The sequence below is a fragment of the Sander lucioperca genome, chromosome 11 (genome assembly GCF_008315115.2).
Source record: "Sander lucioperca isolate FBNREF2018 chromosome 11, SLUC_FBN_1.2, whole genome shotgun sequence".
Classification (NCBI taxonomy): Eukaryota; Metazoa; Chordata; class Actinopteri; order Perciformes; family Percidae; genus Sander; species Sander lucioperca.
In genome coordinates, this window is record NC_050183.1 from 2639252 (window position 1) to 2783430 (window position 144179).

General features: G+C 41.3%; 1 protein-coding gene and 1 non-coding gene across 14 annotated transcripts; one reads left to right on the top strand and one right to left on the bottom strand.

The window, feature by feature from the left end:
• The first annotated feature begins 20729 nt into the window (after positions 1-20729).
• On the top strand, positions 20730-20811 carry trnas-acu. The gene has a single exon. It is a non-coding gene; the product is annotated as a tRNA-Ser (tRNA).
• Positions 20812-32059: 11248 nt separating this feature from the next.
• LOC116055284 (ephrin type-B receptor 3) lies at positions 32060-93008 on the bottom strand. Of its 13 annotated transcripts, none has more exons than XM_036007186.1 (16): positions 92266-93007; positions 62976-63040; positions 57706-58378; positions 54142-54297; positions 52856-53191; positions 50391-50515; positions 49564-49726; positions 48901-49009; positions 47283-47335; positions 46858-46992; positions 44507-44754; positions 43717-43932; positions 42185-42370; positions 41585-41784; positions 37138-37293; positions 32060-35026 (listed from the first exon to the last, which is right to left on the bottom strand). In XM_036007186.1, the coding sequence occupies exons 1-16, from the start codon at positions 92327-92329 to the stop codon at positions 34918-34920; spliced, it is 2994 nt and encodes a 997-aa protein (XP_035863079.1). In that variant the 5' UTR covers positions 92330-93007; the 3' UTR covers positions 32060-34917. The 13 variants fall into 13 exon arrangements, with proteins under 13 accessions (XP_035863079.1, XP_035863074.1, XP_035863077.1 ...); XM_036007181.1 differs by having other exon boundaries at positions 46774-46992; XM_036007184.1 differs by having other exon boundaries at positions 46858-46980; positions 50379-50515.
• Positions 93009-144179: the final 51171 nt, after the last annotated feature.

Here is a 144179-nt window from a genome sequence, read left to right on the forward strand (position 1 = left end):
ATATTGCAATCTTAATCTTGTTGTACTTGTTATTGTATTATATTATATTCTATATCTTATTTTCAACTGCATTGGACTGCATTTTCATTTATTGTAGACTTGAGCAGTTTCCATTTCTCCCCCAAAGATCGAAACGACGTCCTTGACTCATATCCATGTATTTCAGTAAAGGTCTTGGTTGGAGAACGAGTAGGAGGTAATAAATTACTCTGAATCTGATCCTTGTACAGTCACACCTCCAACACTTAGAATCAGATATGGTCTGCAAGGACGGATGTTTAATAATTCAATTGGCTGCTCCTAAAGGACATTTAAACACATTCATCTAGTTTGAGCATTCTGTGGAAATGACGATGGCCAGAAACACGTAGTGGAGAGCTCTGGTTTTTACTGGAACAAGCACTTTCCTGTGGAAGTGGGTCTGAGCTGAACCTCCACCCTAATCCAGTCACTCACACCCAAATGTTACTAATAGTGCAGCTGCACTTCAAATATCACTTGAAAGGTGATTGGGAGAGGGGAGAAAAAACAACAACCAATTTGCATTTTTCAAGCACCGCTCTGGCAGGTGCAGTGCTAATGAACAATTCTATGATCCATTAATCGGGATCTCGTTTGTACATGGCCGTCATCACAAAGTGGCACTTGAGTTTGCGTGGCTCCATCAGAAGGGTTAATGGAGAATATGGTACTAATCAGTTCAAAGCAAACTGCTTTCCTCCAGCAGCCAATCAGGAAGGTAATGGCCTATTGAGTTGCCTAGTATCATTGTGCATCAATGTCATCAAAATAAGACAAAAGACAAAAGCTAATAACTTTTGAAAGATAGGGGATTAGTGTATTACTAGAGCAGGGACTTTAGGAAGTTTGATGAATCTATAACTCTAAAATGATTGAATAAAGTTGCAAAATGCTGCTGTGATTATAGGTGTGATCTTTCTCCGGCACAGAAGAAGAAGACATGTTATTAGTCATCACATACAATCGTACAGTACAATGTAGTGAAATTTAACCTTTGCATTTAACCCATCCTAAGCATTAGGAGCAGTGGCTAGCCACATACGGTGTCCGGCGAGCAACTTGGGGTTCAGTGTCTTGCTCAAGGACACGTTGACATGTGGCTGGAGGAGCCTGTCACCATCCATCATATGTAAACCAATGCAGCACATTACATTCCTCTTACCTTACATAACCTACCAGTTCCTCCCTCCAGTTAGTCCTCCTTTTCCTCTCCTCTTCTCCACATTGACAATTGACAATGTCTATTCTCTGCCTGCTATGTAGGCCACCTTTTAACCAGGATTGTGGATTGAGATGTCAGGGAGGATTACAAGGTGAGTTGACAATAGCACATACAAAGCAGGAGACACACACCTAGGTGTTTGTTGCTAAGCATAAAGGGAGAGTGCAGAGACATGCTGGTCCAGCCTTGACCTTATAAGTTAACCACTAATCGAGAGCCAGATGGCAAGAGGTGAAAATAAGGCAACTGCTGGAAAGAGGGTGACTAGTGATGTGTAACAAAAGAATGTGTTGGAAGCTCTTTGCTCTGTGGCAAATCAAATAGGTGGAAATTATATCTTGATCATAACAGTGACATCCTGCTGTATAGCTTTCATGTAATCTAAATAAATATGTCAAGAGAGGAAGTTATATCAATGCAGAATGTACATATACATGTGGGGGCTTTTTTCATTCATTTCAGAGTGAGAGACAGCAGAGATGTTCACAAGTCATTTTTTGGAAGTCCAAGTCGAGTCTCAAGTCTTTGAGCTTGAGTCCAAGTCAAGTCTCAAGTCTTTGAGGGGCAAGTTCAAGTCAAGTCTCAAGTCTTTTGCCACGAGTCCAAGTCAAGTCTCAAGTCTCTGGCCATCTGATCTGTCCCTAACACTGTACTGTTAAATCTTATGAATTCAAAGCATGTCCTGTAGCTACCATCCATACAGTACAGTATCAAAATCAGTTGTAGGATAACTTTATGGGGTCTACTTAACACATCCCTCTAACCCTCGGACCTGGTGAAATATTAACCTAAGTCTGTCACATCATATGGATACAACTATAAAGATACAATTTGCTTGTTCCCAGGCAATCCCAACATTAGCACAACACTTTGTGATGGTTAGCTTGTTACCTGTGACGATATATGCTAAATGTAACGTCTCTTTCACTCAAAAAAATGTCTAATGTCGAAGTGGAAATCAAGAGAATAGTGGCAGCGCCACACCAGTTACAGAACAACATGCATCTTAGTGTCAGTCCAAATTACGCACAATAAGCAGTTTGAACTCACTGATGTAATGCCATTTATTTTCTAAGTGTTAGACGCTCAGTGAAACTGAGTCCAGCGCAAAGGAGACCCGACTCAGAGGAGGAGAGGTTAGTGAGGCCAGCGTCTCCACGGCAGGTGACAGTGCGCACAGATCCGCTGCGCCATGCATGGATGAAATAATGAAATAGTAAATAGGACTACAGTAACAGAAATATGTTAAGAATTAAGACAGTCAAGACGGCCCAGTGTTTGGTGGACCGGATACACCTTGTTCACTTAATAGCATACAAATCATCCACGGGATCAATTACGCATCACATGAGTTTGCACACCCGACACAGCGTTTGTTCCTGGGGAGATGGATCTGTGCGTCCCACCTCCTGTGCGCCATGGATGTCTGAGCCTCAGCAACTACTAACTATAAAGATACAATTTGCCTGTTCCCAGCATTAGCACAACACTTTGCGATGGTTAGCTTGTTACCTGTGACAATATATGCTAAATGTAACGTCTCTTTCACATTAGCAAGTGACTGACCTCTCTGGGTGCGTTTTGAGATGCCTGATGAAGTTCGACGTTGTTGATCCGGCATCATTTATCTTGGTGCCACACACCTTGCATGTAGCTGTTCGCTTACTGCCTCTGTTTACCAAGTTATTGAAAGCAAAACTAATGACAAAAGACACAACTCCGTCAATGCATTTTTTTATATGTGAGTGTGCGCACATAAGGCATAACGCATGCGTTAGGTTGCACATTATGGCAAAGGGCAGGGGACATGCAGCTCGTCATACGTTTCCCCAACGTATATGCGCCAATAAAAGAAAATAGAAATACATGAATAAGTTTAGATTTAAAAAGCAATGATTGCATGAAAACAGGTTGTTGACAAGTCTCGAAGCTCGAGTCCGAGTTTTGGGTTGAGTCCGAGTCAAGTCTGAGGGGCCGCAGGTCGGACTCAAACCCGGGCTGCTGCAAAGGCCTCAGTCTACATGGGGCGCATGCTCTTACTGGGTGAGCTAGAGGTCGCCCCAATAAAATTAAATTAAATTATTAACCCATGGTTTTTAGGTACGGTAGGTTCACTGAAAGGATGCTTTTACAATGGTAACACATTCGTTGTCTCATGCCTCATTTTCATGACAACATTATCAACCATTCAAGTGAAGCCACTTACCATAATAACCATTGAAGACCTTTGCATTGTCATTAACTCCATTCAGGTTCATGTGTTAGTGGAATAAATAACAGTGTCAGTCAAAGGACAGTGAAGAAAACTGAGAGATGTTGATTATAACAGAATGACACAAACATCCATTAAGCTTTACAAATTAGGTTGACAATGCCAGGTTATTACTGTAATTGCACCACAGTCATTCTGCACCGCATGCATTTCCACCTCATACAGTGAACAATACATTTATGTCAGGGCCATAATATAAACACTTGACAGGAGGTAAGCCTTAATGAGTCAACATGGGGAGCTGTTAACTGTGCAGTCCTGAATGATTTATAGTCATGGTGAAGATGGTGGCCAGTTAAATTAAAATATTGCTCATATAACAGTTCATCTCAGTTTATCATTTTGTTGGTTTGTCCTATTATGTCTTTTTGTTTCATCCATTCAACCTTTATTTCTTCTCTGCATGTTCCAATTTTCATCACTTGTGTGTGCAATACTTCATTGCAGTACAGCTATACCGAGTAAACAAGTTATTATATTCAAAATGATAAGTAAGTAAGTAAAAGATCAGTGTGAACCAAGATAAAATGATCACGGCACTAAAGAGAAAATACACAGTATGGATAAAGGGGACATGGCAGGCAATGGGTACTCATCAAAAAGTTCCCCGTTTTGGAATTAAAACAGCATCAATACCCATTGTGATTGTGAACAGACTAGATTTCACGCTTGACTCTCCCTCCTCTCTGCTGTGTGGTAAATACTTGAAAGATGTCCCAGTGTCGGTCATGTGTCCCCCTCCAACCACTGCATAGTGATATGCAAAATGGCACTGATCTACTCAGGAGACAAAAAAGGAGACAAAGCAAATGTCAAACTGTGTTCCGCTGAGCTGGGACTGAAACTGGGGTGCAGGGGTGGGGGCATGTTGGTGTCATGTGGAGGTTATGCTAAATTTGATGTGTTGTTGTGCAAGCAGATGTGCGCAAACACACGTTAGTTACTTATGCATGTGCGTATGTGTGTTTGTATATGCAATTATCAGCTTTAACAGACATGACCTTGTCACAACTATCACCCGGCCATCCCAACAAACACATACACACACACACACACACACACACACACACACACACACACACACACACACACGTCTCACAGGGCTTGATACTTATTGCATGGGGGATGGAGGGTGTCTGGTGTTACAGTGGGGCCCTAAGCCGGTTAATGACGACGGGCACCAGAAGCCCCACAGATGGCTAATCTAGCCATTGTCTTCCCAACCCAGCCCCTTTGAGCAAACTCCCATACCACTGGCCCCCCATGCAGCATGCTACTGTTTACCCCTATTCTAACTAATTCTAATCCTTTTTAGCAACATTCTCAGAACTCTGAATGGCCTTTCCCCCCAACCCTCTCCCCTCTCCTTTCTCTCTACCCTCTTCTTTTGTTTTTTCAAATGATAAAACGGGGTGGCTGGGTGAAGAAGGTCCACGGTTATCCTCACTTGTGTGAAAGGAGAGATAGGGCCACTGGGGAAGGGTGCGGAAGAATGAGGGTGGGAAGACCTTGGTATGTTCGGGGTTTCTTTCAAGGCAAGTTCATGCCCCAGCTAATTAACGATTATGCTTCATAGTTCTTGCATTCACTAGTATGTGGAGATGATGGATATGGTGCTGACATCTTCAGCCCCATGACGCTGCTCCCGGAGCCTCCCTCTCTCTTTTCCCACATAGTCTGTCAATTTAAGTCCACTGTGTCAATCTGAGGCCCCAGTCTGGCTGACTGATATTCCCAGAATTCCTTTCCCTCTATCTGGAGGGAGGTGTCTGTGTGTGAGAACGGCATTGTATGTAGCATATAAAAAGGCCTCAGTTTTAAATCTCATTGCTCCTAAGCACACATATGCATAACTAGACAACACACACACACGTGTACACACACACACACACACACACACACACACACACACACACACACACACACACACACACACACACACACACACACACACACACACACACACACACACACACACACACACATGTGTACACACACACACTTGCTGTCTGTAACCTTTACCAAAGCAGGAATGTCTCAAAGCAGCCTAGAGAGGATCAGTGGAATGGGCCTATGTGTTCACGTTGCCCTCTTAGCTAGTCTTTTCACTTTTGTTACCATACATATCAAAGCATTTTTCAGTTCTTTTGCTTAGCCTGCTAATATGACACATTGCCATTTATACTGATTTGAATAAGTGGATAAGGAGCACAAAGGCCCACACAGAATAGGGAATGACTTGAAACTCTTTCATCGCCAGCTGAAAAGGACATTGTTACTGTCCGATCTCACCGCCGAGTTTCAGAGGCGTTTCAACAGCGCAGGGAGATTACAGGCGACGAAAGAATCCACTTAACACGTTTTGTTTTGTATTTCTATCTTTTCCTCTCCTCCTATTTGTTCAGCGGTGGACTTGTGAAAAGGAGGAATTATACGCAATTGGGATTGCTGTCTATCTGTTGTACCCAGGTATTGGAACGCTATGACTTCAAAGGCCACAGGAGTGCTTTGAAGTGTAGCTTGAAGAGAGACACCTGTTTTTTCTTGTTGTAATAATTGTTCAACACACTGATACTCAACACCCCGCCGAATGACAGGCTTGGCTTCTGTGAACATGACAATTGGTCTGGGTCACAAAATCCTCATATCCAATGACGTGGCAGAGGGAAGAACACCAGCAACACTAAATTATACCTTACTGAGGAGACTTTAAAAGGCAGCTCTCCAAGCTCTGGCCATAGATAGTTACTCACCAAATATATGTTCACTACAAACCGTGATCTGATATTACACTTGATTTGATTCACTGGCTCCAAGTTGTTTAATGTGCTAATGCAGTGTCATCAGAATCCTTCTGCTATCAAGAGCTATCATTTTCCCTTTAAAAGCCTTGTGAGAAGCAGTTCAGGTAATTAAGAAACCCACTATCAGCCTACATGGCTGCTGTCTGTGCATGTATTTTCTTTTTTTACTCTTTAATATTCAAGACGTCCTGAGGCAACCTTGTCGTTAAAGGGTTTTCTATGTGAAGATGACGGAGAAGGTCTTGACTATGGGGAGTTTATCTGTAGCCATGCCTGTGACTTTTCAGCCTCGTCCGTGAAGATGAAAATAAAAAGGTGATATTTTCTGACCTCAAGCCAAGCAAATTGAAAACTCTCAAAGCATTTGTCACATTCTGTCGCCTTGCCTCATCTTCTTTTCATGTGGTTTATCCTTTTATCCAAATGACCATACAGTACTAAGAGTGCATGCATTTTAAGCAGTGTTGGGGAAGTTACTTTTAAAAAGTAGTGTTTGCTCGTTACTCGTTACTTCTTAAAAAAGTAATCCGTTACTTTACTTAGTTACCCCCTATGGAAAGTAACTTTTTACTTTACTCGTTACTTTTACGTTACTTTTAAAAGACTCTCTCTGCTAGAGAGAGACTCTCTCTAGCAGAGACTGAAGTTAATTATACAAAAACTATCTTGGACCATAAAGCCAATCTCTGTTTTATCAGTGAAGTGTCTGAACTACACTGCAGACTGGATTTTCTACTCACAGAGTGACGGCTGATTCATTATGAACGAGTCCAGCTCAGGTTGAATGCACATCAGCAGGTCATCGGCGTTACACGGTGTTAGTGTATACTATGTAATGTCTGTATCGACTTGTACCAATCGCGCAGCCACGATGGTCCGTGCATTGACGTAGACACATGCAGCCTCTTTTCTGGAAATCCTTGCGTGTCCGTGCGACCGACACAAGTCCACAGCGGTCCGCTGCGTGTATGTATGAGGCCATCTCCACCGCATCCATCTGTGAGGTTGTCAGCTTTGTGTCTGCCTGGCTCAGAGCGCCGTCCAGCAAAAAGACACAAAGCTTAAAACTTTTTACCCGAAAAAGTAATTATGTTACTGTAATGCGTTACAGTAACATAACTACATAACTACAACTACAAATACTGATTTTAAGTACAGGTGCCACATTATCAAATTGAAACTCTGCAGGAATAAAACTCTTCTTCTCTTCTATCCATCGCTCTCTTTTTTTTTTTTCTGCTCAACCATGCAACCCTAAATCAATGAGACCTTTCCCAACATAATCTCAAATGCTTTAGTATAGTATGTCAACTTTGGATGCGGTTAGTGTTGGAGTTATGTAAATATGTCATGGCAAATGCGCTAGCAAACAGTTTTCAGCTTTCACATTTAGCAGACGCAAAGCAACATTAGCATTCACTTGGCGTCATGGTCGATGCATGTAAGTCCAACAATCATTCTGTTCCAGAGACTTGACCATACAGTCAATAAGAGGGCTCTAAAACAGAAATAATGACCTTTCGGGAGTCACCTGATTACATTTTAATATGAACTAATTGTTACAATTTGGCAACATTGGCCTGTAAATAACTTAAACCAACCTAAACTAACATTCTGCATTCTGTTGTTGCTCGATAACATTCTACTGTTGCAGAACAAAAAAATCTACTGTGTTGGCTCAATGAGATTCCATTATGATACTGTACAATGCTGACTCTGCACAGCATTTTTATATTTCCCCATTGCACATTTTTTACATTTGTGGTATACAATTATTATAATACATTTTATGAGAAGATGAGCAGTGCTCTATGCAAGCATGCAGAATATGCAAGGATATTGAGTGCCAGTGAATAAAACTAATTCTCCTAATTATTGGATCTTCACCATCTAGTTGGAGCATTGACTCAAGGTCACATTTTGATGACACAAGATTAAATAATTGTAGTAATGTTAAGGTTTTGATACACTCTGTAATAGAAACTGTGCTTTGCATAAACTTAAATTAATTTAGCCCAAGTTGAGGATAAATATACACAACCATCCTCCATCCTTACCTCTATGATGCTTTAGTACCAAATGATTCTCGATCTGCATCACCTCCTACATTTTAAGACATTCTGCTCATTCTGAAATTTCATGAGCCCAATTATACAGGTATCCCATCCTGAGATGTGTAAAAGAGAATGGCAGGCCAGCAGCATGAATCTACAATGTGGTTTCCAAGCTGTGCAATAGGAAGGCCCCAGCACAAAGAGAAGCTCTGTTCCCCCACTGATGAGCCAGCACAAACTGCCAGTCCCCTCACTGAATCATTCCCCTAGTAAATGTCCTTCACCATCGGCTTTTATGCAGCACAGCTCCCTCGCCCAGACTTCAGGCACTGTAAACGGCAAGCAGGGTCAGAGTAATTGAAATCATTAATCGTGTTTTATTCTACTTTGGGGCAAAGTAAGCTTGAATTGGAAAGAGGTAGGTAATGGCTTTGGATAATGTACCAGTCTTTGAGGGAGGCGAATGAAACAATATTGAGTTGTATAGACTATTGAGTTACAAAGGTGGAATAGTTGTAGATCATGTACTATTATGCTGTCATAATAAAATCATTGATTTATATTTTGGATATAATCTCATACTGTATTGATTTATTACATTAATTAAAGCCACAAAGACTTAAAAAGACAGAAGTACACTGACAAACTTACATACACACCTTGGTATCTCTTGTTATCAAAGTAAAAATGTAACGCTAAAAAAAAATTCAATTCATTGATAAATTGACATGTATACTTACGATGACAAGATATGTAGATATGTCAAAGCTTTGCATGTGTTTTCATTTTTCAAAATGTCAATATTACTTTGATAGTGTTACAAAAAACTAAATTTTATATTGAATTTTATACACAGTGACAGTGAACTACAGCAGTCAGGCAGAACTTGAATGGTCTACCTCAAACTGGATCACTGTTTGACAAAGTTGGTTCCTTGGACTGAGTTTCCTGTAGAGCTGAAAAGATGGACACCCCAATCAACATCTAAACTTTTGTGCAGAAACACAAGTATACACAACCATGATTCTCTGACATTTAAATGTTTTTTTTTCTTGGCTAATCTATTCCCATTTCACCTTACATGTATGTCACTTCCCAGAGGCCATGACAGTAACTGCTATCATATGTGTCTGGACCATACAGGGCTTAAGTTCAAAAGTGGCTGTCTAGTTGATTGCATGTTCATAGAACAGAGCGCCTTGCGGTGCAAGGTCACAACATGTCCTGTTGGAGTCCTGTCATGGGAGCTAAACGGCATGCTGACCTCTGGCGCCATGCTCCCAGTTTGGCTATGACCTAGAGATGTTCTCCCACTGGTTCAGACAGGCCAACAATGTCAGCTTGCGTCTGACCTGTCTCCACCTTAGCATGCTCGAGTTTCAACATCGATAGACACACTGGATAAGGAATCTAAATATGGTGGCCCTTTCATTCCCACAAAAGGTGCGAAGCATGCACAAAAAAGTTTGCTCTGTCCGTGACTATAGCACATGCTCATTATCATCTTTCTCTGCCCTTGTCCGGCCTTTATATTAGAAAAACAAAAAATTTTCACAATCAATTAAGACATACAAATAACATTTATATGTAAATTTATATTATAATACATGTTTCTTGATGATAAACAAACATGTAGGTGCCACTAAATTAAATAATTTGGTGTGTGTGTGTGTGTGTGTGTGTGTGTGTGTGTGTGTGTGTGTGTGTGGGTGGGTGTGTGTGGGTGTTTGTGTGTGTGTGTATGTGTGTGTGTGTGTGTGTGTGTGTGTGTGTGTGTGTGTGTGTGTGTGTAGTGCAATAATGGTTAGCCTAACTACTACACAACTAGAACTACAACATCCCTATATTGCCTGTTGGATTAAATGCATTATAGATTGCCACTAATGTGTAAGAAAGATGTCATCAACCTCATTTTCTGCAGCCAGACAATCTGCTACTGACTGGCTGTTGTCCTTCAACGTCTAACTGGGCAGGTGTTGTGAGATTCTTATTTCTATAGCTGTATTGTAACCTCCACAGGTCGCCCTGGATTGTTTACATGGCTGTAGATTATACAATAAGATGAGGTTCGTTCTACTGTATATTGATGGTGACTACCATCACATCATCATTTTCCTTTGAACCTCTGGTTTTCTACATTATGGCAAGGCAGAGCACTGTTAAGCCTTCAGCACCAGAAGTCATTCAGGTGACATGATGTAATTCTTACACTTGAATTGTCAACTTGTTGTGAGTACTTTCACTTGTAACTGGCGGTTGACCCTTAACCCTAGAGCCTGTTACAGGGCAAAGCCTATGTGAAATGTTGTTAAATGTACATATTGTAATGCTTCCTCTAAGCCAGAGATCTTCAACAGGTGGTCCGTGACCCCTAGGGGGTCCTCAGAGTTAGTGCAGGGGGGCTTGCCAAATTATTTGAAAAAAATATATATTTTTGAAAGTTTATGTTTTTTTTTAAATAAAATATGTCTGAAAATATACATTAATATAACATATTAATGGAAAAGATAAATTGGCCTATTTGTGAAAAATAAATGATTTACACATTGAATATAAGCTCACTATAGGTAAGGTAGCTACTATGGTAGCCATACAGTTAAGCTTAAGGATTAACTTTGCCTTCCACATGTATTACATTACATTACATTACATGTCATTTAGCTGATGATTTTATCCAAAGCGACTTCCAGTAAGTGCTTTCAACCATGAAGGTACATGTATGGTATGTTTAAAGGGGTGATAGAATGCAAAACCGATTTTACCTTGTCATAGTTGAATAACGACAGTTTGGTGGGTAAATAGGACATACATAGAACCTCAAAATCTCATTGACACGTCTTTCCTCTGCAAATCTCACAATTTGAAACAGACTTTGAAAACGGGCAAATCTCAACGAACCGGCTCCTCCTTATTTGGCTCTAGTCTCTACCTTTGTCACGCCCCAACGTTTACATAGACTACACCACTGATCTGAGATCAGGTAGTCTTCTGAATAGGTCGTGCAGATCTCAGAAATTGTATACATTGTTCGCCTGCTATTTTATCACTAAATTCACTTCTGAGACTTTTTTATGCGAAAACTTGTAAAGGTCAAATATGTGCCGTTTTACGAAAATTGATGGCTAATTGCAAATTTTGTCCGACTGTGTGTCAGAGTTCAGCGGCCGGTGCTGCCTGGGTTGCTGCCTCATCGCCCGGCCTGTCCTGCATACCCGCACAAAGTCACCGTTTCTGGGTTACTGGACTACCAAACGCTGCTGCCCTGACAGAGCTCCAGGGCCTGCAGCTCGCTGCTCTCCCTCCCCTCTTCCTGCTAAATGGCCGGTGTGTGTGAGTGAGAGCGCAGTCAGCGAGCTTGTTACGCCCGCAATCTCTTACCACAGGTTCCAGTTAATCTTATAATGGATATGTGTGTTGAGTTATTTAAACAAACGATCGGGGAAATAAACGCCTCTTGTCCGCGAGTCTCATTGATAGAGCCCACGGTGAGCTGGATGGAGCTCTATCAATGAGAGCTAGCTAGCCTCCTCCTAACGAGATCTCTGAAATTCACAAAAATGCATTAAATTGAAATCGGACAAAAGTGTTAGCTAAGCTTTGTAAGACCTTAGGGTAGCTGTGATATACATGCCGTGACGAAATTCAAACTGTAAATATACTATAGTTATGCTGAAAGTGTAGCGGCGATCTTTTCCCATAGGATTGAATGGGACACATAGCCTAGCTAGCAGCTCCTCCTAACGAGACTCCTCAAATTCACAAAAATGTCTTAAATTGAAATCGGACAAAAGTGTTAGCTTTGTAAGACCTTAGGGTAGCTGTGATATACATGCCGTGACAAAATTCAAACTGTAAATATACTATAGTTATGCCGAAAGTGTACCCGTGGTCTGTGAAAGGACAGCCCGGGCGGCAAGGCAGCAACCCAGGCAGCACCGGCCGCTGTCACAGAGCTCATGAACTCCGACACACAGTCGGACAAAATTTGCAATTAGCCATCAATTTTTGTAAAACGGCACATATTTGACCTTTACATAGTTGATTTCTCGCATAAAAGTCTCAGAAGTGAATTTAGTAATGAAATAGCAGACGAACAATGTATAACATTGCAGTGTCTGAAATATGAGACCTGCTGTCTCGTCTCCACTGTATGTGTATGTGGTTCGGTCAACCAATCAGCCCGCAGCTCATCTAAATATTCATGAGCATACCATATTTGGAAGAAAAGCTCTCGTTCCAAATAGGGCCAAAACACAGGGATGCATTAGGACCCATAGAATAGCACCCGGGCCATGTTCAGCCCAACCAATGTTACATACCCTATTAGGAGACCTTAAGGAACAATGTGAAATACCCCATATAATCATTCTATCACCCCTTTAACATTAAAACATGATGTATAAATAATAACCATTTATTTTTATCTATTCACCCCAGTTTAACTCAATTGTACAAACTATACAACATATGTATGTAGTAGGGGGTCCATACTCGGTCTCTCTTTCAACTAAGGGGTCCCTGGCCTAAAAAACGTTGAAGACCCCTGCTCTATGCAACTGTGTTGCTAAGCCTAGATGCCAGGTTAACCACAAGCTGAAAACCACTAGACTAATGTTGCAATACATCCTTTTTGATATCCACACAGTTTGATATCCAGTGCCTCTAATCTTTCAACACAATTATTACATAATGCTTGTAAAACTTATATTTAGTAGCTTTGCGGTGAGGTTGGGTGTGTTTTGATTACTTGCTGGAGGCACAGAGAGGATGTGGCTCCATCCTCCTGTTCCAAAGCAGCTTGATTGCCTCAGGACAGGGCCAAGCGTGCCTGCACACTCACACTGTGTGGCATGGCAAGCTTTAAGCGCTAACTGGAGATGGAGTGGGATTGCTTCCCCTCCCATCATGCCAGCTGGCGCAACTGTCCTTATCAGGTTAACTGGCTTGGGACACGTTAAATTGTGCTCACTCACTGACACACAGGGGAGACTAACAGCGAAGGCAAGAAAGTAGAGTGACAGTTGCTTCTGGGGTGCAGTTTCTCATTTTTAGTTTTTTTGGTTTAGTTTCTTGGTTTGTTTCATGTGCATCATTGCAAGATATATAACAGTAGCAGGGGCATTTTTCCACAAATGTGTTTGTTGACAATTTAATAAAAGCAAATCAATATAATACATATGACAAGAGCAGGGGAACACAAATCATTCTTGCATATCCAGTTTATGTCACGTCCATTTCAACCCCAAGACAGCATTGGCAGAGTAGTAGGAGCTAACCCTATCCTAAGGTAAAATGTGTTTATGATTCTCTCAAGTAATACTTACTGTAGTGCAGTCTTGTGATATTGCACTTTCTAGAAATTCAGCAGATCACTCATCAAACATTTTTGGATATGTGGGGTACTCACCTTTTTCGATTTCTTTTTGATGAGGTTTGAGTTTATGTTGTCCGTCAGGCATTAAAAAGTACAATCATCTGATGATGAAAATGCTCAAGGTTGAGCAGGTAAGCTAAACTAACTTGCATATGCACATGCATATTTTGCAACTTAACTTTCAAACCTCAAACAAATTAACTTTAACTTTCACTGATTTTAGATGAATACAAATTATCTTAAAGATGTGTTTGAAAAGACATTCCATCTTTCACAAGGTTAAATGTTTTTTTTCATGCTTACCACTGATGAACCCTATCAGATTGTACTGAATTTCCTACAAAGTAATCCGAATAGCTTTTCTTCTTAACAGCAATTACATGACTAAACCCCTTCCAAAAGATGTGTGAACCCATTTTGTGACCTGATTGAAAGCTATTCATCACAGTTGGCAGTCACTCACAGGCACTCACTTCTGCGCTGTGCACGTACCAGTGCCACGTCTAGCTTCTCCACAAAAAGCTTCTTACTTTTCAGAACAGAGCATAAAGGTCTAATCCTGTATTTATTTCCCAAGGACTTTTAGCTTTTGTGTAGTAAACACTCAGCACTCAGAGAATAAATACAAACTACATTAAGTTATTGGGTATGTGTCGATAGTGACATTTGACATATGCTTTTGTACCTTTCTGTGTGGTCATACACACTCAACATTAGGTCACAGTCTTCATTGTCCATACAGAATATGGCGTAGTTGAAGTACTGTAATGTTAAAATAAAACACCTGGAAGTTATTTTAGTTATGTTATGTTTAACAAGCCTGCTAAATAAAGGAACAAAAAAATGTTTATATGCACATATACATAACTTGTAAATAAGCAACAATTTGACTGAAAATGTAGGAAGCATTCAGGTGAGCACACTGTCATATTGAATTGAAATGGTGGGTGGGAAGAGATATACACCATATGCAGTGTGTTTCCTAAAGGCTACATTAATAGCATGCACACTTAATTTCCCCAGTCATGAGTTGATGTCTGTAGAGATGAATGCAGCCTGGTCTCACAGAATTCCGTGAAATGATCACGAACTGTTAACACGACATTACGTGGTGGTGGTACGGAATGTGTGAAGCATTAAGAGCGACTACGGTAGCGAGTAGTATGAAAGCCCGAAAATCTGCCTAGGGAGGTTGGTTGGGGTGGTGGGTGGGTGGGTCAAACAACACAGGACTTTCACCTAGGAGACCGGGGATCGTGTCCCCCGTGTCACGTTTCCTAAACCCAACTGTCACTTTCTTCTTTTACTAAACCCAACCGTCCCGTTCTTCTTTTCCTAAACCCAACGGTCCCGTTGTCCCGCATGTCATGGAAACGTAAGCCCACCCACGACCTCTTCCTTAACTTAAGGGGCCGTGTTCACTTCACGGAATTGTTCCATGGGCCCATTACGGAATTTTCGGCGATCCATGTTCATTTCACGGAATTCTCCCGTGGGCCTATCATGGAATTTTTTGCGATTCTGTGAAACTGCCACAGATTTTGAGTTAAGGGGCCGTGTTCATTTCATGGAATTCTGTGAGATCAGGTTGGATGGATGACGATGGTTGAGGACGCATAAGGAGAGAATGATTGGAGAAAGAAAAACATGGTTGCGGCGAAGGACAGCTTTGTAATAAATCGACAGTACATCATAATGTTTCACCAGATCTGAACTCCATTATAGTAAACATGACCGCTCTTTGACCCTTGGAGCAGGGGGCAGATGGTGATGAGGATTAAAACGAAGGGGCAAACGGCGAGAGAGGGGAGCAAAGGCCTTCGGGATCAAAGTGGAGGCAACAAAAGAGGGGAGTAGTGAGAAACTAGAAAATGCATTTCCTGCAGAAAATGCTTGTGAATGCTGAAAAGATAAATTGCTAAAGCTAAACTGGATTGCTGGCATAATTGGGTAAGAAGAAGGTGAAGTAGTGAGAATAATTGGAAAAGTGGGAATGGTTTTAATTAGTATGAATTTCATTGAAATATTGAATAACACCAATAATGTATCAAACATAGGTGGAATATTTTAAGGAATATTTAAAGAGTAATGAATGAGTTGGTAAAATGGGAAATAGGTGGGTCATATTAAGAAATCTCAATCAGCATTTTCAAAATGTACAAAAATAATTTACAAGTTGTATAAAACTCCTAATGACTACAAGATGTGAAACATTTTAAGGTTTGAATGGAGTATGAATCCATAAACAAGATTTGCTTAAGCAAGGAAAGCAGCTGAAGCAGTATAAATAGCTAAAAAAAGGAGAGGGATGAAGGATGCAAAATAAAGAGTAAGAAATAATAGGGGTTCAAATGTTTTGCATTTGCACCACTGTTTCTTTACAGCAGACAGACATATTGACAGAGAAAGACTTATAAACATATAGATATGCAACGCATTCTCATGTACGTGTCCGTATGATATTGTACGAAAATGTATGCACACCAAAATGTAAGAAATCTTTTGAAACTAGGAGACCACCGGCTGGTCCCGGCATCATGTGAAGCCGGCTCGCAACACGCTCCATGACGCAGAGCGGCAGTTGCTAGTTGTTTAAGCCGCTATGGAGCTTTGTGATGCCGGCTACGAAAAAAGTGATAAAAAAGTCATAGTATAGTATATCGAAAAAAATGATAAAAGCAATATCTAGTATATAAAAACTGATAAAAAGTCATAGTATAGTGTGTCGAAAAAAGCGATGAAAAAGTCATAGTATAGTATGCTGAAAAAAGTGATAAAAATGTCATAGTTGAGTATGTCAAAAAAATGTGATGAAAAAGTAATAGTATAGTATGTCGAAAAAAGTGATGAAAAACGAATAGTATAGTATGTCGAAAAAAGTGATGAAAAGTCATGAAATAGAATATCGAATAAAGTAATAAAAAAGTCATAATATAGTATGTCAAAAAAAGTCATGGTATAGCATGTCCAAAAGTCATAGTATATCTTGAATTCCCCTTGGGGATCAATAAAGTATCTATCTATCTATCTATCTATCTAGTATGTCGAAAAAAGTGATAAAAAGGTAATAGTATACTATGTTGAAAAAAGTGACACAAAAGTTATAGAATAGTATGTCTAACAAAAGTCATAAAAAGTCATACTATAGTATGTCAAAGGAAGTCCAGAAGGTCATGCAAACTCCACACAAAAATGCCCAGCCCGGACTAAGGATCGAACCAGGGGTAACAGTCTACAGTGCCTACTTGCTGGTGCTAGGTTGAGCAGTACTAACCACTGAGGTACTGTGCCACCAAATAACGTTTGTTGAAAAAAGGACATAGTATAGTATGACGAAAATAAGTAATATTATACAGTATGTGTCAAAAAAAGTGCTAAAAAAATCATAGTATAGTATGTCGTATGAAGTGATAAAAAGGTCATAATATAGTATGTTGAATAAAGTGATGAAAAAGTCATAGTATAGTATGTCGAAAAAAGTCACAGTATGTCGAAAAAGCAGTTAAAAAGTCAAAGAATAGTATATTGAGAAAAGTCATAGTATACTATGTCGAAAAAAGTGATAAAAAGTCATAGTATAGTATGTCGAAAAAAGCCGTTAAAAAGTCAAATTGTAGTATATTGGGAAAAGTAATAAAAAGTCATAATATGTCGTTAAAAGCCAAAGTATACTATGTCAAAAAAGTGATTAAAAAAAGTCATATTGTAGTATGTTATAGTATAGTATGTTGAATAAAGTGATAAAAAGTCATAGTATAGTGTCAAAAAAGACATTAAAAAGTCATAGTATGTCGAAAAAAGTCCTAAGAAAGTAATGGTATAGTATGTTGTATGAGTTGATAAAGAAGGCATAGCGTAGTAAGTTGAAAAAAGCATAGTATACTATGTCAAAAAAGTGATAAAAAATTAATTGTATAGTATGTTGAATGAAGTAATGAAAAAGTAATACTTTATATTACATTTGATAAAAATGTCATAGTATAGTCAGTATAGTATAGTCATAGTAGTATTATGTCAAAAAAAGTCATAGTATAGTATGTTGAAAATGTTGATTAAAAAGTCATAGTATAGTATGCCGAAAAAGTTATAGTATACTATTTCTAAAAAATTGATAAAATGTCATAGTATAGTATGTCGAATAAAGCTGTTAAAAAGTCAAAGTATGTATATTGAGAAAAGTCATATAAAAGTCATAGTATAGTATGTTGAAAAAATCATAGTGTACTATGTCGAAAAAAGTGATAATAAAGTCATGGTATAGTATGTCAAAAAAAGCTGTGAAAAAGTCAAAGCACAGTATATCGAGAAAAGTCACAAAAAATGTATAGTATAATATGTCGAAAAAAGTCATAGTATAGTATGTCGAAAAAAGCTGTTAAAAAGTCAAAGTATAGTATATCGAGAAAAGTCATAAAAAAGTTATAGTATAGTATATAGAAAAAAGTTATACTATGTCGAAAAAAGTGATAAAAAAGTCATGGTATAGTATGTTGAGTAAAGCGATAAAAAGTCATATTATATTATGTCGAAAAAAGTAAAAAAGTCAAAGTATAGTATATCGAGAAAAGTCATAAAAAATGTATAGTATAGTATGTCGAAAAAGGTTATAGAATACTATGTTGAAAAAAGTCATAGTATAGTATTTTGAAAAAGTGATAAAAAAAAAGTCATAGTATACTATGTCGGAAAAAAAAGTGATGAAAAGTTATAGTATAGTATGTTGAAAAAAGTGATAAAAAATACATATTATAGTTTGTTGAAAAAAGTCATGAAAAAGTCATAGCACAGTATGTCAAAAAAGTCATAGTATAGTATGTCAAAAAAACATCATAGTATATAGTATGTAAAAACATCTGGAAGAACATGCAAAATCCATACAAAAAGGCCCAGCCCGGAGTGGGATTGAACCTAGGGTCATAGTCCGCAGTTCCTATTTGCTGGTGGCTGCTGGAGCAATGCTAACCACTGAGCCACAGTCATAGTACAGTATGTTGAAAAAAGTGATAAAAATGTCATAGTATAGTATGTCAAAAAAAGTCATAGCATAGTATGTCGAAAATATTGATGAAAAAGTCATAGTATAGTATGCCGAAAAAGTCATAGTAAACTATTTCGAAAAAATTGATAAAATGTCATAGTAGAGTATGTCGAATAAAGCTGTTAAAAAGTCAAAGTATAGTATATCGAGAAAAGTCATAAAAAAGTTATAGTATAGTATATCAAAAAAGTGATAAAAAGTTATAGTATAGTATGTTGAAAAAAGTGATAAAAAAAGACATATTATAGTTTGTTGAAAAAAGTCATGAAAAAGTAATAGTATAGTATGAAAGAAAAAAAGTGATAAAAATGTCATAGTAAAGTATGTCAAAAAAAGTATATAGTATAGTATGTTGAAAATATTGATGAAAAAGTCATAGTATAGTATGCCGAAAAAGTGATAAAAAGGTCATAGTATTGTATGTTGGAAGAGTCATAACATAGTATGTTGAAAAAAGTTATATAACAGTCATAGTATAATATGTTGAAAAAGTATACTATTTCGAAAAAATTGATAAAATGTCATAGTCAATATCCAAAAAAGTCATAGTATACTATGTCGAAAAAAGTTACATAAAAGTCATGGTCACCATGTATGTTGCGTAAAGTGATAAAAAGTCATAGCATAGTATGTCAAAAAAAGTCATAGAATATTATATCGAAAAAAGTGATACAAATGTCATAGTATAGTATGTTGAAAAAGCTGTTAAAAAGTCAAAGTATAGTATATCTAGAAAAGTCATAAAAAATGTATAGTATAGTATGTCGAAAAAAGTGATAAAAAGTCATAGTATAGTATGTTGAAAAAAGTTATAGAATACTATGTTGAAAAAAGTGATAAAAAGTCATGGTAGTATGTTGAAAAAAGTCACATTATAGTATTTCGAAAAAGTCATAGTATACTTTGTCGAAAAAGTGATAAAAAGTTATAGTATAGTATGTTGAAAAAAGTGATAAAAAAAGACATATTGTAGTTTGTTGAAAAAAGTCATGAAAAAGTAATAGTATAGTATGTCGGAAAAAGTGATAAAAATGTCATAGTATATTATGTCAAAAAAAGTCATAGTATAGTATGTTGAAAATATTGATTAAAAAGTCATAGTATAGTATGCCGAAAAAGTTATAGTATACTATTTCGAAAAAATTGATAAAATGTCATAGTATAGTATGTCAAAAAAAGCCGTTAAAAAGTCAAAGTATAGTATATTAAGAAAAGTCATAAAAAAGTTATAGTATAGTATATCAAAAAAAGTCATAGTATACTTTGTCAAAAAAAGTGATAAAAAGTAATAGTATAGTATGTCAAAAAAGTCTTAGTATAGTATGTCAAAAAACGTCATAGTATATAGTATGTAAAAACATCTAGAAGAACATGCAAAATCCACACAAAAAGACCCAGCCCAGAGTGGGATTGAATCTAGGGTCATAGTCTGCTGTTCCTATTTGCTGGGGGTTATTGGAGCAGTGCCAACCACTGAGACATAGTCATAGTATAGCACATTGAAAAAAGTCATAGTATAGTATGTCAAAAAAGTCACAGTATAGTATGTTGGAAAAAGTGATAAAAAAGTCATAGCATAGTATGTCGCAAAAGTCATAGAATAGTATGTCGAAAAAAATCATTGTATAGTTTTTCGAAAAAGTAATAATATAGTATGTTAAGACACAGTTGTAGGTTTCTGTTTCATTGTGGCGCAAGTAAAAAACACAGAAGAATCTAAATTTCTCTCAAGAATGTGGGCAGTGATACAGTTACCTATTGCATACTAAGCAAGCACTCTACCATTTGAGCTAATTCCCCTATATGAACAATGATCGTGTAGCTCCATCTAGATTGTATCTTCCTCACCTACCCAATGCCGCATTTTTCTAGATTGACTAGGCCTATGTAAACACTAGTGGTGTTACCTGGATCGGACCTTTACTTTGAAAACACACAAATGCAGACGAGGTGGCTGAGTGGTTAAGGCAATGCACTACTAATCCATTGTGCTCTGCACGTGTGGGTTCAAATCCCATCCTTGTTGAACCGGACTACTATATTCTGCTACAGGTACATGTCAACAATATAACTGGCTTCATTCAAACAGCTCTCTTTGCAACAATGTCAACAATTTCTTCTGCAAAATAATTATAAAAGTCATAGTTATATATATATATATATATATATATATATATATATATATGTAAACACTAGTGGTGTTACCTGGATCGGACCTTTACTTTGAAAACACGTAAAGAGAGACGAGGTGGTCGAGTGATTAAGGCGATGGACTGTTAATCCATTGTGTTTAGCACACGTGGGTTTAAATCCTATCCTTATCAAACCATGTGGCTTTAGTCTGTTACATGTCAACAATGTAACTGGCTGCATTCAAACAACTCTCTTTGCAACAATGTTATCAGTTTCTCTCATGTCATTACTGTTTTAGTATAGTATGCGGAAAGACATCAGAGTTTAGTATGTTGAAAAAGTCATAAAATTCATAGTATAGTATGTCGAAAAAAGTGATAACAAAGTCATAGTATACTATGTCAAAAAAAGTGAAAAAATTAATATTATAGGATGTCAAAAAAAGTGCTAAGAAAGTCATAGTATAGTATGTCGGAAAAAAAAAGGCATTAAAAAGCCAACTATAGTATATTGAGGAAAGTCATAAAAAAGTCATGGTAAAGTATGTCGAAAAAAGCCATTCAAAAGTCAAAGTATAGTATATTGCGAAAAGTGTAAGCAACTAAAATTGCTGAATGTTAGAACATTGTGTCAAATTGGTTGTTATCACTGTGACTTATAAAGTGTCATGTTTAGTTCCATCATAGTGTTAATAGTGTCAAAATACGTTAGCTGACGTTGTTCAGTTGCTAGCTCAGAGAATATCAGCTAACGAAATTACTGATTTAGCCTGGTGGGGGGGGTACTGTATCCGTGTCACATTCTCATTAGGGGCTGAGCCCCCCTAAAGGTCTGATCCTAGAATTGCCCCTGCTGTGAATGCTGCTTCACACAATTGTCACACAAGTGTCCCTTTTAGAGTTTAGCTGTGTTTTTTCTTCTCTTTTCTATATGCCGTTACAAAGACATATTACCATAATCACCGCCTTTCCACTGTCATCAAATCGATTCAATTCCCCTCCACTGTTGTCAAAGTCCTCTGAGAGAAACATCAGTATCTTTGTGTTGAAGGTGAACCATGTGCGCTCTTGTGTGCTGGAATGCATGTTTTGTGCGTGTGCATATAATGTGTGTGTGTGTGTGTGTGTGTGTGTGTGTGTGTGTGTGTGTGAAGGTTGCATCTATGTGAGCACTGTTAGTGTGAGCATGTAAAAAATGTTCCCTGGCAGAGGCAATAAAGTCTGGCAGTAATCAAGAGTCCAGTGAGAAGGTGTGTGTCCTGAGGAAAAAGTCACCTTAGCCAGCAACAACGGTCGCATTACCTCAACTACACACAGCGGCAAGTTAACAGTGAGAGAGCTGCGCTTTTGACCAGAGGGCCAGCAGTTCAAACCAATTTGGAATGTCTAAACAGCAAGGTGTATGAGATGTTCGTTTGCCTCTCAAACCCACCCTGTTATTACTATTGTTCTGTCCTTGAGCAAGGAGCTGTGACCCTCTAAAGTGCTGTAAGCAGAGCAATTTAGCAGCCAGTGGCACGAAAATAATGCACATGGGTCAACTGTTAGGAATGTGTGTGCATGGCATTTAATACTAATAGGAAAAACCCATTCCATCACAAACAAATGTTGCAATGCAATTCTGGCACTTCTGTACCTTGCTATTGCTATTGGTGGTTTTCTTACAGGTAACAGCAATAATGAATCGTAGATAGACTTTTGTGGGGACATAACCCATACCTAATCGCAAATGTACATGACCTGTGGACTGAATCACTACCTAAAGTAGCAGGTTGAAGATAAGTGGGTACACGAATAAAGTTAAATTAATTTAAATTAAACATTAACTTGATCAGTTGATGCATTAAGGACATTGTGTGAGATCCTAAAGGTGGATGTTACCTTTAATTGCCATGCAGCCACTGCAAAGGCAATACCATAAATATGATATATTCATCAAGGGCTAGAACACTGTAGAAAATCAAATCAAAGTAAAATATGAAAAAAAAACTTCCATACACATACTGTGTATGGAAATAAGATGAATGGATTTTTTATAGGGTGCAGGTGCTGCTTCCTTTCAACTCAGTGGTACACAGTGTGCCAGGGGACTGAGCTGTATCTGTGAATGTCTTCCAACTGTCTGCCATGCCTTTTAGCCTATGTGATGGTTTTTATCACATCACACGGGACCACTGGAGCATGTGTGGTAGGAGGTGTGCTTGTATTGTTGTTATCAAGCGTGTCTAGATTTTTTTTATTTATTTATTTATTTATTTATTTTTAAACCTGCAGCTAATCCTTTTTTCTCCTCCCATCAGAGAGGGATGGTGTTCATATGTCAACACAGCAAAACCATCTCCTCTAAAGTCATGCACACGTTTGCAGCTGAGTATGAAGACATGAAAGTAAACATGAACAGCCAGAGATAGGACCACACACATACACACACAGTAGTACATCTCTATCTGGTGCAAATGCAACCATCTGAAGGATGTAAAATGTTGTTGCAAGGAGTTGACAGCACATGATGTCAACATTCTAAAATCACTAAAATAGGAATTTTATTTACTGAACTAATTTCAACAACTATACTACACTGATCGTTGTAAAAACTACAATAGCTGAAAATCACTGTCACTGTCCACACCAATACTCAAAAAATATTAAGTGTAGGATTAAGGGGAGAAGGATTAAGAGTAGATGAGAAAAGCAGAACAAACAGGACATCATGCTGCTAAAATGCTCTTACAACCAATTTCCTTTAAAGTCTGACATTCTTTCCTCTGCTATTAATACTTGTAACATAGTACTAGATAATACTGCCTCACAAATTAGCACCTTCTAATCTTATTAAAGAAGCTGAGTTTATGGGCAGCCTTTGATGTGTGAAGCATAGCTTTTATTTCACATTTTCCATGTGTTTAATATGACGGCTCTAACGATCTAGAATGTAATGAGAGGCAATTGCCTGCGCTAACTATGCCTCTATCGAAAGCCTTTATTGTTCTTCATTGGACACCATTTACACCCTGATAGCGCACTCTGCTAAATTAGGCTTGATGCAAATCTTTGTTAATGAGCAATATGGGAGCACTGTGTGTTTAGGCTTGTCTCAATACAGCTATTAAACACAACGCTCACTGGTGTAGCATGAGGGCAACAACTATCCTTAAAGCGTGAATGTCTGATTAGTTTATTTAAATCGGCGTCTAGTTTAACAGAATGATGCCTTCTCTGTTTACCAGCTGTCCTACATTTCTGCTTTCACAACTGCCCTCCTCCTCGGAAAAAGAGGACACATTTTACCCAAGATGCATCACGATCTGGCCTTTGTATGACCCCCGTCCGCCATGATGCGAGCGTCTGGCCGCAGGCGGGTCATACATCAGTCACTTTTGTCCAATCAGAATCCTCTGCTGTGACCGAGTAGATCTGGTTGGTGCTGAGCCTGGTGACGCGATCGGTGTAGTGTCGCAGAGCGAACGTAGCAAACATAACAGCCAAAGGAAGAAAAAAACAACAGACATAACATGGTGAGTCTCTTAATCTGTGAAATCGGACAATGTCCCACTTTTCATGATTCATCTTATTTTATTGGACAGAAAGCGCTTTGGCGTTCCTGCTGCGTTTGCCTGACATTTAAGCTGCACTTTTTTAGCCTCCGCCTTTGTTTTGTGACAAATCTGGGCGACTCGTACTGTTTACAGGTCATTGGCAGTGCAGAGAGGTGAAGCAGAGTTTGTAATGAGTTGACACTCGGTTCCACATAAAAACACCTCACTGGCCTTCGAACCCACACAGCTGCGCAGCCCATACGAATGTTCGCACATTAGCCAACACCCCCCATTGCCTCACTTTTGTCTGCCTGCCACCTGACATTAGGCTGCTTCACTTTGGCCTTTTTAGAGGTCCTTAGTGAGGTCAAGGGTTAAGACTGGACACCTGATGGTAGGCATAAACGACTGGAGTTTGTGTGTGAACAAAAAATTAATTTGCCCCCCTGATCAGACTTTTATGGGGTCAATTGTGTCCAACATTTGTCGAACTAGTGTAGTTTTTTTCAGGAAATAAAATCTCAATTTGTACCAACTTTTGTACCGTACCAGTACAGCACACATACAGTATGAAAGAGATTTTTCCAGCTGCTGGAAACTTGTTCAAGATAATGGTTCCATTTTCCTCTTTCCGTCTATCTTCCACCTCACCTCAATTTAAACTCCTTTGTTGATGCTTGGGTTGTATGGGGTGATTATTTTGCCCTCCCATTGATTGCGTGATGACAATATTTTCTACTGCTTTAGGCTGCATATTCGGGTGTTCTGTGAACCGGTTCAATATTTTGCTTGTGGAAGCACAGGAAAGAATCGGGCCGTCATCTGCTTCAACATATCTCCTTTGATGGCCTTCAGGATGAAAAATAAATTTAATGGAAAACGTAGTAATTATCAGGGCCAAATATTTCCTTGCATTTTGAATTCACAAGGGAGTTTTTTGTGCGTTTTTGATCTATTATTGATATTATTATTGCGGTTTTTATATTTGAGATAATTTTACCCTGCTGCACTTATTTTCTAATGTGAACACAGGAGTGTTGTACAGAGCAAAAGAAACATATGTATTATATAATAGTATGTGTCAACATGATCTGAGAGGAATTTAATAATAATAATAATAATAATAATAATAATAATAATAATAATAATAATAATAATACATTTTATTTGATGGTGCGTTTTGGGACACCCAAGGTCACCTTAAAGTGGATAAAAATAATTTGTATGTTCGAGAAACAACTAGGACTAATGCCTAATATCATTGTATTACAGTCAAAAGAGTTAATTTATGGGACAACTGTAGTGAGAAAATGAAAACATTTAAACAACATATTAAATGGGTAGGAGATGGATAATCGGAGCAGGAGCATAGTAAAACAGAAGACAGGACATATAGGTTGTTTTTGATTCACTTTGATTTGTGTTGCTTTGTTTGATTTATTCTGATGAATTTGTTCTTGTTTTGTTTTGAATGTTTCATTTTTGTTTGATTTGATTTGATCGTGTGTGTATGGTGAACACTGGGGCGGAAAGTTGGAATATTTATGTTTAACATTAAGGTTATTGATAAAATATAAACAAGGGGTAGGACTTGAAATATTCACTTCTTCCTACTCTTTTTCAGACATGAAATACTCAATTATGTTGTTTGCTGGTTATTATTGTTTTGTTTCCTTACTTATATTTATTTTTATTTTTTTACATGTTCAAAATAAAATCTAATCTAAAACACAGTACTGGTGATGGTGATGCAATGTGTCAAAAATATTCAAATGACTATCGGCCGTCTCCTTGATATCTTTTCAATTGATAATAATTGATAGTATAAACCTCAGTAGAATTAATATACATACTAATTTTGGGTATCACTTCAAAGGTAGACAATATGTTGATTTCACTGACAACATAAATGTGTTTTGATGGGGGAAAATACAACCCGTAACTGAATTTTCAAGAGAGAAAACAAATACTCTGTTATTAGGCAGAAGCTGGGAGTTTGCTTTTTTCAACTCTGTCTTATTTTTCCCCGGCCCTCTCAAACTTCCTCAAACATGGCAGACAAGCATGTTTTTTTTCCCTCTGTAAATCAAGGACAGTGGGGAGGACGAGGTGTGATTGCTTTCACAGCCAGGAAGTAATCACACCAGACCTGCCACAGCTCTGATTAAGACTGATAAATATCGACAAGCAGTTAATGAGATGTCAGGCAGGAACAAGGCCCTTCCCTTCATGCCTACCGATGACACCAATCGAGAGGAAAAATGACCTTGACTCGGCGATATCATGACCGTCTCTCTGTGCAAAGCACACGCTATCAATTATCTTTAGTTGGTGAGCAAGATTATCAGTGGTGCAGCTGAATTATTCACATCAAAGAAATAGTGGCCAGTAGATGCTTGTTGTGAAGTTATTCTTCATGATTACGTCAGCTAAACTGAGAATGATTGTTCATTCGGTACAATGATTTATTTTCCAGTAACAGGTTCAGACAGATTCGTAGTCAACAAAAAGGCTCCTTCAGGCAGGTCAATTAGCTGATTAAATGATTATCTCATATATTTGTCTCCTATTGACTGTGCTGCTCTACAAGTCAACGCCTATCCTTGAGTTTAGAGTCTTAAAAATATCAATAAATTCAAAGAGGTACAGATTAACATTTCCATATTGAGATAATTTGTTTTTGGTTAGCATAGTGACACTGCACTGTTTAATTTCTGTAAAGGAAGTCTTTTGCAAGCACTACAGTGCACAAAAAAACTCCCCGAAAGACACACAAGCCTGCTAGACGTCTGCTGAACTATGATGAGGACACAAGCTCAGCAGGGGGCTGGAAGAAAGCAGAATCATTATCTCGCCGAGCATCGTGTATGCATTGCTGTATGTGTGAGCTCTTTTCCCCTGAGTAGCATGCCCACGTCAGTGCGGTTTCATACTAGGCCATGTGATTTATGCATCATTGTGCTGGTATTACGCTCTGTTTACAGTAAATTAAGGCTCTATCTTGATAACTGCAGCCATGAGGACATCTTATCTTTCCGCGGCGGCATTTTGATGTGTTTGTTCAATGGCCTCGCCGTACCTGAAGGCTGCCATACCTCTTACATGTGACAGATTCCCACCAAGCGTCCAGCTTTGACCCTGAACTCCAGGTCACCCCACGGTCCCCGGGTGCAGTCCTGTCAAATATTGTTTCCCTGGCAGACATACTCAACCCATCAGACAGAAATACCATGCAGCTGCACCCAAACACCCAACAATAGGATGCTTGTTCTGGGGCAGAAAAGGTCGGTCCCCTTTTTGAGGAAGGGGGCGATGTGAGCGGGTGGTCAAATATTTCAGGGGTTTTAGAAGGGAAATAATCCTTTGTGATGTTCCTTTCAATAGAGCAATCGTTGGGAGCACTGGAAAACATTAAAAACAGTTCTCTCACTATAGAAATATTTATTTACTTTATTTATATATAGCTATAAAATATTGAGCATTTATATGTTCTGCACAAACCACTTGACTATTTCTAAAAATGCTTTATATTAGTTACAGTGTGTAATACTAATAGTAACCCATAGCTACTTTTTAATTCATTCATCTACAGTCATAACTAAAAGACTGAGACAAATAAAGAAAGAAACATGCCAAAATTGTTGCAAACATAATGAATGTATTGTTAAAGTAACTGGAATTAATCAAATGCCAAAAAAACCTGGGAAGTGATAATCAGTTCAATCACTCTGCAAGAGAGTGCGTGTATTGAAAAGATGGTGTGGGGGTTTTGAAGAGTGGTATAAAAAGGAGAGAAAAAAACAAAAGCATGTGGTGTTTGGAGAAAATCTGGAATGAGCTAAGCAAATCAAAGGGGACATTTAATTAGCACTGTCATGACAAACAACAAAATAATACAACAACAAGACATGTGATGTATCACACACTAAAACTGACACTCCACAGATGACCATTCCAAATGAAATTCAAGGAAATTGTGGGCTTGTAGGCATATCTCTCTGATGATTTGTCATGCGTATTCTTTTATTATTTTTATTTTTAGTTGTTTGTTTCATAGGACCCTTAAATAAAAGAAGGAAACAGAGGTGCAGAAAAACACACACATGCACAAAGGCACACACACTTCTTTGTTGGAAGTATTTGCCAATTAGCAAGTTGCGGGCTTGGAGTGGTAATTAGGCTTTCCAGTCGGCTGGTGTCTGTGTACAGCTTAGCTGAGACAGGTCCGAAGCTAAATGCCTCGCTATTTGTCCAGCAATTATGTCAGGTCCCCATGTCACAGTACAGACGTGACCAATTAGTTGTGCCAAGCTAAAGTGAAAGAGAGGGATTATGGCAGAAGAGATGGGAGAGGATGAAAAAGTAGACAGAGAACGGGTGAGGGGGTGTTAGTGGGGAACTTGTAAGAGGGAGGGATTGTCTGTAGGGAATGAGAGACAATAAAGGGAGACAGAGTTTTGCTTTGGAAATGAGGGGAAGGCGTGAGTAAGGAGGGGTTAAGGGAGCAGATTTCTTTTTTTTTATGTTGTTGTGTGATCATGTTTCGCATTGATCCTTGTCCTGACCGACATTTGGCTAAGACATGCTAAGGCATGCTAATTCATTGCGATATTTATGCTAATGTCGCCTTACTGACCAAGCAGGGATAAGAAATTGATCTTAATTGACGTCTCAATAATTCCCCCATCGCATTATATGGCATATTTTGAGGAAACAGGCCCTTATACAATCAATTTTCTCCAGCTTGGAGTAATGTGACACTATGTCAATAGCTGTAGGAAAGTATACAGTGCTCCAGTTCATCTTGGCATTGGTCCATATTTACTTCCAACTGACAGATTATACTATGTATTGAGCACTGAAGGAGCAACTGCTATCTGGGCTAGTCAAAACAACTCAAAACCGATGATATGGTCCCCGGTCTGTCTCAGGATGCGTACAGTAGTCATAGTTAATTTTGTTTCTTTACATTGGGGCTTTTAAGTTTCCTCTGCCAAAGTGGTGCTAAGAAAATGCTGATTATTTGTCCGTGAAATGCTGCTGGACCTTCAAAACAGTGTGTTCGTCACCTGGCAAAAACAGTGGAGAACAAGGAGCTGTAGAAGTTGGGGAAATCTGAGATGAAATGTATTCTGTCTGCTGCAACACAAAAAGAACCCACATAATCCTCTGTTGAAACTTCTCCGAGCGCATCTAGGGGGGAGCGTTTCAAAAATATCTGCTCTACCCAGACACCGAGACCACCCGTTCCAAGGCTCTGTATTTAATTGGACAGGGAAAGGGAGAGCCAGGGGACAAGGCGAGGGGCGGATGAGGTAGAATCTATGATCTGAGCATCTTTCCATTTTTTGTTGAGAAAACAAGAGTGTTGGCTCTGTGCCTGCAGAGATGAAAGGAGTTCATATAAATTAGTGGGCTTAAAAGACAATATGGGGAGCTTTGGTGTTGCATGGCATTGACATGGCTCTATGGAATGCAAATGTTTTGATTTGATTGTCACGTGTCTTGCAAACTTTGTGAGGCTGAGAGCAAATCAACCTTGTTCTGATGGTAACTTTTGCAAAATGTTATCTGATTTGAAATTAGCCCATCTACATGGTGATATTCCTCTGGTCACGTGCAATTTAACTTCAGCTTTATACATCTAAATTTAGCAAACTACTTTAGATTAGTGGTCTTTAACTTCAATAATGGCAAAGAACTTAAAGGAGCATTAGAAATACATGGACTCTGGGTAACTTCTCCCAAGGATCAATATCCATTCATCAGGTGCCTGTGGCTATAAAGATGAAAGCTTTACACAGCATTACAAAAAAAAAAATTACAGACATTGTAACTCTAAATATCCTCAGGCTTTTCCAAGGCAAGGGGGATAATGCAGGCTAAACCTGTCTGAAACACATCAAATCAGAGAGCTTTGGATGAAAAAATGAACATCTCCTACTTACAGGTACACTCAGCACATTTATAGAAACATGCAGTTAAATCTGGAAGTGTGGTATGTTTATCTGAAGCAGATAGTTATCTGAACTGAGGCGTTGTTGCCACTTTATCAACAATAAATGTTATTGTGAATAAAAACTACACAAAGTTCTGGTAATGATTATTGAAGCGAAAGACGGCCATAAATGATAAGCAGTTAAATTGATTGTGTTTGTCTTGGGGAATTACTTGAGTGGAGAACATGTGTGTGATTATGTGTTGGCGTGGTACCTCATGGAAGAACAATTTATTTTAAGTCCACATGAATAATTTATCAATTCAAAACACAACATAAAGACTCAGGAGATCTTTTTTTTCTTAAATAATTTAATTGCAAAAGGGTCTTTTAAAAATATTTCTACAAGAATGTATCATCATTTTTTAGTAATTTGTTGTGTATGTCTGCACCATTAAATACATTGTAATGCTTTTCAAAGAGGAATTGCATTTCTCAGCACTTTACTCCGTCCCCCCCACCCCTCCTAGTTCACTATACATGTACAGCACTCTCTGAAACATCTCACTGCCTTGTATGAAGAGGGGGTTTTCAAAAGTGACCAGAAGACAGATGTGGAGTGAGTTTGTTAGAAGACAAAAGAAAAGACAGTACTGTATATATTTATTTAAAACAGACAACTGAAGAAAAGAAAGTTAGAGAGTTGTAAGTGGAGGGGTTTCAGGAAGGGTGGGTGTGTTTGACGATCTGTGGAGACTGTAAGAAAGGTGGAAGGAATGTTTGGGAAAGTTTGAATCCTATTGGCACACAAAGCAACAACCACATCTGCCAAAGCCTAAACTCTGCTGATCAAAGTGTTTCTGTATAAAATGGCATTCCTTTTGTTTCACACACACACGCACACACACACACACACACACACACACACACACACACACACACACACACCCTCTCTCTCACACACACACAAACATAACAGTCCATCTTAATTTCAGCAATGTGTGCTGTCAGGAGGAGTTTCTTTCCTCTGTGAATGTTAAATGTTAAACACTCCCATGAATGTGTGAAAAATCCACTTAAAGATTAATTGTTTGCAGTTGATGTGGCAGCGGTTTAATCATTTTAAGATGCGCAACAGTGCCAGTTGAGCTCATCACTCACAGCCAGTTGACTTTAGTGAACACAACTCCAGACCCCAGCGCACCATGTGCACCTCATCAATAGTTCACGAACCTCAAAAGCGCTGCCATTTTTCATGAGTGGGCATGTCTGCCATCTGATTGTGTTTAGCCCCCATATGCCCCGCTCTATTTTTATGCTCATCAACTGTGTCGTTTTTGGTGCCACATGCAATTTTACAGTAACTTAGCTGATTGAATGATTGAGCTGAGTGTAAGAGACAGTACTATTGTATATTCCCGGGAGATTCTGGGTAAAAGTGAGCTTCTGATTGCATTAATTCTGCTCTTCTCTCATCTCCAAAAGTAGATTCTGTCACTCTTTTCCAATCAACATGTTGTTTTGCTTTGGGGAGAAACAAAATAATTCTGCAGAATGACATCAAGAAAAAAAATGTTTGCTGACACTTTCAGCACTTTCTCACCGTGACAACAAATCTTGCTAAATATACCTGCGCTTCTGATTCTCAGCCATGAGACTTATTTCCTGTATAGTTTGAGTACACAACAGTTAAATTACTACTTGACTGTGCCCTACAACTGTTAACAGTTTAGTAAGCCCTTAACAGAGTGTACTAGTGAAAAAGTCTTTGTGACAAAAGATGAAACAATATAAAAGAGGAAACACATTGTTTTGCATAATATCCTTTCATAGCTTTTGAAGGGACTTAAGAGAAGCTGACAAAAGTAATATGGGAAGACACACTGCATGGCCACTAACATCACGCTATCATTACACACCTAACTAATAATATTCACACATTGCATTGATCAGCTCCAACCCCAACAATATGAAGACTGTCTGGAAAATCACACCAGTGGTGCGGCCCCATCCCTTTATCCACTACCTTCAAACACCCCTCTGTGAGAAGTGCAAATAGTATGGTCTCCGTGATGCAGCTGCTATCATTTAGGATGAGGGGGTCTGCAGATTTGGGGCTGTCTGCGTGCCAGGGCTGTTGATCCTGCACTGTACTAATCACGCAGCAGTCTGAGCTGAGACAGGATGATTGCAGGCCAGACAGGAAATGAAGAGAGATAATGATAGGTCAGTCCACCGTATGTCTGCGCTCACTGCCTGCTCGTATCCTCGCAATGCCAGATTGGCAACCGAGCTGACAGCTCTGGATTCACTGATGAGCATCCTGTTGCAGGGAGGCAAACTGCAGGTTGAGTGATGGAGCGATTTAAATGATTGGCAGGTAGGCTGCATCATCTCTGGACCTTCCCCCTAATGACTCCTTAACCTCCAACATAAGATGGGTTGGGGGGGATTGTTTGAGGCAATGGTAAATAAGTCAAATTAAAACCTAGTTAAAGGGAAGCATTTGAGTGGTTTGCAGGAAGATTTGAGTTGGAAAAAATGTGCCTAGAAGACAATTAGTAACAGCTTAGTGCTTCACAGATGCTCTTCCTGTTAGGACTGAGAATGGATTGGGGATGCTTAATATCCAGTTCAGGTGGCACACACAGACTTGAACACACCTACACAGACACTCACACAAAAATGGACGGAGAGCAGAAGGGTGACAGTACTTGTTCATCTTCTCCTCTCTACCTCCTGACTTTCTCCATTCTCTCTCTTCTTACTCTGTTTTCTGTTAATTTCACTCTAAATCAAACATTCCACAACAACACTTCTATTTTGTCAAAACACCACTTTTCTTTTGTTATTTATCGTGTTTTTGTTACAAAACATGTACAGGCTGTTTAGAACAACAACAAAAATACAATATCCAATTTATATGCAATTTCTTATGTTTAATAATCAGCAATTCATTAGGTGAATCCTCTTGGAGTTTCTCTTTCTTCTGATTGTTCCAAGTCCACTGTCCCAAATACAGTCCATCTGGGTGTTGGTGGGGGGCGGGGGTTGGAGGGCGAGGTACAAATAAATACATAGGGCAGGATGTCAAGAAATTAAAACAAGAATTTTGATTATTTCTAAATCCAGATAATAGTAAGTAGAAAGTAAGGTGTCCATCATGGTTTCTCTCAGTTTCATCATGTTGCATACATATATATATATATATATATATATATATATATATATATATATATATATATATATGTCCTAAGTTCATTTTTTTTGGATTCAATAAAAAAAATGTTTAACAGTTGTCCACAGAATATAGCGTAATTGTTTCAGATATATTTGCTCCTTGTCACGGTTCAGTTCATGCGTTAATTCTCCACGGTGGCAAATAGCGGAAGCTGTATTGTACAGTATACTTGTGTGCAACTTGACACACCCGCACATCCAAGCACACTTAATCACACATACACGCACACATGCGCACGCACACATACAAAAATGCACACAAAAGGCCAACTGGTCTTTCTATAGTGTTGCCACAGTCCTCGTCTCCCCCTTAATCACACATAGCGTCCAGTGGGGGTTACTTAGGTTTGACCGGCCATTTTGAAACCACAAATCCCCCAAAAAATGTGTAAGAAAGCCACAAAAAAAAAAAAGGTGTGTGGACAAACAAAAATAATACACAGTTGATGAGCAGGTGATCCCAAGCTGTGGAGCTATCCTGAGTCACTTCAGGTCAGGGTGAAGAGGTCATCTGGTGACCTATTGAGGATTCAGCAGCCAAAACAAGTGTGTCCAACATGTGGCTGCCCTACTTGGACCTTTCTGACCTCTGTCATCCTCTTGACCTTTGACCTCAGCCCATCATATATCCTCTTCCACCACCTCACCCTTCTCCAGCAAGTGCCCTTTTAGATAACACACCTTCAATATGAAGATGGAGACCGACACACACGTGCACAGTAAAACAACTTCTATCAGGGAAAGAATAGTCCTCCATCTCCTGTGGGCTCCGAAACACCTCAGTTTTTTTGTTTAGTTTTATGTTTTGTTCACTTATTTATACCAGGGTGTTCATTCTTTACTATATATTTTGTCCATCAAAGCTGGGTTGAGAGGTCACGGGGAGGGGCTCTTGCGTGAGGATCAGAGTGTGACATTTCAGTTACAGGGCTAAGGCCAACCTCACTACAACACACATGCATGCAAACGTCAACCCACACCAGAGCTGGTGAGGCACGCATGGGATATAAGGGGGTTAACTCTTCTTCCTCTGGAATACACACAAATTCTGATTGGATGGAAAAAAAAACTATGACGAATAACAAAAAAGCAGGAACAGGTAATGGAAGTGGTAGTGTAATAAAGAAAAACAAAATAGTCAGAGGCACTGCAAGCCAGTTTCATAGCGTCTAATTGGCAGAGATGGGTCAGGCAGCGAGGGTTTCCAATAGCTCTCTCTGGCACAGTTCCTCCCCCTTTTCCTGTCTGGCTGTCCTTCGACTGCATCTGTCTGTGTGTCCTGTCACTCACACCTGGACAGGAAGTGTTTGGTTCATCTGTAGTCTCATGTCCTGAATGCTACCGAGAATCTTCTTCTGATGGCCGGCCAATGTTACCCCTATCCGCAGCAAGTCCCTGTGGAGTGACAAGAAAGGAGAAGAAAAATGAGAACAGGTGGCTCGGTCATAAGAAAAATAAAAGTTGACAAACATCACATGTCTGAAGTTGAAGTGCAACTTTCACTTTTCATCCACAAGTAAACACACACTGTACCAGGTGGGACAGCACTTTGGCAATCCCCCATAAAATGGCTTCCAGAGGGTATGTCAACAAAATGTGAAAACTCATCCAGCTTTAGTTAATGGTGATCTTAATGCAAAATAGTTCTGTTGCCTGGCAGGTGGGCAAGAGGAGTGGAGTCAAGGGGCCATAATGTGATGGTTAATGATTAAAGAGCAAACTAAGCTACTGTTCGGCAGCTGGCAGACTTCACAGCGTCCACACCAGCCTGCCACTTTGTATACTTGACAGATTACTCACTAAGGAGCCTGTAATTCATACTTCTATGTCAGTATATCAGCTTTAACTTGGCCATTGTTACACAACATTCCTCAGTGCTTAAAAATATCCAAGCAAATAAGACTACAAAGTGTAAATTAGTCTTTTAGTCAAGATGCTTGCAGCAGCTACAGCGTGATCTTTAGAGTAAGTAGAGGACCTTAACCTCAGGTCCAGGGTGCAGTGGGAAAATATGAAAACTGTTGACATACAGTGGACATTACTACACCCTTAAAAAGGCCTGGGAGAGCGCACCTGCTCTGGCCATCATTAGTCAGACGGCATAATCTAATCATCATGGCCATGTTGGTTTAACACTGTATCACGAGAACACTCTTTTCCGCTTGCTTGTTTGATTTCCCAAGTCGATAGCTGAGGAAAAAGCGGACGGCGTCTGGAGCAGCAGCTGACTGTTGGGGCTCTGCCACAGTCTGTGTCCTCTCCGTTCAGTCATACACACACTCGGACACACAAATACTGGATAATCTAATATTACATGCAGGCACCACACACTCTGCTTGTCTCAATGACTTTGTGGCCCCATCCATTTTAGTACAATTAACTCACACATGTGCAAACACACACATGCATGTAGTAGCACACACACACACACACACACACACACACACACACACACACACAAATCCACACTGCACATCCATCCTCTCCAAAGCCAAATAAGGGCACATTACCACAATTTCACACAAATAAATAGTGTTTCTTTTTGTTTTTTCATATTTTGCCATTCCCATCAGTGTAGCGATGGAGGATGAAATGATAATAAATGGGCAACATTAGAGGAATTACTGGCCATTAAGGGCAACAGAGAGCCCCAGTACACCACACCTGTCAGCCTGTCCAAATTGAAACAAATTACCCCCACCTCCGTTGCCTATTATGCAGCTAATGAGGATAATTTATTTATCATTATAATCCTAATTCATTTATTTGATCATCACTAGCCTTCAATTTCCATGACTTCCATTACATAATTTCCTGTTTGTACACACGGCAGAAGGTGGGTGACCCATCAAGGTAAACTGGAGATCGTAGTTAAGTAAGCAGCAACGGGTGTTTGGTTAAAAATTGTACTACACTGTTAAATTGTGTATTTGTCCATTGTGTATCAGATTTGTTGGCTTCTGAAGCAGGTGATTGTTATTAATATCCTGATTAGATAAGCCTCCCCGTTCTACAGCAAACCTATCTTGATTGGTCAATTGCATACCAAATTAGAATAAGTGTAGAGGAGCTTATGTTTAATCCATTGTTGTACTACCTATATATCTCTCTCTCTCATGTCTCTGCAAGTTGTGTTGCCAGTAAATGTCACATTTTCCTTTTTTCCCCCTTTTTTAAACTAGTTACTGGAACACATAACAGTATAAAAGGTGATACTGTATGTCTTCAAAGCAGGATTTATCTTTATAGCACAACAAACATACTTATGAAATGTCTGCTTAATGTACCAAAGTAAAATGTGCTTTTTTTTAATTCTTTACGTCTGTTCTTATGTATTAATTTATTGTCTGAGCCTAATTAGAGCCCGTTTCCACATCTTATCATGTTTAATTTAGACTATTTTTATTCCCTCAAGGTCAATCTGTACAACACTAATTTGACTCTCAAACTTAGCCCAGTCAATCACTTTAGGCCTGATTAGCTGAATCCACTCCCTCTCCACTCACTCTGCTGTCATCTGGGCCACCAGGTCAAAGGAAGCAAATCCGGCGTTGACGAAGTTATCACGGTAGCGGCTCATCTTGATGGCGTCCAGCCAGTCCCCCACAGTGGTGAAAGTGGTATAGTCTGGCACACAGCGGTCAAGCAAGGGCTGGGATACCCTACATTGGGGAGAGGGGAGGGAGGAGGGAGAAAGAGAAACAGAGAGAGAGAGAGGGTTTAGGTCGTCACTCTACTGCCTCTACCGGCCAACCTCACCCCCAAACGCCCGCCGCTGAGCGCCACCTCTCCATTTCTCCACCTCTCCTCCTCTCTTCTCCCCTCCCCTGTCCTCTTCTCCACATGTAAGGAGTTATGTGCAGGGGGGTGGTTAGGGGGGGGGTCACTTTTATGACTGTGGAGAGACTGGCTGGAGGCTTGGGTGGTGGGTGGTGGGTGGTGGGTGCTGGCGCTGCAGCTGGTGAGGCAAGGTGGTGTGTGTTCATAGAGCAGATGTCAAATCTGGTCTTGAATGATGACTACACACATTGAAATTTACAAGGAACCAGACCCTGGAAATATCTGTATAGCTCTCTTCCTCTTTGCTGAATCCTGTTCTTCTTGTTGTTGTGGGGACTGACGAAACAGAAAAAAATCCACTTGAAATTCAATCTGAGTGGTTGTACTGAGTTGCACCACTTAACTGTACCAAACAGTGGGGGAATTGCCAGGGCCCTCTAGGCACTCAGAGAGGGCCTAATATATCCCAAAGAATAATGTTTAAAAAGTAATCAGTTGTAATTTAATTTTATCAGTACATATTTCGACAATCTAAACTTCTAAACAAAACGTGTTTGGGGAAATAAACCCTTTAAACCTACCTATTTAGTTTGTGTTAGAATGTGAAGGGTTAAATTAATGTTGCTGCCTCTGCAGTTGCTGGGAAGAAGATGTTATTCTTTCAACTCTGTGATTGGTGGTCCAGGTATAAATTTACAAAGGCTGAGAAATAGTTTTTCATGAGAGACTAATTTCAAATGACAGTCAAATTGACCATTCATGTCTTCACTCTAAATAGGCGGGCTTTGTTATCGCTAACTCTAGGACAAGTTCCGCCCGCTGTAGGGGACACGAATCACAAGCAATCACTGCCTATACGTCCATGAGCACTGCTGATAAGTTAGCTAGCTAGCCTGTTGGTTAACGATGGAAGCCAGGAGTAAGTACGTTACAGCTGGTGAGGAGGACATCGTTGAAAATGTGTTATCCAGGCCGTTTTTAAGATTAACTTTTAATAAAAAAGTTGGAGTTAATTGGCAAAGAAAGGCCTACACCAGATCTCAATTTGGTGCCGAAAACCAAGGCTTTTGAGAGACATTTCAACTACAATAAGGTTTATTTGGGAAAATGGTCACCATGCTGAATAAATTTACCAACATTTTGCATTTACTGTAACTCTGCATAATGACCGTTTTCTCAAATAAAACATAACATGCATATATATTTGATAGGCCACTGTGCCAATCTAAAAGTATTATCTAAAATATTATTTATTAACAATATTGCTTGTTTGCGGTGGTGGGTTCTAAAATGCCATGATCACTGTTCACTGTCCATGTTTCTGAAGTGTCTTTCGCTAATGGTTACTTGGTTGTGTGCACGTTGGCATAATGTGTAGGCACCATGGTATAGGCTTACATGAAATTTAGTTGGTTTTGTGTGGTAGGAGTGGATAGCTGTCATGCATTTTGCACCCAAACCCAGTGTCACCATATTCTGCTGAAGGGCACACGCAGCTTGTGTAATGATGCAATTATTTGTAAGGAACATTTTGCTTAAGTAATCAGCTGTTTTTTGTGTTGGTGATAATACTCACTCTCTCTGTCCTGTTTGCTCGCTGCATTGCTAAGGATGGGACTGGTATATTAATTTTTGTTTCAGAACTGGAATTGTCATAACTAACTTTTGCAGTCCTAAAAGAGAGGACACAATGAGATAGGCTGGTAGTTTGCTTTTTTTCCCAATGAGGGAAGGGGGGGTCAGAGGGCCAAGGTTTAAGAGTCACGGTTCGCTACTGCATACAAATGTGGTTTGAATCTGATCTGAGAAGATTGGATTTCCTGCAGTTTTTCCTGGTCAGCTCAAATCAGATGAACATGAGCTTAACTAGTAGGTTATTAGCCATATGCTTTATAGTACATTGTCTCAGGGTGTGTTTGAACATGTATGCATATGTTCTTGCTGGAACATCATCCAAGGTTGAATAGACAAAAAGGTAACACCATTCCACAGAGGTGGAAAAACATTCTGGGAAAATGCTTCATGACAATAAAGAAATATCTGTGGAATGTAAACACAGATGTGTGCATGGTTGACTCATGAACCTGTGGACCCTGGCAATACACGAAAGGAGTGACTCACAAACCTGTGAGTATGTGTGTGTGTGTGTAATCCTGAAAATGTGTTTGAGTGTGTTTTGCATGTTTCTGCACACCTGTTGACAGCCCAAAAGGGCCTTTCTAAAGAAGAACCTAACCCTCTGTGCTGATCAATGCTGTAGATAGAGAGGCCACCTTGGGAGTTTTAATAAAACTGTGCTACAACTCAGAGAGAAGTGGAGCGGATGAACAAGAGAGGAGGTGGAGGTGGAGCGGGGGGTGGGGGCTGAGACAGGGAGGTGCGGGGAGCTGAAGGAGGAGAATCAGATGAGGGAGCAGGCAAAGAGAAAGAGTGCCACTGTCTCCCCTCCTCTCTGCTCTGTTGATCCCTGTCATCCTTTTTGATGGCATTAGATTCATTAACAATTAAAAGAGGAATGGAGAGAGAAAGAGGGAGAAAAGAGAAAAGAGAAAAGGCATGGAGGGGGAGTTAATAACAGTGATACAGAGGCTCCATTGAGTGGTGAAGATGGAGTGATTTTTAATAAGGCCTGTGCTTCGGAGCCCAAGGCCTCGGGCCGTTGTTAACGCCAGACTCTGGCTTCTCTTAATGGAGTATTGTTAGTCCTCCTCCTCTAAAGTTTGCTTCAAAAGGGTCCAAGCCGTTGCTGGCCACATGTGAGCCACAAGCAGAAACACAGCAGGAAAGTAGGGCCATATTGTATGCTAGCTAATGAGACAGTTACAGGCCAAGCCTAAATTCAAAGTCAAGGGTTGGGACTGTCAATGTTTCTCCAAAAGGTTATGTCTGTTTTTAAGAAGTTTAGAGAGTGTGAATTTCTGCATTTACTTAAATAAAAACACAGAAATTACTCATGGCTTTAGTGCCGGAAACCTAACATCAACAAACCTCAGTTGCTCATTCCACTTTACACCTACAATTCAATATGCGGTCATGTTAAGTACACATAACACACACAACCAAAGGACTTTGATCCCAGACAGTGTTAGCTTACCTCCAGCCACCCTTCAATGCCGACCAGGACGGCGCTATCATCTCTCACTCCTCCCTTTTTTTTTCTTTGTCGGCAGGAGGCCACCTCTCCACTGGCCCGTTTTAAATCTCGTTAGTTGCTAATTAAAAGGCGCTCCCATCTCTTTTTTGCATCGTCTTAATCGAGCTAATTAACCGCAAGCTTAATCTTCTAAGAACGTCACTCCGGTGGCCAACCGAGACCCTGGTTTCCCCCCTGAGCCTAAACCAGGATTGTCTGTAGCCCTCCCTCAAGACAGAAAGACCCTGATGCAGGGACAGATAGGTAGGTCATCTTCCTCCCTATGGCTCCAACTCCACCACCTTCTATCCTCCAAATTCTTTCCAAGAAACAGGTTGCGGAGAAGGTTAGTGCAGCTAAATGTAGATGTGACATCATTGATTGAGCTCCCAGTTGGCGGAAGAGTTGCTGTAAGGGCTGTCTATTGAGCGATGGTAATTTGGATTTGCATAATGGCCCAGGCTACATTTGTGAGAACTAAAGAGTTGTATGGGAAGACATGTGCACTTTACAGGAGATAAGAGATTGTTACAGCTGAGTCAGAGTGACTCACAAACACAGTATCAACTTGGATAAGGAATATGTGCATAGTGGAAATCATTATTGTGGTTACTCTGGCTCAGCTGCAAATGAAATGGCTTGGCCAGTAGTACTCTCACTGCTGAAAAGTCAAGTGACTTCATTCAATACACTAATGCCCTATTACTGTGGCCCATCACAAGAGCCCAGCAGGTCTCCTCAACATATGACCGAAGAAAACCATAGCAAATTTTTAGAAAGCAATCAGCACTAATATCCATGATGCAATGACCATAATGATTATTTATTGCTCTTTATGAAGATCACTAATGCATCTAATAAAACTCAACAAGGACCTCCAGCGAAACTAAGAGAAACAGCATCACAGTTAGTCTATTCTATTCTATAATCACAGGCTTCACCGAGCATACACAAGATATGACATTTGCGTTAACTGTGTTTTTGCGTTTACTTAAGGTGACCAACATACAGTACTTTTATATTAGAATATCACAACTTACCCAGTAGACTGTGTGCTGTTGGTGACCACCTTGAGGCTGGCAGCATTTCGGATAAGCTTATCCAGCGTGGCCACAATCTGGGTGAATTTGGGTCGCAGGTTCCTCTCTTTGACCCAGCAGTCCAACATGAGCTGGTGCAGTGCTGTAGGGCAGTCCATGGGTGGGGGCAGTCGATAATCCTGCTCCACAGCATTTATCACCTGAGGAAAGGATGACAGAGAAATCACAATCACTTCTAATCACAGAGTATGGCGTTGAGGGAGAACAGAACACAAGGAGAGAGATGGGTCGATCAAAATAGCAAGTGAGGGAGGACAAAAGAGGATGAATGAGGGAAATGATGGAAGAGTCGGAGATAAACAGGAAAAATACTTTAGGGAATGCATAGAAATAAGGGCCAGAGAAAGAACAGCTTTGAGTGGTAGTTGTGGGTGGGTATGTAGGGAGAGAATGGCTTTTAAACAGTGATGGCAGAAGTGGTTGAAAACATGTACATTTATATTTTCTAGGGCAAAATGCTACTGTTTAATGCTGCATATTTCAACAGAATGCCTGTGCTTACAAATTATTAAATTCAACAAAATCCTCATATCAGCTTACATCTTGATTGCTCATGTCCCAGTACGGCCGCTCGCCATACGACATCACTTCCCACATGACGATGCCGTAGCTCCACACATCACTTGCCGAGGTGAACTTCCTGTAGGCAATCGCCTCGGGAGCTGTCCAGCGAATGGGAATTTTCCCTCCCTGTGGATATGCGAATGAGTAGGTGAGCATGAAATACTGGAGGGATGGAGCACAAACACAGAATCACACACATACAAGAGGGAGAGAGGGTGAGAAAAACACAGTCTAAGGGAAGTGTTGATGCACAACACGTGGGTGCATGCTGTAGAACCCAAACACACACATACATAAAAGGTTAGTAACAACACAGTTACAGAAAATGACACAAACATGTGAAGCCAGAAGAATATTTAATGTGCTACAAACTGTATTTTTTAACATCGACATATCACCATCATAGAATCCTTTCATATAACTACCAGACAAACTGAACTGTAGGCGAAGGGATTGGTATTTCATGCCAACAGTGTCTCTCAAAGTTAAGAACACACTTCCCTATTAACACCATTGCTTCCTGTCACCAAGGGACTTGCCATTGTGACATACTCAGAAGGCTTTAGATGAGTTGCCCTGAAAGAAGAGAGCCCTTTTCCTGTTTTGATAAGTCACCAGACCAACACAAACTAGACTTCTGTATACAGGCCGACGGAGGTTGCCTATCTTTGTACTAGAGCTCATGCTCATTTATGACAATTATGCTCAATCTCAAAGGACCCAATCCTATGTGCCTTGACCTGCTTTGCCAATTTTACTTATTTGTGAGATGTGAGAATCTGAGCGAGAATTGAGCTTACTTATCACACATTCCAGTAATTTGTCGGCTAAGTATCTTACGAAATGTCTGGAAAGCTGCTACAGCTTTAGTGGAAACACGCAGCATGTCCAGATAAAACATTTTATATAGCCACCATAACAATTCTGCCCTTCTGAGGTACTTTTATACTGAAACATTAATTTAGCTATATATATATATACATATATATATATATATATATATATATATATATGTATATATATATATATATATATTATATATATATATATATATATATATATACATATATATATATATATATATATATATATATATATATATATATATATATATATATATATACACATATATATATATATATATATATATATATATATATATATATATATATATATATATATATATATATATATATATATATATATATATATTGAATCCCAACTGTTCTTATCTTTACTACCTGCACCTGCCATCCACAGTGAGAAAGAAAGTCCCTGTCTACCCATAATGGTCATGTGGGAACAGACTTGATCTATTTTTTGAATACACTCATACTTGGCAATGCTATGGATTAATTTGTAAAGAGGACTAGAATGAACATAATGGTGAAGTATTGATGTTAAAATGTTACATATAGCACCTTTAAACATTGCTTTCAAACATGAATACACACACACACACACACACACACAAACAAACACAAATACACGCTTCTACTCTGACTCACCAGGGAGCTGGTGTAGGTGGGGTCTGAAGGGTCATCCTCGAGGAAACGAGATAGGCCGAAATCAGACACCTTACACACCAGATTACTGTTGACCAAGATGTTACGGGCAGCCAGGTCTCTGTGCACGTAGTTCATGTCTGACAGGTACTTCATGCCTGCTGCGATACCACGCAGCATGCCAACCAGCTGGATCACTGTGAACTGCCCGTCATTGAGCTGGCAAAGGAAGAGAGAGAATGACAAGGATAGATTGGATTGTAGATCAAGGTTGCATGTTTAAAGGGATATATGCTTGTCTCCTTTTTTACCTTTATTTGTCCTACCTGCCTTTCTTTTTTCAATGTCTCTTACAGATTGTTCTTTGCATATGTCCTCTTGCCTGCATGTTTCATCTCCTATCACTTCACACTGTAACTGTTTTCTCTTTTCTACCTATCCATCCTGTATTCCTCCCTTCCCCTTTCTCTGGCAGACAATGTATGATGTGACTTTGAGGCAGTGATTCATTGTAGACTGAGCTCTTTGTAAATGTCACCAATCACCTGAATGCAGCATTTGTCAGATAACCATTGTGGGCTCTGCAGCAGAGCTTAAGAAGACCCTTTATGGCTCAGAAGAAAGTGAGATATCAAAAAGCAAGATCAAGCAGATTTTGGTGGGCTTATTTGCAAGATAGTGTTGCATTGCATTATTGATAAAAATCACAGATACATGTTTTATAGGGAGTAGCTATTATTAGATCTATTCTTGTGTGTAATGTGTTTGCGTGTGCCATTTTTCTTCGTCTCACCCTTAGGAAAGAGTCCAGGGCTCCATTCTCCATGAACTCGGTCACAATCATCACTGGCCGACTCTTGGTGACCACACCTTCCAGACGGATAATGTTGGGGTGGTCGAACTGGCCCATGATGGAAGCCTCAGACAGGAAGTCTCGCCTCTGGCGGTCAGTGTAGCCCACCTTGAGAGTTTTGATGGCTACGATGATCTCCCGGCGCCCAGGTAGCTTGAGGCGACCGCGACACACCTCCCCAAACTCTCCTGCGAGAGCCCACGTGAGCCAGTCAGAGAAACGGAGAAAAGGGAATAAAAGGGGAGAGAGAGAGAGAGAAAGAGGGAGGGTAGAGCGGCATCAGGGAAGAGTGGAGGAGAGTGGGGGAAAAGAGGGGAGAGGGGACAGTTAACTGGTTAGAACCAAGGAGCCAGGAGGGTAGCAGGTGGGACAAGGGGAACTGCAAGAGAAGCCAGGACTCTAGGCCAATGTCAAGGGATGGTGGTGATGGGGGAGCATACAATGACTGTGTGCTGTTAAGCTACGGATTAAAAGAAACAGCATGATGAGTATGAGACATGATGGCGAAATGTGAGAAGATGTAGAGTTGAAAAAAGCGCATGTTGAAATGTAAAACAAATGGCAAAGCAGGGTGATGAGAGAGTGAGAGCTGAGGGACAGAGGAGGAATGGGGCAAGGATCGGGGCGGGTGGGTGGGGGGTGGGGGTTGGGGTGCTAAGCTTCAGGGTGGCTGGAGAAGCGGGCACAGGGGGAAGAGATAGGTGGAGACAGAAGCTTGGGGGTTCTTGAGGTGGTGGATGCTTTCCGTTTAGAGTCTACACCAAGCGTGTGCAAGAATGCAAGAGAAACAAGGTGAATGGAGCGATGTGGGGGAAGTCAGGGGAGAGAGGGGCAGGGATGGAGGAATGGAGGGATGGATTGAGGAAGGGGGAGAGGAGAGGAGGGGGACAGGGAAGACAGGGTTTGAGGGTTCGTCACTTTTAAGGCGAATGCTGGGAAGCGACGGGTTTCAAGTAGTAGCCTCAGAAGTAGAAGAGCTGTCGTAGCAGTAGCAGTAGCAGTAGTAATGGTAGTAGCAGAAGCAGTAGTAAGGACTCCCATCTCTGACATCACGTCCTCCATTTTGGTTCAGATATAATGCTAAGAAAAACTCAACCTCAATCGGCACAGTCCTGCAGCTTTTGAGCAGAGATATTACTATCAAATATATTAAATACATAAAATATTTTACTATCTACAACATCAAGTGTTAGGGAGGGGTTCTAAAAGGTGGGGACACAACCACATAATGCTAGGACAAGGGGTTAAATATAGTGATCCAGTAGAAGCACCCTTAAATAAAGATATTCTATAGACACTTAAAAAGAGGGCAGGGTCAGAGACGGACAATCCTGGAGAAGAAACATTTTAATATCTTATGCCCCATCCAGACGGGATAAATATTTCAGGGGGATGCGAGAGATAAATATTAGCCATGCACCTTGGTAACAGGAATTGCTTTATACAACACCAGGCATCCTCAGGCGACTATACATAAAACAATTTAACGTAAGGTGGACATAAACTATTTGATAAGCCTGTAGGGTCAGATCGGCTTCCAATAACAACTGTATGTCGGTAACCAAGTAATGGGTTTGTGTAAAATTCTTTCATTACACCTCTCAGAACTTAAACGCCGGTGACTGCTGAAATTTAAAAATGGGAAACTGGGAAATGCATGTGCAAATACTCGAGTTACATTTAAACACACAGCATGTCTATCTGTACAGAACGTGAAAAAAATGGGGGGCCAATAAGTGTGCCAAAAAAACCAATAGGGATGTAATTAATACTGGAAGAGATATGAGAAAAACCACACACATGCGCTCGGACAGGATTAACTCCACTAGAGAAATAAATCCTGTCTGTATGGGGCTGTAGTCTTGCATTGTGCAAAAGCTGCTTCAGTTAGAATCAAGAATATTTTTTAATCGTTTAGAAAAGAAATTTAGAAAGCATCGAGCATTCCAGGATTGGGCTCCATTTTAAGAACACGGGTGAAATGATAATCCACCACACATAAAGGTATTACAGGTACACTAAATGCACATGGCATGGTAAACAACATAAGGGTGCTAGGACTGTGAGTAACGCTAACTTAAAGAGGACATACTGTAGCTTGTAATGCTTTAAAACATCTGTAATACAGGAAAGGGGTTCCTAAGAGATGGCGAGTGTGGGAGGGGAAGGAGCAAGGAGAGGGCTAGCGATGAATTGAGTGAAAGTACCGCTTGGTGTGAAGTCCTCTAACGGTATGGCCTGGAGGTGACTAGCAGTCTTCCCCCTGTAGCTCAGGAGCTTTGGTGGGTTACCTGCGCCAATGACCTCCTCGATCTTCACGCAGGAGACGTCGATCTCCTTGGCAAACTCGCGCACAGCCTCGTTGGGGTCCTCATAGGTGAAGGGGTCAATGTAGACTTTCATTCCCGGCGTTACTATAGGGGATTCAGTGGCAAGAACAGGAAAGTGAATCTATGACGTCAAACTAAATTTCAACACTATGTAAAGTTATATAAACATATTCTTTATCAACCAAGTATAGATCAAAGCAAGATCATTTATAATACTTTATTGCTTCACTAGATGATCAAGCCAATTTATGTTATGTGAGCTATTCTTTAGTGGTTGGGGATGCTCAGTCATTGCTAAGTAATAATGGCTGAGCAGAAGTATAGGAATAATGCCGTTGAAATTTGAATAATGCAAAAAGGAGGGGCATCTCAGCAAAGAGACTTACTGTACTGCTGCAGTTTCTCTGTGTATTCCGACTCTGAACCATTTCTCTGCTTTCTGTTGAGAAATATCAAAACACAAACTGAGTCACATGGGCTAAACACAGCAGGGTGCAAATACCAAAAAGGAACAAAGGCAGGAGGAGAAAACAGATACCTAATAATGTCTGCGGAGATGTAGCCACGCTACGTTGTGGCTTGGGGAAAATGTTTTGCCTTTTTGCATTGGAAGCAAAGGATATAATGTAGATAAAGATTGGATCAATGCCTTGTGGTAAAATGATTCAGACTTGGGGACTGTAACATGAGTTTTAACAAAAAGATATCGTACTATTGTCTGAAGCAGCAAGTGAAAGCCATTCACTCTCGGTACCCCCAAAATGAGCAGCCGAGACAAAAGCAAATTCAAACAGCAAGCTCAGCTGTCTCGCCTTTCTCGCCCTACAGACATTACATTGTTCATTTCAATTTAATCTGCCTCTTATTTTGTCTTCATGGACTCTCTCTCTCTCTTGCTGTCATTCTCTCTTTCCATTTTCTCTCTTTTTCTCTTTTACCCATAGAACCATCCTCTTCCTGCACGTGTCCCTTCTGCACCGTAGGGAGGGGGGTGGGCACAACGAGGATGACAGAGCGAGGGGGCTGGGTTGTTGAAATTACATGTTAATGTGCTTCCTTTGTTGTCTAACCAGTAACCAGGGCAATAATACCCTATGCTGATTTGCATCTTATTTCAAATTCTAATTTGGTTCCGGAATATGCCGAAGCTCTGTGTTTTGTGTTATTACTATTTTGTCCTTCTTCTGTGGCAGTCGGAGCAGCGGCTAAGCCAAGACCCTGAGAGAGACACACTGTAGCGGTGTGAAAATAGAAGAGAGCGAAGATGCAAGAGGGAGAGGTGGGAGAGCAAGGGCGATTATTATTCAGTCTAGCGTGACCGATGCCCACGCTTGTCAGCCGATGCCTGAACTGGCTTGTGGAGTGAACCCAGTGGGTGCTAGTCAGTGGTGGGTGCCAACCATCCACACATATATACACACATGCACTGCATTTGCTGCTTGACAAATGATTGGTATAAGGATAAACGAGTGTGGTTAGAACCCAGCTGATGCATTATCAGACTTTTTAAAAGGTGTGAGCAGCTGCTTGCATCTTCCCAGTCAATTGGGCCCAGCAGACAGGAGCGCATCTGTGTTCTTTGTGGTCGGGCAGACGCACAGTTGATTCTGAGTGTCAGGCCATGAGGACAGACCTATCAGGCCCAACAGCTGCTCTGCCATGCTGTGTCCAGTGAACAAAGTAAGATTTTGGCCAAAGCTGTTTACTATTCACAGATTCAGAAGGCTAATCTGGCATTCAGTGGCCTCACAGGTGGCACAGCAATCCGCTGAGACTGTTCTGGGGTGTTGTGGAGGACATGCAAACAAAGTTGACATTTGAAGCAATCTCCGTTTGTTTTTTTCAACTTGAAGGAAAAATATTTTCCACAAATGTTTCTGTAAGTCCTCACTGTTTGAACATATTCTGTCATAAATGAGTCAGTGTAGACGTGCTTTGCCATACATGCTCTTCTTTCACGTGTTCTGATTTTTTGAGAGGCCAGTAGAGGAGTTATATTCTGACCTGAGGCAGACGAGAGCGATGACCACAACTGCAATGATGAAGACCAAGGTGGCAGTGGCTGATCCCACGATGAGTGGCAGCTGCTCCTGCCATGACTTTGGAGGGTCGGCTTTAGGGGTCAAAGAGAAAAAATGGTTACTTGGAGAAGTTGACAAAAACATACACCTACACTAGCTGCAATCATTTGTATAGCTAAAGACTGTGCCACTGTGTGCTCTGCCGTAGTTCTTACAAATAGGCTTGTATGCTTCCCACGCCCACTTCAGAATTGTATGCTTACGTAGGTAACTATGCCCTTGTGTTCATAATGCTGTGTTAAGCAGAATGGAGAGCCAGCTGGGACTAATAAATGCATTTATGAAGACTGTAAGATAGACTATTCAGTTATTTTCTTTGTCTGCTTAGTGAGTAGGGGAGTGAGGCTGATACCTTGACTGATTGCTAGGAAATAGTAGATTTTCACCAAATCATAAGTCAGTTTCTCTACAAGGATTTCAGTATTTCTGCATGAAAAATAGGCACAGTAGCTTCTAGCTCTATAAGCTTTTGAGCCTCCATTATGTTCATAAGCTTATGCACAGCCCTATTATAAAAGTATTGCTGTTAAGCCGCAAATAACCCAATATATCCCTGGGTAATGAAGTAGGTATGGGAGTAACATACTTTGCAGGTTGGTGCTGAAGTCGGCTGGGCTGCTGTAACGACCATAACCGGCCACTGTTCGGGCACGGACCTGTATCACATAAGGTGTACCAGCCTTGAGACCTTCAATGCGGGCGTTGCTCCGTTGGGCAGTCATGGTATGGGCGATGGCCTCACCCTGATCCTGCAGAGACAAAGACAGTCAGTGATGAAAACAATACCAAATACGTAGCAGCCCCCTGTATTGTCCCACTCATCACCCCCTCTCTGATGCTCTACCCTCCTTTACACGCTAATCTAACCATGCAAGTCGGTAAAAAAATAATATGCAGACAAGAGTGAGAGAGAGAGAAATGAAGAGAGACAGTTTGTAGCTGGTGTGTTAATTCAACGGGAGGAGGACATGACAACAAACAGAGCAGATATACACTGAGTGCCTTTGTTCTCTCCCTGAGGCAGACCCAGTCACTACTCTCTGGGCCCCTGGAAAATACAGAAACTTTCTAATGCATGGATTGAGAGGGGACGGAGGATAAGAGGGAGGGCAAGAGGGAGAAATGGAATTAGGGGTAGAGAAAAGGGCAGAGCATAATAGAAATATGGGAAAGGATTGGGAGGAGGGAAAGAGAGAAAAAGGAAGGAGGGATAGAGGGATGGGAAGAGGGGAATAAGTAGGGGAGGATCATCACACAAACTAAGATTGGAAATGGTGACTTGCCTCACTGTAACCATGTGTTTATCAGCAGAGGCATTGTTTTCCACATTTACAGAAACACAGATGGAACAGAGACCATGCAAGTCAATGAAATTGGATTGAATTAGAGGCGTTGACTTACATTGCTGCTTACCTTCTCATGGTACTTAATCTCATAATCCAGAATGATTCCGTTGGGTTTCTCTGGAGGCAGCCAGGACAGGCTCATGGTGCTCGCTGTGGCCGCCATCAGGTGAACTGTGGGCACTGCAGACGGAGCTACACAGGGCAAAATAAATAAAGGAAAATCTGCTTTATTTATCGTTTTCTATGTTATGTCTTTTCAAGTTCTATGCCCTTTGTATGTCCACAGAAGGCCAAATCCAAAGTCTTAGACTGTGGGCTTTGTGAAAAGCGTTGGCCAATAATTAGTATGCAGAACCATTCCCCGCTAATGCTCAAATTCTCCCTCCCAGAGTCCTCGGGGAGGAAGGACTGCAAAACTGATGGATAAGTCTCTGGTACATGCAGTTCTCTCTAACGTACACCAACTGTAGGCAAGCTTAAGGGCAAGCACACATACAGATAAAGACTTTTCACTTTTAAGTTAACTGCATCCATGCTGAACTACTGCTGCACTTTTGCACTAAATTCTTGAAGAACTGTTTTTCTCTGTTTATCGTTTTTCAAGATAAAGAAATCCTATGTATTAAGCCTATGTTCTGTGCATACATTGTATTGCATACAGTTGCCACACTTAATTAACACTTTATAGACATAATTTATATAATGTGCACACAAATAGACATTCAATGCATTGGTGGACACACACACACACACACACACACAGAGGAGCATGAAACACACTGGCACTCCACCCACCTGAGCTTTTCATGCTTCTTTCACATGGGCCTATTAATGGCTAAGTTCTGTCTGCCTCCCTGTCTCTCGTCCTCTTTTCTAAGTTCAGGCTTGTTCTGTATCTCTGACTCACTCCCTTCTCTTAGTCTACTCCATTGCTTTTGTTTCATAACTGTCAATCTCCAGTCATGCCTTCTCTTCAAAAAATGAAGTTCTTCACTTTTTCCTACACTCACACAACCACATTCTTTAATTTCCCCTATCCTCTCCAGTGCAGACCTCCATCTCCGCTCTCTCAGTCTCTCTCCCTTCCTTTTTTATCCCTAGCTTTTAGTTCTTTAATCCTCCCCCTTGCATTTCCTTTCTCCCTCTGCTGCCTGTGTATGTGGCCAGACATCCTTCTGTTTCTCTCACTCTCTCTCTTTGCTCCCTAAACCTGCCCCCCTCCCCCATCCACCCAGGCCCACCACGTCTCTCTTTCACCCCCAGAAGACAATGCTTCCTAGGCAGATCCCCTAGCCAGGGGATTAGGGGCCCTCCTCCGGTAGAAGACGTTGAAGTAACCATGGAGGTGGCCCCTGGGGCTTATCACCACCCTAGTATTTATTTTGGTTCTTAAAAGGTGAATGCACATGCAGGGATGGTCTTTGGACTACACCAGGGGATAATCTGATCACAGTTGATGCTCTCTTGCCCCCTCCTTTCCCTTCGCTTATTTTTTTGCACTCAACTGACCCCAAGCACCCAAGAATGGACAGTGGTCCCTGTCAGCCCAGTGCCCATCCCCTTGTAAAACAATGAGGCCGTCACAAGGGGCCCTGTAGGGCCTTTGGGTCCTAGACCCACAAACAGAAGGCATTCCTAAAGCATCTTTTAGGAGCAGGAACACAAGGTTAGAGGTGAGAAGGACAAGGCCATGGAGAAAGTGAGAGACGATGGAGGGGATGGGGGAGGAGCAAGGGCTAATCCTTGGTGTTTAAGTATGCAGATATAGCAAATTTAACATAGCGACTAAACACATCCAAGGCCCAAATGAAGAGCCCTTGAAGAACCTCAACAAAGAGACCAACCCACAAGAACTAGCATGTAAAGTAAGCTTAAGGTAAACCAAACACACCGAAATTGCCAAATTTCAGTAAGTAATTGCAAAAATCTACTTGCCTACCCACTTAGCAACCCACATACCTATCTACCTAGTAATACACAATAATTGACCCTGACAATAACAGCGTACATCTCAATGTTATGAGGAACCTTATCATACTGGTGCTTATCATTACTATCCTAAATTATTCCATACATAACATTACATCAGCTGGGTTTCAGTCTTCTGTAAACAAAAAAATGTATCTCAGCACTGATTGCTACATTGGCCTAGTTACTGTTATTGCTGTGGGCTGTAGGAGTGGTGGGTTGGAAGCAGTGGGCAGCTAGAATACTGAGGGTTCAACACTTTGAATACATACTGCCTCGCTATTGCTATTTGCAGCGGTGTTAGTACAGAGCATGCTGTGGGTGTGTGAAAAAGGTCCCTTTCTAAGCTCATTCAGAAGAATGTCTTCCTTCTCAATCCCTGTTCAAAGGGAAAATATGTAACACACTCCTACATACATACAAGAAATTGATCTTTACTTCTTAAGCGCAGAACATATTCTCTGACATTCTTTTGTGTCTTTTTCCAGACTTTAAAAGTTGGCAGTGCCTACAAGTTCAATATTGATCTTTGACAGGTAGCCACGAGGCTGCAGTTTCACCTACCAGCCTGATTTGTGGTGATGTTCACTGCAGAGAACTGAGGTGTGTAGGGGCTCTTGTTGGAAACACCGTTGACTGCCTGGATTTCAAAGCTGTACTGTGTGTGGGCTTGTAGGTTACGGACGGCAACGCGGCGCTGGGTCAGGCCCAGGTGGCGTGGCGAGATATCGACGTTGTCGTCACACCGTGAGCACATTCCTCGCTCAGGCAGACACTTCTTACAGATGACGTTGTAGAAGATGTCTTCACGGCCACCCAAGTCACGTGGGTCGCTCCATTCCAGCACGAGCGAGGTTTCGTTCACACTGGAGATGACACTGCGTGGTGCAGAAGGAATAGCTGCAAAAGGGAAGCACAGCGTGGATGAGATGAAGAAAATACATTTGGAATGAGAGAGAATTTAATACCCATGCACAATAGGTGTAAAGAAATTTGACAGTACAGAGACATACTGACAATAGACAGAGATTCATATTGTAAAACACAGTTTACATATCATTATACACACATGCATTCATTATTCCATAGCTGCTAGCAACACAATTCATAACCCAAGAATGTCCCTTGTGCTGTGGTATTAGTACATTTTTCATGCATTAACTCAAACATTTTTTTTCTTTCACATAACAACTGTCTGTCCCAAGAGTTCTTAAAAAAAAGAGGACAGGAGTTCAAATTTGAATTGGATGTTCATTTCCACTGTGTGTCTGTGTGTGAAGTGCTGGGAGGAACGAGCGAGACAAACTATTGGCAGAGCCTTGGCAATTCTTATCCAATTACCGGAGCCTTATCTTTCACTGCACTGTGGGAGAACCAGCTCCCCACCCCATCAACAGAAAAAAGGATCTTCTCTCTTCACCAGTGAATGAATTAGCTCCTACGTGTGTGTGTTTGCTCTTAATGAAGGCACTACTAGACTAGAAAAATCCCTCCGCTGTCTGTCTGTAAAGGGATGGCAGCATCGAGAACAGATAGATTGAGAGTCGGGGGGGGGAGGGGTTGGATGATAACGTTTCGGATAACGTTGAGAAAGCAAGCAGACTTGTTTGCCATCCATTTGTCGTGGTGGGAACGTATTCCTGGGGGGTTTTATCAGCCATTGAGAGAACAATAAAACGAGGGAAGTTTGGGAGAACATTCACCACACATTACATTTTTTTTTATGGCTATCAATATTACTATTGCGGTCTGAATATGAGGTATTTCTGTCTGGTTTTCAGAAAGGAATGCAATAACATCATTTCAGTCTCATTTCAGTATTTAGTCAATTGAAAGCAGTCTTTACTTACTGGTACAGGGGGAGTCGGGAGAATCGGTGTCTGAGCGGTAGTAACCGTTTCGACAGGAGCAAACGCTGGATGCTCCTGAGCTGGCACGGCTGTTGGCTGGACAGGGCAAGCAGAAGCCGTCTCCCTGTTTGGACTTGAAGGTGCCAGGGCTGCAAGCTGATGGCAAAAGAGAATGGAGAAAGATAATTATTATAAGTAATAGTGTGGATTGTACATAACAATTTAAGGTAAAACTGTTTTTGCTACACTTGTATATTATGTTTGTGTGGGTCACATTTTCCAAATGGGCAGTAGGCCACTCTCATTCTGGAATAAAAACACTACATGTTATTGGTAACACCGTTCCAGCTCACTAAAACAGCCTATTTGATGTATTTAGCATGTGTTTGTTTATGTACATGTGTGCACATGCACATGATTTGTTTTCATCCCCACATGTTCCCTTTTCCCCATATGAAGTGTGAATCTTCGGCAAACTATAGTGGGGAAGGAGAGGGAGTTTTGAGCAGCATGTAGCTGTTTGCATAAACCCATGCTCACACAATGAGACTGTCAACCCAAATTACATACACGACCTTCAGAGCCAAAATGTTGGCATGGTGCTTTTATCTGAATTCAGTATTTTATCAAATGCATATAAACAGAACACAGAAAATCAGAGAGACACACATGCTGAGGTGTACACAAACATGGGTCTGTGCAAAACTGCACACAAAAGACACACACACACACACACACACACACACACACACACACACACACACACACACACACACACACACAAACACACAAACTTTTGTTTGCATTATTTTATCCTTGAGATCACTTCCTTTACAGACCTACAAAACTTCCTTCAACATAATATCACCTAAACTGGTTTTCGATTAGTGAAGCCTAGTTAATCAGATGAAAACACTGCTGGTCTTTGTAAATGTCCTATCTCCATTCATAGCCGCTGTTTGTAAGTTTATAACTCAGGTGATAAGCTGCAGACATGCAGGGAAACACTAACAGCGGCACTGTGATCCAGAACACTTTGGCAGACTCTATATCTTTGATAAACTATCTCGTTAAAAGATGAATGAGTTTGCCGCAGTGCTTAATAAAAAAAAGACGAGAGCAGGTAAGACAGGCAAAGTTTACAGGGGCCAGTTGATTAGCTGACCCACTAGTGCGTTAGCTCGTCAACGTCAAGGACACACTGCTATGTTTGTCCCTCTGAATGATAATCATCACTGGAGCTCCTGTGTTTGTTTTTCGCTCCCTGGTGAAAACAACCAAGGTTGGAGGTAAAATCTACAGCAGACCACTTCCTGCTCCTGCTGTGTCCCTGTTTGTTTTTTTTGAGAGTTCAATATTAGCACAAAACCACCAGTTGACTGCATCGTGTACATTAGCACTGAGTGTATTTGTTCTTCCACCATTAATCAGAGTCATCCACGCCACTGGCTAACAGGAAGTACTGCTTGATAAACAGATAAGATATGACCTCGAGTTTTACCAGGTGGGAGAACAACTTCTTCAAAATGGTATCATGACCTGTACAAGTTCATTTAAGTTCACACAAAGTAAACTACAAGCAATTCCTCAAGTCCCAGGGGATGAGAGTGTTAGTTTTTGAACATGTTGGCCTAACGAAAGATGTTGATGGAGCATTCCCATTAAATGAGGCTTCTTCTTTTTTCAGGGAAGGCCTGAAAGTGCTGATCAATCACTTCCAGTCTGTAAAGGGGTCATCATCTTCCTTTCATCAATTTTCCCCTTAGAGGAACTGCTAAAGAATGTGGAAGAAAGAGAGACAAGGGGCTAGAGAAAAAGGGAGGGAGAGGTGGAAGAGGTGGAGGCATAGAAAATGCTAATCCTGCAGGCGCTTTTTTTCTCCCCTTTCCCCACTCCCCTGTGTCTTATCCTAAGCTCTATGTTCATGCAGAACATAGAGCTTAAGGAACTGATTAGAATGTATGCTGAAATTGGAAAGTGTGGAGCATGAAGAAAAAAGTAAAGAATATTGGGTGTGAAAAATGTGCAGCAAATGAGTGGAAAGGCAAAAAAAGGCTCATCGATTAATATTAATGCAGACACCCTTACTGTAACTCTGGTGGCGTATTAATGAGAGCAACGGCCTTCAGAGGACAGGTAAAGACTACAATGGAGAATGGGGGAGCGACGGTGGCGGAGCTAGAGGAGATGCTGCATGTTGTAACGAGGACAGAAAAGCAGAGAAAGGAAGAGTCATGGCAAAAAGATGATGAGTAATGAATATGGAGAGTGGACCTGAGGAGAGGTGAAGTGAGAAGAGAAGAAGAGAGGGAAATTTATCCCCTGTGGTTTCCACTGAAGCTTGATTAGAGTACATTTTATCAGGACCCAGTAGCCAGGGCTTTAACCTTGAGCTGCCAGGAGCAAACAAATTAGTTTTTAACCACATACACCATGCTTTAGATTTACTATGCTCTCTCTCGCTCTCTCACAAATAGACACTCCTTCGAAAGGTGAGCACACATATTTAGGGTCTGCCAGAAGCTGCCAGGCCACCCTCTCTCTGGCTGAACACCCGTATGGGTACTTAACTTAAAGGTCTTCTCAGGAGAAGAATGCGCCCTCTGAACCCAGGCCGACACAACCACACACAAACTATACATGCACAGACACCTCGCATTCAACCTCGCTGATCAATAACCCTGCCACCCCCCCTTCCTCTCATTCTGCTGTCTCCGTTTGACCTGCGCACCCTAAGCCTAGTTTTACGCCCCCATACTCCTCACTATACGCACATTTTCCCTTTAACCCTCCCTGTCCTCCATGCTGTCACCTGCACTCCATTCCAGTCGAGACCTTGCTGTTTAAATTTACCTTTCTCTCAACCTCTGTGAACCTGTCATGTTTTCCATCAGACCTGAACCCATCATAGAGCCTCTCAGAAACAGACAGCCTCCCCTGCATTTCCATTTATTTAGCAACCAGCTGCCAGGCGAAACTGAGGTCAGCCGCGTGCTGTCAGTGTCATCTAGGGTGTATTATTTTACCTTGTCATCATTGGATTAATGTGTCAAAGAATACAAGGCAAATAAATGGCTCATAATAACGTGGCAGCTGGACAATCTAGTGATAGAGGCTGTAACCCGTAGCCAAAACAATACGGTTCAATCTCTCCAACAATCAGTGTGTGTCCACAACAGCCATTTGCCAGATGAAGCGTCCTTCAGCAAGACTTTGACCCCTTACTACTCACTCATTGTAATTCACCCTGCATAGAACCATCAGATACTATACGCCTAAAATGCAAATGTAACTTTTCTCAGCAGTAATAATGTGATACATTATTGATCGCCATAGGGAAATCCTCCCAACCCCATCACCATCTTCCAGGAGGGTAAGACTACGGAATAAGCTACAAAATAGCACACTGTTCTGTAGATTTGTAAAGATTCATTGAATTGCTTTGGGTCAGTTCAGCAGCTAACATAGAGCTTGAACCTTGGGTACCCTGTTGAAGTATGTCTCGTTAAACACTGAATAATAAAATTCTGAACTGACCATAATATCTGTTGTGAAAACACTCACCTTGACATTGGGTTTCCTTCATGGCTGGTTCAAAGCCAGACGAGCAGGTGCAGGCTCCTACGGGAACCATCCACTCGCCGTCTCCGTTGCAATAAAGCTTCAATGGCACAGACACCTCCACGCCGTTGGGGACACAAGTTCCTGGCGCAATGACTAAAGAGGTTGCCTCAGCCCCAGTTGCTGTTTCCGGGAAAACGGCAAAGTTGGCGATGGTGGTGGAACACTTCTTGTAAAAGACCCTCACTGAGATGAGCGACATGCAAGCACCAAGGTCCTGAAAGGCCAAGTAAAACCCGGCTTTGGACAATGGTCCAAAACTTCTGACTTTTGTGTTTACCCGGCCAGACTCAAGCATGGAAAAGCTCTCATCTGGGGCAATAGTGTCAACCTTCACATAAGGGTTCTCCATCCAGAAAGGGCTGGTGGCTGTGGCTGAGTCTGAGTCAGACTCATAGTAGAAGAGGTTGAAGGTCTCTTTGCAGGAACCTGGGATGTTGGGAATGCTGTTGCAATCGCGCACTGTGAATTTCATCTCCACATATACACGCAGCACATCCTTTCGTGGGATGAAGTCACTGCGTAGCCAGTTATTCTGGTTGACTTCACGTACATTGCAGACTTGGTATGTCCGGATGGGGTTCATGGCATCATCGTAGCCACTCACCTCTTCCCACTGAAAAGCGAGTAGAAAAGAAACATAAACAGGTCAGAGGGTGTAAATGCGTATTCTTATCATTGACAGATACACATACAGTTCCACAAGTACTTAGACATTGTGTCTGTCTAATTTCTGGGAAGTGCATTCACCGATCTCTGTACACCTTGCATTAAAACTTTAAGAGCTACATTCAGTCACATTTCATGATAAAAAAGAATGAAAAAAACAGGGCAGAGGTTAGAACTTAAAGAAAAAGAAGCAAAAGTTAATCTCTTTTTTTGTGACTTTTTGGGTATTTTCAGTTACAGTCCCTTGCCTTTGTCATGCTACATTTTTCATCTCTGGTTAGTGTAGTGTAAAAAGCCAGTGATGAGGACTGCAAATTCATCTCAATTACGGCAACCTGTCACCTCCTTATCCCAGAGCCACCACAGCATGTTTACCTCATATCTGTTTGGAAATGGCAGCCACATTGCTTTACAACCAATTATGCTTCAATTACAGAGCAATGATCGCAACGTCCTCTAATGAAGATGCCGGTTTAACCTTCATGATTTTTGGTTCTTACACTCCTCTACATCTTTCATTGGTACTACAGTACACAGGGGGTGAATTACTCAGGATAAAATAGGATTACATTTTCTAAACTTTGATTACCAGCTTCATTAAATGAGCACAAGCAAACTCGACTGTAAAAGCTGTTAGGCACTGTAATCTAATGCATTTTTCAATCTCGAATGAGGACACCACGATTAAATCATTTCACTTCAAATAGCGATAGTGTATAATATATCTTTGTGAGTGTGTGTGCATGCATGTGCGTGTGTGCTGAGGGATCTGCTCCCCTTTCCTATCAGACAAACAGAGTACATTTTTTTCTTTAGCTAAGCCAAGGCCTGGCAAGTTTATTTGCATATCACCTTTCAAACAAGTGTTTTGCATAAGGCATGGCAATGCATTAAAGCATTTAAAAGGCAATGAGGAGGAAGATTAAATTAAACACAATTAAACTAGACAAAAGAATAAAAGCTAGAGTGCAGCTTCAGCTAAAAGTCTTCTAAAACTTCTGATTACAGGATGATCTTTCACATCACTCAGCCGCCCTGCCACCTTAAAACACTAGAATACTTAAGTTTTTATGCCAAGACACGATAACAAATTAAATACGGTTGCACTCTTGGGACCGAAGTTAGTCTCGGAACATTTGGCTGTCTCGAAACTCTGGCATTAAAGCACCAGTTTGTCTCCAGAGCCAGTTGTTTCTACCTGAGCTCTTGGGTACCTTAATTGAGGCTGTAATATGGATGTGGTGGAGACAAGGCTATTCATCCAAGACCCTGGAGGCCATGAGGGAGAGAGGGAGAATGGGCGTAGCTCGGCTGTGGCATTAAAATGATGGCCCGGCGAGAGCGAGAGCAAAAGAGGAAGCGACCAGAGAGAATCGATAATCACCGACCAGGTCAATGGGATGGCTAAAAGCATGAAGTGTCAATGGGTATTTAGTTCAGTGTAATAAATCACCCACTGCAAAAGAGCGATACAGCCAAGTGTTTGTGTGTGTGTGTGTGAGGTTGTGTGTGAGGTTGTGTGTGCTTGTTTAATTGTGCTTGTGTGAGTCTGTCTGCCTGAGAGTGTATAGCTCTGTGTGTTTGTTTGAGAGTATGTAGGTGTGCGTCTGTTTGTGTATGCATGTGTTAAGAGAGAGGTCATTCCCCCCGAGACATGACCAGTGGCCAAACACGCCTGCTTACCAAGCCTGAATGAATTAAGTAGGTCATGTAAAAAAGGGTCAAGTTTCTTGGCAACGATTTCCATCAAGATTAATCGTTATGCAAGATTTGCGATCGACTCCATTTTCTCGTTGTCCTTTCCAATCAAAGCTTTAAATTATACTTTCAGATGACAATGAACAATGCTTCTATGACGCACTATCACCCTCCTTGAAGGTCCAAAGGCCCGCTGGAAAAATAAATTCCGCAATATTTTGGCAAAACTATGACTCTTTGGAACAAACTACAGATATGAATAGAAACAGGAGACACAGATTGTGCTGCAGGGGCTTAAGACGTTTTCATGTGCAACTTTTTTTCATTCATGAACCTTAGATTAATTCAAGGTGAACATTAACTGTTAGCAACCTTGATGGTAACTTAGATAAACTAGCATTAGTACTGTAGCTTTAGGCATTAGCTGAAATGTTGTAGCCCCAACAGGCTTTTATTTTTCTGTTTGTTGTTAGTATGCATAATCTCTCTAAGGCTACTTTTAAGGACATGTTAGCTTGTTCATAACATGTTTTAGCATGCTGGGGGTCTGTGAAGCAGACAGTGATACACCAAGAATAGTTATTATCTCTACAAGCTAGCTAACTTTGTATATTGTTATTAGTGTATGGTTATGGAAAACCCTGTGGGTGTCATTCCAGATCTGGGGAAGTCTTGCTATAAAGTGGAATTACCCTTTCATGACCCATCTGTTTTGAAAGATAAATGATACGGTATATGGACAAACACACACACAATACAGGGAAACAGCGGAAATTGGAAATACAAGCAACAACATGAATGCAGCTCAAGATAGGTGTCCACATGCACACACACATACACACCTAGACAGAGACATGAGACATTATGCACATATGCTACAGGCTATCTACAGACAGATGCAAACAGTGAGACAGAGAAATCCACATACCAAGGTGCAGACACAGAGGTAAAAGAACACATGTACACACATGTCCACATATAACATGGTATATGAAGGCAGTGCCTTGCACATATCAATAATTGAATATGCTCGTACACATTCACAAATGGCTTTCACACTTTTTACACCAAGAGTGGTAGCATTAATAGCACTTATATGCTGGTTGTCTTTGGATCCACCGTCACAAATAGACACAGTTCAGGTTTTCTCTGTGAAGCTTTATGTCTGATGCTTTATCTGTATGTGTTTTGCAACACAGTGAAAATACACAGATATGCTGTGACTCAGACTTGGCTGGACAGCGTCCCTGGGAGAGGGTGTGTAGTCTGAGGTGAGTGTGACTGGAGATTTTTTTCTTACAAATAGATTTTTGTTCTCTCATATGCTGTCTCCCTCTCTCTGCGTGGACATTTCTGTGTACTTTACTTAATTTTAGACTCACTGCTCTCCCCCTCCCTTCCAGCTCTCTCAGTATGTTGTTTTGTTAGTCCTTTCAGCCACTGTATCGGCTTCTCTTAAACAATCGTCGTTACCTCTAACAAAAATAGGCTTCGACGCTCCTGTTTCAAGACTTCAAGAGAATACAAATAAACACACACACACAATACATTGTGCATAAAGACAGAAACAAGACAACAGGAAGGATTGATTTCTTTGTGTAAGAGGAAAATAAAACGAAGAAAAACAGGGTGGAAAGATAACTCAGGGACAACCACCGTCTGGCACATTCTGCTACAAAACAAAAAAGGCAGGGGAAAAACTCATCTCCAGTCTTTCGGTTGGTAATGTGGGAAATCTGGAGTGCAAAAGGCTCTCCACTGTATGTATATCTTTTGTAAAGGAGCATCTGTTGCGGGTTTGCTTGGAAAAGAAATGGGGAGGCGTTTTTTAGTTCCTATGCCAATCTGCATGGGACCGGTGGGAGCATCCCTGCTGCATTGTAGCTTAACGAGGAGGGGGGCAAAGGGAGGCAAAAGAAGATGGACGGATCGGAAGAGGGAAGAACTTAAGGGAAAGAGGGCACGAAAGGCTGTGAACTGATTGTTGCAGCTGAGGTGGCTAGTGTGTCTGGCTTCATTAGTGCTTAGTTACTCGGAAGTAAAGGAAGGGGAGAATAAGGGGGGTGGGCGACTTCAACCAGCTGGGTTGGAATCTCTATGCAAGTGCGTTGGGGTAAAAACAAAACGTAAAAAAATGGGGGCCCACCTTTCAAAACACAAGGGCTAAGTCAGAGGCCCACACAAAGACGAGGGGAGGAGAGCTGGGGGTCTTTGAAGTATAGCTGAGGAGGGGTCAAACCTCTTTTTGCTCCTCTTTAGGCCATTGTGGAGACCACATGGGAAAGCAAGATGGGGCTGTCAGTGGCACTTTGTGTGTGGTAGATTTGGATGCCGGGGCGTGCAATGGGTCAACGCCAAGAAATATTTCAGTGTATAAATGGTTAGTTCATGAGGAAACTGCCGTTTTCACATGTTTTAAGTGAACTGGGGCAAGGGGAAGGGAACATCTGTGACTGGGCGGGTCAGTGAAATTGGATTGCGGTGTATCTTTTTCTGCCCGCTAAAAAGCGCATCCCAAAACATATCCTGTTGAGTGATTTGTTGATGAAGGTGTGCAAGACTGTTAAACTTCCAAAAGGCATGCATACACAATGCAGACACACAGACACACACACAAAACTGGATGTACCCCTTGAATACAGGAAAGAGTCAAAGTTACTCTGTCCACACATGAACATAAAGGTGAATGTGGTTATGTTGCGTACACAATTCCCTCTTCTCTTACACCATGTGTCCCCATTAATAAATCAGTATTACTCTGCATGGACACACAAAGGCAAACAAACACACACACACACACACACACACACACACACACACACACACACAGTGCACAGTAAACTCACCCCGGTCTCAGGGTGTGCAGTCCAGGCTAATTCAGTCGTGGCCCACTTCGTGTCCATCAGCGTCTCTGTGAACGGAAGCAGAAAGAAAACAACCAGATCAGACAAAGAGGAACAGGGTGACAGAGGAGATCAATATAACTTTCAATAGTTTTACAACAATGTCATAAAACTAGTCAAATGAATAGCCGAAGAGATAAGAGGCTTTGACCAAAGCTGTTCTCAGATAACTGGGTGAATAACTGAATGACAGAAAGCGTGGGCTTAGAGCGATATTATATTCAATAAGACAAAGAAGCACTGTATGCCCTTGTGTGACAGGAAGACCAAGAGACAGTGGAATAGTGAGGCAGAGATCTAGGTGGGGGATCTCTGTGAGGTATTGTATGACATTTTATTGCCGCTCCTTGTCTGGCTAATTAGTCTCAATTAGACGTTGCTTTTATACAGGGGAAAGGAAACAACATCGAAGTCTCGCTGAGAAATGGTTCCGCTTCCCACAAGGCACAGCAACAGACACACACACAGACACACACACACACACACACACACACATACACACACAGCTACAGGTTGTAAAACTCCACAAGATCTATAACCCAACAGAAGGCTTGAATGAAGAGGGGGGTAATAAAGTTAGGTGTCACAAAAGAGGAGCTCTTGAGCATAACAGAGGTCAATACACTTCACTTGGATTTACTTTCTGTCGATACTTGAACACATACACTTTTGTTTTATGCCTGTCATACAGCAAAGCGCACACACATCATGTACACAATACACACAAATGCACAAAATGGTGGACAGGGATCTCCCCTGCAAATCCCTTTTCTCCTCTCCACTTTCCGCTCTCTTGTTTCTACTGGCAAAGACACTGGCTTTGTGAGAGCTGGGAAGGAACACTATAAATGTTGAGTCTTTTACTACCTGGCGCTCAAGGCGCAGCATACAGCCACCATTATTATCTCAACCGCTGTGCTGTTCTACAAGATAGTAAAAGATGATGAAACGGCACTGCCAGAAAGTGAGATTAAACCGTGCCTGGTCATGGAAGGGAAGTGTGAGATGTTCCATTTTTCCTGCCTCAGTTGTAAGACATGAACCTGAAGAAGTCTCTCAGCCCACTTTGCTAGTCTATCACCATCTCTAAGGTTTTCTTTGCCTCTTTCTCCCACTTTCTTCTTAGAATTTTTTTTTCTCCTGGCAAGCTGACAGGAAATGGGACTTGGGAGCAAAATAGAAGAGTAAACCCCGGGATTTCACCATTTCTTCTCCAAATACCTGCTGCCACCACTGCTGCATTTAGAAGCACCAGCAGTGACAAGTGCAAATACCCTAAAACTCAGAGACCCCTTGTGAATTATGTCTAGCACTGTAGAGACAGCATGCTCCTACAGTTAGGAATTCCCATTGAATTCCACCCCCTCATGCTTTGAGTGACAGTGTCGTTGACATGTGTATGTGCATGTTACACCGGTGAGAAAACACGACTTCCAAAAGAGTTCCTGCCAAAGGGAAATATCTTCCTGTGCATAAAAACACATACAATCAGATTTCAAATGGAGCTTTGGCTTATTGCTCTCAGGTGAAATGGTCTGGATGCTTCACTGTGAGCCAGCTCACGCAGTGAGAACTGTTTCTCTGGGAGTGGCTCTGGTAAATATCATGTACTCGCAGCAGTGCAGGGTCAAATCCAGCTCGCAGCCTTTGTCGCAAACAATCCTCTCCCTTTCTCGCCTGTCAGTCTCAGATTTTCTCTTTGTGATGATAGTGAAAATGCTTTCAAACAAATCATGAAATTTGTCTGCTTTTGCTGAGAGCTCTCTTTGGAACCAGATGCAACGAGCCACATTTGTCTCTTGAGCAAATAAGGGCCTAGTAGTGTTTTCATCTCAGAAACTGTGTCAGTGCATATTAGCTGCGGGACTTCCCCTGACTCATACTATGACTGTGTGATTTGGGACCTGTTACAGACAGCTACGCAGGTAGGTAAGCCGCTGTGGTGGAAATTATACACCTCCGCCGCCTTGTGTTTATTATTATGACTGGTCCGTGTGTATGCTGTGTAGGCTTGTCATTAGAGCTGACCTTGCTGAAAATGACAGCACAGTGAAACAAAATGACCGACGGGGAGATTCAAAGAGGGGAGAAAATGAAGAGACAGAGATGAGAGAGAAAGAACAAGAGCTGGAGAGCAAAAAGGGAGATATGCAAAACGCACACACAGATGTGCAGTCTGAATCAATAGTTTAGTGGATCATTCGGGAGTGCATGTGCAGCAGTAACCCTTCCCGATGCATCTGCATTGTTTAAACGTACCAGGTCTGTGCTTGTGTGTATGAATGTGTGTATATGTCAGAATGTAATTGTGTGTGTGTATTCGGTGCAAAGCTCTGTATTGTGCCCAAAGTGGAGCACCAATCCAGAGTCAATGGGCCAGAGCAAAAGCACTGAATGACCCCAACCTAACCCGGCCGCTCCTTCTCATGTCAGTGTGTGCGTGCATGTGGGTGGCTGTTATGCTCATTTGTCTCTGCACACCACGTTTGTGTGTGTGAATTGCAAATCAGGCAATAGAAGCACACTGCAATATTCATGACTGTGCAGCAAATTCAGACACCTGCACAGTCACAGAAAATACACACACACACACACACACACACACACACACACACACACACACACAAACACAATAAAGAGAACAAAACAAACCAGAAAAAAAGTGCCATATGCCCACTTACAAAGTAACAACCGTCTCTGTGTGCCAAACCAACAAACCTGTGCTATATGGATGATAAAGGATGAGAGGGAGGCAGAGTAAGACAGATTAAAGAGAGAAAGGTATTTTTTTAAAGCAAACAACCCCTGAAAGCTTCTAAGGCCATCTGGCAGCTTGCCTAATGGGCCCGGTCGAGAGAGAGAGACAAAAAAGAAAAAAATACAGAAAGAAAACCAGAAGGACGAGTTGAGAGAGAAACTGCAATTGTGTTACTATAAGATCCTCCCCTGTACAGAACGACAGTGCTCTCGTTTGCCTTTTCTCTATATGTTTTACATCACCGTTTAAAATCCTGGAAGTGTAGAATGAGAGAAGGAAAGATTTTAGGTGGGAGGAGGAAAAAGAACAAAGAGAGTAAATCAGGCAAATGAACATGCAAATGTACTGCTGTAAAACACACACACACACACACACACACACACACACACACACACACACAGAGTGAGAGTGAAGCATGCAGATGTGGGAAGTAGCAGTTGATCAGGATACACAGATGCACAAGGCTGGTTAATCCATCTTCTTGCACGCACTCTCACTTTTTTTCTCATTTATTTTCAATCTCTTTGTCATCATCCCTGTGAAACGATGGGTCTAATTCCCCATAGTCTCACTTTCTCTAACTACTTTCCCTTTTTCCCTCCACTCGGAAGTGATAGGTTTGACCTCTTTTTATTGGGCTTTTTCCTCTTCCTCTTCCCTCCCCCTTTTCTTGCCAATCTCTATATCTGTGCTTGTGTTTTCACGCTGTGAAGTGATGCATGTGAAGTGCAGTGTACAGGGGAATGTTTTTCGACCTCCTACCGCTCATGAAGACTATTCAATTAGAGAGTCACTGTTTGAGTAACCTGAGGATTGCCTTAGTAAAGTGTTATTTATGATCAAGGTCAAATGCACCTGGGATTAGCATACAAAACATGGGGGGGTGGGATTTAACGTTTTGTTTTTTCTGCGAACTCTGATTGTGTGAGAAAAATTGCAGAAATACAAACAGGCTTGGAGAGATCATATGCAAGCAAATACATGTGTGCAAGCAAATACATGTGCACACGCACACACACAAACACACACACACATACACACACACACATACACACACACACACACACACACACACACACGCAAAGCCAACCCCTAAACTCTAATCCAGTAATGACAGGGCAGGCCTAATAACAGGGGAGGGCACTGAAGCATTCGTCCCTATGGCCGCATGCAACACACACATACACTCACGTGCACACAAACACACACAGCACCCACAGTTACAAGCCTCTTAAAATATTTCTTTGTTCAAACAAGCAGACTTGTTAAAAGAAGAAAAAAAAGGCCGAAAGAGGAAGAAAGGCCATTATTGAGAGAGAGGAATGTGTAGTCGTTTCACAGGGCTATAAGTCCCCGGGTCGCAAGGAGCAGACAGGTGAGGGATTTAGCTTGGATCTTGCCCTGTCTACTTTGAGCATTTTAGCATGTTTGTCTTTGTTAGCATGACCCCGTCAGATGACAACTTAAAGGTACCTGAAGCAAACACTGAGGGAGCTAAAAGATGTCTCAACAACCATGGAGATATGAGTGTTACAGAGTCGCAGAGCGTCTTTAATGTTAAAGAAAAGCTGACTTGTTAGCTTCCTATTAGCTTGGTTTCTTGATATAGGCACAAAACAAAATGGCTTCTTCTCATGCTAACATTAACTGCTGTATTAATGAAACATGATGACAGCCGGATTTTGTTTTCAGCTAATGACTCCTTTCCTGAAATCCTTCCCTTTAGGCTTCTCCACTAGTTAATTATCTGCTCCCCACCTCTCTTCCGAGTTGCTTTTGTTGTATTCCCCTATAGTCAAACAGACCAAGCACATGGCAACCTGGCATGGGGTAGCCACTTCATTAAAATACTATGTTGTCTGGTTGCCAAACACTTGAGCCTCTGTTTAGCCACAGAAACAGTGAAATGTGTCAACATTGAGAGCGAGGACCCCACGCTCAACTTATTAGTGCTATTAGCCTGATTGCTTTCTGTGCTACCTTTGTTGGCTCCGCTTTTGTCATCCAATGTGCAGCAGAGGCAGAGAAAGTTGAAGAGAGACACAGAGAGCAGGAGGAGAGATGCTATTCACATTCAAATTGTCCAAGCAGCCTTTTTTGCCTTTGTGCGGGGCCAGAGTGCGATGATTAGGAGAAGTCCCCTCCATTTTATGGCGAGACCTCCCCTTCAGCACCCACACACACACACACACACACACACACAGTCACGGTAATTGGTTGCTGCGACATGGACAGGCCAAGGAGGTGATTCCTCTGTGGAATTCCTGAACGGACTCGCCCCCATGACAAAACACTCCCCCCTGCCCATCAGCACACACACATACACTCACACATACTTCACCCCGCTACCACTCGCTGTCAGTCACCCCACAATGCCTGTCACACAAGAGGTTTGTGATGTGTGTGCGTGCTAACAGGGTTACGCAGTCGATGCATTGGAAATAAGCTCTCTTTCCACCTTTCTGTCTATCTCCTTGTCTCTTATTCTTTCCCCTCTCACTAATTCTTGTATCATCTCTCCCCATGGGGAAGTCTAACGAACGCAAGTCTTTGCCCTCTGCATTTGTCACTAGGCCCCTGCCCTCAATTATTTTTCTCCTCGTCAAAAGATACCTTGGGGCTGAATACTATTTGGGTTGTAACAGCATGCAATTTTTTTAGTCTGTCTGCTTGGCCCATCGTGGATGCAAAGGCAATTTCTGACAAGCAGCCCTTACCCGATGACTCTGGGACTTATGATAAATAAACAACAACAAACACAACGGTGTTCCTTTCTGTCAGAGGCTTTGATGGAGCAAAGCTATTGAAATGGAAAAAAAGAGTTTTGATCGCAGCAAGGAGGACATTGTGAGCTAGCGCAGGTGGTTTTTCAAATTACTAAATGTGTGTGAGTGTGTGTAGAAGTGTGGGTGTGTGTTTCTGCTGCGACTAAAGAGTGTATTGAAGGGCTCATGAAGTCTAGTCTAGTTCCTGTACTGCCGATGGACTGGGCCTCTTTGTCTTTACCCCCTCCTTTTTTTCTTTCTCTCGCTCATTCGCAGTCTTTCTCTCATCTCTCTCTCTCTCTACCCCTTCTCTCACTAACTCTTCTAATTACAAAGCACAGGGGATCTGACGACCAGGTAGCCCTAGGGGCAGCTGTCTACAAAACCAGGTGTGCCTCCATGTGTGTGTGTGTGTGTGTGTGTGTGTGTGTGTGTGTGTGTGAATACATGTGCGTCAGCATGTGTGTGTTTGAATGACTGTGTGCATATATGTGTGCATGTTGGATCTTTCGAAGCCGGCGGCTTGCTAAGTTGAGTTTGAGTGATCGTACGTGTGCCTGTTTGGGTTATCGACGTATGCAGTGGTTGAAAATGGAGCTTGTGCTTTGTCTACTGCAGTGTCACTTTGGCTTTTAGGATTAGTCGCTTTAAAGTGATGTTGGCCACTTAGAAATACAAGCTTATTTCACTGTTTCACTCAGTGTAAGTCAATATAGCTAACTACATTTTCTTACTGACTTAAATGAAAATGCTAAAAGATGAAGTTTCACACACTACAGCTTCCCCCAAACTCCTTTTTTTGTGTGCATATGTACGTGTGTGAATGTGCACATTCTGTCCCTTCTGTTCCCCAACTTCCTAGTTAACCACCCAACCCCTCACCCTGCCCGAGACCCAGCATTCACAGCGGTTTGCATTGTCCCATGGGTTCATTGAATGCCTCTGTGTTCGGTTTGCTATTGAATAAGTCAAAGCCCCTTCATCAACAGTAGTGACAACAAAACACATACACACACAAACACACACATTCACGGTTGGGGTGAGCCATTAGCACTTGTTTTATTGGCTACTTGCTCTCTGACACAAGCACTTTAGATTACCTTCAAAAATCCAATTCTGGAAAGGTTCAATGGGAATCCTCGATAGTGTGAGTGTCTGCATTTTATCAGGAGTGCCATCTTTGCTCCTGTTCGTGTACCTTGATCCGATCAGCAACTTTTTTTGTCGTTGTTTGCGTTTAAACCAAAGTACCGATGTTATAACAGCACAGCAGATTGCCCGAGACATGCAGTTTAACTTACAGCTGACTGACGAAGTGTTTTCAGCTAAATACTTGAGCTCGCTTTGAACCTGCAACCTTTAAGTTACCGCTCCATTTCCCATACTGTGAGACCTGCACTTAACATTTTGCTTTTTTTTTTTTTGCTTGGATTGTGAAAGCTTTTGTTCACCGTCTATAACATTCCACATTTATCTTTGTGTCTCTCCCTGCTGCTTTACTCAACATGTACACAGCTATCTTTACGTGTGTGTGTGTGTGTGTGTGTGTGTGTGTGTGTGTGTGCTGCTTCCACCAAACTGCTGATGCAGATGATGTTGACTTAAAAACAGAGTTCTGGGCATTTGTCTAAAAAGAAATTACCACCTTTGTTTTGTTTTTTTACAGCTATGCCTCCCTGCTTGAAGTCAAGTTTACTGGGTTTCATTCCTCACCGAAATATTCCTCTGAAGGGGCCATCCCAGACCCAGCTGGTTTACGACACTGAGATGTTTGGCCTTGTCATATGAAGGTCATTAGGGCTGCCGGTGCTTTACCTCACCTCTTACTGGAAAACAAGCATGGGAAATCATCTGAAATGGAAATATCACTTCTACAACTACAGTAAACAAGGACACTCACTGCAAAAATACCTCTACCCTTTTTGTATTTTTCCACGAGTTGAAGAAGATTCGAAAAGAAATCAGACTTGAGTAATAATCTACTAAGTATTGCTTCATTGTAGCAATGATTTCATAAGGTTTGATGTCACATTTACCACTTACATATCATTTTGAAAAGGCCTGTTCCTCATTTGCAAATGATTATGTTAAGGGCATCAGGTCTGCCAGTGTTTAACCACCAACAGGAAACGGGCACAGAACCAGATTTCTGTAGGGACACGGGATGTTTACATCACCTAACATGGAAACTATTGCCTCAACCTTTACCATAAGTGAAGCGAGTTTTCATTTACAACCCTTCCTAGAAATCCACACGTCTCTCTCTCTCTTTCTCTCTCTCTCTCTCGCTCTCTATTTTTTACATTTCATAATTCAGTCTGGGTTCAGATATTTTTTCCTCAATTAACATTCAACATCAAATGCTGACAGTAAACACTGTTTAAGCATAATACTCTAGTCATGAATTAGACTGCTAAATCCAAGCACAGGGTGACTCTGCGTGAGACGGCTAGATGCCATGATCTGATTTCCTGGCAAATGACTCAGCGAACTGCGTCTGAAAAATGCAAACAAGCAAGTAAGGAGCGGGTCCGCTTTTGCCCCAAGGATCTGCGTATGGAAATACGGATCTCCTAGTCAAGTTTTGTGGGTAGTTGCGCGTGTGTGCATGTTTGTATTAGTCAGAGTGAGAAAGGAAGCGAGACAAAGTAATTTGGCTGTCTATTTGTGTGTGTGTGTGTGTGTGTGTGTGTGTGTGTGTGTGTGTGTGTGTGTGTGTGTGTGTGTGTGTGTGTGAGTATGTGTGTGTGTGTTTGTGTTTGATAAAGTGTGTGTGTGTGTGTGTGTGTGTGTGTGTGTGTGTGTGTGTGTGTGTGTGTGTGTGTGTGTGTGTGTGTGTGGCACTACAGCTGTTGATTTCTTTCCGTCTCACCTCCCACTCCCTGGGGGGTAGCAATACCTGGAATACAATTCATATTTAAAACACAATATAGTGTAACTGCAACCTCAGCAAGCTCTGATTGATTTACTAGTCTGCCACATAGATGAAAGGCAAACAAATACATTACACATACACACGAACACATGTAGTCACATTTCAAACTTCTATAAAAAGACTTCTTTGACACATACCAAGATAACAAGCAGGCAACACACCTCTCTAAACATCAGCTCCGCCATTACCTCACTTTCAACCACACTTATTTATAACATATACTGCAAAAAAACCTGCACTCTCTGTCTTTTACAGTTATAGATAAAGGACATTATCTGGTATCTAGCAGACTGATTTGGTATTCCAGCTATGGAAAAAAGACCATCACTTGTTCAGCAACAACGCAGCCGGCATGATGAAAAATATTCTTTTACATCTTCTAAAACAGATACATGTCTCTTTATCTAGCCATCTCATATTCCATGTACTTTGGCATTTACTTACTTGTTACTGATGTTCAACAATTGCCTCATTAAATGTTCATCTACAAAGAGAGAGACATAAAAGCGGGGCAGCAGAGTAATTTACTCAATGAGATAAAGCAGTGCCGATATTCTTTGATTTGCTGCTTTGTCTGGCCAAACCTGCAGACTGCTCTGATGACTCCTCAGTGGATATGGCTAATGAACAAACAGTGCGGCGTAGCTCGCAACCCTGATAAGAATCAGGGTTAGCAGACACTAATAAATATGAAGTGCCTCAAAGGTCAAACAAGAAGAGGGAAAGATAGATTATGATTTAATTAGTCTTGAAATAAGCTTCATTCTTACTGAACACTCTCATTTTAATGTTGGAATCCTCATAAAAAATCTAATTAAGTTGAATGAGTTGAGCTGGAGAGGCAGACATGCATGCTTTAACACACACATTTGTGCATAGAAAACCCAGCATTAACTATCTATCTATGAATCTTTTTTCTTTCTTTCTGTCTTTATTCAAGGAAGGCAGCATCCCAGCATAATGTTAGTATGAGCCTGTGTGTCTGTCTGTGAGCAGAAATTCACCTGGCGCCTCTGCCTCTTTAAGGGATTTGAGGTATTAGTGGTGCAGGCTAACATTGTGACAGGTGAGTGTCAAGACTCGCTAACCCCATCAAAATCACATTCAGCATGTCAACAATCTGCCCTTATTTTTTTAAAAATTTAATTTAATTTTACTTTATTTTTATTTTTTTTATTCTTGTCTTTTATCTGTTTTTATTTTTTTTAATCGTTTTTAACTGCTCTTTAATGTTTTAATTTTTTAATCGTTTTTAACTGCTCTTTAATGTTTTATGTAAAGCACTTTGAATTGCCCTGTTGCTGAAATGTGCTATGCAAATAAAGCTCCCTTGCCTTGCCTTATAGTTTACCTGCATTGACCCCGCTAGTCACATTTCTACAGATTCTGTGTCCTTTTGTGAGAGCAAAGACTTCTTGGGAGAGTGGCCTTGTGGTTACAGAGACCACGCTGGAACTAAAACTTCACTTTGATCACGAACGACGTGCGTGTTCATTAAGGCTGTTCATATGTCCTTGAGAGAGAGAATGAACCTCTAGTTGCTCAGTGATTGCAAGTCACTCTGGAGCAGTGGAATTTAAATGTTGGAACATCCATGCTAGATACAAAAAGCAGTGAATGAAGGAATGAACCATGTGAGAACAATAATATATGTGCCTACATTCTCCTGCATTTTACATGCATTACTTCCCAGGCTAATACAGCCACAGCACAAAGGAAACAACTATTGAATATGGGCTTATTTGTAGCGATAAGAAAGGGAAATGAGAATGGAGACAGAGAGAAAGAGAGAGGGAGAGGAAGAGAGATTCCCAGCTTTGGGTGTGGTTTCTTGCTTGTGATAAAAAAAAGTCATTCAGTGCACACTCATTTATACCAGTGTTGCTTGTAAGTCTCTGTAGATTTCAGCAAAAACCAAAAGAAAAAGAGGAGGACTAGGAATCATGAAAAACTCAGGGGGAGGGAAGGGGGTGCAAGAGATGGCAGTGCAAAAGAAAAGAAGATATATTCAAAGAAAGAGGAAGGGAGCAAAGCAGAGAAAGAGATGGGAATGAAAGGCAAGGGGGGCAGTAAGGTAACAAAAGGGGGGTGAGGAGGGAGGAGAGAACACAGAGGAGAGAAAAGGAGGGAGAGGAGAGGATGGAGAGCTGGTACACGCACTCTTGTATTCCCCACAGCCCCTGTGCTTCTTTCATTGCCACTGTGTTTTTGGCATGCTGACATGCAGCGGCCTTCAGTGTGTGTCTGCGTGTGAGTGTGTTAGTGTGTGTGTGTGTGTGTGTGTGTGTGTGTGTGTGTGTGTAGATGTCTACAGTGTCCTGTGTATGTGTCTGCCTGAAGTGTCTGTGTTTAACATGCAGCCTGATGGGAACTGTTTTTGCTCATTGGCTTTCTGCAGCCCAGGGAGCCATCGTCTAGTTCACTGCTGTCCTCTCCTCTCCTCTCCTCCACTGCCCCTGTGCCAACCAGGGCGTCCATTCATAACAGCTCGATAGCTCTGGCAACAGACTGTGTAGAAGATAACAGCACAGATTCCTGGACCAGACATACGAAAATGTGATAGCAGCAACTTGTCCTTGGGGAATAATGTGTGAATTTCAATGAAAACATTGAAATTGGTGCCGAGAATGGTGTTTGTTTATGTGTGTGCACTCCCACACTCACTTGTGTGAATGAATGAGTATTTGCCTGTTTGAGTGGAAGCTGCTGATTATCTGAGTGTCTCAGAGGCACTATAAGCATAAACATGCACAAAACCACACACATGCACACATTTCTGTTCAATACGAGGTGGGCTATTGTGCTGTCTGTGCAGTAGGAGAGAGTGTGAGCAGTTAACTCACAGCTCTAATAGCAGGTTTTAAGCAATTCCGTGTGTCAGCAATGGCTGACTCAACAAACAGAGCTCAATCATATGGGAACACAAACCCATACTGTACACTTACATAATGCTAATGCATACACATTATGTATAATACATTATTTAAACAGTAATAACAGCAACACACATACAAATAGAAAATGAGACATGTTATTAAGACACACACACACACACACACACACACACACAAATCCTGTTTGTTCACTGGGGGTGTAGCCTAGAAAGAGCTGGAACCGGGCATTGAATAAAAGCTGTGGCTTTTTGAATGGCTGAGCACCACAAGAAAAGGGCTTAGCACCCAGCTTTGCCATTCTGTTTCAATAGCCACTGAGTCTCTCTCACAAACACATGCCCTCTCCCTCTCCCTCTACCATTGTTTCTCTTAATACAGTCTCTACGAATACTGACATCTGCCAACATATCAGATCACTTTACAATGCACTTCCAGTGCAGCATGTAATGATCGTGTTGAATCTAATTAAAGATGGCTACTTCCTGTTACACCCGGAACAGCTGCCTGTGCGTCTGCAGCGAGGGGCAAAGCCCCGATGCGGTCCGCATTTTCCGCATGCCAGTGGCTTCCAATTACTTTAAAACAGTTTAAAAAATACTGCGGTGGTAGAGACCAAAAGTCTTTTGAGGTTTGCTTGTTTCTTTTCTGCTTCTCCTCGGAAACTTGCACAGATGGGATAAACAAAAAACAGAACCAAAATAGGAGCTGGGGACTACCCTATTAGCGTGGACTCCAGCTAGACATACTAAAAGCCGTCTTTTGGCTCAATGAGCAACCGCTTATGATTAATGAAGATGATGCAGGGTAATTATCAAGTCAATTATCACCGCCAGTCTAGTTAATTTACCAGGTATGCCCTCATTTACCTGTGAGGAAGAAAAAAAAAGGAGGGTGGGAAAAAGGAAAAGGGAGAAAAAATGGCAGATGGGGAATTTTAGCAGATGAGTAATTACACTCTACCCCCATCACCATCACACATACACACACAGCCCCCAATCCCATGTCCTCTCTTTTCAAAAGGAAGGATAAGGAGGACCAAGTGAAAAGCAAACCCTACGGGCAGACTGGTGCTTCTCACATCAGCTTGTTTAGTAGACAGAGGGCTTGTTACAGTTTACCTGCCTGCCTAGTCATTAGCCATTCAGGTCAAAGACACAGAGAACAAAAGGGAGGTTAGGACAGTTAAAGTCAGGAATGCAACCCACCAGGTCAGGGCTCTGCGGGGCTGTGTGACTGAGACACTCGCACACACCCTTTCTCTTACAGCCACACAAATCCATATACACAAAGATCACATAAAAGCGCACATATCTCTCTCTGTAGCTTCAAAGAAATTGGGGAGTGGTGCTTTATAATAAACAATTAAAATCGTAATGTAGCATGCAACATTGCAAATACAAACAGAAAGAGGAATAATGGCCCAGATGCACTCACACACTAGATGGGCAAGGTAAACTGGTCAGGTTGTCTGGTTGTGTCCTTTCTCTTTCCCTCACTAATCCTTTCTTCCTTCCTCTCTCTTCTGTTTCTCTTTTGTTTCTATGATGGAGTCTCTCCTTCACACACACCGCTACCATCCCCATCCTTCTTTTTCTCCTCCCTAGGTGTTTGTTTGCTGGCTATAACTAACTAACCAGCATTGAAGCCGTGAAGTGAAGTAGTTCAAGTTTCGACCCCGCAAAATCTTGGCAGCAGCATTGCTCTCTTGCATGAGATAGATTCTAGATTTTTAATCGCCACTGGGTTAATTAATCCCACACTTGGCTGCTATAATAACTTGACTTGTTAGACCTCCTCTGTGCAAATGGACTTCGCCTCTTTAGCAGCTAAAAGCACCAGTAAGTAAAAGAACCAGCCAGGAGACGGGCACAGAGAAAGAGCGTAAGGAGCATCCATAAAAAGCTTAAACATGGTCATGTCAATGCTAATATCTGCTCCACCTTACATGTACTGTACATTACATTAACATTTAGCCATTTAAAGTACATTTCTGCAAAGTGGCTTCTTGTAAGTGTAGCAGTACTATAAAATAAGCTCCAGTTTCTTGATTGCCAACGTTGCAAAATGATATGAGAAAATGCAAACATTGGGTACAGCATTCTGCCAAAGATGCAACAAAACCTTAATGTGACTCTAAGGGTATGATGCCATTTGAAGGAAATAAACAAAAGCTGAGGAGAAGGAGAAGAAGTTGTTGTATTGCTTAATAATAAATGATTACCATGTTTATTTAAGGCGTTAGTATAATTGGCATAATTAACTAAATCCCTGCTGTGAAGATTGGCAGCGTCTGACCTCCAAAACACAGGTCACATTCTGTACCACACAGATTGCAGAAACCTGGCTGTATAACTTTACAGAACACAGGCGGATTATCTTTATGACACAAAACAATAACTACATTTATATAGCAAACAATACAAAACGTTATTCTTATTCCAAGATTTTAACAACATGATCTTAATATGACAAAGGGTTGTTTTTGGTTCGTATTCTTATGTTTACTCTTAACAAATAAAAGGGGGAGGGGCGGGGGGGGCAGCACACATTTTATTCTTTATATACCACATTTATATATATATACAGTATATTGTGGATGAAGACTATTGGAAATGTAAACAAAAAGGTGGATGACAATGACAGGACAGTGAATGTTGCAGCCAGACTAAAGCCTGTAGCATTCACACTCTACCTGTTCTCAGCCAAGCTCAGCATTATCTGGTCAATATCATGGTCAGGGATTGGTGAGGTCCCAAACCGTATTACTTATTAATGTATTTAACCTATAAAGAAACCACTCACGTCATCACGATAGTCACGTCATAGAATCCAGGCTCTGGGCAATTAAAAGAAATTGACGGATGGACAGACAAGGCTGCTGGGTTCCATATGGCAGGGGGCTTTCAGAGGCCCACTTCAATTACATAAAGACCTCTGCGCATTGGCATGACACACAGAGGGCCCCAGACAGTAACACCAGAGCAAGAAGGAATAAATCATACAGCGGTTAGTAACATGCACACATGAACACAGATATATGCACATACACATGCACAGAAACAGACAGACTGGCAAGGATGCAAGTCCCAAAATGCAGAGAGTGAAGCCTCTGCATTTTCAGCATGGGCCGAGATACACACAGACAAACTGAACTTTCTATCTTTCTCTAACACACATACACAAATCTAAACTCATCCTGTCACCATCCTAGTAAGATGAATGTCTAAATAATCACACCATGATTACAGAACCACATGCATCACCGATCCATGCTCAAGGACCTTCACACACTCCAGCAAGTCCACTAAAGCCACGCTAGCTGACTGGCCTAGAGTTTATGCCTCGACTCCTCTTTCATCTGAAGGTGTCCTGTTGTCCTTAATATACCTAAATAGCCGCATAAATCTAAAAGACAGAGGCTGATCGTACACCAGGACAAGGGAGAAGGAAAGGGACACTATCTAAACAGGAAGTGAGGTTGGTTGAAGTTTCATGGTTTGGCTGAATGATGTGGATGATAAATTAGATTAGGGAGAATCGGGGAGCTCTGGGTTAAATGTCTTTTTTCTTCTAGCTTGTTTTTTCTTAATGGAAGATATAGTTAGTGTAGATATTTCTCATTATGTCATGTGTCTACCTCTCCAACCCTCTGTCTTTCTCTTGGGATATGTAGGAGTAATATAGGCTACCCTAGATAATGTATTATTCACCCTTCATTGATGTGTAACTAAAGCTGGCAGTTAGGAGAGAGCAGGGTGTCACCAATAACCCCCACACCACCACTAATACCTACACACACACACACACACACACACACACACACACACACACACACACACACTAGCTCTACCCACAAGGCCGCCATGCACCCATTGATTTATGTGCTGACACACGTTTGCGCACATACATGCATGCACGCACGCATCCACATCCACGTGTGTGTTTGTGTGTGTGTGTGTGTGTGTGTGTGTGTGTGTGTGTGTGTGTGTGTGTGTGTGTGTGTGTGTGTGTGTGTGTGTGTGAGTCCTGTGGTGTGCCAAACATCCTGGAAAACCAAATGCGGGGTCTGGTGGCTCAGGATAAAAAGGAAGGAATCTTGTTTGGCACCAGAGTTGGCCAAGAGAGGCAATAGTTAACTGTTTCATTACGCGCCCAGAAGTTTCCCCACCTACCCACCTGCCTTATTGTAATCCTTATAACACAGCCTCTGGCGAACTTTGCTAGTTAAAAAATAACAACCCCAATGTTTATGCCTAAACTCACCCATTAGCAAGTGTTCAGCTGGGTTCACTTCTGTTGTGGCATGTGGTGATACAATCTGAAGGGAATAAACAACAGCTAGGTGCAAGTTTGCTTTTCTCCCCAACTGGGGACGTGAGAAATTAGATGTTCCAAAAATATCAGAATGTTTCCATGCAACCCAGATGTGTTCCATCTACCTTTGACACACACACACACACACACACACACACACACACTCAGGCCAGACCTCTTGGTGGTCCAAGTGAGCTAGGTGGGGTTGGTAATGCTCCAACCACAGGGTGTGGATCAGCACTGACCTGATTAGTCATCGTCCTGACCCTGAACCAACCAAAGTGGGTAGAATACAAATGAATCCCCAGGGTCACTGGCCAGTAAATCTGACTCAGGACCAGTGTTTATGGGATTCAAACCGCACCACACAAGGCCACAGCTGATTGGCTTACTGACCCTGAACAGTGACTTCATTGAAAGGAAGGGAAAAAGGCTTTTGGGCAGGGTGTTTGCAGGACTGATTGGTAGTTACAGTAATTATAAGATTGGGGTTTATAGTAATGATGTCATGCTACTGGCATACTTTATTCAAAAGAGGTGTTATGAAGTCAACAGTATACATCTGTTGTTTTTCCTTGTAACAAGCCCCTGTTTCAAAGAAGATACACATATCAATAAATCATCGTGGCGTCAAAACTGCAAAGCCCTCGCTGCTCTGGGAAAGTGTTAATATTTCACCAACATGAAGCCTCCCGTTGTCTGTTCCTTCAGGTTGTCTTCCATATCTAATGACTGTCGATGCTCAACACATCCGGGCTGCTCTATTCTTGGGTTAAGAACAGGTGAGAAATTACTTAGACAGACGGAGATGGAAATTGATTTTTTTTAAGTGTTGCCTCATTATCCCATGTGGGGCACTTTAAACAGTACCACAGAAACACAACACCAGACAACTTGGGTTGTGTAACGTCAAGGTCATATGGGTGTTATGCTTCCATGCGTGCATTGACAGAATGGGGGTCGGCGGTCTGGATTGAGATTGTATGGATTGTCTGGAAGCTTGGCCATTAGTGAGGTACTAATTAGGGGAGACCAAGTGGTCTCCAGTACCGGTCGAATCCAAGATTCATAAATAAGTAAGTGCAGGGGCAGCTTGGTCGCTTAATTAACAAAGCGTGAAAAAAGGGCGTGAATCCCAAGAGGCACAAACACAATCTGGTTGCAAGGGTGGGCAATCGGCAGCGGTCCTGTCGATCTTGGTGGCATTGATTGATGGCAAGCCAAATTGAATTTCTAATCATCACCACCGTTTTAGCTCCTGCACCCCTGGGGATTTACAGAGGCCAAAAGTGGCACAGGGGGTAATGCTTTTGTATTCCTTTCCTGACACTAGTGGCATAAACATTGCAACCCCCCAAAACCTCTCTCCCCTGCTCACTTGACCATCCCCATCTGCCCAGGGGTTATCTGACCCCTGTGTGTGTTCTCGCTCATACTTTCATGTCTCTGCCGATTGTTTTCACACTCTAAGCTGTTTGGCTCCCAGACACCTCACGCGACTCCCACTTAGACACCCTCTCGTCACCCTCCTAAAGCAAGATATTGCATTACAGCCCAATGAGGCACTCTTGCCATTCTTTTTTGCAGCCATTCCTTCTGCGCTAATCTTTTTATTGTCTAACCTGACAGGCAAGGACCATGTTTTGTGTAAAATGCCAAGGGCGACATGTTGAAAGAAAAGTTCATGTCAGACCAGTCATGTCAAGAAACAATTTCGGTCAGTGGAATGAGGGGAGATGATGTGCACTTGCAATGCCTTTCAACTGCAGACTTCCCTGTCTACATACACAATAGGGGAAGTCCTCTCAACAGTCAAGACCTTATCAAGTAGTACACAATAACAAAGGGTCTCTAAGCAGTAAATAGCATCCGTCTCCTAGCTGCTTACTGTCACTGTTGGGAGTTTGATATCACAAGGACATGAGATAACAGGGAAAGGAAAATAATACTGCAATTAGGACCTACTGTAACTGTGATAAGCTTCGGTCACAGAAGAGAGAACTGAAGAGGGGCAGAGGGCAGAACGATGGCTAAAAAGGATGGGATGAAAGAACAAAGGACGAGAATGACAGTTAAAGAGAGGGGGTGGAGAGATCATAGACTGAGAGCAAGGCTGGGAAAGGGACAAGGCCAAAGAGAGTGACAGGGAGGTGAAGAAAGGGAAGGTAAACAGCATATAAAAGGAGGCTTTGTTTGAGGAGTTTTTCTTTTTTGGTGGAAAGCATTGAACCTTTTGGTTATTCCTATTTGGCAGGACAGAGTACCAAGCTGTCTGGCTAGCACAATACCTTGGAGTTAGTCGTACCTGATAAACCACCACTGCAGTTATAAAACCTCAGACTTCCTCTAACCAAATGGCAATAAAATATATTGATCCATATAAATCAATGGCCATCTGAACCAAAGGTAAACATCGTCATTCTATGAAAAGAAACCAAATGTTGAGAAATGACTCTGTGCTTTGTTCCTGTTGATAACCTAGTTTAACATTTATATATTTGTGTTTACTCACTCACTGTTTACTCACACTCTGCCTTAAGTTCAACTCTAATTATTTCGTTCCATCTGCCAATGACTCTACCATTCTGACACTAGATTGCATCTTGAAATCATCGCACAATGTTTTCATCGATCTGCACTGGCTTGCTTGTCAGATTCATTAAAAACCCTGCTGGCAGATTCCTTCCAGACTGCATCAAAGCCTCAACCTTTCATCTGGGACCAATGTGAGCGTATGTGTGGACAAGATACAGAGAGATAACAGAGAGTGTTAAGGATATAGTGAAAGGTACTGGTGGAAAGCAATGGATCTCTCTTCCCAGGCACAATCCTGTATCTGGGAGGAAGTGGCATGGTGTAGAAGTGGAGACTTGGTTGGTGGCAAGCATCCAAGTCAGGAGATTACAGTTTCTCTGCTTAGATGGATCTCACAATCTCAGAACCTACTGTTCCTCCTGTGTGCCTCCTACCTGTCCTCCTCCACTCCTTTCCCCCCAACCAAAACATAATCGACCTTGGCTCCCTGCAACCTCTGGCCTGCATAGTTGCTTCTCTCAACACCTTTTGAAATGAACTGGCTGGCCAATAAACAGAATTAAGTGGTTTTTGATAAAGAAAACCCCTCTCTCGCCTCTCTCACTCTGCATGGCCTCACACACACACACAGCTCCAGGTTTGACAGGCTTTAATAACTGATAACCTTTATGACTTTGACTCTGTAGGTGTGGGAGTGGAGCATGGCGAGAGTTGGACCCACCATACACATCGTTCACCTAGCCAAGCTAGAGGCTCAAACGGGTGGGGCAGTTTATACCTCATCGCCAAGAAGGGGCATCTCTGGAAACACATGAGCTTGCACCTGGCTGAAGTCCGCCACCTGCTACCTCCAGTCTTTCCGTGATGTTGCGAGTCCACAGTGCTAACACGCTAGTCTAAGGTCAAAGGAAGGTCAGATACCATGTATAAACTCTAGGAGAAGACGTCTTGCCTTCTTGATCTTTTCTTAATCCCTTCTCTCACTTTCATTTTACACACATACGTACACACTGCTACACACCATCAAAACACCATATTTCTGGGGAACCAAAGCGGATAAGAAATGAGGAGTCTTTGAACTGCCTGGATGTTTCAAGCCCCTTCTTCTCCTCTCGATCTCTGAGCTCCCCTGCTGATTTGTTGGGACGGGGAGAAAGGGGCTGATCGATGGGGTCTGACAGCAATGAAATGAATGGAACCAGCTGATTGATTCATTAGCAGAGGAGTGAGTGGATGTGGATCTGTGTGTGGGTAAAGATTTTGTGGGGACTTGTGTGTGCATGTGTATTGGGCGGAGGTAATGCGTGCCTGCGTGTGTATGGCTATGAGATTAAGCAACTGTCACCATTGATGTGTGTTAAGTGTGTGTGTGTATGTGCGTGTGTGTGTGTGTGTGTGTGTGTGTGTGTGTGTGTGTGTGTGTGAAGTTAGAAGGGATTGCCATAGGGTGTAAGAGGGGAAAGGGAAGCTGTTTGGCACAGAGGGAGGGGGTCAACCTATATTGTCCGGTGCTTTCATCTGGCTCATTGCAATTAGTCTTTCACAGCACTCGTCAAATCCATGTTAAAATCACAGCTAACAACCACCATCTGCACACTGAATATATATTTAAAATGACATGATATATATGAATTACAATTTGTATCCACAGCTAAGTTTGCAGTTAAGTCAAATAGAATGAATATACTAGTTGCAGTTGATTGCATCTTACTATCAAAAGGAAGAAACTCTGCTGGAGAATAGATTTTCTTGAAACAGTGGAACAACAGCTCTGTGAACTGACTGAAGCTGATGGCAAACCCACAGGGTGGCCTCCCTTCCCTTCCTCTATCTGCTGTTGAGAAAACACATCATGAGTGTATCTGTGTCACACATGCACTACTTTATAGCCCTCCGCCATCTATCACTCTACCAAATGGACAGGTGTTAGGGCAATCTGAGAGACCAAAAGCAACACCTCCACATTTGCTAGATAGCCCCCATGAAATACTTGCCTTAATAATAGCCAGTAAGAATTTTTGACCTTCCGTTCATTGTCCTCTACATATTGCACTCACTTAAACATAAAGTCACTGTGTCACCGAAACTCCGTTCCAACTTGATCTGAGGTTAAATAAATGCTCCTCACAGCTGGCAGTGCCTCCAGGAGGCTGCAGCGTGGAACCATGGGGATTATGTAAATATCTTGACAAAAGGTCACGTGTGATTGGTGCTGCTGCCACCACTGAAATGTGTTGGGCTCACCGAGTTTTGAGCTGTGCAGAAGAGAGTGGGTTTAAGATGTTGAGAGTGAATTTGGTGCACTGTTGATAAGAGAGCAGGGGTCTGGTTAAACCTGCTGCTGTTCTCAAGAAGACAAAAGGGAAAGGGGGGAATATGTAATAGAAGTGGGGAGCCCTCCTCATGCCTGCGGGCCTTTTGAAGTGTAGCTGAAGTGCAGGTGGCAAGTGTTTTTGACACCAAGGATGAGAAGTGGGGCAGAATAAAGTCTGATAACAGCCATCTGCTATAGTGAACAGTAACACTCACACATAGACCCCTTACAAAGTAAAATATACACAAAAACTCTTGTTCTCACACATGCATTATGGTTAATTACACTGGACATTCGAGCCCATCACATCATTCATGAAATCAGCTTTTCTCTTAATGCCGTTCCTATCATCACACAGACTTACTACAATGTTTGAAAATTGACATTAGCTGATTCCCTGCTCTTGAAGGGAACAAGGCCTGGAGATATGGGCACTGTGCCTCGAAAAGTCCCACCATCACCAGCTATACGTAGTTAAACCCAAAAAGAAATGCCCCTCCCTATTTTTCCCCATCTCTCTTTTCTTCTTATATTTAACAAGACCGGCAAAAGCTCAAACCAGGTGATGTGGCCTTTCTTCCCCCTCAAGGCACACTGTTTTACAGCGGCGTCCACTCTCCAGACAGATTTGTAACTGGCAATTTTTTAAAGACGAATATCAAAGATCTCTTTCTGCTTCATTGGCAAAATTTGTTACAAGAGGCTGTAGCTCGTAAAGAAATGGAGGGAGGAGGCTGTGAAGTCTAGTCCCCACAAACTCCACCCTGTGTTCCTTCGAATATCCCTGCTTCTTCTGTCCTCGCCAAGTGACGAGTGGCATAATGGCTGCAGCATGTCCATGCAGGCTCCTAGTCATCTCTCATCAACTGCTCCAGGTCCATCATGCAAAGAGTCTAACTGCCTTGGTCTGTAGGCTGACACACCTATGACCCAGTCTCCGACTGTGCTTTTGACCTGGTCTGTTTGTGTGAATGTTTATGCGTCAACGAGCCGTGGAAAGTTGCACAGTCAGTCCCTCCAAATATACACATCCTCTTTCAGTGTATTTTTATTTGCCACTGGAAAAGGATAACCCCTGGAGCTTGATTGTGTTAGAACAGCTATTGTTGAGAAAGAACAAGACTAGCCTTGGGGAGTAAGCCCCTCCAAATTCATCCAAACAGACCCCTCCCCATGACCTCTGGATATGGGTCACAGGACGTGGGTGGAAAGCACAGCAGGTCCTAACTCACTTTATAATCTGGACATTTTGACACATGGTAATTTCAGCTGCACTTTATGGACATCCGGTGCAGACAAGGCCTATAAAACGCCAACTCTGTTGGCCATTAATATTATGTCAAACATTTTATCAGTATTTTGAAAGCCATTAATATTGTTCAATAAGGACCAAAGAAGGGGAACATCCCTGCCTGAGTCAGCTTAGCAATGTGAAACACCCATCATACACCCACACATGCACACATGCTATAAAACTTTAACCTTCTGGGCATTCCAATGACAAGAAATGAACAGGTTCTGAAGAAGACATTTGATTTTAAAATGGTCCAAAACTTCTAAGCGAAATGTTTTAAGTAAAAGGTTTAACTGGAACCTTAGTTCTTATAAATGACAAGGACTAATATATATCTCTATGCTGACATCGCATGACTATGTCTGATTTAATCCACCTTTGTTAGAGAGAAGTAGGCATACCATAACATACTGTACCCCCAGCAATACACACACAAACAATCCCCAACCTCTAACCTCCCAAACACACTTCTACACACTTCTACCCCCGAGATGTACCACCCTGTGAGTGCAAAATCTCTCTTTCTCTCACTCTCTTTCACTCCATGTGTCTGTGTGTCTCTCTCCCTTGTTCTGGTTGGCTGACTCCAGACACCAGCAGTGTGTCTGTGCAGTGAGCAGGCCCAGACACATTCGCCCTCCCCTGCTTGCTCTCGACAGTAGGTGTCAAAGACCTGCCATCCCACAAGGCCCCTCTGTCGGAGATCAGGATGGACTGCACACACAAATGCCATATTCAAAAACAGCCATTCTCCCAAGCTGCATACCCACATACATATTTGGAAATTGTTTGGAAAATATTCTACTACTAATATTGTACTCCAATTTTATGGAATTAACAGAGACAAGTTACAACGTAAATTCAAAACAATCACGTTTCTTTAACTGTGATCGCGATACTCATGTCACAGTTATGTCACATAAACTAAATTTGTGTCATATGAATAGCTGTACTAAACTAATTTCATTATTAGCACTAGTTGTTGCTATAATGCACATATATTACATAGCCACTGACATTTTATCAATATAAGTATGTAATATATAGCTGATGAAGATTTAACTACATGTAGAGAGGTCACTGTAAACTAACACTAACAACCTACAAAACATTTTGTATTACTGTAATAATGTGTACACTCATATTTGTCTAAACATATCTCATTTTGCTGCTGGCTTTATGATTCTTCTTTGCAAGCTCCCAAAACTATGCAAGAAATGACCGGTATGTTGTAAAGCCCTAAACAAAAACAGTAAAACGGATATGACTTGACGACATCCCCGGTGTCATATTTTGACTCATCTTCAATAAAGACTCCAAAGTACAGTGCTAAAGACTCAAAACTGAGTTCACAACATCCCTATTTTCACCCCTGCTGCATTATTTTCATCGGTCACCCTGCTTCGTCCACTTCCTGGTGTATGAAGGCCCAGCGGGCCTGACACGGCTGTTGCTTGCCTACATGTGAAATTCCAGCTCGGTGAATCTTTCCCCGCCGCCATATGAGCCGTGAACCATCAGTCGGTGCACATGAGCGCTCTCGCAGGCCCGCTACATCTGTAAAGTCTGTCAACTCTGCTGCTCTGTGGGTCTCTGATCCAAATCTGCCCCATATCCCAAACACCACCTCACAGCTCTCCCCCTTACCATCCCACCCCAACTCACAATATGTCGTCATCCACTCCCCCTTCTTCCTGAGCGCCTTACGCCAATCTGAACCTAAGTCACTGTACATCTGTTCAACATGGCTGCTGCCTATGTGACCTAGCGACTGGCTGTGCTCTCTGTCGAGGTCAGTACACCAGGACACTGTTGAGGGTGATGGGCAATGTCTTTATGGTTTCCTTTATTCATTTATTCTTTGAAATAAGTGCATATATGTGAATACTGAGATGGATCTGGATTGCTGTGCTATTTTTTTACTCTGAAGCAAGAAATTATTATTTATTTGTTATTTTATTATTTAAAAATTCAAATGCACTACCAATAAGAAGCACAGTTTGAAAATATCAGCATGATGGGTGAAAATAATTTGTTGGATTTATTTTATAATATATATATACAAATAGAGTTGACCAATAATAATAATAATAATAATACTTTGGAACATTTTCTATTCATAAATTTATATTTTTGTCAAATTATTTACAATTTCCCTGCTAACAACATTTATTTCTTTATTTTCTTTTTTGTAAGCCTACATTCTCACTTACAGGCAATAATAACAATAACAATGATAATACTATAATATTATTATTATTATTATTATTATTATTATTAATACTGTTGTTATTATTAATGGACCCCTTAGTGAGTATTGCATGAGAAGCGAAGTCATCGTTCACCCAGCCAATGGGGACACATTGATAAATATCCTTATGAATTGCTAATTGCTTCCTGCAGGAAGACAACTAGGCAGTCTTCATCATCAAACCTGATTCTGCGGTTTTAGAAAGGCTGAGCAGCTCTGATTCGCTCGATCAATAAGACAGCATCAATTGACACTTTGAACACCTCGTGTGTTGTGTGTGCGCTAGTAGCGACTATCTATTTACATCTCTACCAGCAGTATCTTATTTCTTAAATAAATTAGTTAGATAGATAGATAGATAGATAGATAGATAGATAGACAGACATGCCACATCGGGAATGATTAATTAGTAGAATTGCCAGATTGACTTTGCTTTTATTTTGCAAATTCACACGCCTCTTTAGCAGGTTGCCACTCGGCCCTTGAATGGTCTGTGTAGGCCTAATAGCCACCACAGAGCCACTAACAGTTCCCTTTGTCACTTCAATTGTGAGCCTAAATACATTTGTTCAGTAATTTGCTTTTGAATGTCATGTAAAAGGGGTAGAGGAGCTCCTGGAGTAAAGTTTAACAAAGCAGCGTCCTGTGTGTGAGTCCTGCTCAGGCCACACATGATTGATGCTTGCGCGGCTCTTAAATAACGTCTGGTGTATGAAGGCCTTCGGACAGCAAGTGTGCCGGACAAAATGGCCCCATTACTCCCTTCATCATTCATGTTAATTGAGTTTCAGCAAGATGCAGCTGTCCCAAACCTATAAACAAAGGCCAACATTTGAATGTGTACATGTTTTAATTAATATCAACGAGTACAAATATCAAACATATAATATAGGCTATTTGAACGTAATTAAGGGTGAAAAAATACCTCAGTTAAGCATTTGTACAATTCTTTTAAAATGAAGTAAAATCGCATCACTTCAATTTATGGTTACCCATGTTTTATATTTGTGGTAACGGACTTTACATTGCCTATTTGTCACTTCTGACGAAACATTGTCTATGTGCCCTACATCATATAGCATGTAGTAAAACAGGATGGATTTTTTATGTTTCATTCTTGAATCAACATATTTTCGTATGGGCATTTTTTGCTTGTTGATCTTCAACTGGAAATTATAATTTGCAAGCCCACTCCCTCACAAATTAGGATTTGCCACTTTAAAGCCAATGTGTGATAATATTAACAATAAAATAATGATAATGGCGAGGGGACCTCCTCTACTAAAGAAAGAGCAGGGGAGAATACATCATGGGAGAGAGTTAGATGAAAAATGTGCCAACTGCAAACAGGCACAGGAAAGCTCCTGTGGAGGTGTGATCTCACCCACATAAAAACATAAACATGTGCGCTTCAAAGGTCCTGGTTGTGCGTAATCACTTCACGAAATGCACCACCATAAATAGAAAAAAAAACATGGAGTGTGAGTAGGGAACCCTGAGCTGCGACCATAAAAGCCCATTTGTCTCAGTTTAGACAGAAAATGATTCCAGGTGAGAGTTGTTCCACTGGAAGTCGTCGTAAGAGCTTTGGGCTTTTGGCTAAAGTGTAAGCATAACGGGGTTGACGTTTTTGTCATAATAAATACGCGCAAAACTTTTTCACTGAACACAAGTCTATTCATTTGTGGCACCTAAACCGGGACCCGGAGTAGGCCTAAGTTTGTCCACCTGAAACTCCTTTTAATGCTTACATACTGGTAAAGTCCCAAAAATAAACCGTAATATTTCGTCTGTCAACAACAGGGATGTTGGAGGCTTACATAAAGACAATAAACTCAGATGCACAGCTGGGTGTACTGACCGATAACTTGCCCGAATATTAGATTAGATTAGATTCAACTTTATTGTCATTGTGCAGAGTACAAATACAAAGACAGCGAAATGCAATTTGCGTCCAACCAGAAGTGCAAAAAAAGCAGAAAAGTGCAATGCGATATACAAGTAGGCTATAAACAGGTGGTGCATAGGCAGGACAAAAAATATATTGCAGTGTCATAAGAGCACAATAAATATAGCTATGTAATATGAACAATATATGAACAACATGTACAGATATGTGAATATCATTATGGTTGCCTTTTTTTCTGTGCTTCCTCCCTCCATCACAAGTCATTTACACCGAGGACTACCCACAGCGCCTGTGCGCTATACAGAGGACTGCCATCGACGCAATTTGTCTCCTCAGTACACTGATAGCAGCAGTTCAACAGCCAAGGCCTTTCCTACACTCACTGAGGTCCACTGAATATTCTGACCTCACCAGCATTGCAACAATCTACTTGTCATTTTGACCATAACATAGCGAATTTCCCTTTTTAATGAGGTCGTGATCCTCAGACAATTAACACATTAAACACATTTGCATATCCCAAAAAACGGATACAAATAACATAAGATGTGACCCGGATATTTTATTATTATTTTATTATTTAGAACAGAAACAACAAAACAACCATTAGAAGAATACAAAACCCTGCGCAAAATAACTTTAACCCTGGTAATTATTTTATGTAAACGCACCCAAACAGTTAAATGAGATAACGTGTAAGCTATTAACAGATTCAGAATATTATTCAGCATTGATGATTGCAGCCACTGAAAGTTCAGAAACGTGCGAAACCCTGGGTGTATTAGGCAATAGGCCGATAAATAATAATTAAATAATGAAAAGCAAACTAAATTTACAAGATTGATAGCGTTGAGTCATTAGATGTCAATTCAAGGAGCGGGTGTGAACAAAAAGGAAAAGGAGGGAGAAAAAAGAGGAAAACAACATTAATTCATTAAGAGCATTTCCCCGGGCTGTGTGACCCCGGGACCCGGAGAGACGCACGGTGAGGGCAGAGAAACTTCCCCACCAGGCCGCTTGTTTCTCCCTAAATCGCCATAAACCCAGATATCCAGAGAGAAGACCCAGCAGCGGCCATAAATCACTCGGCTGTATTAAAAGCTTTGGTAAACCCCCAGCCAGGTCAGTCGGGTACAATTTATGGCATCACTTATGTAGGGAATAGATTGTTCTAACGAAATACATCAACTTCAAGCCCGCGCGCAGCCAACTCGCTACTATTGTCAAGAAAACACCTCTATCTCTCTATTTCTCTCTTTCTTTCTCTCTCTCTCTCTCTCTCTCTCTCTCTCTCTCTCTCTCTCTCTCTCTCTCTCTCTTTCTTTCTCTCTGCACAACAAGTATCCACTCAGGCCATGTGTTTTAAGTCAGAGACTCCCAGCTGGGGTCCGGTGACCTGCAGGGGTCACTGAGAGGGTCCAGGGGGTCCCTACAGCAAAATAAAGAACTCCAGTTTCAAAATAATTTTGTTCAGTTGAAAATTATGTTAGAAAGTTGTAATTAAAGCCATACCATCCATCTAGGTCTACAGAATGGGACGGTAATTAATTCAGTACAACAACATCAGACTGCCTCTAAGTCAAGTCACTTCTGTATTGGGACTCTTATCATAGCCTCGGTCACCCCTGTTATTTAGTGGTTTACAGCAAACCTTATCAGATAATCTTTGCACTATTTTCACGCACGGGTGTTTTCTTCACGGCAGCGAACACAGTAGCTAGTTTAAAAAGCAGTTTAGTCCGATTTGGTAATTCCACGAAGAGTTCAAGAAGCAGCGGGTAATCTTTACTCAGCACCGACTGTAACGGATGTTTTCTCAAATTAGGGTCAATACACTGAAATGGAAGTGAATAAATGCACACAGTGTATAGGCTACCACCAAAACATAACCTGCATTTTAAATTGTTTATCTTAGTGGTTGTTGTATAAATTGGAGTGAAATAAATTAGCGTTTCCTTTCAATGCAACGTCTCTTGTCGTTTGAGCTCCAGCTAGGAAATAGGCAGCCCATTCACTGTATGCGTCCTTTTATTTCAAAGCTTGGACACTAAGTATTGTCAAGCAAAGTAAAAATTGCCTTGACAAATTATTGGTCCCTTTAACGTCAATGACAATCGCATTTGAGAAAAAAAAAAAACAAAAAAAAAAAACAACTCTTAAGGCATTGTGCAGACAGGTCGAGAAACAAGCAGAGAGAGAAAGGCGTTGTGGCCCACTGTCCTACTTTCCTACTGGCATCACAAGCCAAGCGGGAGCCTCGCCTTCGCTCCAGCATCCATAAGTTCAAGCTTTAGGCCCCTTTCAACCTTATTTCCACTGTTCCTTATTCGTATTTCCCCAGACAGAGCAGAGTGAGACATCCCATAATGTAAGAAAGGAATAACAGAAGAGTGGGACACTACCTCGCTGGTGGACAAAAAATGACAGCTAAAATTTCTCATCGATTTAACGCACGGCAAACATCAACACTCAGCTAAACAGACGGCTTTGTTATTGGAAACAACTCTCATAAAACATAAATGTGAATAATCAGTCGATGCCACTTTAGGAGAAAAAAAAATAACTAAACGAAAATTGAAGTTACACAGAGATAACAGTTCATTTGACTGTATTTACTGAATTACTTTTTGAGTTTCAAAGCAACTTTGAAAATAGAAAAATCATGTAGCAGCTTTTGAATATCAAAATAGACGATTATCGGTTTATTTAAGTGTATACTTTGACCTCAAACTAATAGTCCACATGTCAAAAGGCCACACACTCATACAGCCCTAAAATACACGCAGCCGACCTTAGGGAAAGTGTCTGGGAGGGAGGGGGGGGGGGGGGGTCTTGGAGCCGCGAGTCCCCGATGAGATACAGTGTGAAGCTAATTTCCTTTAAGTGACGAAGAAAGCACTAGCTGTCGACAATAGCTGATGAAACAAACAAAAAAAGAATAGACAACTACCATTGAAATGGATGAGCTTTCCTTGACGCGCATTACAATTGTGTATTGAAACCTATACCGGCCACAGCGCTTGGCTGCGTAAAGCCAATAATGCCATTGGTGATCGCTTAAAACAAGCCAGATGGTCACTTTGGAAATGAGAGGTTAGTTTCAATTCGGGAATAGTAGAAAATTAAGAATTTAGGTAAACAGGAGCCTCACCCGCTGCGGTGCCCAGCCTCTGAGAGGCATGGGTACTGACTCGCTTTATTTGGAGGAAAAATACGCTTAAGGCATTCTGCAACGCAACACCAACTAAAGATGAAATTTCTTACCTTCAACGGTGGACACCACAGGCAGCAAGAGGCTGCATAAAAGCAGAAAGTAATCCATTGTCATAAAGCAGTCGGGTCGGACATGTAAATAGACCCACGAGAGAGAGAGAGAGAAGGGAACACAATCCTGGGTGATTTGACGCTCCACGCACCCAGTCCCGTCCCAGTCCCAGCTGTGTCAAGCCTCCAGGACCAGAGTTATCCCCATTCACCAAAACACGTAAAGGTGAGTGTTCGGAGGAAATAACACCCTTAGTGTAAAATGTGTGAATATAGCAGCCTTTCTCGATTTTCAGTGATCTCCAACGCGCCTTATTAAACCAGAGAAAAGGCAGCGGACGCAAGACTTCTAGTCCCTTCCCCTCGCATTGAGCGAATCAGCTGAAAACAGGTAGTCCAGTCCGCGGTCACCATCCAGAGAAGATTTCCAGCAATATGTCGTTGTTAGTCAATGGGGAGGAAAAAAGAAATAACAGCCTTCACGAGGAGATCCAAAGACTTTCTCTGTGGTCAGAGGAGCAGAGGCAGAGATAGCCGCACTTGTGTCAGAGCCATGGTGTACAGTCCCAGCCTGGCATGTGCACACTCACATGCGTCCACGATCAAGTGGTATTCCTGTAAAGAAACAGCCGCGCGGTTTATATATATTTATTCCCTGAGCGAATTTATCAGCTTTGGCTGCAGTGTGGACCGTCTGCTTCGCTCGGCTTGTGCACTGGAATGAAGCACACGATTGTGGAGGAATAACAGCAGAGTGGAGAGAGAGAGAGAGAGAGAGAGAGAGAGAGAGAGAGAGAGAGAGAGAGAGAGAGAGAGAGAGAGAGAGAGAGAGAGAGCAGGGGGGCGCCAGGAGGAGGGGTTACGGTTGAAGCAGCTGCATTGAAAAAAATGTCTACCTTGACAATCATTTAATATCAAAATAAAATCTTTGTATGTTTAAAAACTAGGGTGCGTTCAGAACATGTTTACGTCTTCCCAGTTTTCTTCAGATTTAAAACCTTTCTGTGGCAAAAATAGTATAATGGGATATGTTTGGAATACTTTGCGCAACATTTTGAATTATATCGTCACTTGAAATGTTTAAGGATTTGCATGACTTAAACTAATGGCTTAATTGTCATGTTGGTCATTTTTTCTTCTTCTATTTTATCTTTCTTTATGCAGCATGTCACTCCGCCTTTCCCTTCCTGGGACTCCCAGCGTATGTACACACACGGACACACAGCGCCTCCCTGCGGGTCGCTTCGTTTCTAAGCAGTGGGGAAAGGAAGTTTCTGCTGACTTTATGCTTTGAATAAAACTATTCTCTCTTCAACTGCGTGGCTTCAACAATATTAACGCATTTCGGGAGAAAAAAAGAAAGACAGAAAAAGCTCCGGTGGACACTGGACCCCCCTATCCCCCAGATTAAAAAAAGGACCTCGCATTTTTAGAGCTTTTTTGTGAGTATGATAGTGACATCATCATATCCAATGCGTTTATATTCTAGACCTCGTTTAAAAAAAAAAAAAAAAAAAGATTTGGATAAATAAAATATGCAATTTAAGACTGAAGCAACAGTGATATTCTCACGAGAAACATCAAAGTTTTCCACTAATTTCAAATTTAAGAGTCCGTGGCATCAAAGTTTTCTTTTAAAGAAAAACTTTCCTGGACGCGACGCTTTCACTTGAGCGGAACATAAAACTGCACAGTTATTTAAATCGCTCGTTTGTCTTTATAATAGTGAGACATTTACCTCAGTCGGTCAGGCAAATGACATCAGGCAGTGTTTTTTTCATGCAGGATTATAGACCCGCAATTTACTTTTCCTCTTCCTTGAATATGTTGAAGAAGGAGGAATCTGTCACGACCAGGCTTTTACAGCCTTTCTCCTCAATCCCTCTGCCTTTGCAGTCTTTTTTATTCTACCAGTAAGTATCAGTAAGTGCTTCGGTCTATTCTCCAAACAGCAGTAAACACAGTTAGGGAATCATTCAAGAATAATGCATTTCAGTCCAAACGGCAACTTTTTATATTTATTTTTATTTACAGAAAATAAATAAGTTTGCTTCTGTTTAAGGGGTCATCGTGGTGGTTTAAATGGACGGAAATAGCCATTTGGTCACTTAAATAAAATCCTATGATCTGTGGGGGAATTACAGGGCTGCTGACAAAACAAAGCCTATCACTCAGCACATAGGTCATATAGGCACACCCTGATGTATAGGGAATATTTCTATAATATCCACACTTACTTAAATGCTGAGTAATACTGTGTCCAATTTGTATTGTTTAATTCAGTAATAACAGACTGATGCATTTAATCAAGTCAGACATATAGGCTATATATAACAGAGCCAGTTGACAGGGGCTATGAAAGGCTGAACTAGGCACAGTCAGCATTAATACTAGGCTACCATATAACAGGAGTCAACTACATTATTAATCATGTTGAATATTGATGTGTTCTCTGCTGTATTTGGAGATCAGAAGGAAGTGGAGAACTACACATAAAGTTATTAGTATTAATGATAATGTAAGGGATTTGCAGTTTTTCGTCAGGCTGCTTCTCCTTTATTCTGTGTGCAGAGAATAACAATTATGTTGATACAATAGAATTTTTCACCTGTTCTGCACATATATAAAGAAAAGTTGTCGGTGTGTTATGAGGAAACTAGACCTGTAAAATGTCAAAGTGAAGCCAAATGACTGGTCTGTTAGTGTAAAGTTGAAAGGTGATTGGATGCCATTTCCTGAGAGGTGCAAGCAGACCGATGTAACCATGTGCTCTGCTGTGTGTCTCTGTGTTTTATGTGTCAGTGTTGCCACCATCACACTGGCTGGTAATAAATAGTTTAAAAAGGTAATCTTGTGCCTTTTGGCTAATTTGTGTTAACTTATTTTCAGTATTACAGTGATCAGCAGTTTTACTTTTGTCATCACCAAAACTCCCACTTCATCTCATTATTTAGATTTATATTCAAATTATTTTAAAACTTACTTTAACTGACTTTTACCTCTAGTTGATAGTGTGATATGATGTGAAACGGCAGAAATGTTGACTTTCATCAGGAATAAATATTTTAAGTACTTTGGTTTTATTGGTCAAAAACAGATATTTTAAAGTGAGAATACAACCCAATACAGATTTAATTGAATGAATTTATTTAATGACAGAAATATAACTTTTAAAGAGTTGCTGATGTGTTGTACTTCTGCTTTCAGAGTGTTAAGATTCAGTTGGCTGAAATGTTCCAACACTTGTAGCACTGCTCTAAATCCCATCCCTTCACTTTTTACTTTTTCTGTTCAGGATTTTGGAGCGACCAGAGAAATAAAATATGAAGAAAAGCTTGGACTCCTGCATGTGAATGAGAAACCTGTTTAAGTTTTCCATCTTGGTGTTACAGGCCGACTTGTCAAAGGGATGTTTTCACTTTGTGCTCCCTCGTGTCTGAGAACTTCTTTTATGTTTGCATAATATGATATATATTTCTTAGAATGACTATAAAGATGATAAGAGGAAGATTTTAGAAGGTTAACTATTAATCCACACTGTTCCTATTGTGAGTAAATATCAGCTAAGAGACCAAAATCTACCTAAATACCACATGAAAAGAAATATAATGAAAGAATAACCTCTGCTGGTAATATAAACAGTGTATTTACAACATTTCTTTTAAACAATTGTAATATTATATATATATATATATATATATATATATATATATATATATATATATATATATATATATATATTATATATATACAGTACCTTTAGAAATTCTAAAATATTAATATTCAGAAGACGTGAGACAACTTTTTTTCTGTGGTAAATGATGGATTGATTTTACAGTAAAACAGGATTCAGGAGTCAGGATTTTCCTTTTTTACAATGAAAAATTAGATGCTATATATTTATTTATACATACTTTATTTATTTATTTATTGCCATGGTCAAAATATATCCGTGCAAAAAATTACTATTTCTTGTATTTTCTATGACCAATGACTTTAGCATTTTTGTCTTGATGTGCTAAAATACTCAGAAACTAGCAGAGAGGAAAAAAAGGCATTGAAGGCTCCCTCAGAATTAGTCAAGGTATTTTGGGGCGTAGGTCTCCCGGACATAAAATTTGTCAGATTCCCATAAGAATTCCCGTATAAAGACATTATACATACATACCCGTTTGAAAGGAAAATCATTTCATAAGTGAAGCGTCATGGGTAAGAGGATCTGTGGCGGCTTCAAAGAAGACTGTCTCGTTTGTTGCCAAAACCACCGAAGCCCCAGCTCTCCTGCCTGGTCGCCATTAAAGGGCAACCAGAAGCACACTGAGTTCACGACAGCCACCTCTGTTACTTCTACACGCTTAAGACTGCTCCTAAAAGGAAATGAGGTAGAAAGACTTTAGGGCAACTTTGCTAAGAAAAGAAAACAGATTTTACAGATTTATTGCCGGGAGTCTGTTTTACCTTTAAAGGGTTCTTCCAGAAGACGAGAAAGCAAAAATCTTGGTCTATGCTAAACAAAAGATTACCAGGGGGTAAGTCTCAGAGATTTGCTGAATGCCCCTCTGTTTGCCAATGTCAAAAATAAGTGTGTCAAACCATAAATATGGGCTTGGTATAAACCAACACACTGGGTTGGGGGGGGGCTTTTTCCAATGACTGTAACGTCCACATTAATAAATCAACAGTTCTGTGCTTCGGTACCTATGGTTTGGTTTTTACTAAACATTAAGAGCAGGTTTATTTTTCTACGTTTTATAGTGTGTGTCATTTGGGTCCAGTTTGATGGTTGAGAATTTTCTCATCTATGGCAGCAGTAAAACTTTATATAAAGCCCGTTGACATATAATGACTGCAGTGGGTCAAGATTAGTGCTGAAAACACCCACCAACACACACAGATAGCCTATTTCTGGAGACGATGCATTGATATTTTTTTCCTAGAAGCCATACCGTAACCATTACCCATAACCAAAACATGCCTCACCCTAACCAATGTGCTTACCTTTACCCTATAATCTCCCCAATGAGGACAAGAAGATATTTTAGCTGTTCCTGAATGCAACTGCTTTGAAACCAAATTGTGAACCAATATCGTCCCGAGGCAGTGGTTGATCTGGTTTGGAGTCCACAATTTGTTCCAAATGTGACTTAAAACAAACACACATACACATATACAGCACACAGACACAGAGAAATGGTTCACTAAGTGTTCGTGAGAAGCACCTGGCACACATTAGAAACTCGATAAGTAAAGTGGTAGACATTTTACTGCCATATGGAAATTTCTCAAGCTTACACCTACTGCGCCCTCTCACCAGACCCTTGCTAACCTCATCCATCCTTCCTCCCACTCATCTCATGCCAGGATATCAGTGTCTCTACTTTCTCTCTTAAAATGCAACACAAACACACATACACACACAGACCCAAGACCTTTACTGACACACACTTCTCTTTTCCTTCCTCCCTCACAAATCGCAAACACAAACACACAGTCACCCCCTCTAGCATGCATCAAATTCTGGCAGAGTTCACACACACCCTAGAGTCCTTATGTCTGGGTATGGTCTAATAGCAGCACTAATGTGATGTGAGTGTGAGGGGATCACTTTACTCCGCCAATATTAAGGGAATGGTGAGCCGCTGGTTATGTTAGAGTGTCTTTTGACATGTGTGTGAGCACTATTAGTATGTCTGTGTCTGTGTGTGTGTGTGTGTGTGCGTGTGTGTGTGTGTGTGTGTGTGTGTGTGTGTGTGTGTGTGCATGGGTGCGTGTGTGTGCAGAAAGTACTGGTTGTAGGAGCTGGTGGTGGGAGGCTCTGGAGAATCTCACAAAGGCTCAAAGTTGGAATCCATGCAGAGAGGAGGTGCATGCGAGAGAGTGTGTGTGCGGGACAGAAGGGGGCTGTTTACAAGAGTTCAGGGGATGGGGAGGGATGGGGGTCTAATCCTAAAGGCCTTCACCACTGACCGAGCACTTAACACAGGATCACAAATGCAGCCTCAGCTGAACCCCCTCAAGACCACCATCATCCAACCCCCTCTGCACACACCAGCACAAACACACACACACACCCAACACCAAATCCACTGTCTCGCCTCCAGCTATAAATCAGCACCTCCTTGTGCCACCCCCCCTCTCCCACACTCTCCTCTTACCTTACCACCACCAGCACCCCAACTTCTGCCACAACCAGCTACTGTCTGTCTCTGGTGAGTATCTATCACCTTTCAGCACCTTCTCTAACTAACAGAAAAAAGATATACTTCACTGTCTACGGTGGCTGCAGATTTATGACTCAACCTCCCATCACCACGACCCCGCTGCCTTTGTGCCGACAGACATTTAGGCAGACAGGCAGTCATAGATAGACACAGTCATACACGTAGGAAGATCACGGTGCCATACAGGCACACACATGCTGACAAATAACCTGGGCATGCAAATTACACACTGTGTGGACAAAAAGTAAAAGAAATTACCGTTCAGCACTATGACAGGATCACGTAGACAATGTGTACAGAAACAGACTATAGCATGACAGGGCACGCACGTGGTGGGAAATCCAGGTATTGAGGTTAAGTTGGTGGATAAGTGATTACATTTGCTTCCAACTCTGGCAATGGAGGTCCAATTCCTGACTTCAGAGGAAGCTTGTAACTGTAAATAAAGATGTTAAGCCACAACAAAAGCCTCATCCTAACATCAACCAATGTTTCAGTTGCACAAACTGAAACTGATAACTGATCTTCAACTTGCTTAACTCAATTAGCTAATATTTCCATGTGACTTGAAAATAGCATGTTCAGTTTGTCCAATATTGCTGTCACAACATTTTGTATCCATATTCAGAATCAGCTTTATCGTCCAAGTACATTTTTTTTTATTTTTACATTTATTTATTTATTCATTCACAATACCACTTCAAATATTACAATAATACAGTTGGGGTACAGGATCAGTTGGGTAGAGTGAATGGGTCCCCCGAAGAAGCTAGAAAAGCTTATAGGTGGGGGCCCATGTTTCATAAAAGGGTAGTGGTACAGACTATACACAATTACCACAGATGAAAATAAGTAGATGCACGCAAAAGGCGCACAAGTGTATACATAACATTACATAACATACACACAATCATACACATACATCCCAGTAGTCCATGAAAAAACAGATTTATATTAGATATAGGTTAATAAGAAATGTTTTTTTAGTTGTCTTTTGAAGTTGGAGATAGAAGGCAGCACTTTGAGGACAGCACATCAATCCCGTTCCAGATCTGCGGCCCCCTACAGACAACACTCATACTGGCGCGCACATGTCGGCGACATTTTCCTGATATGAGTACCTGATAAGTATGTGTACACATACAAAGAATTTTACTCTGGTATTTCCATTGCTCTCAATGTACACACAGAAATAGACATACCGGTGCAAACAAGGACAACAAAGCTGTTAAACATCACTTGTATGTCAGACAATTTTTCAAGAATACAAAGGCTGAACTGGGTATAGATGTATCACAATTGTAAAATAAAGTAGAAAAAACGACATTTAAAGTCCCCATCATTGTTGCTTCACTTGAATATTTGACCTTGAAAGGGGCAGGAGTAAATGTAATTTCAAGAATTTTAACCCGGCAGTTGAACCCTTGTGCATAAAAACTACATGAGACCCAACTTAATATTCCAAGCAGCATATTTGTTGTGGTCTTAAAATATGTCTGGAGGGGATCTTTAATCATCATATTTAACCAACTTGTGTCCAAAATAGAAATGTCTTACTTTAAAAGCACTTGCTAAAAGTCATGTAGAAAAGCAAACACACATCAGTCCTTACACCTCCCTCTCAACCCTCAATTTCAGTTTTTCTCTGCCTGCTCTTTTGCCACTGTGCCTCTGTTCTCTGTATTACAGTATTTTGTCTGGCCTAACTGGCAGAGTATGTGGAGGGAGGTCAAGGCAGGTACACTGGCCAGCAGAAACACTACTGTACGCTTCAGAGCTTTTCCCATTAACACAATGGGAAAATCTTGTGTATTGGTACTATCATTGCCTTGTAAATGCATGGCTTTCCAAATGTGCGACCTGCTACCTCTTCTGCTCCCGAGGTATGCCTGCCTGTAAATTCCAGATTTATATGCTGTCTCCTTACAACCATGGCTGAGCTTGAAACATCTCAAGCTTAACTCGTGCCAACAAAATTGCGTTAGATTTATAAATATTCTGGACATTTCCATCGCAGCTGTGGATTACTTTCACGTTGGACTGAGTAAAGAACGCTCAATTTACTTTAATAACTAAATGTTTTGAAGTAAATACAGCCGTGACTAATTCCCAAGGACAAAGTCGAGACAGAGAGGGAAGAAGGAGGCTCACGCAGGAATCATTTGACGCCAGCCGATATCAAAGGTCCAGGATGAATAATCACCGGAGCTGGTCCAATAACAGAATGATTGATTGGTCCAGTGCCCCACACTGTCTGAGATAACATTGTTCAAAGTGTCCGAACACAATGTCAACACAGAGACTCCCTCGTGGGCCACGTTCTTCATCCGTACCCAGAAACCCTCTGTTGACCCTTGACCTTTTAGCTGCAAAATGCAATCTTCCATGTATGCAGGTCTGTGACCCTGAGGGTTCCCAACAGTGGCAAATGGTGGCAGATGCTTTCTACTGTAGGTTATTGGAGGTCACTATAAACATCCCTCAAAAATAAGTGAGGAAATGAAGTCATTAAACAGGCCTGGAGGAATTTTCTGCAATTTGAAAGAACATCAAAATCTGTGATAGTGTAGCTACTGCAACACTCATATCTTACACAGAAGACAATTGACTGAAGTAGAGGTCAATAGCTTTGGTGTCTACTTTTTATGAGCATCAAATTACAACAAATCATCTCTGTCTAGTTACTGTCAGTCGGGTGAAAAGGGATTTTCTTCCCCCTCAATGCCCAGCTCAACATGACAAAGTTTCTAACCACAAAAGCACATGGTTTCAGTTTAGCCCTCGCTACTATTCAACATGCCTCCCATCGGGTCGCTCTCTCTCTCTGCATGATCACACCACATGTATACGACATACCTTGACCCAAAGGGTGCGTAATGGGAAGCAGATAGCCTTAACCACCACTGCCCTCAATAGGAAATGTCATCCACATATTGGAGTAAATGCTTGCAATATTTCTAATGACTCTTCCTTTATGGGTAAGAGGACACTGCTGAATCATCTTAAACCCGAATAGAGAGTAATTTGTTTTGCAGAGGTGATAGTGGTACTGTATACATGGAGTCAGCTGGTCAATTAGTTACTGTAGCTGATCTTTTGCTTGGCCCGCTGGCTATTGGGCATGTTGTGAGAGAGCACAGACACCTGGCAAGACAGTGCAACACTGTAGTCATTCCTGAGTGTTTATGTGTAAGCCAAGCCCTTGTTACCTCAGTGTGGGTGGGTGTGAGGTGGTCTGTGCGTGTGCGTGTGTATGTGCGTGTGCGTGCTATGTCCTTATTACCTTGCGTATGTGTAATGTAACCAAAGTACTTATTACCCTGGCCTGGCATTTTGTGTGTGTGTATCCCTTTTAGCTTCTTCCTCCATACCAGATGATACTCCCTGAGCACTAGTTAGCATTTAAAGCAACAACAACAGCAGGACCATTCCAGAACTGCCACTGTACCCCTTTACAGGTTAGTAACTGTCATGAAACTTACAGAGACACAAGTGATTTGATTTTCAACCCTTTAATAGTTAAATAAAAGTGAAATCACATTGCTCAGGTTGCTAGGTTTTTTAGTACTTAGTTTCGGCTACCGAAACAACAAAGTTACATCACATATAGTATTTAAGGGTTGGTTCATTATGTTTAACCGTCATGCAGATTTTATCTTGTTCTGTCCCAATACAATAGAGGTATAAGGGATGTCAGTATTGAAAAATAAGATTTAACATATTCAATATCAGCATGTCTATCCAGAAACCCTCTCATTTAGGGTGGGGTTGTGCTCTAGAACAACTAGTGCATACAAAATGTTTGTCCAACCTCTGCGGAAATGAAAACTGTTCATACCTGAACGACTACACATGAAGGTAAAAAGCCAACCATGATAGAGAGGGGGAGACTTGATAATTGTCTAAATATGGGATGATGGCAAATATTTTTAGACTGGAAGTCATTGTTAACATTGCACTCGGTTGTTCACATGAAAGGTGACAGAAATAGTTGTAGTGCAGTCAAGGATTAAATAAGATTGAGAGAGAATTTCAAACCCTATCTCCTTACTCACATCTTCACTACTGGACAGTCAAGGCATAAAGTGGGTGTGAATGACATTCAGAAAGTTACAGAAATTGTCAGTCTGTGGCGCGATCTAGTGTGAAAAAGGTGTGGGGGTTTTCAAAGATATTCGACCATCCGACAAGCAGTTCTGATGAAACATACTGGCAGCTTTACTCTGGATAATCCACAGACTTCACTTGAACTACTTTCTGACAAAGAAATAGTCCCTATGAAAACTGCTGAAATCTTATTCTGTGGATTATCCAGAATATACAGGACATTGTTTCTGAAGAAAGTGTTTTACTGTACAATTTTCAAAATGATAGATCAATACGTTTTTGTCATTTGGGTGAACCAACTCTTTAATATGGATCTTGTGATGTATTGTGGGTTTAAATATCAAGATCCAAAAACCTACGCAAAAGCAGAACTTTTTTCTGCTTTTGCATAAATATTGCCAAGATTAGTACCCTAGCACATAAAAGTCTAGCCACAGATGAAACAAACACTCACAATCACCCTGCAGTTTCACAGTTGTCTCAGCCTCCACCAAGAGGCAGACAGACAAAGCAGGCCAACGTTAATGTTTTGCCTCAGGGCTCTGACTTGTCCATGTACTTACACATGATTACATCATCAATATTTGAGGAAACAAGTGCAACTTCTGCTGCTAGGCTGCAACTCATAATATATCACCTACTTATGAGTCACAACAAGTTATGTTGCTCTAGGTACGGGTGGATTGTTTCACACATAATTACTATGGTGTTTTGTCTGGTATCAGAGGAAGCATCCACTATAACCAATAATCATGGACTGACTGCAGATGACTTTCAGCAAACTTGAGATTCAACTTTTATTCAACTTGAATTTGTCTACATTGGGACTGAAATGTATTTTTAAAATATGGACCCTTCTCCAACCTCTTGACAGTTTGTGCATATTAGTTTATCTATTGTTTAAACTGTGTAATTTTGTATCATTTTAAATTTTCTCTTCCTTACTGTCAATTGCCCTGTGCTATACTATCCTGTCTAAATGCTACAAAAAAAATCCAAGCTAAAAGCTGAGTGAAGACTACAGCTGGTTGTGTGGGTTTAAAAATGAGGTTTGGAAAATTAGTACAGTGCGTTGTGCTCTCACTTTCTCTATACATACATGTTGTGACAACCGACTGGTAGAGCAAGAGAAAGAGGCGAGAGAAGAAGAAGAGAAGAGATCCCTGGCAGAGAAGATTATTTGGTATGTAATTCAAGAATATGCACCCATGCACAGACAAGCCTGCACAGTATGCACATGGCAGAGGGGATGAATGCATGCAGTTGTGCAGGCACACGCACACACACAAACACATGACTGTACCCAACAAGCATTTGACAGACAGCAACACGCAGGAGGTGGCCAAGTTAAACCACTTTCCAATTCGCAATGACATTTACGTGACACATAGGGTGACTCTCTCAGAAAACATTAAAGCAGCTTTGGGAAATGTTTGGATCTGATATCATAATGGTATTTAGTTTCGAATTTTAAAAAGCAATGCAGGCAGTACGAATGAAAAGCATATCATACTGTAATAGCTTTGGTGCTATATTTACAGTACATGGGTGCAGTCCCTCATATAAAGTTATGTTCAGCATTAAAATGTTCACTAAGTATGCATGCTTGTATACACACATGCACAGAAACAAGTTTTGAATTTGCAGATTTTTTTTCTCCATTTGAAGCAGCCCCACCCATCTTTATGGAACAGATATACAAGGGAAACAGTCGCACTGCGAGCACCTACCTATACACCAACCCATAACAGCCATTGAGCTGCCTTATGCCTGCCGCTGATACAAACAGACAACACAAAACACTCTGCCAAGAAGCAATCAGTCAGAAAGAGTGCCTCAGTGATTTGTTATGAGCAGGTGCTGTGAAGAAAATTGACAGGCAATGTTTTATCAAGACAGAGTGAATTTACTGTCGGTAAATTGATAGTAGACATAATGAAACAATAAAAACGTCTGCAGCGCCAGCCGGGTCAAGGTGCTTGCATATATGTGTGTGTGTGTGTGTGTGTGTGTGTGTGTGTGTGTGTGTGCCAAACCCCCACATTACACACTCTCATTCATGCCTCATTGTTTTCGTAACTGATAAGGAAGTACTTGAGGTGTTTGCAAACAGTGTGTCAACAATGGGAGAGGACAATAGAGCTTTTCAAAAGCCAGAGAGAAGGAGAAGGGAGTAATAAGAGGGAAAGAGAAACAGAGAGAAGAGCGTGTGTGTGTGTGTGTGTGTGTGTGTGTGTGTGGTTTGTGGGGAGAGAAAATGGGTGCTGTTCAAACAAACAAACTTCACCAAAGTGGCTAATTTTCAGCATTGATGCATTAGCCTACATCATGTCTCCCTGCTGCAGGTCATCATAGGGTGTTTAGTGACTTTGCTCAGTGCTTTCTATATATCTCTACCTCTCGCAAACCCCCCCCCGTACACACACCCAGGTCTGTCACCCATGGCGATGTGAGTGATCTCTGTATGGACTCAAGGGGGCATCTGGTCTTTTTCCCTTCTCAGTCACTGAAATGTAAACACCCCAGTTGCCTGGATTTGCCAAATGAGCACCTGGTATTTCAAAGTGGCCTCCTGGCTGTGTGACTTTTTTTCAAGTTGGAGTGGGAGGCAAGGCTGTTCTGCATTATGCAGACATACACACAAGCACGCTTGCACGCACACTCGCTGTTGTTCACCACAAATGTATAGCTGGAGTGGAGACACAGGGTGAGACAGGCCAGCAGGCCCACACACGCACATGTACACACACTTTGACACAACTACTTTAACTTAAAAAAAAAATGCATGTGTAGGTACATGCGCACACTCTCTCTCACATACACACACACACACACACACACACACACACACACACACACTCCGTCATTCCCTCACCTTGGCCTTGTGTTTAGTCTATACAAAGTGTAATGGTATACGGTAGGATTACTGCGATTCTCTGAGGTGCTGCAGTAAAACGGGGTGGTGTGTGTCAAGACTGTCTGTCCTCGTCCCTGCGGGCTGCTGCGACTTGTCATCAGAACAGTTTGCCACACAGAGCTATGCCAGATACCAAACCTTCACGTTGTTAATATGAGAAAAAGAATTGGGGTCATCACACAGAATATCCATTGTAAAAAGAAAAGAATGTTTCCTGAGCTTCAAAGCAGATAACTGCTCACTTCACAAAAGTAAAAGTAGAAATGACCAATATGAATATTTACAGTACAAAATCCAAGTTGTTCAGAAAGAAATTGTACCAAACACATTTTGGCACATAGGGCTTCATCGGGGTGTAACCATGGATACCAGAACTACAGTGGACTAAATTGAAATTTGAAATCACAACTGATCATCTTGAATGTATACATATGATAATTAGGCCATACGCGTTAATATCCGCAACTGAATACAGTATACATTAATCCTAATGAGAAAAAGAAGACAAAACAGAAAATTGACAATTCATTTATTTGCCAACACTATCTTGAAAGTCATCAGTTCTTGTTACATTTTATTATTTTTGAGAATGAATCTGTTTTTTATTCTCACTTGATAGGTCACTTTTCCTTTTACCATTATAGATGAAACAGCATATTTACTGACCAGTTATGTTCACACCTGCTGTTCCAATATTTGCTAACAAGCATATGTACCTCTCCTACTTCCTCCATTGCCTTTTTATACTGTCACTTTCAAAATGGCAAAGGCAGAAGAGATATGCAGTCGCTTTATGATTTTGAGCAACTCAGTTCAGTATGTTGTTGTTTTCCTGCCTCGGGACTACAGGTGAAAATTAGCATTTATGCTATAACCTGGCTCATTTACAGTCTGTACAGAAATGTTAGATTGTTCATTAATGTGCACTGTCCCGAATAAATAAATAAATAAAAGTTCCCTGCACCATAAAGGAGGATACAGTCCTCTGTGGTGTAATTGCTCATCGTGTTGTTTACGCTGACACTTGCCAAGCCTATTCTTGGCCAGATTTTATTTCGAAATAAAAAAAGCACGTCCGGAAAAATATTATTCTTGTTTCTTTTGCCAAAACCAACAGAAAGATACTGCAAGTGAGAGTGACTATAATGGCCATATCACAGTATAAGAAAACAAGTGAAAAGCTGTGATATCATTTTGCACACCCACAATGCCTCACACAATGTAATCATTCTTATGACAAAACTGCAGCCTGCCACAGACATACAGCTATACAGACAACATCTCCAATTGGCCCGGGGAGCCTTTTACTCATCTCCCCCTAACTTCTTCCTAAAACAGAAAATGTTGTCTTGTTGCTTTTGGGGCTGATTCACAATCATGTGATAACAAACTGTGTCATGCCACTGCATGCCTCGACATTGACAGTGTAGGGCCAACGTTGGCTGTCTGTCATCGGTGCACACTGACACATCCTGGCCTACACCCAATCAGACCTGAATGACGCATCGTTGGTAAAAAGTAAGGTGTCTCCTTTTAGACCAAACACATTCCATAGCGCTTAATCACCAGAATCACATGTATGAGTGAGAGTCTGAGTTGTGTTTATTATTTATGTGTGTATGCATATGTGATGACAGTGGTTTTTGTCCACTTGAATGGATATACGAGTACAACATTTGGGCTTGAGTGGGTGTGTGTAACAATATGCTTTGTGGGACAAGTGTTTTATGTGTGAGGTCATAGATCAAAGTGTGTGTGTGTGTGTGTGTGTGTGTGTGTTCTTGTATGTGGATCTGGATGTATGTCAGTATTCTTTCACAACTCAGTGAACAAATCACGCACACTTCTCTCATGTTTTCAGTAAACTTCACGAGGGACTGTGATACCCTACTCTACTCACTCCAGCACAAACGTGGTGCTCTGCCTTTGTAGCAAATCCCTCTTTTCTCAACTGGCTGCATCCACTAGAGGAAACACATTCTACAGACAAGCATGAGAAACACCCTGACAAAACAGACTACAAACAGCGAGCACGGGTACAGAAATGCTGATAACATCAGTCTTTTTTTTCATCTCTTTTCCCCTGTCTCCAGCCGGTACTTCTCTATCTGTCATTGTTTGTCATTTTATCTTGGGCATTTTCTGCTGTTCTGTGTGAATGTTCAGAAGTTTCCCATGGGTGCTGATGGGAAAAAAAAGAGATCCTGGCAACATTTCATATAGACTCCCCAAGGTTGCAGGACCTTGGGTCTTTCTCTCTTTCTAACAATGGCCCACCTTTGCCTTACATTACCTCTCTTTGTCTTCCTCTTCTTCTCCTTTTGCCCTTCCTTTTACTCTTTTTTCATAAAAACTTCTGAAATCGGGATCTCTGTGGTCTCCTCCTTTGCGCTGGGGGCAAAGGTGGTCTAGATTAAAAAGAACCTCGCAAATTGAATTCACACTTGATGAAACAAACAGATTTGCATGTGTCTATCCGCCTGAGACGGGGTGGCCAGCTCCAGGCAAAGAACTGTCCCACCTCTGAACAGTGTAATGCGCTCAACTAATTAATGGGCTGTTATTGGAGAAATGTGTCACAGAGTTTGAGGTGAGGCGATGTAGAGCGGTGCGACCCCAGTCCAATAAAGGTCGAGGTCCTTGCTAATTACATGGAAACGGGTCATTTCTTCACCAAATGAAACTTTTTAACCTTCGTTTGAAGTTCTCTGTGTTAACTTTTGTATCAATTTACCTGATTCACATCCCAGAAAGCAAATATTCTAGCTCTGTTGGTTTCTGTTGTCAAAAGGCTTACATTTTCATTTCTTTGTATTATGGTGGCAATATGTAAAGTATTCAGGCTGCTTTGAAGCCATATTGCAGTGACAGCTGTGCATTTGAGTTGACAGCTGAGTCTATTATCCCCTTCCTTTTTTCATCAAAGGATGTGTTTCCTCACATTACATCAACTTGGAAATTACAGTGATATGCTGAGGCAATAAGTGTGTTAGAATTCTGTGAGTTCTTGGGTTCATTTATGTGATCCATTTGGTGCCTTTGGTCCCAATGGGTGGTGTTGTTTTATTATGTACTCTAAGCTATTTCTGTAACGGCTCAGGCCACACACCGCTATAACAAGGCATCTTCGCCTAGTGTTTTGTTGGCCTTTATGGCAGCCTCACTGCTGGTTGCCAACAGAGGTCAGTGGGGAGATCAGTTGGGCATCGCCGACCACAGATAAACCCTTCTCTCTCCCTGGGCATGATGGGAAGGCTCATGGGACCAGTATGGGCAGACAGGCTGACGCGTTTCCTCCCCCTCTCTGTCCCTTCAGCTATTTACCAGACGGAGGTCCCATCCGAGCAGGAATTTCACACCCTATTGACAATGTGGCTTCTGTCAGCTGCCGCTACAGCACCCATTACCAGGAGCTCATCCTTCCTTCCGTCTCTTGCTTGTTTCCCTCTCTGTCTCTCTCTGCTTTATTTTAATCCTTCAATGGGGTTCTGCCCTTTAGGTTGTCAAAAGAAAAGGCAGGATCCGGACCTTAAAATCAAGGATCAATGGCTGGTCAGGGATGTGTGGCTAGGGTGTGGTTTTGTTTTCAAAGTGCCCTATTGGTTTAGCTGGGGGAGGAGGTTGTTGAAAGTGTTGAAAACAGACAAAATGATAAGTCAAGTGACCTTGCGTAAAGGAAATTTATTGCTGTTCCCAACGTTAGCATTTAGATGATAATGTCATGGAAAACATTTGGACAGCTTGTTTATCGACTACTCGTGAAAGAGTTTTCATTCTTAACACTGCCTTTCCAATCCAGGGTCAGGTTTTAATTTACCCAGTAAGGTTATTCACAGTTAACAGTTACCCACCATATTCATGAAGGTGTTAGTTTTAACTTCCTCCTAACCGGGGGGTTTGGGCTTCTAAAATTTCCTGAAATGTGATAACAAGCGAATAAGGGAATCATTTAAAAGAGGTTAATGATATCAAGGAGTAACTTAACAGTGTGAGGAAAGACTGTCGCACACTCGTAGCCACAAGTTTCAGTATAGGTATTTCTTTCATTTGAAAATGTAAAAAAATAAATCTGGGGAGTTTGAATGAGTCTGATGCAGCTGATAAAATGAATAATTATATTATCTATAATTTGCAGGTGCTATGCTTTAGCTTGTCAGGAGATGCTGGATCATCAGCCTGTACAAGTGAGACTTTGCACAATATTATTGAATTATATATAATTATTACAATATATTATTATATTATTTGTCATAAATGTATGTTCTTCACCATACAATATGCTTGCCTTGTGCATATCTTTTTAATTGTGTCATATCCTTTCTACATACGGACATCTTACACATGAAGACAAGTGAGATTCAGCCCTCTTTAATGAGAACATCAACTCTAAAATATACACCAAACATTATCCAGATCAAGCAGAAGGCCCTGAGAAGGACAATTCATAGGCTAAGGGGGTAAAAGACAAATACTGTTTACTGTAGTCTATGTGAATATAGTGTTGCTGCTAATAGTTCTCACTTGAGTCTCCACATGCTTCTTTGTAGATGATGTGTGCTCAAACTAATATTTACAATACACAGGTTGGTTCAGTGCCATGGAAAGTTGCAACGCTTAACAATGTCAAATCCTACTTAGGGCCCCCAAAGGTCTAGGGTCGGCCCTGATCTTCAGAGAGCCAAAGCAAAGGGAGATTCCCTCTCTGTGTAAAGCGGGGGGTGCAATTGGAGTTGCATAATGAGAAATCACAATTGCAGAAATAAAAATGTCACAATGAAAAGGTAATAGGTTTATGATAAGTGCCACTGCCAGTATGATAAACTCAATCACTCCAATAAGTCCAACATAATGAGTCCAATATCAGTTCTTCATACCATTCTGTCTCGTACAAAGACATGGTGTGGTGGAGAGTAGATGGGTGAGTGGGGCATCTTGGAGGATGACGACGACAGAGAGTACAGTAGGCAGCATAAAGTGTTTATTTGTTTTACACAAATGAGGAGTGTAAAGCCGGGTTAAAGTGGGAGTGTGTTCTTACAGGTACTGATAAGACTGATGAGAAAAATATGATCCAGGACAGTTTAAGAAATAGATCCATGACGTTGAGTCTCATTTGAGATTAAAACAAAAAGCTTTGCTTTGCATATGTCAACCGTTTTACTATGAGTTGCGTGTCTAGTTTTTTGTTACCTCTCTGTTGGGCTGCAATGCAGCTAGCCACTCATGGCTCATTCTAAAACAAAAAGGTGTTGTGTGGCAAAAATCATCTCAACTCAAAGGTCCACTTACTAGCTTTTTCCGGGCTTTTAATTGCATGTCACACAGTCTTCATCAGCAAATGGAGCTGGCTCAAGTGTCCTCAGATAGAGCAATGTTCTTGAAATTCAAGTAAAATTCTGGGATGGTTGAATGCTTTAATTTGCAGTTTGAGGTGCATTTCATCTGCAAACGTCTGCACATAAGGCACGGGTTCCGGTGTACTCATTTCAAAATCAAATCCGACATGTTCTCAAAGGCTGATGAATACGCCGCTCGGTGCAAATACCAGAACATTTAATGTGAAAGGAGGTAATTCACTCCACACAAGAATAATGAAGCTTGCAGGACATGGTGAGGGAGATGACTCGAAATATTCTTGAAGGTGAAATCCAGACAAAGACGACCAGAAATGTGTCTGCAGTTACAGCAATGTTACAGCTAATAATTCAGGAGGAAGAAGATTATTTAGAATTGGGATTAATAAAAATAAATTTTACAAATGTGAATTTTCAGTAGGCCTGCCTCCTTCCATCGCATAAGGATTTCTGTAGAGGGCATTAACAGGAAGCTGATGAATCTGTTTGTGAAGACAATGAAAAAACATGCCATTCTTAAATAATCCTACTGACATGGTTGTTGTTCTAAAGGAGGGCAATCTGGATTCCCTTGACTAAGACTGTCATAAAATGTCTTTCATCACATATAAGTATGTTCCTGAAAGGGAAAGGTCACATCCTCTCCTGCAACGAAAACGTGTACTGCTGGGAAGGGGAGTGTTGCTTTCTCGTCCCTGTGTGTTTATGTGTCGGTGGAAACACCAAGACTGAGAAGATTAAAGGTAGGTCACACATGTTTATTTTACATTTCACCTAGCAATCCATGGTATGTGGCGTGATCGATAGACATATCAAGCTTAATTCAAGGTGTGGTTTTTTTTGTGATTTGCGTTTGTGATGGAAATATTACAAAGTTTACAACAGCAAAGTGTTGAAATGATCTGGTTTGTATAAAATAGAGAACTTTTCAACGCTGCACCATTTTTTATACATGTTTATATCAATTGGCTCATGACAGACTGACAGACATATATATATAACTGAACTTTCTGATAATTATACTTGTGCAGATATTATCATCTGATACTGGATTATTTCATTTCTGAAATAGTATACTATAAAAAATGAACCCTTCACCTTAAATTCATAGGTAATGCCATTTGAATTCACACTGTAATTGAATTAGGGAAATAGCACCATTTGTTTTATTATTGTGTTGCAGGTTTGAAATAGCATGTGTTGCTTTATTATATTCTTATTTTGGGACAAAAATACTTATTCACCTATAATAGCACTTTCAGGAGGAAGTTCCATGGGAAACATACATCCTAAGTTAACAGCTACTGTAAATAAGGTTAATAAAATAAAAACAGAAATGTATGTATCAGAAAATGTTCAGCCAGCAGTATAGTCTGCTGGTGCTTGGAAAAAGTCAAATCTAAAACACTCATATGGTATGCTACTTGAAGCTAGACTAAGACCATATTGCCATGGAAACAGAATATTTTTTGGTCTCATAGAGGCACTTTTTTTTTCCTTTTCAGGAGAGACATTTTGAACGAGCACACTCATAATGGCAGCTCATCTGTGTTGCTTGCCGCTTACATGATGCCCAAGAGCAAGGGTTCTGGTAGAGGTGCATTAAGTTTACCTTAAACGTGATTAAAGAACGGGTCTGGGATAGCAGAAGCAACTAAATGAGATGAAATGAAATTGGTAGAGGGGGAAAGAGTTAATTAGCTTAATAAGATTGGGGAGACGGGGAGTGGTCGGAGGAAAGAAAGTGAGGAGCGGGGGTTGTGCTAGTGTTTTGGAGGGGGTTGCTGTGCCGTTGCGTATCTCCGGAACATGCCAGAGGTACAATAGCAGTGCTAATCTGGCAAATTGAAAGGTGCTTGCAGGGATGGGTGTGGGTGCGGGAGTGGCACTTGGGCTCCCATCCCTGGAATGAGAAAAACAAATTAAATTTTTGAAGCCTCAGAATTGCCCGCCCCCCCTCCACTTGTTTCCTTGATTGAATTTGTGCCTTGCGCACAAGCCTAGGTTTAATATTATGAGGGAGAGAGTGCTGTAAAAGGAAAATTTTGTCAGATATTTTTTAAGATGTGTTCATTCGAGACTATCCTCCCCCAACAAATGACCCCATAGGTCGTTTGTTCAAGCAGCAATTACGATCCATATTTACGCTTGCAGTGCCCTCCAGTGGCTGTATTAATTATGACGGGAGAAAAGCAGGAAGTCATGCAACATGGTATTAAGATTGTGTTGGGAGGGGTGATGGATGGGTCAAACAAACACAGAACTTTCAACCAGGAAACCGGTGTTCATATCCCGGTGTTCGTATCCCGGTGTTCGTATCCCGGTGTTCGTATCCCGTTTGAAAATGAAAGTAGACGGCGAGCTATTTTAACTCTAGTAACAAACAGAACCACGTCACATTCTACCTCACATGCATAATTACATCATTCTTTGTGCCTGAACCTAACCAAACTGTGACCATTTCACAAAGACTTTTGACTGTTGAATACAACAACATGTTTAAAACTGTGACTGTTGCGTTAAGGTATAAGGGCTGAAAGCGCTCCTGTGGGTCGTATTTCCTGCCACCGCTAAGGGCGCTAATTTATGAAACGCTTCTATGGGTCATATTACTGGGCAGGAACAAACGACCTGCACTTTTGATACTTCTTATGGTGAAATAAGTTTAAAAAATATATAGATATACAGAAATATCAACTGCAATCCATTGCAATTAAGTCAGAACATTTATAGAAGCATTTGGGTTGTCCCTGTGGCTTTGATGCAGTAATTCAAGAAGTGCTCCAACAGCCATAAAATCTGCAACTTTGACCATCTATGCAGCTTTTAGCATTAATCAATACTTATTAAGATGCTCAAACTTATTTGTTAAGATGGCTTGTCGTCTCTTGTACAGTTTAGCTGTTTTATGAAGCACCTTTTTGATAAATATAAATATACATTTTTGATATATCACTATTACCCTGGATAGGAGAGAGTCTAATCTGCCAAATCTTACAGCTGAAAAAAAAACAGAGGCAGTTTCATCTTTGCCTGTGGCCAGTGTGAAATTAGTTGCAATTACCCTCTTGTTGTCAGAATTGGACATATTTTGGTCTCCACCTCATTGGCAATAAAACTAAGGTAGTGAATGAGAAACTGAATCCACAGGCTTAATTGTGGGGTCCTTGATGGATGAGGGTCCATTCAAATAGGTAGATAATGAATGAGAAAGGAGATAGGAGAGCTGTTGCTGAGCAGTGAGGAGGACAGATTACCACTGTGCCCCGAAGAAAGCTTTGATTGGTGGGATTTGTTTGTCAGTTTGACTGCCAGGTGAGATGAGTTTTTCTTTCAGCATGCTGTGAGAAATGCGTAACATCTGAAAATGAACTGATCTTATACTCCTTAAACGCCCAAAGAGCAGGAACAAGCCTCAGAGAACATAAAGACGGGTTTTACAATGTGGTTCGCTGCTGACATGTTCAGAGTTAAGATATTTTTGCTTTTTGTTGGCTAGGACACATATCATCTGTTTCAGCAAGATACATGACTTAATAGAATATGTTGACCATATTTTTCTGCTGAAACTACAATATACTGAACAACCTCCTATAGACAGACTTTGGAACATTAAAACGAGATGTAGGAGAGGCATACCTTGTTCCTGTCTCTTATGCAGAAAAATGTCTTTGTTGCTTTATTAAAAAGACATTGACAAAGAATAAGTACACATCTAATGACATATGAGAATGTATATTTAACATTGAGGGTCCTGCATAGTCACATAAGTATAGGTAGTTAACAGTAAGTCAGAGAAAAAACCCACTGCCCACTCTTTACACAACTAAATGGACATTAAATAGTTTGAAAGATGTTTTAGGTCAGAGAGAGGTCTGATGAAATATGTGGATTGCAATGTCATCTATATTTTACAAAACCACGATGTGGAGTGTCCAGCAGTGGCTTCCTCAGAAACAAGGAGAGTGGATCTCATGCCAAAACCTTATGGCAGACATCAGCAATTACTTTACTTCTTAACTAATTTATATTAGCTTCCCTCCATCTTTCTGTCACTGATTCTCTCTCATCTTCTCCTTCCAGTGACTCTACAATATGTTGCCCTAGAAAAATGCAAATAAATAATGCATTGCATGATTAAATTACAATTTCCATTGTAAATGCACTGATGTAAATGCGAAAAGTAACTTGCTGGCAAAGAATTAAAAAAGAGTCTTCATTTCATTATGTAAAGAAGTGCTCTAAGGAGTCAAGAAAAAAAGAAGTTGGCAATAATATTGGAAGGGTCGACCATGGCTTATTATGCTGTGTGTGTTAGTTAGCCTAAACTCACGACATGTTGATGGAGAAATTTAGGAAAAAGCTGTATGACATACAAGATGGGTTCTTTTCCCTATTTCCTTTACACATCAATTAAAGTTAGACATTACAACAGACATGTTATCGCTGGGTTTGATCGATCTCTAATATGTTTTTATTGTAACCATCTTTTGGCACCATTTCACTTATGCCCTCTCGTCAGCAGCAGCTTCTTCTTTGTCCTCAATGTGGGCTGATCTGCATCCTAGCAAAACATATGATCTGGGGTTTCCACTGGCATTGGAACCTTTTTACTGCCATACCATTTTGAAAATGAACAGCATTAGCTCCCATTAACGTGGTTGTCAGTAAAATGCACATACATCCCGTTAAATAGACCACAGACTGTAAGAGTGGATGTCAATCAGATGAAAAGTAAGATGCCAACAAGGTGGGGGAGATGAAGAAACTCAAAATGAAAATTCTCCTTTTGAAATTCCAACTTTGGATTTAAATGTCTGAGTGGAAGCTCAGTGTGGATTTGTCATTGAAATGCAAACCGTTTTGCTTGCAGTGCTGTATACTAAGGGATGGAAATTAACATAAATTTTGATTTTCAAAACATAAAACCGGAGCTTTTTCAACCAACATGCCAGGATTGGAAATGCATTCATTCAGCATGCAGTCATTCATTATTCATGTTTGTATGTGTGCACCTCATAATTGCTTTGTTCAGAGTCAGGTCTTGTTTCAGCATGGGGGCCTTTTGATGGTTTACAGATTAACTCCTTGAAATGTGGCCGCTTTCCTGCACTCAGTCTGCTTAGAAGACCAGCCGTCCAAAAACAGCTTGGCCACCATCCCTTTGAAAATGAGTCACACAGGACGTCCTGGTAGCCAAGTGGCTCACACCTCCTGCCTCATCTGTCACCTCAGGTTTTAGGGCCCACTCTCTATTACACCAGTCTGGTTCACAACACAAAGCTGTCTGATATTGTAAAACCTCCAACCCCTGACCATTTGTGCCTATTTGTCACCACAAGGCCAGACATACCAGACACTTTGTAAGGTTAGAATCTTTGCACCGTCACTGTCACTGTCAGAAGTGACCTGGTTCACATGTAATTAAAAGAAAAATTGGCCCAAGCTTGAGTGAGGTAGAGGATTATTCCATTCAATCCCCCTGTGTTCTTTTATTCATTCTTTTGTTCTGGGTGACTACATTCCTTTTAATGTGATGAATGAGAATGCACCAGCCCAGTAATTTCATTCTCCAGTTATGGTCATTTTATTATTTCTCTGGCCTTAAAGAAAGATTTTGGAACAAAACCACTTCAAAGTCACACCATACCTCAGGGCTATTGGGACTAAGAACAAACAGGCTCTAGAATTGAGTTGATACATAGTAAGCAATGAATTTAATCATTGACAAATTTCAGACCAACATTCACATGGAGAAGAGGAAAAAAAAAAGGTTATTACCTCCCATTTATGTTCACTTTGCATTTCAAAGGCACAGGCTCTCCTACTTGTCACACCCTAGTTAACAGTTTAATCCTGACACGGATGAAGGACACAGCCCTCCTTTGTGAGTTGTCTGCTAAATGTCCAATGGCTGGATGGTGGGGAAGTGATGAAATCAGCAGGAAGGGATGTGGAAGGAGGGCAACGAGGGGGAGATGATCTGAGGGCTACTTTATCTGCCAGAAGTCACACCGAGTGATTTCCATCAATAAGGCAAGAAGATTAGCGAGTGGGTGGACAGGGGGAGAATAAGGTAAAGCATCAGAGACTGTTGGAAGCAAGGAGGTGAGAAAAGAGTATATGTGAGCATGTGTATGCATGTATGTCTTCAGTGAAAGATGGCAGTTACAACCAATGTGTATGAACCCACTATACTTAACCTCAATGCATTTTTCATAAACTCATTATTATCAATCCATCACCTCCAACCCACGGGATTCCAAAAGTGAGAGCTTTCCCTTTATCTAAAGCAAGATAAATGTTAACCACTGATAAGGTATGATATGCACAAGAAATAAATCATTTGTAAATTAGTGTCTGGGCTGTACTTTGGGCAATAACCTAAACAAGTGGATACCATTATCTTGTCTGACTGCAATGGTATTACACTGTACCCCCATAAATATACATCTTAATGTACATTGAAAAACTGTACATCTTGTTGAATTCCTCATAACGTCCTGATGATGGTTAAAAGCCAATTCACAGTTTCAACTTCCACAAGGTCTGTGTGATGTAAATTTCATTATTGGCCCATGTTTGCAAAGGTCTGCATGCCACCCAAAATTTGTGACCATGGTTACTTTGAACAAACAACCAAGAGAGTCATTTTTCTGGAGAGGACAGTCTCCTTTAAAGGTACAATATGTAAAATGTCTGCATTAAAATGTCTAAAAATGACTATACCTATGTTATATATTTTGTTGAGTTGTGTACTTACACTATCCTAAATGTTTCCAACAATGTTCAAACCCAGAGAAATCTGTTATTTTATTTTAATGACACGGTCCGTTTCATTTAAAGGTCATATAACCCCTCTGGTTCCTCTAACTCCCGTCAAAACATGGCACTCAGATGATATGTTCGATAGGTAATTGTAAATCATACAATCTCACAGAAAGAATAACACTCAGTAACTGTTATACAGCTTGCTTTCTGCCACACATCATCATTTTGTCATACATGCCACTTACAGCACAGTAATACAGCAGAGATCTTATTTATTGATACATTTCAAAATTGATTGATCCAGCTTAACGTAATGTGCTACGTTGACAAGTAACGTTAGCGTTAGCTCATGCTAATGCTCGGTGGAGAACGTTAACGTTTTAAGTTTAAAACATCGTTCAACACGTTCATGAAGTTATTTTAAGTATAATTGTTTTGATCAAGGTAAAGTTACCGTTAAACAGCACTGGGCTAACCCACGATTACATTCGCCAGCTAACGTTAGCTAGCTGTATAGACAGAAGACAAATCTAATGCTAATTTAGCCAGTTATCCCACCCTGTTTTTTCTGCCTCACTCCCTACTGCTAAGGGACTAGTTCAGTCGGGATGAGAGTGGACAACAGCCCCAGGGACTCGACACATCCACAGTTAGCCAGCAGCCAGCCACTCTTATAAACTTACAGCAATCCGAACCCAGCCAGCACAAACTCCAGCACCGGTTGATAACGATGCTAACGGCAGTAACAGAAAGTTTTATGTTCCGTCGGGGAAATGGACCAGTCTGGCTGGCCGCGGTGTTGTGCTGAAATTCTCCCCCCTTTAGCGGTCTTCTCTACAGTTACGTTTGACCCACAAACGGTGACTGTCCTGTGGACAAAAGGTGAAGGTGGGGAGAGTCCGAAAGCAACACCCGGCAGCCATCCTATTGATGTAGCTTGGCGTATCCTCGCCCCAAATATACTCGGCAGCCAGCCCCAGCCGTGAAGTAATCTCTCAGCGTATCCTCGGCCGGTATATCCAGGGCCGCGGCTCGGCACCAGAGATACTCAGCTGCCAGCCCCAGCCGCGAAGTAGCTAAGTCTCTCAGAGGTGTTGAGTAACATTATAACAAACCCTCCCCGGTGCTGAAAACATCCAAAAAGTGATACCGAGGTGAAATATATTGTGATATTGTTAGCTGCTGGCTAATGTTAGCTTGCTTGCTCACTAACTGGTCAACTAGCTAGCTAACGTTAGCTACCAATACAAATCGAATCAAGAAAACGTAATGTGGGGGAAACTGCAGCTATTTTATCAGAATTACATGAATAGACGTTACTAAACGTTACAAGGATAAAACTGTAATGGATAAACCTATCCGTGAACAGATCTATTTTAATTGGCAATTGTATTAAACTGCAACTCCCATAATGCCACTACACAACGTCATCAAAAGTCCGTGTTTACATCCATTGTTTTGAATGAGAGACTCCTAGCGGCAGAAAATTACATATTGTACGTTTAAAGCCCCTGAAAACTTAGCCTATATAAAATTAGGAACTCTCTCCAAACCTTGACTTGCATTTGTTTCCATAGTAGATGGAAGATTGAACAATTTGCTTTATCGGTCAGCTGCAGTCTAAACATCTTGGATGGTGTCAAGTCAAACCCCAAATACCAGCAAGGTATATATCCAGGTTGACAAATGGCAGTTGATTTGAATTGTGGAGATATGTGAAATTGGCAAACTTATTTCTGTTGTCATTTTCAGCCATAACGATTAAAGAAATATAGTAAACAGGGTGGCCCGATCTATCTGACGTTTCTGCTGTGCTTATTTTTTGTACTGTCTTGCTTTGCTAATGTCTTTGATAAACCAAATCTAGCATTATGAACAGCAAGATCTCACCACCAGTCGGACTGACTGCTAGTTGGTGGTGTAATTTACTTTAGTCCATGGCCCAACAGGTAAATTAAGTCTCCAACCTAATGTTAGTAGAAGTTTTGAAATATGAAAGCATCAAACATGCATTTTAGATGAAGGAGATTAGAGTATATCCAGACCAGTTGTTCCTTGTCTCCATTCTCTCAGCGCCATTAAATTGTATGTACAGGATGCAGGGGGTTATTGTAAACAAACATTGTTATTGGGTCTATAGAAATGTTTAGAGCTAGATGTTTTTTCTCCAGACTTCTGTAAGCTTGACTAATGAAGGTTTGGTTACATAACTAAAATGTGGTTTATAATTTGAACATCCTGGGTGCCTGGGCTACCAATATTTTTTATCCCTGTTTGAATCTGATGTAAGTCAAATGACTGCTAGTGGAAAGTATGTGGAGTTCTTCATCTTTTTCAGTTTTGAAAGCTAAACCAAAGTGCAAAGTGTCTCTGAAGGTTGGATAAATGAGCAGGAAAGATATTATTATTTCAATAGGAGACATCAGGAACTCAAACCATGTGGCAGGTTGTGTGTGTGAAGAGAGGAAGTGAGTGACTGTGTGTGTGTGTGTGTGTGTGTGTGTGTGTGTGTGTGTGTGTGTGTGTGTGTGTGTGAGTGAGTGTGCACATGTATATCTGCCTGTGTCTGTGAATGTGCGCATGTATAGCCTATATGCAGGTGTTTGTCCTTGTGTGTATGTGTGCGACTATATGAGACATGGGAAGGAAAGAGTTGATATACAAAAACAGGAGAATGAGAAGTTGATCAAAGAACAAACGGAAAAGAAATTCATGTATGCATATTGACACACTTGTGAGAGTCCTTGTGTAATTTTGATGCACGTGTGTGCCAGTCAATGTCTTTGAAGTCAGAAGAAAAGAGACTTGTATTTCCTTGCCTATGCTTTATTCAGCAGCACACACACATCGGTTGCATATCCACAGGCCTAAACATATCCATAATAAACTGTGATTCTTTCAGGCAGAGAGATGGAGTACTTTTATTAATTCATTTTATTTACAGAGCACAGCACAGCACAAACCAACATCAATCGTTTGTGGTACAACACAACTTTTTGACCATTACTGGCATACCCTTGTGACTGAATTCACCATGCTGGTGCCCCTGAACTCTGGCCTCCCTGAAAGTGGACTTGATCTTTTAACCTCTCCCCTGTGACCTCTCCCAGTCACATGGTTGGCTAAGCTGTGACCCTTCGTGACCTTGTTGGTTAAAGGGGAGGCAGCTGTGTTGGGGAGGTCAGGCAGCGCTACCGCTAATAACACTTTACACACCTTTAACATTTGGAGCTGCTGGGTGAAGCAAAGCATGCTTAATCACTCCTGATGTGGATAGACCCGTCAGAAATGAGTTTTAGACCATGTCAGAGTCTTTGTGGATGTCCTTGGAAAAAATATACTTTAAAAAGCAGCTTTGGGAACTGATCTTTTGTGCAATTTTTAACTTTAAATTCATGTGTCACTCTAAAGCAAAGTCTGATGACACATTTCATTGAAAACACAATGAATAAATCTCATTCCAGAAATCTTTGGCTCATTTTACATCTGAATTTCTTAGATTTTATATAAATTGTGTGGTCACATTCCAGTCCCACCACATGAAGAAAAGTGTAAAATGTAACATAGAATAAAAATGAACTACATGTTTTCTTCAAAAATGTCAAGAAAGTACAGTGGGGACTTAATGTGACCTAATGTGGTCTTGGCTGCAATGATGGACCACACAGTTCACAGTGTGAACAAGCAGTTCATGTGAACACACATACTGTACATGTTTATGCACACACATAGCGCATACATTAATTATTTGTGAATTAGTTTCATTTAAAGTACTCACACACAGGCATATTCAGACACACACAAACGTATTACTGCACTTGAGGTCTGCCAATTTCTTTAACTCTGCATAGAGGAGCGAACCCAAACAAAACCAGAGCACTGAGTGTTTCAAGAAGTGAACCTGACATTTATTGAATCAAATTGAAATAAAAATAGTGAAATACGAGCCAAAACTCTGTAACCTTCTCTTGGCCTTGTCACAAAGATTTGAGCTGTTAGAGTTCGGTTTTTCCAGAGACATCTCTCCACTGACACACACACACACACACACACACACACACACACACACACACACACACACACACACACACACACACACACACAAACTGATGCTCTACCACAATGTGCTGCTCTGTACAAATTGTTACATATTGCCACAGTTAGTAGATACAGCAGAAAAGGATTTCACAGACCACTTAAAGAAAATCCTTACTTATTCCCCATAATCCATGATAGACCTGATGTTAAAGGGCCTTCGTAGTATTTTCCCTTAGGGCAAATTCACTTTACACACAGATTAGATTCAGGCTAGGACTACTTTATATGGAGGTTTTTCTCTTAAGAGCTGAACTGGCCTAGTTTCACCTGTGACCAATTGTGAGGGCAGTCTATTATTTAAAGCGTAAATAACTGTTGTTTCAACTTCTTAGTTTGACTTAAAAAAAACGACAGGATCCTGCAATACAGACGAGCCCTATTGGGCTCAGTGCCACCGGCTGCCTGCTTCAGTCCTACGTTCAGAAAAACATTTTCGTTTCTCTGTGTACGTTTTCTGAGCTATGTAATTACCCGTCATCTATATTGCACAGCCACTGCAGCCGAGCCAACACAAATGTCCAACAGCAACCTGAAATTGGGTAAAAAAAGAAATATCTTGGCTCATAAAATCCTGCGAGGAGCAGTTTCACTCTGCTTTCTTTGTTCACAATGTATGTTGCAGAGAAACTGTGGATTGCCCCAAGGGTTTAATTCTCTCCGTGTGCTGTCAGTAGAAGGGATGGCTGGGTGGCCCGGGGAATGCCGCACAAATAACATGCTTGTTTACGCTGCTTGGATGCAAATGATAGACTGAGGTCACAAACTTGGAGAATATGTGAGACAAAAGGCGTCTTGCATGCAGCCATGCTTTGTGGATGAGATTGGGGTTTCGCTCTGAGGTTCATCATTACTCCCTAAAGAGTATGTTTGATCTGGCCCCTCCTCGCCTTGGTGTGATGTGCGAAGCTCTGTTCTGGCTGCATCTTCTTTGCTTTGCTCCGTATCGTTACAGATTCTGAAAGTTCAAACAAGCAGTCCCCAAGGACGGCGGCTGATTCTACAACAGAGCAGAGAGAGAGAGAGAGATGGCGCCCCGCTTAGACTTCCCCTGCTTTTCTGAAAACTGGAGAAGGCGCGGGTGGGGACTAGAGAGAGAGAGGGAAGAGAGGAATGTTTGAGTAGTTGATCATCCTCCCATTTTCTCAACAGCTGTGCAGCAGGACAGCCCTGGGTTCAGAAGTGTGTGAACAAGTGTATGTCTGTGACGTTCATCTTATGTCAAACACATGGGGGATACATAGTAGTGGGGAAGAATGTGGATTGAATCTCACTGCACACAATTTGAAAGCTATGCTGATTGTTGGATATTTTCTTTCAACTGCATACACAGTTGCTCACTTACTAACAAATAGATGCCTCTCTGTTCTATATTGTGTGGGGGGAAAATACCTTGCAAGATAATTGCAAAAGAAGTCATAGCAACCGAGGCAGGCAGAAATGGGAAAAGTCCACCTCAGTCTTTCATGATCACTGCTCAGCTAAGTCTTAATGGGCCACATTGCAAACAGAAAATACCTACATGGCATGTGCATCAATTTCAAAAGGTGGAAAGATGAAGAGAGATAGAGGGAAAGAGTGGATGCAGGCGGACAGAGAGGGAGACAGAGAGGGAGAGCAGACCTTTGTGTCAAGTACATCAATTGTAGGATGTGGGGAAATGATGAGAGACAGCCAGAGTGAGGGATGGATGGAGAACGAGACAGAGGACAGGCAGAGGAAATAGGAGAGACATCAGCGGGAGGAAACAAAGAGGAAGAAAGTCCTGGAGAGAGAACAGGCCTCCATGTCAGGAGTGTCAAATGTGGGAAGTGAAGTTTTGATGACAGGCAGAGAAGGAGCCAGTGGTGGGCAAATTTGGGCAAATATGTGAGTAGATGGATGTCACTCCCTAATAGTTTATTGTGTGTTTCTGCGCTTTCAACTGTTATTTCTACAACCAGAGGAAAATGAGGAGTAAATTTGTTTTCACTGCAGAAAGATCTGAGTGTATGTCTCTAAGATGAATGTGTCCTTTAAACATTTAAAGTCATTGTGATTTTAAAATGAAAGCCAGTTGAATGTTTTCGAGCTCACATCATGTCAACCTGAGAGATATAAAGACATCTAGGAAGGGATAATGAGCACATCAATGCTGCATTGTCCTCAAAGCACTTTGTTGTCCCTTGAGAGAATAACAAAATGCCAAGCATGTATCGGTAAAGTGCCGCTAAACTAAATGAATGTGTGCATGGCATTTAGAGTGATTCTGTTACTGAATCTTTAGTTTGCATGGGACATGCCATTGTTGGTTGTGTGCAGATGATGAGAGGGGAGGAGGAGGGGGGGGGGTGAAAGAAATGGGTAAGGAAGAGAGAAATAGTGGGGGTCCCAGTCCCCTGGAGAGCCTGGCCAGGCATTAATCTTCTCCCTTTGACAGGTCCCTGAAAGTTTCTCAAGAAGGGCCATTTCCTTGAACTATTATAATGCTTCACTCAAGCACAACCCCTATGCTGGATGTTTGGGGGAAGGAGGGAGGACCAGATGGATAGAAGGGGAGAGAGTTGAGAGGTTTGCGGGACCTCAGGATCAGAATACATGGGATCATTTAGTGTCTAGCAGCAATCTATCACTTGGAGAAAAGACAAGTATGGAAAGTATTGCTTATTTTGGATTCACAATGTTGTAGTACTACATATCAAACAAAGCACTTGATGAAAGCTTACTTAGCCATAATCAAATACAAATATAAAGTATGTGAAGATAAGCTATAACAAATGCAAGCAAATTAAGAAATACATAGTCCTACTGTAAATATCACTAAACATCTATTTTTTGAAGATTTGTTCATTGCATGCATCAACATTTTACAACATTTATGTTCACTTATTTCTACTCGCAAAATGTTATGCCGGAAGGAATCTTTCTAAAATATTTTAACCAAACTTCACTTAAATCAAATCCAGGATTTGACGTGTTAAAAATCTGATTCACTGCTTTTGGGGTTGTTCCCACACTGAGAAAAAGCGAAGCCAAACCTCAGCAGCCACAGCATTCACACAAATTCTGGAATGTATGATTCCAATGTGAGTCTTTCATTACTGACTTTGTGTAAATGAACATATTGATTATAAAATCCCTTTTCCAATTTAAAAAGCCTTTCGTTTGGCTTACGCTGCAAACCCAAATGATTTCCTTCCTATGAGCATGTGTCTCTGTCCAATGGAAAGAATATCTGGCATATTTGCTGTTTCCCAAATTGTGGAAGACAGGATATTGAGGTAAATATTTTTCCTAACAGGGGCTCTATAATGCCCTCCCAAATCCCTATATTTCCTCCCCAGCTTACCATGGATGTTTTGAAACCCGGCTGTAAACTGTGACTAGTGAGCTGAGAGAATATTGGAATTTTACACTTGATTAGTACAAAATCAAGCAGAGTATCTTTAAGCACAAAGCAAAAAAAAAAAAAAAATGAATTTAGCAAGGTTTACAGTTTAGCTGTACTAGCCAACCACATTTCTTTTGTTTCCTTCCACTAAATATGAAGCTACAGCCAGCAGCTGGTTAGCTTAGCACAAAGACTGAAAAAAGACAGAAACAGCTAGCCTGGCTTTGAGCAAGATGAGGCTCTGATTAGATGAGATGATCAATTCTCATCTAACTCCAAGAAAGTGTATTTCCCAAAATGTCAAACTATTCCTTTAAGTATAAAGCCCTTCATTGTGACTTTTTAAGAATAAAAGTGTAACATAAATAACCCTCAATTTCCATAATTTATTCATGTTAAGAAAGGGTAGAATGTTCCTCTTGGCTTCAATAAGCTCACATTTATTCACAAACATTGCTTGGCTAATATAACCTGTGTGCTTCTGCCAAACATCAGAATAATGCTGGTTTCTCTGAGGGCAGTCATACACTAACACCTACTAATCTGTAAATCTTCTCATCTCTTTCTCTGTCACTCTGTTTTTTTAACACATGTAGAGTGACATGGATACTGTCAGTTTGAACCATATGTGAGGGCTTATTGCACAATATTATGAACTGTGAATCTCTGTAAGCTGTCAATACGTCTCTGCCCTGATGCCACCAAAACATGTGCCTCATTCCAACACACCACCCACACACACAGATTTTCCTTCTCTCATACAGTCAGGACTGGCACTGCTGGCAGTGACGGCTGTCACAGATTGTCCTTCAGGTATGGACAACCCTGGCACTATTACCCAACTCTAACGTCACCTGTGATTAACATTCACCACGGCTCGCACAGGGTCGGGGCCACTGACTGGGCTGGGTAGCTTCGAAATCAGACAACAAATTAGTTTCTTGACCCCCCCCCTCCAGGTTAAGGACAGCAGTCTGGACTCCTCTGGAAAACCAGGCATGGTGATAGTAATAGCTTGACAAAGTAGAGTAGACAGAATGTAGGACGGCAAGAAAAGACGAAAGAAAACACTGGCCATACCGAAAAATGGGAGCACATGGAGATAAGAGATGGAGATGAAAAAATAAATACAGTGTACGCAAGAGGCATAGTGAACCTTAATGAGAAAAGAAGAGCAAGAGGGGAAGAGAAGACAAAGTAAGGTTATAGAGACAGAGAGGGCAGGATAAAGGTAAGAGAAGTCGTCCTGTAAATGCTTGGTGAGCCTGTGACCATTTATTTTTGCCAGATGCTCCTGAAAAGCAGACAGGGCATATTGTTGGCATAATCAAATGGGTGAATGCGGGAAAGTGTGATGAATCACCTTGGAATAGGTGAAAATGAGATGCTGTGTTGAATTACGATGCAGGAGTGAACTAAAATATTCAGCCACTGACAGAATAGAAGTATAGGCGGCATGGTCTTCTAAAGCTTCCAGGATGACACTGAATTTAAGGTTATGAGGTTTTGAATTATGTTATAGCCCTTCCATGAGACTGCACACATAAATTACTTTACTAAGGACACTTTTCACATACTGTACTTTATAAAATTTGAATATGCATTCTTTCGTCTCCCAAGCAGTTAGTTATTTCCATTCATTTAGCCTAGTTGTGATGCAAAAAATGGTAAGGGACTACTTGTTATTTATTTCAGGGGCCACCGGTGGAGTTTTGGGATCTTTAGTCAAAATAGACCTGACCCTCCCTTCACCAGCAATAAATTTTGGATGACCCTCCAAAATTATGTGGAAAAAGGGTTGACCCTCCCCAACAATGTATTGATGGATTCTGTACTGGTTTGCACTTGGAAAAGACATACAGATAGCCATTTTTTTTTTACAGCCATGACATATGTGACTAAACCTCTGCATTCTCATCTTACGCATCCCACTCCTCTGTTATGGTGTGGTGGCCATTTCAGTAGATTTACTCACTAACATTGTTGTGGAAACACAATAAGCATGGAAACTACTCAGATACTAAGTTACTCATCTAGTAAACTAGTATTCACATGAAATAAAACAATAAAACATTGAGACCATTCAGCAAAGCACACTGGGTAATAACAAATCCAACACTGGTTGCTATGGACTCGTCACTAGGCTTCCTCAGTCACTGTATATATTAGCATATAGGTAAAGCTGCCAAAGCTGAACATTATCCAAAACTCCATTCCTCAGACGAGCATCAATTTGGGAGCTTGCATGCTACCACTCCTTCCTTCTCAAATGCCTTGAAAAGGCTGTCGTTTATATATATATATATATATATATATATATATATATATATATATATATATAATATCACCGGGACCGAAAGGATATTTGAGTCGGGTATGGGTGCAGCCTGGAGACCTCTGTCTCATGCCCTCACGGCTTGGTGCAGTCCGCAAGCTTTGACTTTTCAAAATAAATGCTTGCGTCTGGTCCGTTATGTTTTCGTATGGTGTTTTGGATGTTTTTGAACTAAACAGTACGGCAATCATGCTAATGAATACATTTATTTTTTCATCAGATGTCTTAGTTACAACACGATGGAGCTAGCAAAGCAGTTTTGTGTTTATATGTGCGAGCGGGATTTATTCAGTTTGGGAAATTCCATGGTCTCTAAAGCTACAGGTCTGGCTGACTAAACAGGGAGGGACCCATCTGCTAGCGATAGGGGCCGAGACTGAGAGAGCTACATGGAGCTACATGGATAAATATGCACCAAATAAGCCACTTGAAATGTTGCTGCTCTCATGAATACAAAAGTTGGGTGACCCTCCCCCCTAGACTAAACACAGACTAAAAAGACTACAAAGAATAAAAAGATAGGACCCTCCCCTATTTTCCTCCGGTGGTCCATTCCATAAATACCGAATGGTCCCTAACTTGAATGAAATGATAACAGAAGTATGACAAAAATAAACAATGCGTGATTTGAAAAAAATATGATGATTTGAAGAAAAAAAAGAAGAAAGGAAACTTGACTGAAGGCTAACTTTCTAGCTGTTTTTTTAGGGCTGAAACGATTCCTTGAGTAACTCAAATAATTAGATTACTAAAAATCCTCGATGCAAAATGATTTGCCTCAAAGCTTTGTTTAATTAATGTTACCAACGTTGTATCGCTCACGGTGTTTCCACACGGAGGATTATTACTGTCGCACACCATGCTGACGCTGCTTGCGACACATGCCATGAAGACTGATTACAAAATGAAGAAAGAGCGTAAGGGGCTCGACAGAAAGCTTGACAGAAAGTGTCCTAAGTTTGGAATCAGTTCAAACGTAATTAAAACGAAAACTCTGTACAGTGTGTCTACTGCAAAATCGAACTAGCTTACCACAATAATAGCACGACGTCAATGCTTCAGCATCTCAACAGAAAACATTGAGTCTAACTTAATCATCCATTCCATGAAGTGGACCCACCAAAAGTAAATCACAGAGTTGTATGGACGATGAAACTACATCAAACACAACAACTACCAAAAATAAAGACAAGAAAATACGTACTGATGACCACAATTTGATCTATAGAGCCGACTTGTTGACTATCCCTTCGGAAAAACAGCTGATTGTTGCGCATCATTTTCTCTCACTCTCTCTCTTCACGGAGAAACAGCTGATCAACGATCTACTAGCATAAGTGTAGTTCTGAAAGTTGCACAATGTTTATGTATGTTTAATGTATGCCTTAGTTTGAGGTTGTTATTGCATTTCAGAAAATATTTTCTTTAAAAACAATGTAATAATGCACTTATTAATATGTTTAGTTTGTTGAGAGATGATATTGTAAGCAATGTAGGCAATAAAAATGTAGCTTTTTCCGAAAATTAAACCAAACTATTGTATATTATTGCTCTTCAATAAAACAAAAGTATTTCTTATCCGATTACTCGATTAATTGATGGAATAATCGGTAGAATACTCGATTACTAAAATAATCGATAGCTGCAGCCCTACTGTTTTTCTGTCAAACTACTGTGTTCAAGGTAAAACAAAAATACTGAATTTGTAAATTATATTTGTCATTTCACAAATCTAAAGCCATATAAATATCTAGCTTACTAACTTACTTTTTTGTTTGGATAATGCTGTTTTGTACTATGCTGATGATATGTTTTATTATCCAGGCAGCAGGTATGTATAGTTACAGAATTACCAATGTCATGCTTGTTAGAAACAGCTATTTCTCTGGATTCCTCTATAAGATGATTTTATTGGTTTTCAACTCAGTATGTGTTCTGTGGGGGGTTCCAGCAACCTTATTCAATGTGCGTTCAGTGATTTGTTCAGTGGGCCATCCTGCAGTCAGTATTCAAAGCCTGCTGTGCAGTCACTCATTCCGCCTTTTGTGCACATCTTTTGTGGACCGCAGTCTACAAAAGATGTGCACCCAAACATGTCCTGGAAGAGTGGGTGCTTTTTCAACAGCAGAGAAAGTGTTTCCTTTTTCATTGCCTTTAATTATCTCCAAATGGAGATAGGGGCAAAGGATTGCTACGTGCGCTACTCCCCTCACCGAGGCCCCAGTCACCTCTCAAACTGTAAACGTGTACTAGGGACACAAATGCTCTCATTTATGCTTACAGCCACATGGATGGACAGTGATACACTTGATGATCTCACACAAAGGAACAAATACATTTGAGCATATGTGCACACACTATATACACAATATGTATATGTGAAACTTGACATGAAGCTTCATTGGTTGAAGGCATAGCAGACCAACCCACAATACAAAGCTTGTGAAGCCCAACTGCAATACAATGGGCCCTATCTTGCAGCCAGCGCAGCGCAGCGCAAAACCCGATGCAAGTGTCTTTGCTAGTTTAAGACCAACGCAGTTGTCAATTTCCCGTCCAGCGCCCACGTCATTTAAATAGCAAATGCACCTGCGCCCATCTGTGCACCAAAGGGCGTGCTGGTCTTACAGGGAGGTGTGTTCTTGGCGTATTGCTATCTTAATGCAGCGTAAAGTGATCGCACAATTGACCAACAAAAACCTGGTCTAAAGTCAATAACGCAGCATTTCATTGTTTTTAACAACGCATTAGTAAAATATGCCTAGGCTCGTGCACAGCGCGTGCACACTATGCTTGTTACACACACACAGGGACGCGCAGCAGCACACAAACATTCAAAAGATTAAAAATAAAAATATTGCAATGTGAACTAGTATTATGATATGATCTGCTCGCGTGCTTTCACTTTACGCATGAGCAGATCAGTTTCTTCTCCTGAAAATTTCTCCTTCCAGCTTAGCAAATCCGACATCATAATAGCAATGCACCTGGCATTTAAAGGAAATGGGAGATGACACTCTGATTGGTTTATTGCATGTTATGCCCAAAACCCTTTTCAACCATGGATTTTGGACCCTTTTTTCCGCCGTTAAACTAGCAAAAGTGGATTCGTACACGCCCTAAATGCACCTGTGCCAGGCGCTTCACGCCGTGTGCTTAGATTGTTAAAATAGGGCCCAATGTGTTCAAGGGGCAATCAAGCAGACACAAGTAAACTGTGGGTACACTATGATCCAGAACTTTGACAATGGACCGTAAGTTTGACTGAGCATTTAGAAATTCAGCTGAGGAGGAGGGAATTCAAAAAGCTAACTGTGACTGACATCAAAAGTCCAGCTGGCAATGTCATTTCACTGTGCTTAATGAGTCGATTCAGTGTTTCCTTTAGGATTTTTTTACACTTCACTGCAACACAAACAACGGGTGGGGGGGCGGTGGTCTTATGAATTGAAAGCATGTCCTGTAGCTACCATCCATACAGTACAGTATCAAAATCAGTTGTAGGATAACTTTATGGGGTCTACTTAACACATCCCTCTAGCCCTCTGACCTGGTGAAATATTAACCTAAGTCTGTCACATCATATGGATACAACTATAAAGATACAATTTGCTTGTTCCCAGGCAATCCCAGCATTAGCACAACACTTTGCGATGGTTAGCTTGTTACCTGTGACGATATATGCTAAATGTAACGTCTCTTTCACTCAAAAAAATGTCTAATGTCGAAGTGGAAATCAAGAGAATAGTGGCAGCGCCACACCAGTTACAGAACAACATGCATCTCAGTGTCAGTCCAAATTACGCACAATAAGCAGTTTGAACTCACTGATGTAATGCAATTTATGTGTTAGTACGTATTAAGTGTTAGTACGCTCAGTGAAACTGAGTCCAGCGCGAGGGAGACCCGACTCAGAGGAGGAGAGGTTAGTGAGGCCAGCGTATCCACGGCAGGTGACAGTACGCACAGATCCGCAGCGCCACGCATGGATGAAATAATGAAATAGTAAATAGGACTACAGTAACAGAAATATGTAAAGAATTAAGACAGTCAAGACGGCCCAGTGTTTGGGGGACCGGGCACACCTTGTTCACTTAATAGCCTACAAATCATCCACGGGATCAATTACGCATCACATGAGTTTGCACACCCAGCACAGCGTTTGTTCCTGGGGAGATGGATCCGTGCGTCCCGCCTCCTGTGCGCCATGGATGTCTGAGCCTCAGCAACTACTAACTATAAAGATACAATGTGCCTGTTCCCAGCATTAGCACAAAACTTTGCAATGGTTAGCTTGTTACCTGTGACGATATATGCTAAATGTAACGTTTCACTTTCTTAGCGTGTGAGTGACTGACCTATCTGGGTGCGTTTTGAGATGCCTGATGAAGTTCGACGTTGTTGATCCGGCATAATTTATCTTGGTGCCACACACCTTGCATGTAGCTGTTGGCTTACTGCCTCTGTTTACCAAGTTATTGAAAGCAAAACTAATGACAAAAGGCACAACTCCGGGAGGACTTGGTGTCGCCATCGTCAATGTATTTTTATGTGTGAGTGCGTGCACATAAGGCATAACGCATGTGTTACGTTGCACATTACGGCAAAGGGCAGGGGACATGCAGCTTGTCATACATTTCCCCAACGTATATGCGCCAATAAAAGAAAATAGAAATACATGAATACATTTAGATTTAAAAAGCTATAATTGCATGAAAACATGTTGTTGACGAGTCTCGAAGCTCGAGTCTGAAGTCTTTTGGGTCGAGTTGCAAGTCAAGGCTGAAGTCAGCTGTTTGGGCGACTCTAAGTGCGACTCAGACTTGAGTCCCCATCTCTGGGCGGCAGATATGGACTTGACTCCGGTCAAAGAATCAGGCTCCAATATATCAACACGGTCTCATGGCAGTTCGTGAAATGGTCACGTTATTTTTAATCTATTGATTCGTGTACACGGACACGTTAATCTTGTTTATTTCGTGATGGTCATCATGTACTGGAAAGCATATGGAGGTTGGGTTTAGGAAAAGAACGGGGGAAAGTTAACGGCACACGCCGGGACACGATCCGCGGTCTCTGGGGGACGCGGGACAACAACGGGACGGTTGAGTTTAGGAAAAGAACAACGGGGAAAGTTAACGTCATACGCGGGACACGATCCCCGGTCTCCAGGGTGAAAGTCCTGTGTTGTTTGACCTAGCCACCACCCCCACCAACCTCCCTGCGCCGATTTTCAGCATTTCATACTACTCGCTCCCTGCGCCGATTTTCGGCATTTCATACTACTCGCTCCCTGCGCCGATTTTGCTTCACATTTAAATACATTAGTTTAAAATACGTGCAGACCACCACGAAATAAACAACATTAAAGTGTCCGTGTACACGAATCAATAGATTAAATAACGTGACCATTTCACGAACTGCTCTGAGACTGGGTTGAATATATAGTACACAGTATATATAATATAGTTACTAAGTGAACTAAAAGCAGCAGCTATAAACTTACAGCGCACAATGATATTAGCTGTAGCTGTTACCAATGTTACAGGTAGGCTACAGACAGAGCGTTGAATAAATCACGAGGTGGTTAAATGCACATAGTCTACAGAGCATAGAAACTGAGATTCACTTCACAATAACCTCCTACACTATATTATAAAAGTTAACTTTAACATATAAACACTCAGAGCACACACAGAGTGTGATATAAATCGACGTTATCACATATTAACGGCGATGATTAGCTAAGTAGACTCTAACGAGTGTGTCATGGAGAAAGGAAAATAAGGCTTTCATGACAACTCCTGCCATAACTTCGATCTAAATAGTTAAACTATACAGATATATTTGTCCTGCATGGTGTCACACAACAAACTCCACATGGACAATACTCACATTTTCCTCACGAACGCAGAACCAGACAGAATGAAGAAAAGGAATAAATAAAAAGTCCGCTGCCCCTCTAAGCAGACATCAAAGCGCAGTGCCGCTCACTAAACCGACATCAGACTGCAGTATCGCCGTCCACCTGCGGGGGGCGACATTGTGCGTCTGCCCTATTTCTGATACCGTGGCGGCAGAAATTTTGCCGTGACGAGCCGCCACTTCCAAATCAACATAGACGAAACACTGCTGTTAACAGCAAATGTGAGTTGGTAAGAAAATAATTAAGCCTTTAAAGTAGAAATGTTCTTAGATAAACAAGCAGAAGCAACTCAGTGACCCAAAGAGAAATTCAAAACAAAAATTTCACACAATAACAGCAGGTCTGTGATACGTAGGTGACTGGAGTAAATCAAACCTTTAGAAGAATAACACAGGAGACAGATAACCTGTAGGTGATGCGTGACCGTCCGGGAAATTGATATTTAAGTATCGGGCCTCACTATCCATTTTCCATACCATCATTCAACAAGGGGAATCGGGAGGAAAAAAAGAAGACAGATTTCAGCCTGCAGATCATAGACAAGTTTTCACCGTCATGGTGGTGGGGCAACGAAAGTATCTTCTCTGACCCTGGAGTGCTCTGCTCATCAATCTTCAGCGGGTCATCAAATGGGCAGGGACAGTGAAGGCCAAGGCAATTGGATTTGCCAATCGTGATGGATCCACTGCTGGTTGTTGGGTGGGTTTTATTTTTTGGAAGGCGATAGGAACAATGGGACAGAGAGCTGGGATTTTAAGTCTTTCAGTCTGTGGTGTTTGTGAGAACAGGCATGTTTTTAGTTGTTTAATAAAGGAATGTACATTATCTTGTGTCTGTAGTGAAAAAGTGTGTCTTTCTTACGTTACATAACTGACAGACACAGACACACACACACACACACACACACACACACACACACACACACACACACACAAAACTTGGCCTTTAGACAAGGTCGAGCCTGTAGCCGGGTAACAATCACAACTCATTAACATCCGGGAAGATCCATTGCTCTGGATATTGGCTTGGACAGTCCCTCTGAAGCTGATTGTCTTTGGACGTTTCAAGCCTGTCAGTTCCATCCCATACAGCCTGTACAGTTGAGAGACATCTGCAGCCCAGAAAGACAACACCGTCTGTTCCTACTATTCCCATATCAGCCCTTCACTGAAACACGCTCAGAACCAAGGCTGAATAATTCTTCTGTGTCAAGAAATTGATGCAGCAGTTACCTACAGTGGCAATTCTGCGTAGGCTTCATCTATTGACTGTTGCACCACAAAACTAGATGCATTTTACATGCTAAGTAATTGCCTCTATATTCTTTCACATTTGCTTTGTGGTGCACAGTAGTAACGATGGTGGTAATGAGAAGGCTTGTAATGGAAATTGCTTTGCGAGATCGGGAAGAGCTAATTGGTTTAGCATTATTAGGAAGAGGGAACTAGCCTTTCTTTCACCTGCTCCATGTTGTAATGGAGTGTCATCAAGTGCAATCAGTGTCTATGAACAAACACTGATGTTTTGGAAACAAGTAAAAGAAATACAAAGTGACTCAGGCAGACTATGTAGCTACATGTAGTGACATTTTGGATGAGGCACACCCTTTTGTGTCCCTACAGAGACACAGCAGACATTACTGCCCAGGCTAACAATCCCACAATGCAAAGCTCTGTATTTTATAGATGAGTCAGGCATTCTGTTGCAGGTGGCAACCCCATAAAAATAAAATGGATAGAAAGGCCATTCCCATTCAAATCAACGTAGCAGAAGAGTCAGAGTGGCAGCCATTTTTAGCTGTACCATTGCCGTGGCAACATATAAACTTCCATATAAACCGACTTGTGGAAAGTCACGAAGATGGGGTTTTACAGTAACGGACAAACAAGCAGCAAAGTAGTAACATTACGAGGCAGAGAGCCAGCTAAATTAGTCAAATTTAACAACTTAATATTCATCCACACAAAGCACTTTGCTATCGCCAGATGAGTGACAGCTTTGTTCAGCTCGTTTTCTGTTTTTTTTTGTACTAATCAAATTACTACGGCAAACAGTTCAATGGCCTTTCTATCCATTTTATTTCTATGGGCCACCCCTACTGGCACAGTTCTATAAAGCTCAACAGTGTGCTTCTGGAAGTGAAATCCCATTCATATTCTATATAGGGATTTTGATTATTAGCCATAATGTCTTAACCATCCAAGGTAGACTTGCCACTAGCTACGAGATTGTTAAACGATAGTTTATGCTGCTGTAGAAGCCACAACCCAGTGTGAAATCATTCATTCGGTGTTCAGTTTATCGTTATGCTAGCTGTCTAATGGCTAATGTGTTGCTAATACAACATTCTAAGTAAGTAACTGTTAAATAACTGTTGGGCTAACTGGTAATGTTCACATACTTAAAACTTCACTCTTTTATTACTTTTACGGACTGCATGGTGTATGTTTACCTAATTTACCAGCTTTAACATTGATCTTTACTGCTTGAAAATGTGTTTCTTCCTGATATGAGTGACAATGTAACTAATTCGACAACCAGTGACTACTTATGTGAATCCAGTTTCCTTAATTCATTTTTACAATATCTTTGGTCAAACCCTTGTTTATGGAATCCCATATTTCTCTGAGTTGAGTCTTCTGATCACTGTCATTGAACCATTTAAACGTCAAAGGCCGACTGCTGTCTTAAACTTTTATTGGAAGTGTGTTTAGCTCGCTGCATATCTGTGCTCCCACACTCATAGTGAGGGCAGAAAGCAGAAGACTGATATACAGAACAAAGTAGCCTACTGACTTTTGAGTAAAATAAATCCACTAGGGCCATATTAACCTACCATAACTATTATTTCTCTGAAATGTTTTTTTAAAGAGAAATGGACATAGTGTTCTTTGCTGCTGGATTGTAGTTTAATAACTTCCCCAATTTATTCTCAGGGTTCTTTTCTTTTTAAACATTCAAAGACAAACTGCTATGGTGGGCCCTTGGGCATGACCACCACACTTCAGCACATACATAGCCTATAAATCAGCATGAACAAAGCAACAGCAATCTTTTGAGTTGGATAAAGTACATCCGTTCAAGCAGGAATCATCTCCTCAAGCAGACTGCCTGTTTAAGCAGATGAGAGAAAGGACTTAATTGTAGAAAAGTGGGATACAAGGAGGGTTAAAGGGTTCATAAGACATGAACATAGTGAAACGATGTAGACAGGCACTGTCACAGCCAGCCATGAGAAGGGTGTGTGTGTGTGTGTGTGTGTGTGTGTGTGTGTGTGTGTGTGTGTGGTGGTTGGTAGGTTCGACTGCTGTGAGTAATGGCTCCTGTCTGACAGGGCCTTGGGAAATGGAGTCGAAGCGATCGATACGTTATAATGTTAACAACGATCCCTCCTCCCATTGTGCTGCCCGAGACAAATCTATTAAAGATCCATCCCATCCCGTCACTACCATCCATTGCCAAAAGCATACAGAGAGAAAGAGAGTGAGAGAAAAGAAAAAGAGAGGAAGTGAGAGGGGGTGAGAGTTGGGGTCTGCTGCTGTGCTTCCAAGCTGCTCTGCAGAATAGCGGTTCGCTTTGTGTCAGAAAATCTTCACTCACATTCAATAATGGACGTTTTTTTTTTTTTTTATGCACTTGTTGGTTCTTTGCAGCTCGATGGAATGCGTCTCGCAGTGAAGTGATCCCCTTGTCGCTGCATTGATTAACCATTAACGAAGGAATATTGACAAACACATTTTGACGTCTCTGAAATTGTTTCTGAAAAGGTGTTTGGATGACACTTCTCACAAACACACAAGTTGCTTGTGTCTTTCAAAGTAATCCCTTTGAGGATCAAAGAGTGTTTTGTTCAGAATTACTTCATCTTTTATCTTGGGGACAATTGCTTGAAACATGTTTGGATAAGTTTTCTGGTGGCTTTTAATGGTTGAGGGAGAGAAGTGCAATGGAAAGTTGCCATCATCTCAAAGAGATTTGAAAGTGCTGGCTTAAACAGTTCAGCCTGTCACTATATCTCCCCAGAGAAAGTCGAGTGGAGAAACATTTGTCGTTTTTTTTCTCCAGGGGCTTTGTGTATGTGTGTGTGTTTGTGAGTGTGCAGTCTGAGTGGCCCCTCAGACCAGGATGAGCAGTGAGTGGTGACGACAGCTAACGTCAACCATGTCTGATGTGCCACATGTGGAATTTTCATTACAGCGGAAAGTCAAACAGTCACACATGCATGCAACGCCATCCGCATGACAAGGACGAATGAGGGAGATATGGTCAGCTGAGGTTGGGCAAAGTCTCAGCTGCCCCAGGACCTCCTGCTTTCCAGCACCACCCACACACATTGACGGTTATGTATTTGTCTTAAAGTGCACAGAGAGGATAGAGGTTGCAGTCACAGTGAGTCACGACAGAAAACCTGGGTCATCTCCTCTCTAACCCTGCTCCCATATCATAGGACACGCTGTGACACATGAAGTAAAAACATGCACACAAACAACATCACATGTTGATACACCAATGGATACAAATAGGTCTCAACACCCCCCCCCCCTGTCCATGCGATCAGGGGCCCTGCAACCCCAGCAACTGTACATTCTGAGGTTTTACGATCTTGACCTCATATGTAAGTGCCACAGAGTTGTATGGAAGGGATCAGCTTAAGTGAAAGGGCCCCCACTCGTCCTTCCTGCTACGACCCCCCAAGCTGTGGACACAGATCAAGTTGCCCCCTGCCCCTCCAGATGTGATTCAGGGGGGCATCTTGATCTGTGTCCACAGCTTGGGGTGTGTGTGTGTGTGTGTGTGTGTGTGTGTGTGTGTGTGTGTGTGTGTGTGTGTTTGTGGCACACTCCAGTGTCAGCAATGTCGCACCCCCTGGCACTTGACGCCACCGACCTGTCAATGAGATGGATAGGCCTGTGATGCCGATGTAATGTTAGGGTGGGGGTGAGGTGCATGTGTGTGGATCTTCTTGCTCTCTGTGACACACTTGCTTTCTTGTAACAAGCACTTCTTTGGTAGTTTTGACCTGAAGCACCGAGTCCCACCCCCGTCCGCTTGGACGGCACAGTCCCTCAACTCCTTTCTTCCAACTCAACCCTCACCTCGGCGGTCTTTATTAACAGCTTTATTTTAAGCCCTCCGTCCAGACAGCACTGTTGGTGTCAGCATCCCTCCACATGCACAAGAGTTACCACCGGCGGTGAACCTCCGCCCCCTTTCCCATTCCCCAACGGTCAGACATTACATTGGGTTTAGATCAAAAGAGGTCTGGCTGTTACGATGGCATGACAGTCAGGACGCCTATGCTGTTTATATCTTAATTCACACATCTGTTATCCTTATTGATTGCCCTGCTCAAATGTTAATGGCGGGCCAAATGTAGTGAGGATTGTATTTCTTGTTCTGAGTGGCCAGCTTATCAGATTTTCCCTTCACACTGACGTTGTCAAACACTGAGCACAGGTTGAGCATTAAGCAGGCAATAAGTCAATACGAAGACCAAAGTGGTAACACTTAGAAACCTTTCATCCCCCCTCGGCCGCTTGAATATTTAATATGTTGGTGTCTGGTGTTCTAAATCATAAGATGGCTGCTGAGGACCTGTCATTACTTGGCATGTGCCAAGTCCTTCTTTATGCAGGATTGGGTTTGCACGTCAGCGGGTGTAAATTTATGTTAAAGGCTCAGAGTGGTGGTAAAATTCCAATCAATAAAGTATCACCAGGGGGTTAGAGGATTGACCTGTTCCTGGAATCAATGTCCTTATCCATTTAACCAGTTAAGAGGGTTTTAAACTGACCTCAAAGTAAGGTTCAGTTGCTTATTTATTTATTGGAAATGTGGAAAAGTAAAATACAATCTTTAAATCCTTTAAACAGCACGAGATATAATCTTTTGTTATCATTCTATCCATCCTTGTAGCGTGTCAGGGGGCATTAATGAAAACTGTGTACTGTGGTCTAGCGATTTGGCATGGAGAAATTGGTAAAAGGCTTTTGCTGATCTTTTTTTTTCCATGAAACAAATTATTCTGAGGACTTTTAGAATGCATTCCACCCTGCAGTGAGGCGAAACCCTCCCTACGCCAGAAAGACGAGACACGCCACAAGTTGCTTCATCACACACACACATATGCATGTTTGCACACACGCAAGGAGATATTCAGACAGACAAATGCTCTCAGACAGATAGATTTGCACACACAGAGCCAACAACATTCTCAGCAAACCCCAACACACAAACAGTCACACTCACACAGCCTCGTAGTGGATATAACCTAACCCCTACCCTGTCACATTGCTCCCACATAGCAGAGCAAGCCTAATGGGTGTATGCCGTGAAATTAATGCCGATGTGCTGCTGGGGTCTATGGGAAGCATTGTAAGGCATGCAAATCTCTGTGAATACAGACACATTCACCCAAAACACTTACTCCAACCAGAAAATATTCACCCACTCAGACAAATGTGCTTGTGGCCAGACACACAGTACACATTCCTATATATGCACACATTCTCAAGGGATATACTTTCTCCTAGGGTGAATCTGCTGAGTGAGATACACATATATCAGCATGTGCTCTCTGGGTGTCACAGACAGAAGTCACAGGACGAATTTGGCATATTTCTGAGCAACATGGCATGCTGAAAAATGTGGTGTTGATTCCTAACAAGAGAGGTGTTGCTGTCTAGCAAACTGCTGTACTTCACAGTGTGTCACAGTAGAACTTAGATTCAAAGTAAAGACATAATGTGGTTTATAATCAGCCTCTGATTAACTGCGTTTGGTTTGTGTATGTTTCTCAAGCGGCGTGGCTGGCCAGGTGGACGCTCTGCTAAGAATAGAACAGAGACATGAAATATTACCAAATTCTGAGGACACACACACATGTGTGATTCCTCGCACATGTGTGTGTACTCAGAATATGAACACAAACACACACATATACATGCCTGGTTATTTAAAATGCATCTTTGCACCCACGTTAAACAAGGCCACATGCACTCAGGCAGATACTGTCACACACTGTGTAATTAATAACCTGCTTACTGGAGAATAAAACAAAATCTTCTTTTGAACCTTCTATTTTTGCCTGCATTTTCAGTTGTATTGCGCTGCCCCACCCTAGCCCCCCTTGTAACCTTTCATGAACTTACAACGCATATCAAAATTAAATTAGCCCACGCCATTTCTCCCAAGAGCAGCAGGGCCTATCTGCAAACATCAGAAAGCCTCTCTACAAAGACCTGTTGGTTCTCATTGTTTAAAGCCACCCCCACCTCCTAAACCCCAACTCAATAAACACTCCCGTATTTATATAGAATGCATTTTCATTAACTGTAGCAAATTGCATTTTAATCCATGAAGCTCATTTCATTGAAGAAATTGTTTGACTGGTCTGAGATTGGCATTGAGTCAGGCAGGAAAACAAAAGTGAGAGATGATGAAAGCTGTCGTTTGTTGTTCCTTTCTTTTTCTTTTCTCTGTCATACTGATGGAAATTAGCAGATATACAGAAATCTCAATTATGGCTAGGAGCGGTTGGAATTCTCTGCACTTGTTCTATCCAACCTTATTTTCTTTTTAATTACTCATCTTTGACAAGTTGAAAGATTGAGATGTCCCACTGAATTAAACTACACTGTGCACCAATACAAAAATATTGTGTGTGAATATTTTGTAGAAGAATAACAACTAAGTTACATAAGCTCAAGTGACTAAACAGTATCTAACCCATTTTCTACAATCTTCTCTTTGTTTCATTTGGAAACATTATGATGTATTTTCATTGGTCAAATTCCTATTAAGTCAGACTATTGCTGCTTTATAAAAGTGCTTAACCCTCCAGAGTGGCTTCTCCTCCAGTAGTCTACTTTGATCTCTCTGCTGTTTCAAGGCCTTAATTGCCCCTTAATTTGTGTGACCAGCAGACCCTGATGTGGGGACCGATAAAGAGGCAAAGCTCAGTTGGGTTAAAACAGTGACCCACTATGTGACATAGTCATGTATGCTCCATTGCCTCAAACAGTTCTTCAGTGGCCCCCTGATGCCCACTGAGCCTGAGGGCCCTGTGGTAGAGTGGAGACACACAAGCACTGGGGCCGGGACCAAAGGCCCTTAATTAGCAGTGTTGGTTGGGCAACTAAACGTTGGAGCTATTCTCTAGAGCAGAAATCCTCTCCCTCTGGTGTGTTCTGCTTGAAGTACTTATAATGTAGGAGCACTCTTTCTAGAGTCAGCAAACCAATAACCAACTTAATTCTTTCTCTGACTCTGAACATGTGCACACCACCAAGAAATGCATATATTCACACAGCTGGAAGGGTACCAGCATTGTGTGGTGACTCGTAAGAGGGGTCTACTATGCTGTGGAAAATAAAAAGCCTTGTGTTAATCAATACCGCCACTTGCTTTGCATATAAACAATGCATGCATTATTTGCACACATCTGTTTACAAACCGGTAATGCAGCTGTCTAAAAGCAAAATGATGCATTAAATTGGGGTCATGTTACAGTGAGTAATGCATAGAGCATGTTCACATGAAAATGAGTTAACAGGAACAGGGGATTTTAGGAATTGTGTCCCTGCCTTCAGGTATTTGTGTGTGTGTGTGTGTGTGTGTGTGTGTGTGTGAATTTGTATGTTTTTTTTGTAGATTGTTTTGTTGTGTAGATGCTTATACTGTATTCTTATTTTAGTTGATTATGCTTTGTTCTAATGTTTAAGCTTGTATTTTTTATATTTTGTCTGTAAATGTAAAGCACTTTGAATTTGAATAGGGCCTTTGCCCCTGAAGATGTCGGTGCTCGGGCCTCATCCCTAATTTTTCTTTTTCCTCACTTTTACTTTCACACTGAATACAGCTGTAAAGCAGCTCTTACACTTATTTTTTCGACATTTCTTCATTGGAGCCTGTTACTGTTCTGTCCACTGAAGCAAGGACAACACTGCAAAAGTGAAAACCATGTTCCAAGCTGCTGACAGTCACTGTTGAGAGATCATGCCATTAAAGTGGAAAATAATATGCCTTCTTGTTCAAAACGTGAAATAGAAACTGGCAGGTAATGGGATATGGTAGAGAGGTACAGTATTTCAGGATTGGAAACAATTCAACCTGATGTTGGAGGAGAACTCAAGACTGTACTGTAGATGTAGCAAAATTCACACCATTTCTCTCTAACTTTCAGGTTGAGGAGTAAGAAGAAAAGATCTGAACTGCTGACAAATTGTTGGATTGTTCCCTAGTTGGGCATTATTGTGGCTGACCTTGGATTGGACCCCAAGGCGCAATCTCTGGAACTGGCTGAGATCAAAGACACAAGGCTGAAAAGAGTTGAGTTCTGTGCTAAGAAGCCATATTATTTTTGACCATCCTGCTAGAAGGGTCATCACAGAATGCCTCGACGATGATGTAATAGGTGGAAAGTTGTCTGCTTGCCACATCATCGTTTGGTCCCCCAGCTTGCTAAGCTCCGAGCCGAATCTGAGCTGGAGAAAATCTCTTACTAATAGCTGTTTATGAGTGGCTAAGTCACCTTAATAAATGCTTACTTCTGGCCAATAGCAAGCGACAGCCCAAGAAGCGAAAAAATATCCAGCACCACCTGTTTGTTTTGGACTGTGTGGGCCAAGCCTGCCGGCCTGGGGCCTCATCTCCTGTGTCCTGGGCCAGGTGTAGCTGAGAAACAGAAAGGTCTGACTCCTCTCAGAAATCTGTGGCTCAGGCCAAAATCAACTCCGATGTTCCTTGTTGTCCTCAGGCCTTCCCCTCATCCTCGTCAGGCCACCGGGTGGCAGCCCAGCAGAAAGGCCACCCCAGTTGCTCTAGAGATGTGTGCCGACATAGCAGTGTGATTAGTGGAACAGAGATCAGGACACACAACTGGTGTGCATTCAGAGCATAGTGGCGCCATTTGACTAAGAGGCATTTAGTCATACTTAGTCTGGAAAATGTAATAATATAAACAAAGCTCTCTGGTCAAAGTCATTTTTTAACTTTTTTCTCCATAATTCTTAAAGATGGTTACACTTTACTTGAAGTTTTCTACATAGGCGTGACATGCCACTGTCATGAACGTGTCATAAAACATTATAAGTCATAAACGTTTATGACATAATGCTTCTTTTAGTAAGTGTCATTCGGCTTTATCATGACAAGTTATGGTTATGGTTAGGGATCATGTTTCATGACTGTGTCATGACAGTGTCATGTGCTCATGTCACTCTTATGTAGAAAACTTCAAGTAAAATGTTTGGTCCCCCAGTGGCTAGAAATGGCAACAGATGTACCCGAGCCCTGGGTATCCTGCTCTGCCTTTGAGAAAATGAAAGCTCAGATGGGCTGATCTGGAATCTTCCTCCTTATGAGGTCATAAGGAGGAAGGTTACCTCCCCTTTCTCTGCTTTGCCTGCCCAGAGAATTTGGCCTGCCCATGAGAAAGAGTGAGACATCATGGCTTGAAAACAAGCAAAGCATGGCAGTTGGTCAAGGCCACACCCCCACCCTCCACCTTGCCCCCCCCCCCCCCCTCCTCCTCAATGGTATTTAAAGCTACAGACACAGAAATGGCACATCCTAAGTAAAGCTCATTGTGGGACTGGCTCTAGTGGCTGTAATTCTGCACCAGGCTGAATTTTGGGAAAGAGACTTCAGATACAGTATTAGGGGACCACTAAGGCCTATATAAAAGCATCCAAAAAGCAGCATGTCATAGGACCTTTAATGATACTGATCACATATTACAGTATGTGTTACACGCACAAATATACACACAAACAGCTATTTATGCCCTGAAAAAGCTTATACATGGGTTGTTGGGTC

What these genes read in the sequence shown, in the direction of transcription:
- LOC116055284 (XM_036007180.1), bottom strand. Translation starts at nt 92,329, where the DNA reads ATGACAATGGATTACTTTCTGCTTTTATGCAGCCTCTTGCTGCCTGTG. An exon ending in TCCCGACTCCCCCTGTACCA is followed by an intron (nt 53,192 to 54,141) that starts GTAAGTAAAGAC and finishes TCCCTTTTGCAG; the next exon opens with CTATTCCTTCTGCACCACGC. An exon ending in CTTCAGCACCAACCTGCAAA is followed by an intron (nt 49,010 to 49,563) that starts GTATGTTACTCC and finishes TGACCCCTAAAG; the next exon opens with CCGACCCTCCAAAGTCATGG.